General features: G+C 38.2%; 1 long non-coding RNA gene across 1 annotated transcript; it reads right to left on the reverse strand.

Annotated features, from left to right (window-relative positions):
- Positions 1–1,333: 1,333 nt before the first annotated feature.
- LOC129641675 (uncharacterized) lies at positions 1,334–83,639 on the reverse strand. Its single transcript, XR_008709396.1, has 3 exons — positions 83,509–83,639; positions 2,363–2,532; positions 1,334–1,804 (listed from the first exon to the last, which is right to left on the reverse strand). It is a non-coding gene; the product is annotated as an uncharacterized LOC129641675 (long non-coding RNA).
- Between the last annotated feature and the right edge of the window lie 59,768 nt (positions 83,640–143,407).

Consider the following 143,407-nt stretch of genomic DNA (forward strand, 5'->3'; position numbering starts at 1 on the left):
CTGTAGAGGGCTTCCCTGGTGACTCAGATGGTAAAGAATCCACCCACAATGCAGACCTGTGTTTCATCCATGAGTTAGGGAGATCCCCTGGAGGATGGGATGGCAACCCACTGCAGTATTCTTACCCGGAAAATTTCATGGAGAGAGGAGCCTGGCAGGTTTATAGTCCATGGGGTCACAAAGACTTGGACTTGACTGAATGACTAACACTTTTAAAGACTTCCCTGGTGGTCCAGTGGTTAAGACTCCACGCTTCCACTGCAGGCGAGACAGGTTATATCCCTGGTTGGGGAACAAAGATCCCATATGCCTCATGGTGCAACAACAAAAAAATTAAATTTGATATTTTGGGTTTCCCTGGTGGCTCAGACAGTGAAGAATCTGCCTGCAATGTAGGAGACCTGGGTTCAATCAGGAAGATCCCCTGGAGAAGGGAAGATCCCCTGGAGAAGGGAATGGCTATCCACTCCAGTATTTTTTCCTGGAGAGTCCCATGGACAGAGGAGCCTGGTGGGCTACAGTCCATGGGGTCTCAAAAAATCAGATATGACTGAGAAACTAACACTTTCACTCTCACTTTCAGCCACCTGTATCTTTACCTGCTGAACATGCCCCTTTCCCCTTCCTCATGTAAATGCAGCTCTTCTTTGATGGACCTGATCCTCCTTGGCTCTAACTTTTGATATTAGTGAGGCTGCCAGTCTTGGGCATATGAATCAGGCTTGCCATTCAAATGGTTCAATTGTTTTAGCAACAGGGACTGGTAAGAAGGATTGACACAAACCTCAAACTTTGGTTAATCAGCGTTTTCCCATAGAAATGTCATATGCAGACACAGGGACACTATATTTCCTCACAGTAACAAACCTACCATGTTAACAACATTGGAGCTGCTACTCCCAGCCATGTTCATGATCATGTGGAGAAAAAGCCGGCATGGAGGAGAAGAGAATGAAGGCCAGCAAAGATAAGCTTAGAGATGTGTGTGTGTGTGTGTGTGTGTGTGTGCGTGTGTGTTTGTGTATGTGTGTGTGTGTGTGTGTGTCTAAGACAGAGAGAGGCAGAGAGAAAATTTTTACTAGGAAAATAGTAATTCTATTTTTCAGTGTACATTGTCTTCATTAAACATTTTCCTGCTGTTTAAACAAAAATTATTTTTTTAAGTCAGAAGAAAACACAAACGTATATAATAAAACACATATCGGGAGGACACATGTGAATGTTTATCATCCTTTAGCTGATGTAGCTTCTCCAGACTTGCCTGTTTTAGACTGTTTATTTCCACTCTGTCACCATGTGTGACAGTAATGAAGATTCTGGCTTCATAGTCCATATGCTAGGAGCTGCATTGTTTTCAGTAACACTCTGGGACCCCACTGTAAATATTTAAAGCATGTCAAGCTTGTTATCTACAAAGGAGATTCTGGGTAAGAACTGAGCTCTAAAGCTCTCCTAGAACATTAGCGTGGGGTGAGAGAGTCATTATAAATCCATAAAGCTTTGTAAAATTCAGGCTGACTTCTTATTTTAGAAGTTGTCTTTGATTTTTCTCATATATCTTTCTTTGTATATCCTGTTTCTGACTCAATAGCCTTGCTTAATATTTCTAAAGAAGATCATCACACTGATTCTTAAAATCAAAGAACTTAAGGAAGAGGAATTTAAAAAAACCAACAACTAGGGGTGAAAACTAAGCAAAGAATAAAATGTTAAGGAAAAGTAAAATCAAAATTGTCATGAGCCACCAACAGACTTGAAAGTTGAATTATTCAAAGCGGCACATTTTCTGGATTCCAGCTCTATGCTGCAAGAATTGGAAACAGAAAACAGGGGCATTGTTATATACTTTTCACTGCCAGCCTTCTGCTGCCACCACAAAGCACCCCAGTTCCTGTCCTGACTGCCAATCGGCAGAACCTTGCATGGAAATTAACAAGCAGAGTCCCTGGTTTTGTTTTTAAGTGATACAGATTCACCTTTAGCTTTCTTCAGAAAGCCTACTCCATCCAAAATTTTACCCACCAAATTTGTCTAATAATCTATCAGGGAAGACTTGCTTTAATCATTTGCTTTAACATTGGGCACAAATGCAAATATAAAGACTGAATATAATAAGGCAGTTAATTTTCAAAAAGTGGATACAGTTCCTATCATTGTTCTCCAACTTGTGATCTTTAAATCGACATTGCCAGCATTTATCCTAAGATCAAATAAGTAATAGACCATCTCCAACTGTATTACAAATTTTTTGCCTCCCAACTCCATATATTTTTTTATAATTAAGACTTCAACAAAACACTGCAGTCCTTCTTTTTCTTCTTCCCTTCTTTTCAAATAAACTTTTAAAAAAAATTTTTTTTACCTTCACTTCCATAGGACTATTCACGGGATTTATTTCTTCATGAAAGCAGAGTAGTCTCTGTGTGGTTTGAAGAGCCTTGCCCACAATACTTTTTTTTAATTCTCTTCTCAGACTACTTTATGTTAAGTCCTGCATCTCTGGAAAGCCATGATAAGGCTGTTGAACAATGCCTGAAAGGAAAAAAGCAAGAGAGAAAGCTGGAGTATATTAGTCACTGTCTTGGAAGGGCACACTCAAAAAGGTAGTGTCATGGCAATGCCCAGCAAAGGAACACCTGAAAAGATGTAGCAAAGGAGAGGTGAATTTTGTTGCAGACTTAGGTGATGTTTTAAGTCAACTTTTTCATTCTCCTCTTTCACTTTCATCAAGAGGCTCTCTAGTTCTTCTTTGCTTTCTGCCATAAGGGTGGTGTCATCTGCATATCTGAGGTTATTGGTATTTCTCCTGGCAATCTTGATTCCAGCTTGTGCTTCATCCACCCTGGCATTTTGCAAGATGTACTCTGCATAGAAGTTAAATAAGCAGGGTGACAATATACAGTCTTGACATACTCCTTTCCCAATTTGGAACCAGTTTGTTGTTCCATGTCCAGTTCTAACTTTTGCTTCTTGACCTGCATACAGATTTCTCAAGAGGCCGGTCAGGTGGTCTGGTATTTCCATCTCTTGAAGAATTTTTCATCACTTGTGGTGATCCACACCAAGACTTTGGCATAGTCAATAAAGCAGAAGTAGATGTTTTTTGGAACTCTCTTGCTTTTTCAGTGATCCAGTGGATGTTGGCAATTTGATCTCAGGTTCCTCTGCCTTTTCTAATCCACCTTGAACATCGGGAAGTTCGTGGTTCATGTACTGTTGAAGCCTAGTTTGAAGAATTTTGAACACTATTTTGCTAGCATGTGAGGTGAGTGCAGTTGTGCAGTAGTTTGAGCATTCTTTGGTATTGCCTTTCTTTGGGATTGAAATGAACACTGACCTTTTCTAGTCCTGTGGCCACTGCTGAGTTTTCCAAATTTGATGCTTTTGAACTGTGGTTTTAGAGAAGACTCTTGAGAGATACTTGGACTGCAAGGAAATCTAACCAGTCCATCCTAAAGGAAATCAGTCCTGAATATTCATTGGAAGGACTGATGCTGAAGCTGAAACTCCAATACTTTGACCACCTGATGTGAAGAACTGGCTCATTGGAAAAGACCCTGATGCTGGGAAAGATTGAAGGCAGTAGGAGAAGGGGACGACAGAGGATGAGATCGTTGGATGGCATCTCTGACTCAATGGACATAAGTTTGAGTAAACTCTGGGAGTTGGTGATGCACAGGGAGGCGTGGTGTGCTGCAGCCCATTGGGTCACAAAGAGTCGGACACAACTGAGCGACTGAACTGAACTGAGCTGAAATAGGTGATATAGGGATTCCCTGGTAGTTCAACTGGTAAAGAAAGTGAAAGTCGCTCAGTGGTGTCTGACTCTGCAACCCCATGGACTATATACAGTCCATTGAATTCTCCAGGCCAGAATACTGGAGTGGGTAGCCTATCCCTTCTCCAGGTGATCTTCCCCACCCAGGAATGGAACAGGGGTATCCTGCATTGCAGGCAGATTCTTTACCAACTGAGCTATAAGGGAAGCCGAAAACTGGTAAAGAATCTGTCTGCAGTGCAGGAGACCCCAGTTTGATTCCTAGGCTGGGAAGATCCCCCGGAGAAGAGCTACCCTCTCCAGTATTCTAGCCTGGAGAATTCCACAGACTGTATAGTCCATGCGGTCGCAAAGAGTCAGACACGACTGAGCAACTTTCCCTTCACTAGGTGATTTAGCCTACAAGAAAGCACTACGACACAGCTTGGCAGAAAGAGCTTTTGTATAATGTCTCCTTTTCTGCCCTTCTTCCTGGTTGTCCATATAGTAGAGAACTAGCCCAATGGGGGACACCGCCAAGACCCACCCCCTCAAAAGACTAAATGTCCATGTTTCCAGTTTCCAACAGATCAGACATAAGCTAACTCAGTACTATGCTTGTCCTAAATAATGCATGTCTAATGAAATAAGTTTGGAAGGACTAAAAGTTCCCACTCTATCTCTCAGCTAAAATTGCATACAGATGCTGCTCCGTGCCTGTATTAACTTGTAACTGTGAACAAATTATAAGGTTTTAAGATCACAGAAAAGTTTTTGAAGTTGAAAATAACCACCATTACAGACAAAATAACCTGTCACTTCTTTTAGAGTTCAGGGAAATAAAATGTTGGTAAGAAAATAAAACATTCTGGCTCCATGCCAGAACATAACATTATACTCTCATGCACTTCTAAAGTGCTTATCTTAAGTGTCAGCAAGTGGTTGTTTGTTGAAAGCCATATTCCTTAAGCGTATTTAAGATCTTTTTGATTGACAATACTGAGTGTCTGTTATACATAAGATTATATGTTAACTTTGCTCTAAAGAAATAGCATTCAAACCTTTATTTCATCTGATTCAAACTTATATTTATTTCAAAACCATCCACAAATCAAGGAAAGACAAATATTTTATATATTTCATGAAAGAAGTGATAACTGTATTTTAACTCTGTAATGTCATTATAATTTCCTAGTTTTGATTATTTGAAACAAATAATACATACAGTTTAGAATCTGGCTAGGAAAACTTTATACTTCTGTCTGCAGATACTAAATCTAATAATAAGGTTTTTAAGACATGTGTAAGTTCATAAAAATGAGGCTTAATTATGATTTTATGCTGTGGTTTTGATGGTTTAATCATAATGGTTAATCATAATGGTCTAATCATAAAGAATAAATAACCAATATGAAATTTAAAGGGAAGTGGTTTTTACCAACACTCTGGTTAATCAGAAAATGTACAATGTTAGGTCTCAAAAAGGAGAAAACCTCGTTCTCTCGAGACTTCTCTTCTGCAGCTGTAATATACAGAGGTCTAAAAATGACTGAGATGAATTGCCCCAAGGTTCAACCCAAGCTTTTTGTTTGAAAGGCACACTGAGGGTAAATTTTTGAGCCTAATTATTATGCCACTTCAAATACACTCCTCCAGTGGAATCAGTGGAACAGAGCCATCCACACACAGGTTGAGCATCTCAAACATCTACCCTTCTGACCCTTTTTAGCTCCTCTTCCTGCAAGCCAAGTTATTCTGGCTTTTATTTTCTTTATTCATCTTTCCTACACTCTAAGAGAAAAAATGAATATGAAAGAAACAGAGCCACAGTACCAAGTTCTTGGGCATATATACATAAGCAGGTAGATAGACTCTCTCATACTTAGACTTTTAAACTCTGTGTGTAGCTTGTTTCAAATCAGGAAAATAATTTTTAATTTTCAGTAGCAATATAAGGCCTAGCATGACATGTCATACATGCCAGGGAATTCAGCATCTGAGAGCACCTTCTGAAGAGTAGAATTGATACATCAGACCATTTATCAAACATGTTATAATTTAATTCTGCCTTTATGTTCATAGGTCTAATGTTTTCGGCTAATTTGGTATTAACTGGTCTAAAGGTCAGGAATTCTAGATTCTACCCCGCCTTTAGAACTCTTTGTTACCTTGAGCAATTCATGTAAATGATGTGTTCTAAATCACTTGTTCCCTCATCTGTGAGGTAAGGAAGTTGGATCAAGTTAGTTTCTAACCTGTGGGTCAAAACTTGTTAAGGGCAATGAAGTTACTAAAAAGGTTCAGATAAATCAAATGTACAACTGAATAAACCCTACTATCACACTAACACAGGTATTACTAATGTTTCAAATGTATGCATATACTGTTGCTTTTAGTAAACTATAAATTCATTTAAAAGGCTAACTGAATTCAGAAAAGCATTTTGTTATTTTGCATTTTTATTAACCATCTAACAATAAAATTACAACTGAAATTATGTGAGAGGTCCTACTAAAGTATCTGGCATGATACTGGATGCTTGGGGCTGGTGCACTGGGACGACCCAGAGGGATGGAATGGGGAGGGAGGAGGGAGGAGGGTTCAGGATGGGGAACACATGTATACCTGTGGCGGATTCATTTTGATATTTGGCAAAACTAATACAATTATGTAAAGTTTAAAAATAAAATAAAATTAAAAATAAATAAATAAAAATAAAATAAAAAAAATAAAAAATAAAATTTTGCCAAATCTGAAATGTTAAAAATCCTTGAAAAAAATTCCGTGCACAATTCTTCGGCTGCTCTTTGAAAGGGCTATAGTAATGTAAAAATAGAGCTATTGGGCACCTCTTTATCCTGTTTTCTGCCTCACTATTAAGGTGACTTTTTCTGTGTGTATGGCTGTGGATTCTAAGCACGGTGCCTTCAGACTCCAGCTTAAACAAGGAATACCAAAGACCGGAAGCATGTCTATTTCTTTTTTTCCAGGAAGATAATCTAGCCTCTAACAACTGCAACATTCTTCTTTGAACACAAAGCTTAGGCTGTGAAATTCCATATTAGAAAATAGTTTTGAGACTTGACATGATAAAAATGAAATAATTCCTTCAGAATAGAAAAACAGTGTTGGAGAGATAATATACTTCCATGAAATTAGTACCACAGAATCAGGAAAAACTGTATACTGTATTCATTGTAATGCTTTGGGCATAATATACATATTATATAACATAAGTTCTTTTCCTTTTCTTTTGTTTTCTTTCATTAGTCTTAGAGTATATGTATCCAAAACTGAAAGTGAGCTAAAGTTCTTACTGGGGATACCAGTTGATCAATTATCAAGATAATCAGAGTAAATCTTTCCTTCTTTAGTTGATTCTTCCATAGTCTTTATCTCTGTTGCCTATATACCCTCACAATCCTTTCAGTGGAATTTTCTGTTGTTCACGTCTTGCAAATATCAGAGCACCCGATTCCTCTCAGCATCGCTCAGAATGCTGGTGCTTACCTACTATCTACACTCTGATTTTCCACAAGCAGAGTTCACTTTGTCCCAGTGAAACCACAAATTCCTACTCCTGATTGATTCCAGGTCACTTCCTACTCAAATCCATTCTACTCTGCCATCAAAATTGTTTTCCTGAAATAGATTTAGTTACATTAACAGCTGCACCCAAGTTTTAAAAACCCATTATCATAAAGAGACATTCTGCCCTTCTTAATCTAGCCTACAAAGTTTCACAACCCAGATGTGAACCTCCTTTTTAGCCACATCTCGAACCAGCTAAGTCTTACTATTACACTATGATCTTTTGTAACTCATTGTATTTGCTACTGCTACTTAGTGGGTCTAAATTATTCTCTTTCTAAAGTCTCCCCAATCCTGTGTCCCTACATGTCAAGCTTGTATTCTTCAATATCCAGACTAAATATCCACTATTTTGCAGCTTTGTCTTACTCCTTTCTCCTTGGGAGAATGAACTGAACCCTTTGTGCAATAGTAACTGAACATCTATGTGTGATATCATACTAGATACTTTGGGTACAAATGTTTATAATGAGACAAATTCTTGCCTTCAGTGAGCTTTCAGACTATCAAGGGATACAGTTCTGAAAGAAAGAAATGCCACTTATGCACCAGTTCTATAACAAAAATCTGTACTCAGAGTGGTTGACCACAAATAAGAAGGTGATCAATTCTAGGAGGGGGCAAAGGGGGCAAGGAGGAATAGGTCCAAAAAAACATCATAGAGAAGATAGTTCCTGAGCTGAATCTTGAAAACATCAATAGGCATACAACAGGGGATAAATAATAATCAAGAGGAAAGGGAGAGTCTATATATGCAGTCATTCAATTGTTCATTCAGCAATTTATTGAGTGACCATGATATGTCAAGCACTGCAGTAAGGGTTGAGAACATAAAAATAAATTAAAATACATTCTTATCTTATAAAAGGCAAACAAGTAAAATAAGCAACTATATGATAATGGATACAGTAGACAGCCTCTAAAATAGCCTCATGGAATAAGGAGTCTGACTTCAGTTGCATTTTGCTCTTTGATTCCTGACACCTCTCATGCCCTATTCTCCCCCTTTCCCTTCCACCCATATCAGAGCAAGACAGTGAGAAAGCCTTGGGGCTCCATCCACTGGTTCCGGTGGAAAAGTTTAAACTATCCAAACCCCTTTCCCCTGGGAACCCTGACCAAGGCCCCACCTCCTCACTATAATAAAAACTAAAGCCACTGTCTTCTCTCTTCTCTCAAGACAGTCCAGACTGGCTTTTATGCCTGCCCTACTTTCTTCAGAAAGACCCCATTATGTGAGTATAAACATTTTTGTACCATCTTGGTGCATATGTGGTGTCATCAGTCTGGACGTGCAAACCAATTATGGGTAGGATTTATTGCTGCCACGGGACAATCACAGAACATCTTCAATGATCCCAGCCTGGGTGTTCCAGGCCTTGTATAATCCCCTCTATTTGAATGTGGGCTGAGCCTAGTGACTTGTTTCTAACAGGTGTATCCCATCACTTTAAAGAAGTCGTATGTCTCTGTGCTAAGCCATGTCCGACTCTGACTCTTTGCGATCCCAAGGACAATATCCCACCAGACTCCTCTGTCCATGGGATTTTCCAGGCAAGAACACTGGAGTAGGTTGCTATTTCCTCCTCCAGGGGAATTGAACCCTCATCTCCTGCATTGGCAAATGGATTCTTTACCACTGAGCCACTTGAGAAGTCCCTTTAAAGAAGTTAAAGTAATCCTCTGTGATTAGAATGCAAAAGACTTGTTTTCCCCTGCTCATTCTCTCCTGCTGTCTTCCTCAGTCTGATGGAAACCAGTTACCATGCTGTGAGTTACCTATGAGGGCCACATAGCAGAGAACTGAAGGAGGCTGGTGTCAAAAGCCAATGAAGAACTGAGGCCCTCAGTCCCTCAGCCTATGTAGAACTGAACTGGCCAAGAGCAAGGTGGGTGAGCTTCAAAGTAGATCTTCCCCTAATTGAAACTTCATATGAGACCACTGCTCTGATCAACACCTTGATCACAACCTTGTAAGAGACCCTGGATAAACAACCCAGCCAAGCCATGACCAGATTCCTGACCCACAGAAATTATGGAACAGTAAGTCCTGGCATGCTGCAATTCATGGGATCACAAAGAGTCGGACATGACTGAGCGACAGAACTGAACTGAAGTCCCCTACATACTAGCCTTCAAGTTGTGAACTTTCAAAGATGCAAGCATGCTTTCCATCAAAGTCAGGTGTGAGTGAAATTGCAGTTTGCCCTCTGTCTTCAATCGCTGACAGTTCTACCATCTCCCACCTCCTCTCCCTTCTCCAGTCAGTAACTTTTCTTGCCTTTTCATTTGATGCCAGCTCCTGTGTGCCAGCTGTTGTACCATACTACTGTCCTTTTCAAGGTACTGTGCTGGGAGATTAAAAATATTTTATTTTTTGTGTATGTTTGTTTTTTATATATTGATGTTATTTGTGTGAAAAGTATTATAAACCTATTACAGTACAGTACTATACAATCGATTGTGTTTGTTGGGTACTTAGCTAACTTACGGAGAAGGCAATGGCACTCCACTCCAGTACTCTTGCCTGGGAAATCCCATGGATGGAGGAGCCTGGTAGGCTGCAGTCCATGGGGTCTCGAAGAGTTAGACACGACTGAGCGACTTCACTTTCACTTTTCACTTTCATGCATTGGAGAAGGAAATGGCAACCCACTCCAGTATTCTTGCCTGGAGAATCCCAGGGACAGGGGAGCCTGGTGGGCTGCCATCTATGGGGTCGCACAGAGTCAGACATAACTGAAGTGGCTTAGCAGTAGCAGTAGCTAACTTAGTTGAACTTACAAATAAACTGGACTTAAGGATGCATTCTTGGATCAGAACTCATTCATATGTAAGGGACTTACTGTATAATAAATATTCATTGTAAACCTCAATAGGTAACCAATACAAAAGACTAATACAGTGGTGAAAATACATAAAGAAAATATGCTACTTCTGGACATAACGGGTAAAGCATGCAGACATGAGAAGCTTGGCAAATGTATGAAATGCATTGCTTAAAGTAATTCAGCATCACTAGACTAGAGAGTCAGGGTAGGGGTTTGTCTCCAGCTGAGCCCAGATAGATCTACTAAACCCTGATAGGAGAGTGCATTGTGAGGTCATGGAAAGTGGAGAGAAAAGAGGCATTGAAGAATTCTAAACAGCAGGACAACACGATCATATTTATGTAACTTGAGCCTGTGCTGTTTTCTCCCTCAGATTCAGACATGTCTGGACAGGTTTTGGGGGACTAAGTGGTGCAGACCCTCAGCAGTCTGTCTGCACTAGTGATCAAGAAACATCCTGGAAAATAAGTCAATCTGTAAGAAGCAAGAGTTCCTAGGACTCTTAAAGTCAGTGACAGAAGACCAGTGCTTTAAGCTTAGCAACGCAATGTCTGCAGCTCTGATTATCCTTAACTCCTGTCCCTGTAGGTTGATGCCTGAGGTCCAAGAAGAAAGAACTGTAATGACAAGTGAGGAATCTACAAGACTATTTCAGAAACTTCCCTGGTGGTCCAGTGGTGAGGACTCCAGGCTTCTACTGCAGAGGGAATGGGTTCCAACCCGGCTTAGGGGGAAGATCCCACATGCTGTGTGGTGTTGGAGGTGGGGGGTGGGAGGAAACTACAATTAAAAATAAAATCAGTTCAGTTCAGTCGCTCAGTCATGTCCAACTCTTTGCCACCACATGAATCGCAGCACGCCAGGCCTCACTGCCCATCACCAACTCCTGGAACTCACCCAACCTCATGTCCATCGAGTCGGTGATGCCATCCAGCCATCTCATCCTTTGTCGTCCCCTTCTCCTCCTGCCCCCAATCCCTCCCAGCATCAGGGTCTTTTCCAATAAGTTGACTCTTGGCGTGAGGTGGCCAAAGTGTTGGAGTTTCAGCTTTAGCATCAGTCCTTCCAATGAACACCCAGGACTGATCTCCTTTAGGATGGACTGCTTGGATCCCCTTGCAGTCCAAGGGACTCTCAAGAGTCTTCTCCAACACCACAGTTCAAAAGCATCAATTCTTCGGTGCTCAGCTTTCTTCACAGTCCATCTCTCACATCCATACATGACCACTGGAAAAACCATAGCCTTGACTAGGCAGACCTTTGTTGGCAAGGTATTATCTCTGCTTTTCAGTATGCTATCTAGGTTAGTCATAACTTTCCTTCCAAGGAGTAAGTGCCTTTTAATTTCATGGCTGCAATCACTATCTGCAGTGATTTTGGAGCCCAAGAGAATAAAGTCGCCACTGTTTCCACTGTTTCCCCATCTATTTGCCATGAAGCGATGGGACCAGATGCCATGATCTTAGTTTTCTGAATGTTGAGCTTTAAGCCAACTTTCACTCTCCTCTTTCACTTTCATCAAGAGGCTTTTAAGTTTTTTCAAAAAAATAAACAAAAGGACTGTTTCACAAGATTCCCATGAGAATCTCAGATCCCAAGACAATATCATCAAATCAACAGCAGTGGAGTCAGTAGATTTGGCAGGATGAAAGGTACTGGCTGCTTTGCAAAGACATTGGAGCCTTAAACTTTGGACACCATCATTGGCATCAGTGCCCTGGCGAGGACTCCAGATCTTTCAGCAGAAAACATTATTCTCTTTTTTCTTTAGGAGGTAGAATAAGGGAGAAGGAACATAATGTATGACCAAAAGACTACATACTTAAGAGTATACACAGAATGCCACCAGCCCCCCAAGCTCCCACTTTTGGAGAAGAATTTGAGAGATCTAGAGATTTCTCAATGGGGAGGGGTCAGTGAAATATAAAGAGGAATACTATTTTTTATTAATAAACTTTATTCTTCATAACAGTTTAGATTTATAGAAAAATTGACCTGATAGTAGAGAGTTTTCACTGCTTTTCCCTATTGTTAACATCTTATATCAATACAGTACCTATATTACAATTAATTAACCAATATTGATATATGATTATTAACAAAAGCCAACAGTTTATTCAGATTTCCTTAGTAGTTACCATATGTCCTTTTTCTGCTCTGAGATCTTATCCAGGACACCATCTAGAATTACATTTATATGTCACATCTCCTTAGGCTCCTCTGAGCTGTGACATTTTGTCAGGCTTTCCTTTTTTCAATGACCTTAACAGTTTTGAGGAGGACTAGCCAGGTAGATGGTAGGACTCTCCTCTATTGGAATTTTCCTGATTTTTTTGCATGATTAGACTGAATTTTGGGGGAGGAGAAAAACTATTTTGATACTGATGTTGTGCATATATTTATCTCTATACTGCTTTGGCCTGGGAAATGTAAAATGTATTATATTTGTATTTCGAAAAATCACTACTATAGAAGAAACATGAAGTAGGGTCAAGAAACTAAACAGTATGACCAATTTGAAGACTATTGCAATGATTCAGATAAAATACAATAAGGATCTGGGCCAAGGAAACTTTGTATGAAAAGGGAAGAAGGGAAAGATATGAGATGGGTACAGAATGTTGAAATGGCAGAATTCTCTAGCCAACTGCATATGAATAGGAGGATTCTGCAAAAGTGACTGAGAAGAAATGGTTCAAAATGGGACAAAGAACCAGAAAGAGCAGAGTGCAAAAGTCAAAGAAAGAAAATTTCAGGAAAGATGTGGTAAGTCAAATTAAAGAGGACCGATTTGATCTTTGGACTTGAAAATTAATTTTTGAAGTCAAGGCAGCAGCTTGGTTGAAAGGGCTCAAAGTGAAATGAAACTGAAAGTGAAAGTCATTCAGTTGTGTCCGGCTCTTTGTGACCCCATGGAATATACAGTCCATGCAATTCTCCAGGCCAGAATACCCGAGTGGTTAGCCTGGCCCTTCTCCAGGGGATCTTCCCGACCCAGAAATCGAACTGGGGTCTCCTGAATTGCAGGAGGATTCTTTACCAACAGAGCTATCAGGGAAGCCCTGAACTGAATATAAGGAAATAAAAAAATAGTGTCAATATTCTAAGTATTCTGATCCTAAAGGAAAGAGGAATGACTAGAATAGAAGCTAGAGAGATACATAGAATGGAGGACATTTATTGATAAATGAGACAGGAGTATTTATTTGTAGACTGTATGGGGTAGAAGGAACAAATAAAAACGATTGAAAGTATAGCAAAATGAAAAAGTGCTTGTATAGCAGATGAAAAGATGGGGTCGTTCATGATAATAACAATTATACGTACTGAGTATTTACCTAACCATTCCAGGCACTAGGGTAGGGCTTCAAAGCATTGTTTGTATTAACCTTAACAATACTCCTAAGAGGTAAATGTGATTACCCTCATTTTCTGGATGAAAAAACTTAAGCAGATAGCAGTGTGAGTCAAGACTTGAACTCAGGCAGATTAACTCTACCTGCTGCTGTCCATGGGGTCGCACAGAGTTGGACAAGACTGAAGCCACTTAGCAGCAGCAGCAGCAGCAGCAGCCTAATCACTGTTATATACTGCATCCCCAAAGCCAAGGTGGTAATCTGAAACAGCATAAGAGGTATCTGTACCATGGAGGAAAGCAGCATATGTGGGTGGCATATGGTGGTTGCATAATAAATATTTGTAGAATGAATGGAAGAATAACAGAGTGCAAATATAAATACATAGCTATTGGGGCAGGAAGTTGATGGATTTTACAATGCTGATTACATCAGCATTGATGAATTTGTAACACTTCATACATAAACAGTATAGCACTGTTTCATTATATTACAAATCTGTATTTCACCTCTGTGTCCTCACTTACCTGAATCACACCTCCTCAGCAAGAGAGGGGGTGAGGCTGATCTATCCCTTGGATTCCCTAGGGCAGAACTGGAAAAGGCTTCAGATGTCAGAGGCAAGGAAAAAGCAGAGCACAATGAGAAACTGAAATCCAAATGAGTTGAAAATCAGCAGTCTCCAAACAGATGGGAGAAGCAGAAGCAAGTTTGGAATCTAAGAGTGTGTCGCTAGGGATTTGAAATCCTGGGAGTCAAGAGCCAGAGCAGAGGCCTGGAAAAATGATTTCAAAAGAAGTGGCTTTCTGAGTCTTACTTTCAGCTGTCAGTCACAGTAATGAATGCCCAAACTGGCTAGTTTAAAGGGCTATCTTTGTTTTGCATAATTATGTCCCCTGCATACAGTGCCTGGCATAATGAATGTGGTTTGAAGCTGATAGGATATGTGGAGGGACTGATCAAGAACTAGGAGAACTTAATTGATAATTATTGTTGATGCATGTCAGTATTTCTCAATCTCTTCCTATTTCTGGACATACAGAATGATTATCTCTTGAAAGTAATCAAAGTTATCTGACCTGCTTTGATCAGTAAAATAGGAGTGGTAGCACTTAAAAAAAAAAAACTGAATGGGATGGAACACTAATTATCTGTAAGTTTAAACTAAAAATTTTAGCGGAGTTCTTAGTGACTATTTAAATGAGCATATTTGAACTTGATAATTATGCTGTAATGTCACTTGGATTTTCAGTATGTCCCTGGCTTATCCTTAGACATGATTGACATATAATATATAGTACTATTTAAGATGATAAATGATTACCCTTCAAAGGGAACGATAATAGAACTGTGATTCATAAGTGTATTAATCATTCTCTCTAATTGCAGGTATTCACAGTATTTCCAAACATTTTTATTGAGAACATATGCAACCCAGATGCCTCTCTCTAGTCTTTGGGTTTCCTCAAGTGTATCAGTTAACATTTTATCAGGGAAGTGAAAATGCTATAACTGACATAGAATAAGGGATTTTTAAAAATATGGAAATACAAAAAACCTCGAATAGCCAAAGCGATCTTGAGAAAGAAGAATGGAACTGGAGGAATCAACCTGCCTGACTTCAGGCTCTACTACAAAGCCACAGTTATCAAGACAGTATGGTACTGGCACAAAGACAGAAATACAGATCAATGAAACAAAATAGAAAGCCCAGAGATAAATCCATGCACATATGGACACCTAAAATTTGACAAAAGAGGCAAGAATATACAATGGATTAAAGACAATCTCTTTAACAAGTGGTGCTGGGAAAACTGGTCAACCACTTGTAAAAGAATGAAAATAGAACACTTTCTAACACCATACACAAAAATAAACTCAAAATGGATTAAAGATCTCAACCTAAGACCAGAAACTATAAAACTCCTAGAGGAGAACATAGGCAAAACACTCTCCGACATACATCACAGCAGGATCCTTTATGACCCACCTCCCACAATATTGGAAATAAAAGCAAAAATAAACAAATGGGACCTAATTAACCTTAAAAGCTTCTGCACATCAAAGGAAACTATTAGCAAGGTGAAAAGGCGGCCTTCAGAATGGGAGAAAATAATAGCAAATGAAGCAACTGACAAACAACTAATCTCAAAAATATACAAGCAACTCCTACAGCTCAACTCCAGAAAAATAAATGACCCAATCAAAAAATGGGCCAAAGAACTAAATAGACATTTCTCCAAAGAAGACATCCAGATGGCTAACAAACACATGAAAAGATGCTCAACATCACTCATTATCAGAGAAATGCAAATCAAAACCACTATGAGGTACCATTTCACGCCAGTCAGAATGGCTGTGATCCAAAAGTCTACAAGCAATAAATGCTGGAGAGGGTGTGGAGAAAAGGGAACCCTCTTAAACTGTTGGTGGGAATGCAAACTAGTACAGCCACTATGGAGAACAGTGTGGAGATTCCCACTGCTGGGCATACACACTGAGGAAACCAGAAGGGAAAGAGACACATGTACCCCAATGTTCATCGCAGCACTGTTTATAATAGCCAGACATGGAAGCAACCTAGATGCCTATCAGCAGATGAATGGATAAGAAAGCTGTAGTACATACACACAATAGAGTATTACTCAGCCATTAAAAAGAATACATTTGAATCAGTTCTAATGAGGTGGATGAAACTGGAGCCTATTATACAGAGTGAAGTAAGCCAGAAAGAAAAACACCAATACAGTATACTAATGCATATATATGGAATTTAGAAAGATGGTAACAATAACCCTGTATACAAGACAGCAAAAGAGACACTGATGTATAGATCAGTCTTCTGGACTCTGTGGGAGAGGGAGAGGGTGGGGAGATTTGGGAGAATGGCATTGAAACATGTATAATGTCATGTATGAAACGAGTCGCCAGTCCAGGTCTGATGCACGATACTGGATGCTTGGGGCTGGTGCACTGGGACGACCCAGAGGGATGGTATGGGGAGGGAGGAGGGAGGAGGGTTCAGGATGGGGAACACAGGTATACCTGTGGCGGATTCATTTTGATAATTGGGAAAACTAATACAATATTGTAAAGTTTAAAAATAAAATAAAATTTAAAATAAAATCATAAAAAAAAATAGGTATTGGTCTTTACGAAATTGTGGGAGCTGACGAAGAATTTAATGGAAGATACTTGCACATCTGATGATGGGTCTGAAGTCCCAGCAGGTCAACAGTGCCCAGAGTCTGGTGTGAAATGGGAATGTGTGAGGGCAAAATGGTACTTCAAAGGACAAACTGGAAGCCACAAGTAAAAAGTAGACCCCACATCTGTCTTCCAATGTCTCTAAACTTGAGATGTGGATGACCTGAAGAAAGGGCTCATCCCCTTCTCCGTGGCGCTGCACACCCACCTGGCCCAGGAAGCTAAGAAGCTAAAGGAAGACTTGGGGGGAGCTGCAGGGCTGCAGGCCAGTGGTGGCCCAACACCCACACACGAGGCCAGCAGATCAGCAACAATGCACAGCACTGGCGCTCTCCACTGATCTTCAGAGCATGGTCGCTGCTGCTTCGTGTGTGCCTTCCAATCTCTCCCTGGCCAATCCTAACCTCAAAACATGCTAAAAAGGAATTCTTGGGAAGGTTATTTTATAGAAGCTGAGTTGATACAACAGAATATCACCACATTAAGCAATGCTAGTGTGTTCTGCTGGAGAAGACAATGGCACCCCACTCCAGCACTCTTGCCTGGAAAATCCCATGGACAGAGGAGCCTGGTAGGCTGCAGACCATGGGGTCCCTGAGAGTCAGACACGACTGAGTGACTTCACTTTCACTTTTCACTTTCATGCATTGGAGAAGGAAATGGCAACCCACTCCAGTGGTCTTGCCTGGAGAATCCCAGGGACGGCAGAGCCTGGTGGGCTGCCATCTATGGGGCCGCACAGAGTCCGACACAACTGAAGCGACTTAGCAGCAGCAGCGGTGTGTTCTGCAAATCTGTGTTTCCCCTTATACAGGACTCCCCTGCTCCAGAGTTTTGCAGGTCACCTCCTTTTGCCTCCCAAGTATTCTGCCAGGTTGTTCTCTTAATATCCTGTTCCCACTCTCGGGTAGGCACGGCTGAGTCACTACTGAAATTATCGATACCCCAGAGTAATGGAAGTATGTGGGACCCAACACTAGAAGTGGCCGAGGCCACCATACTTGCTTTTATTTCCACTCAGCAATGGGAAACTAGATATCAACATCACCTCTGGTTCCTAGACCAACCACCCAGAGTATTAGACAAAGGAAGAAGAGTTCAAATTCCAAAATCCATATGGCTCACACGCAGCTTCTGTTTCTGCCTCAGCCTCCTCCTCCCTCAAAGCTCCCATGGGAACATGACAGTGAGAACACACACTTCTTTAGGGAGAAAAGCCCCTTCGGCACTCACCAAGTACACTTGGGCTCCATGGCCCGGAGAAGGAAACAACAGTGGGCACCCCAGAGTGGTTCTCAAAGACAGCTAAATCAGCCTTAAAGAACACTGTGTGGGATACCAAAGTGAAGTCAAGTTAGTGTCATGTTTTCCCTGCACAAGGAGGAAGAAATCAGGTCTGTGCTTTTCTGCTACAGTCTAGTCTTATGGACCTTGTAACAGCAATGTTTAGGCAAAAAGAAAATTCTCTCTCTCTCTGTCTGTCTGTCTCTCTTCCCCCAAGAATTATCAGTATTTTTAGGCATTAGGAAACTTAAAAGCAGATTTGGTGGGAGATTGTCTTCAGTGTGGAATGGTCCTGCTGAAAGTGTCAAGTGTTTAGTACTGAATAGAAGCCCTAACATCTCAGGGGAAGCATTATCTTTCAAGTTCATGGTTCGGTCACCATTTCTTCCAGGAACATTAGGGGATTTTTGTCTTACACTCGTGTAAGTTAAGCTTGGCTTCTGGTGGTTCCCATAACCTCCACCATCAAATCAAAATCTCTTCCATTGGTGAATTGACAGCTCCACCTCCAGATGGAGAAAATTGTGAACAACTTGTAAAGGATTCTTTGCTGGTTAAAAAAATTAAAAGTTCAGACATTCCATTGCCTTTTTAATGCACCTCCCAATGGAGGCTATCTCTGAGCCTTGATTCATGAAATACTTTTCTTGAAAGAGAATTATAAGAAATAAATGAGACATTGCCTCTTGGCAAAAGTTTCCATATAATAAGTACTCAAAGATATTAGTATTACATATTACTCATAATATTTAATTAATATATGTGTGTATATGAATACACATCCTTATATATCATTGCTTACAATATCAGGAAGAAATAATTAGTTTCCATATTGAGCACATATATGAAAAGGAAAGAACTTGATCTCTCCAGGGAGTGGGAAGGAGAATGGAAAAGACAAAGAAGTATTGAGTGAGGAAAATTTCAGTGAAATAAAACAGACATTCTATAAATTAACTGTAGCAAAATCTCATTTATATTCCAATTTTGGATCCACCAATAGACATCCTTGAGTAGTCTATATTATCTCAAATAAACTGAAATAAACATCCCTTGACCTTTATTCTTACTGTAAATATTACTAAAACTTTTGAGGACAATGAGATCTACCAATTTTTCAAGGTTTTTCATAAGAACAGATGGTTGTGTGCTAATTTTTCACCTTATTTTGAGCTGTTAAATCATAGCATGTGTTTATTATGCTTAAATGTGCAAAGTTGAAACAATGTTAATTTTTTCTTGGCATTTTATATGCTTTAAATGTTTTCATTGCTTTCCTAAATAAGACTATTTAAGTCATATGGAGGAATCTCTGTATTTACCAGGTTTTTCACATTTAGCAAATTAATACAGATAATAAATCATTTGTTTCATGTCGCTAATGAATTCCTTCATGTACCCATGACTCACTGATTAATTTTTGAGATCTTACTGAGTGCCAGGTACTGTTTTAGACCCTGAAGAAACAGAAACAATCTTAGTTTCTGATTCAAACAGATTTATTGAGTCTGTTACCAGCATAGACATTTTTTTCAATCACTATACAATGTAATCAGAGGTAAATGTAAAATACTGTGTGGTAAGGAAGGAAGTAACAAATGTTCTGTGGAGAACAGAGAGAAGGGAGAAAACAATGGTACGATAGAGGTATTAACTGGGTATTAAAAGAGGGGTTTACACAGAAATAGTAGAAGATGGTTTTAAGTAGAGAATAAAACATGATAAGTGTCAAGGAGAGTGGAAAAATCACATGACCTGCTGGGTTATGGCAAACAAGGCCCAGGGGTAAGAATGAGTTGCACAGGGAAAGCAACCCGGAGGTACCTTTGGAAAGGCATTCTGAGGAATTTTCACTTGATCCTGTCAGCACAAGGCCCTTTAAGGACTGACATAGTTCAAAGATTAAAAAAGTGAAAATCAAAGAAAATGATATAGAAATGTTATTTTCCTTGGTATTTCTTACTGAATTTTAAGCTGGACATCACATTATACTAAGTTTCCAATCAATTTGAAGAAGGTCTGTTAATGAACCATATGATAAAGTTTCAAAGTCAAGAAAGTTTAACTGATGCGAGTCTGGGAGAAAGCTCAGAATAACATGCTACTTCCAGGTGAAAGTTCTCTGTTTCTGTAGTTACAGTGTGGAAAGTCTTAGTTGTTACACTGTGGAAAGATTTTGACCTGAAATATTCCCTTACCTCTTGGAATTTTCAGGAGACTTCCTTCCAGTTTATCTATCATCAGTGATCATAAGCTATCGTAAAAATATATTTGTAATGACTCATCTCTGTAAAAAATGCAAATTAATATTTTTAAAAGTATAAGAGAAATATATTTCTTTGGGGAATGGTATCTGCATAGGAAAGACAGAAGAATAGCAGACAGGATTTCAAGGAGACTAACATCAGAAGACACGAAAAGTTTTGTGTGTGGACATTTATATTGTGACACAAACTCTTTGAATGAATAACAGATAATTCCAAACAATGTTAAAATTAATACCAGAAGCTAACATTATCTAAAAAGAAGCAAGAAGCAGAATTTCTAAGAGCTAAAATAAGAATGATCCTTCATTAATTTTAATTTTATAGAAAAAGTCAAATCTATTTCAACTTATAACCATTTATGTCCATTGGCTCTTATTAATTGGCATAGATATGGTACACATAGTTGTTATTAGACAACAACTAATTGTTATTATTAGACAGTATACTCAAATTTGTATCTTCATTCACCAGTTCTTTGTATATGTATATTCATACACAGTAGTCTAGTTTACTATAATGTACTATAATTAGGATAGCTACTTGAACCAATTGGAGAAGTAATTTCTACCATTTCCATCTGAAAAATCACCACCATTCATGATCAAGTTCAACTGCATTTGAAAGTTCACTAGACCAGGAATTAAGAGACCATATTTTAGTACCTCCTGTACTACTGATAATCCCAAAGAGATTGCTACAAGCTATTTCATCCCCTTTAAACTCCATTTTTCCAACTATTAAATAAAACAGTTAGAAGGAAGATGTAGGTATCTTCTAGACCCCAGATGCAGATCCTGATATATAGCATTCATTCATTCATTTATTCATTTATTTATCCATTCAACTGATATTTCCTGGGTATCTTGTCTGTGTCAATGCTGGAGATACAGCACCTGGGATACAGCAATGGGAAATACCATCAGAAGTCCCTACTCTCCTGGAATTTACATATTCATAATAGGAGATAAATAATAAATCAACAACTAAATGCAGTAATTTCTGATAGTTATAAATGCTGGTAATATGTTTAAGAATATCTGATGAGGAGTAAGGATTTGGTTTAGTACTGTGTACAAATTGATGTACAATGCATAATGTACCTTACCTCATACTGCTTCATATTTGATTAACAATGTTTCTTGCAATTACATATTTGTACCCCATGGTATAAATAACAAAAATAGCTTCAGTTAACTTCGGTTCAGTCGCTCAGTCGTGTCCGACCTTTGCAACCCCATGAATCACAGCACGCCAGGCCTCCCTGTCCATCACCAGCTCCGGGAGTTCACTCAAACTCATGTGCATCAAGTTGGTGATGCCATCCAGCCATCTCATCCTCTGTTGTCCCCTTCTCTTCCTGCCCCCAATCCCTCCCAGCATCAGAGTATTTTCCAATGAGTCAACTCTTCGCATGAGATGGCCAAAATATTGGAGTTTCAGCCTCAGCATCAGTCCTTCCAATGAACACCCAGGACTGGTCTCCTTTAGGATGGACTGGTTGGCTCTCCTTGCAGTCCAAGGGACTCGCAAGAGTCTTCTCCAGCACTACAGTTCAAAAGCATCAATTCTTCAGTGCTCAGCTTTCTTCACAGTCCAACACTCATATACATATATGACCACTGGAAAAACCATAGCCTTGACTAGACGGACCTTTGTTGGCAAAGTAATATCTCTGCTTTTTAACATGTTATCTAGGTTGGTCATAACTTTCCTTCCAAGGAGTAAGCATCTTTTAATTTCATGGCTGCAATCACCATCTGCAGTGATTTTGGAGCCCCCAAAGATAAAGTCAGCCATTGTTTCCACTGTTTCCCCATCTATTTTCCATGAAATGGTGGGACCAGATGCCATGAACTTCGTTTTCTGAATGTTGAGCTTTAAGCCAACTTTTTCACTCTCCTCTTTCACTTTCATCAAAAGGCTTTTTAGTTCCTCTTCACTTTCTGTCATAAGGGTGGTGTCATCTGCATATCTGAGGTTACTGATATTTCTCCCGACAATCTTGATTTCACCTTGTGCTTCTTCCAGCCCAGCGTTTCTCATGATGTACTCTGCATAGAAGTTAAATAAGCAGGGTGACAATATACAGCCTTGATGCACTCCTTTTCCTATTTGGAACCAGTCTGTTGTTCCATGTCCAGTTCTAACTGTTGCTTCCTGACCTGCATATAGGTTTCTCAAGAGGCAGGTCAGATGGTCTGGTAGTCCCATCTCTTTCAGAATTTTCCACAGTTTATTGTGATCCACTGGAAAAGGCAATGGCACCCCACTCCAGTACTCTTGCCTGGAAAATCCCATGGATGGAGGAACCTGGTAGGCTGCAGTCCATGGGGTCGCTAAGAGTCGGACACGACTGAGCGACTTCACTTTCACTTTTCACTTTCATGCATTGGAGAAGGAAATGGCAACCCACTCCAATGTTCTGCCTGTAGAATCCCAGGGGTGGGAGAGCCTGGTGGGCTGATGTCTATGGGGTCACACAGAGTTGGACATGACTGAAGTGACTTAGCAGCAGCATTGTGATCCACACAGTCAAAGGCTTTGGCATAGCCAATAAAGCAGAAATAGATGTTTTTCTGGCCCATTTTTTGATTGGGTCATTTGTTTTTCTGGAATTGAGCTGTAGGAGTTGCTTGTATATTTTTGAGATTAGTTGTTTGTCAGTTGCTTCATTTGCTATTATTTTCTCCTATTCTGAAGGCTGTCTTTTCACCTTGCTTATAGTTTCCTTTGTTGTGCAGAAGCTTTTAAGTTTAATTAGGTCCCATTTGTTTATTTTTGCTTTTATTTCCAATATTCTAGGAGGTGGGTCATAGAGGATCCTGCTGTGATGTATGTCAGAGAGTGTTTTGCCTATGTTCTCCTCTAGGAGTTTTATAGTTTCTGGTCTTAGGTTGAGATCTTTAATCCATTTTGAGTTTATTTTTGTGTATGGTGTTAGAAAGTGTTCTAGTTTCATTCTTTTACAAGTGGTTGACCAGTTTTCCCAGCACCACTTGTTAAAGAGATTGTCTTTAATCCATTGTATATTCTTGCCTCCTTTGTCAAAGATAAGGTGCCCATACGTGCGTGGATTTATCTCTGGGCTTTCTATTTTGTTCCATTGATCTGTATTTCTGTCTTTGTGCCTGTACCATACTGTCTTGATGACTGTGGCTTTGTAGTAGAGCCTGAAGTCAGGTAGGTTGATTCCTCCAGTTCCATTCTTCTTTCTCAAGATAGCTTTGGCTATTCGAGGTTTTTTGTATTTCCATATAAATTGTGAAATTATTTGTTCTAGCTCTGTGAAGAATACTGTTGGTAGCTTGATAGGGATTGCATTGAATCTATAAATTGATTTGCTCAGCCATTAAAAAGAATACATTTGAATCAGTTCTAATGTGGTGGATGAAACTGGAGCCTATTATACAGAGTTAAGTAAGCCAGGAAGAAAAACACCAATACAGTATACTAACGCATATATATATGGAATTTAGAAAGATGGTAACAATAACCGTGTATACGAGACAGCAAAAGAGACACTGATGTATAGAACAGTCTTTTGGACTCTGTGGGAGAGGGAGAGGGTGGGATGATTTGGGAGAATGGCATTGAAATACGTATAATATCATATATGGAACGAGTCGCCAGTCCAGGTGCGATGCACGATACTGGATGCTTGGGGCTGGTGCACTGGGATGACCCAAAGGGAGGGTATGGGGAGGGAGGAGGCAGGAGGGTTCAGGATGGGGAACACATGTATACCTGTGGCGGATTCATTTCAATATTTGGCAAAACCAATACTATATTGTAAAGTTTAAAAATAAAATAAAATTAAAAAAAAAAGAAATAGATGTTTTTCTGGAACTCTCTTGCTTTTTCCATGATCCAGCGGATGTTGGGAATTTGATCTCTGATTCCTCTGCCTTTTCTAAAACCAGCTTGAACATCTGGAAGTTCACAGTTCATGTATTGCTGAAGCCTGCCTTGGAGAATTTTAAGCATTACTTTACTAGCATGTGAGATGAGTGTAATTGTGCGGTAGTTTGAGCATTCTTTGGTATTGCCTTTCTTTGGGATTTTCCAGTCCTGTGGCCACTGCTGAGTTTTCCAAATTTGCTGGCATATTATATATTGTTCTTTATAGATTAGCTGCTGAATTTAGTTTTATCCTCAGCCGTGTTAAACTCTTTGTGATCCCATGGATAGTAGCCCACCAGGCTCCTCTGTCCATGGAATTCTCTAGGCAAGAATAGTGGAATGGGTTGCTATTCCCTTTGATCACTTTTGACACAGGGAGCAAAACCAAGTTTCCTGCATCGCAGGCAGATTCTTTACCTGCTGAGCCACCAAAAGTCTCTTTTAAAATATGATTATTATCTGGAGCATTTAGACAGATATTAACATGAAAGTAAAAAGATATTAAAGTGAAAATGATATGAGAAGAAGGTCATTTAGTTGTTCATCCTTGGGGCACCACGATAGATCAGAAGGTGGTTAATATTTGCCATGTCCAAAAGGGAAGCACAAAGTTAGAATCAAGACAACTGTGACTATCAGGCTTATTGATATGATTTTGCATGGATTATGCACACTTATTTTCAATTTTTCTTTTATTAAATGACAAAAATATTTCCCTTTCTATTTTATATAGGAAACATAAGGACAAATTTATCATTTTCCTTCATTTGAAATGCTGCTTGCTACCATGTGCATATTGAGTTTACAAAAAATATGTTCATCACTAAAGGAATCAGTACGTGCAGTAACAGTCAAGTAGAGCCTTGTTAGGATGGGTTTTGAAAGCATTCGTAATGTCACTATAAAGTGATTGTTGTGTTTTTTTTTTTTTAATTCAAGTCTATGTTTTAGGTCATAAATAATCCTTAAAGTTGTTTTTCCCTTAGCTGATTCAGTGAACACATGCTGTATTTTCCAAACATGTCATCTATAAACTACTTCAAATACTACTCTGCAAAATGGAACAGAATTGAAAAATAACAGACTGGTAGGTCAAACTATGGATAATGAAAGATACTGATGTATTTGTTCACATAAGAAATTTGGAAAATAATGTTAAATATACCCCAGAATTCCATAGAAGAGTGGATGAGGATCTTCCCTTTACACAGACATCACATCCAATGTAGAAAAAATTAATAGGTCAAATTGTACCTCCTTTAAAACAAAGATGGATAGGACTCAGAATGCTAATTACATCAAGTTCTCAGCAGAACATGTGCTGCCTCAACATGCTCTGGGCGGTGCAGTAAGACAGGTGGAATAAGCTGGAATTGGCCAGAGGACTATAGCAATGTAACTGCAGGAAAAACAAAACAAAACAAAACAAAAAAACCCCACTCAGTTTCCAAACGTGACAGAATACTTTGAGAAAGTACCTCAAAGTCAGAGTTGAAGATACTACCCCTACTTATTTAGACCTACAATTTCTCTTTCACAGTATGAAATAACATAGACACATTTAAACTATTATAGATTAGATTGATTTACTTGTGCAAAGAGTTTCTATCTCAAGATATGTATTTTTCAATCTGTTTAAAACCATAAATAATGACCCACTGTAGTCCATAGGGTCTCAAAGATTCAGACACTACTGAGCAACTGAACTGAGCTGCACAGAGAAGAAGACTATCAGTCTTTGAAACAAATATTTGGTAATTATAAATGCTATGAAAATAAAAGAAAATGCACTGTAAGGTAAAAGCTTCCAGTCATACTAGGTATCCTAAGATATAACAGGAAAACTTATTTCAACTTAAAAATATATATGTGACACTTAGAAGTGTCACACTGGCTAAGTCATTAGAAACACATTGTTTCTAAGAGCATTGTTCTGGGTGCCATTGTCCACATAGCCCTATGACAGGTTTGGTGTAAGTGTGTTGTGACCACCCAGCTTTAAAGCAAGACATTTGTGAGCAAGTGCTTCTTTTCTTTCAGTCCTTTGCTCTTTCTCGAGGTACACAAGCACAGGTGTCACAGCACAGACAAAGCTATAGACAGGAAAATGCCTGGCTAACGTCAAGTCGGCCATGCTATGACCAAAGATGGGGAAGAGCTGTCCAGGCACAGATGCCTTGTGACTTGACTATGATCCTTTTCAGACTGATGCTGAAGCTGAAACTCCAGTACTTTGGCCACCTCATGCGAAGAGCTGACTCATTAGAAAAGATTCCGATGCTGGGAAAGATTGAAGGCAGGAGGAGGAGGAGACAACAGAGGATGAGATGTTTGGATGGCATCACCAACTTAATGAACATAAGTTTAGCAAGCTCCACGAAGTTGGTGATGGACAGGGGGGTCTGGCATGCTGCAGTTCATGGGGTCACAAAGAGTCGGACATGACTGCGTGACCAACTGAACTGATGATCCTTTTCCCCCTCAGATCAAGAGTCAATTTGTATCTTGTTTTTTAGATTAAGTATGGAGTCTGAATTTATTCAGTGGACACACCACTTCTGCTTCCAATCTGAGAGAATGCGTTTTGCTCTAGTGGTCCTATGAGCCTTCACATTGATGTGAATGGCTATAATTCTGTGCATGGCAGTAATCCTCAGTATATGGCAAAAGAGGCTAAAGTGTATTCTTCCCCAAATGTGGATGTAAAATAAACAAATTGTCTTTCTAATCTTAAAATAATATCCTGTTTCACTGGCATGCAATAGCAGGAGATTAGCAGAGACAATAGCAGAGACCTGACTTCTAACTACATTAAATCTACAGAGCAAACAGAACACTTATAGAAAGCCCAGAGATAAATCCACGCACATATGGACACCTTATCTTTGACAAAGGAGGCAAGAATATACAATGGATTAAAGATAATCTCTTTAACAAGTGGTGCTGGGAAATCTGGTCGACCACTTGTAAAAGAATGAAACTAGAACATTTTTTAACACCATACACAAAAATAAACTCAAAATGGATTAAAGATCTAAATGTAAGACCAGAAACGATAAAACTCCTAGAGGAGAACATAGGCAAAACACTCTCCGACATACATCACAGCAGGATCCTCTATGACCCACCTCCCAAATTATTGGAAATAAAAGCAAAAATAAAAAAATGGGACCTAATTAAACTTAAAAGCTTCTGCACAACAAAGGAAACTATAAGCAAGGTGAAAAGACAGCCTTCAGAATGGGAGAAAATAATAGCAAATGAAGCAACTGACAAACAACTAATCTCAAAAATATACAAGCAACTCCTGCAGCTCAACTCCAGAAAAATAAATGACCCAATCAAAAAATGGGCCAAAGAACTAAATAGACATTTCTCCAAAGAAGACATCCAGATGGCTAACAAACACATGAAAAGATGCTCAATATCACTCATTATCAGAGAAATGCAAATCAAAACCACTATGAGGTACCATTTCACACCAGTCAGAATGGCTGCGATCCAAAAGTCTACAAGCAATAAATGCTGGAGAGGGTGTGGAGAAAAGGGAACCCTCTTACACTGTTGGTGGGAATGCAAACTAGTACAGCCACTATGGAGAACAGTGTGGAGATTCCTTCAAAAACTGGAAATAGAACTGCCTTATGATCCAGCAATCCCACTGCTGGGCATACACACTGAGGAAACCAGAAGGGAAAGAGACACATGTACCCCAATGTTCATCGTAGCACTGTTTATAATAGCCAGAACATGGAAGCAACCTAGACGTTCATCAGCAGATGAATGGATAAGAAAGCAGTGGTACATATACACAATGGAGTATTACTCAGCCATTAAAAAGAATACATTTGAATCAGTTCTAATGAGGTGGATGAAACTGGGGCCTATTATACAGAGTGAAGTAAGCCAGAAAGAAAAACACCAATACAGTATACTAATGCATATATATGGAATTTAGAAAGATGGTAGCAATAACCCTGTGTACGAGACAGCAAAAGAAACACTGATGTATAGAACAGTCTTATGGACTCTGTGGGAGAGGGAGAGGGTGGGAAGATTTGGGAGAATGGCATTGAAACATGTATAATATCATGTATGAAACGAGTTGCCAGTCCAGGTTCGATGCACGATACTGGATGCTTAGGGCTGATGCACTGGGACGACCCAGAGGGATGGTATGGGGAGGGAGGAGGGAAGAGGGTTCAGGATGGGGAACACATGTATACCTGTGGTGGATTCATTTCAATATTTGGCAAAACTAATACAATTATGTAAAGTTTAAAAAAAAATAAAATTTAAAAAAGATAATAAAAAAATAAAATATGAGAGAAATAAAATATGTCTTAACTCTCAGGGTATAGCCAAATAATACTTGATGGTTGACATAGTGCAACTTTGAAAAAGTGAAAGTGAAGTAGCTCAGTAGTGTCCAACTCTTTGCAACCCCATGGACGTAGCCTATCAGGCTCCTCCGTCCATGGGATTTTCCAGGCAAGAGTGCTGGAGTGGATTGCCATTTCCTTCTCCAGGGGATCTTCCCGACCCAGGAATCGAACCCGGGGTCCTGCATTGTAGGCAGATGCTTTACCATCTGAGCCACCAGGGAAGCCAAGCACCCCAGGCCCCCCTGTCCATCACCAACTTCCTGGAGCTTGCTAAACTTATGTCCATTGAGTGGGTGATGCCATCCAACCATCTCATCCTTTGTTGTCCCCTCCTCCTCCTGCCTTCAATCTTTCCCAGCATCAGAATCTTTCCTAATGAGTCAGTTCTTTGCATCAGGTGTCCAAAGTACTGACCTTAAAAAAAAAAAAAAAAAAAAAAAAAAGTGCAACTTTACTTACTCTTTTTTCTTTTAATTTACTTCCACTGTCTTTCCCCTCTTATCCATTATCTTTTTTAAAGTATTCTAAACAAACTGTTCACAGGGGTCTAACAGTGACTCCATTTATATGCTTCCTTAAAAAACAGCATAATTGCTTTTAACTCATAGCAACCCTTATTACTTTTAACTCTGTTGCTGCAGGTCAATGAATATCTTATAATTGCAACATGTCCTTGAAATATTTTTGTTAAGTGTTCAAAGACAGAGCACTAATAAAGAATGAAAGAAACAAGAATGAAGCCACGTGCTTGGGTGAAGAATGCCAGCTGTGTGGATGTGCAGAATCAGCTTGTCTGATTGCTGCTTTGACACCTGCTGTAGAGACATCAGGAGCCTAATGAGATAAGAGCCCACATACATATGTCACCAATTTAGGGTAGGAGGCATATGGGATCCACTCCATCTAGCCATTAGAGCTTTGACTTTGTTGTTTATGATGATGCTGCTGAATATACTTATAGGATTGGAGTCATTTGATACTTACTGAAATATATATTAGTTTTAAAAGAATCGAAGTATGGGGGACCAAACCGTGTATTGAGCTAATTATACAGTGTAGCTACTATTTTGTTATTCAGCAATTAAAAATTTGTCACCATAGGTCTTGCTGATAGCTGAACCCAGGGTAGGCAGAGCTCGAGTGGGGATGCTGGAAAAAATCTGAGGAGCCATAGGAACTGCAAACATGCTTTGTTCTCTAATGGCTGCTACTGCCACCGCAGCAAGAGATTTTCAGGTGGTGCTTATAAAGATACAAAACAAAGGGGGCATGTGGTCAAGCGAGTGCATCATGGCGTGGATGCGTGTTGCTCTAAGTGATCTCAGCTGTTACCTAACCATGCAAAGTCATTGTTTACAGGCTGTGGGGTGACCGTGAGAGGACATGGGGAGAGAACCTGACCACCACCATCTTAACTAATTGCTATCCCTCTACATCGTAGAAGTCAAATGTGCATTTTTTTTTTCTGAGGATCTCATTAATGTAGGTGTTCTCCCAATGTCAGCCTTCAGTCCTCATTTATTCTCAACTTCATGCTCTCCATAGGGAGTAGCTTCTGTTCTCATTGCTTCAGGTGTATCACTAAACTCACAATCCCCAAATCTTCTATTCAACCCAGTCCTCTCGCTTGGACTTCTGACCCATATATGAAACTACCTGCCAGATCTCCGGCATTTGTCCTACATTTTGTCTCCGAATCCGAATGAGTTCTTCACCCTGTGCTCCTTTATTCAGTGTATTTTGTCCATTGAATATCATCATCATTCATCCAGTTATCAAGGTCTACACTGGAGACTCTGACTTCATCCCTGCTCTTTCCCTGATACAATTACTCCCTAATATAATCAATCCTGGTAGTTTTTTTTGTTTGTTTCTTTAATATTGTATCTATATGAGATGATGGATGTCACTAAACCTATTGTGATAATTCTTTCAAAATGTATGTAACCCAAATCACTATATTGTATACCTTAAACAGTGCTGTATGTCAATTATATCTCAATAAAATATATATGTATATCAAAAATTTAAAAACACAAAACCAGCATAACCTACTTTTCCATTATTATACAGTGACTCCAGAAGCTATCACTCTGTTCATCATGGATGACAACATTTTATCTACACAACACTGAAGTTTCAAGGACACTAAATTAGGAAATGTATACCTATGGTTGATTTGTGTTGATGTTTGGCAGAAACCAACACACTTCTGTAAAGCAATTATCCTTCAATTAAAAATAAATAAATTAAAAAAAATTTTTTTAAGAAAAAAATTACAAATAAATAGGACTTCCCTGGCAGTCCAATGTTTAAAAATCTACCTGCCAGTGCAGGGGACATAGGTTCGATCCCTGGTCTGGGACAATTATGTGCAGCAGGGAAACTAAGCCTGTGCAATACAGTTACTGAGCTCTCATGTTCTAGAGCTTGTGAGGTACAGTTTCTGAAGCCTGAGTCCCCAGAGCCCGTGCTCTGCAACAAGATTAACCACTGCAGTGAGAAGTCCACGCACTGCAGCTGTATAAAGTAGCTCCCACTCCCCTCAACTAGAGAAAGCTCGTGCCCAGCAATGAAGACCCAACATAACCAAAAATAATAAATAAATAAATTTTTTAAAAACTACAAAGATATAGACAAATAAATAAATAAAAGGAATCCACATGTTCCATTCCACCTATGCCAAACAGTAGAGTAACAAGGAAATCCTAAACCCACTTGTGACCAGAAGACAATGATGCACCAAATAGGGAAATTTCTAGCTGTGGTTAAAGCTCATGAGTTCTCTATTCACTTTATTTGGTTATTATTATCTTAGAAAAACCCTAATTTCAATTTCTTTATTCTTATGGACTCAAGCTCATTTAATAATCTAATGAAAATTTGTTTTAATGCTGAGTTCCTTTGTTAGTCTGGACAAATTTTGTATGGCCCTATCAACTCATAGAACTTGTCATTTTGGCCATATCCAAGTTAGGAAAAACTCAAGCCTGTAGCAATTAATGGTATTCAGACTTTCTTTTTTCCCATCGGTTTTGTCTTTCTTATCTTTTTCCCTTTCTTCTTTCATTCCTTCCTATTTTCCTCCCAATTACTTCTAAACCATTAATACAGTATCTGTTTAGAACCATTGTGCAATCTACACACTTAGGAAGTATAATATCAGACGTCCCCTTGAACATTCTTCAAGACTGATGACCAATATCCTAAGAAAAGATGACTCTAATTTTCCTTGTATCTGATGAAATGTGTTGGGACTAATGAATGTCAAAGGGTAAGGGACAAGGGACAGAATATCCATTTGCCAGAATCATTGTAGGAGTTTTCAAAGGGCAAATCTTTGTGTTGGACCCAACATTCATTCATAAGAAACAGTAGACATCTTTTTTTGTTGCTGTTGATGATGATCTAATGGTGGAAATTCCCTGCATACTTGCCAGCAGTGAAGAAACGTTGCTTCAAGCAGGATTACTGATGCCTTTCCATTATAACACATAAGGCTGCCAATGTAAAAACTTAGCTCGAGTTTCCTCACCCCCCAAAAAGGAGAGATCATGTGTCTTGAGAGCAAGTAAGGAAAGACAGAAAGAACATTAACTACAAACTGGGGACTTAGAAAGCTAGTTCTGGGCTCTGCAACTAGCTTCATGTCCCGAACCCTCATTTCTTCATCTGTGAAGTGAGAATATTGGATTAGATGATCCTTAAAGCCCCTTCTGAGGACAGCACGATAAACCACTCCAGTATTCTTGCCTGGGGAATCCCATGAACAGAGAAGCCTAGTGGGCTACAATCCATGGGGTCGCAAATAGCTGGACACGACTGAAGTGACTTAACAAACCCCTTACACCTCTAACAGCCTTTGTTCCATAGGTCATCATGAAAATGATTTCAAAGCAAAATAACAGTGGGGTTTAAATAAACTAAATGAATAAAACAATGAGAAATATGAAGGACAGAGTGAAGAGTATGATGAAACAGTTCCAAACTCCTTGATTGAAAAATGCAATCTTTTAAAAAATGAATAAATGAGATCAATTTAACTGACAAATTCCTGCCATGCTTGTGATCTACGAATGCTCTAAGTAAGGATGTATTTTCCCACTGCAGATCAGAACCTCCTCTGGTAATGAGGCTGAATTTCAGCAGTGAACTTGAGATTCCACAGAACATAAAGGATGTGTTTTAGGGAGATAATGTGGACTCCTAGGAGGACTTGCTAGAGAAGCAAATGTTCTCTGTTCTGCCTCACAGACGCTGCTTGGCACCAAATCCACAGGCACTAAGCTTACTACTTGCTTTTCCTCATACTCTCTCCATGAATGAAGGGAGCCAAAGAAATAAAAAGTTCCAGTGAGAGAGTTCTGTTACTCATCTCAAACTAGATGCTTACCGTTTGATAGAAAAATTTAGTTTTTAATTTTGTAATCTCATTCCTTGAGTCTCAGAAAAAATGAAAATTGAATGGGATGGGTGTTTCTTCTCATTTTTTTCTTTCAGTGTAATCATTTTAGGAAAGTTATTTTGTAATGCCAATTTTAAAACTTTCCCAGTTAACTGTTCTTTCATTTCTGCAGTGCCTAAGCAACTCCCAAAGTTCAAAGATCACAGTTCTTTACAAGGCAGCTCAGTATAACGATTATGTTCACACAGAGCAATGAACTGCAGTATTTCACGCTTTTTCACAGTGCTAACTGTTGGCAGGGCAAAACTATTGGTAATCCTTTCCACAGCTGCAAAATCGCCTCTGTGTATCATATCACTAGATCTAATGGCAATCAAAATGCACACTACCTTAACAAATCAATGTTAAATTGTATTGAGACTCAAAAATTTAAGATGACCGAAATTTCACATCCTGACATCAAAAGATCTTTATTTATTTATAGTGGGTATTAAATTTGTTTGCAGCCTTGCATGAAATATGCATTAAATTTTACTAATTTCATCTGACAGTAGTTTATTTGGCTAGGATGCACAGTACGATGTATGTGCCAGGAAGATTCCTGTTTAATAAGCAGGAAAAAATGGAGCTCATAAATGTTTGTGGAGGACTGGAATGTTCTACACTAAGACTAAATTTCAGTGATGTATTATTTAAAAATTATAACAGCACTTTGGAATTTGAAGTGTCTGATGTACTGTGTAACATAAAACTGTGTACTAATACCCTCTGTTTTGAGACAAATCCATTCGCTTCAGCCTCTCCACTGCCACCCAGAGGAGTTAAAAATCAACAAACAACAGGGAACATTTCTTCTGAGTCAGCGTTAGGAGGAAAAACCGAGTTTCTTTAGAAGTTTGTTTTTGGAGAACATCAGCCAAAGGATAATAACAACAACAACAAAAATTTAGGGGAAGATTTCAAGTGACCGAGAGATCATCAACTGGAATTCAAACTTAACAAATGTGCAGGGGCATAGGGTTTCAAGTCACAGCCCAACACAGGTTTGCCTGGTGTAGGGCAGAAAACAGAGCATCTCTAAGCATGGCCCATTACTTAAACGCATAAAAGCACTGACTGGAACAGCTGAGTTTTTTCAAAGCTTTTACCCTTCAGTTAGTCTGGATAAAGTAACTTGTTTTAAAGTTAATTGTAGGTTACTTTTAAATACAGTGTGAGGGGTCTCCAATTTATGATTCTCCTTTTCATTTATTGCAAAGATAAAAGTGGAGTGTGTGTCTGTGTGTGTGTTTCAGTTGAAAGACTCTTATAAATTTATGTCCTGAGAGTACCCTGATAGTCTTCTTAGCAGAGATATATTTTTGTTTTATTGATATGTTTCTGGGTAATTTTCCATTCTTTTTTCATCTTAATATGGTTTATGCATTTTTGGTCTTTTTGACACTCTTCAATAGATCTTAAATAGGAAAGGTGGGATAACCTGCCCCAACTTTTTTAGTCTAATAAAAGATGCTTTCATAAAAAGGCATTAAAATTCCATTACTGTCTCTGTTCCAGGTCAATGGAAAACAGAGATACAAATGTTATGGTTAATTCTTACCTTCCATGAAGCTTATGATTTAATGTACACAATAAATATTAAATATGTATACATTTATATACATACTATATGCATTTAGTATACTTCCCTAAAATTAATATTTTAGCATCAAATTCTAGTTTTTGTTGTTTTTTTTTAAGGGAGAAACAAGGTTTGCTTTTGCTTGGTATAGAGCTACAAAGAATGTCCACTGATATTGTTTCATTTTATAATTAAGGTATATAAGTGACGTAAATCTTCATATATTTAAAGTCTATAGTTTGATCAGTTTTGACATAGTATTGGTTCCATGGTAAAGAATCTGCCTGCTACTGCAGGAGCTGCAGGAGACATGTGTGTGATTCCTGGGTTGGGAAGATGCCCTGGAGAAGGAAATGGCAACCTGCTCCAATATTCTTGCCTGGCAAATCCCATGGAGAAAGGAGCCTGGTGGTTACAGTCCATAGGATCACAAACAGTCAGACACAACTGAGTGACTGAGCACACACGCACATACACCCGTGAACACCAAGATCAAAAAAAAAAAAACACATTTCCATCACCTCCAAAAGTTATCATGTCACCCTTGGTAATCCATCCCTCCCTTCATGCAGTTTCCAAGCAATCACTGATCTTTCTGTCCCTATAAATGGGTTTGCATTTTCTAGGGTATTATGCAAGAGGAATTATAGACCATGTGCTTTATCAGATTTCTTTCACTCAGCATAACCATTTTGTGATTCACTAAAGTATTTATGTGTAATTATGGTATCTTCCCACTTTATAATTTTACTTCTTTACTTTTGGTTGTGCTGGGTCTTTGCTGTGTGCAGGCTTTCTCTAGGTGCCATGAGGGGGGCTACTCTTCCTTGGGGTGCATGCACTTCTTGTTGCAGCGGCTTCTCTTGTTGCAGAGCATAGGCTCTAGGTGCAAATAGTTGTGACACGTGGGCTCAGCAGTTGTGGTTCCCAGGCTCTAGAGCACAAGCATAGGCTCAGTAGTTGTGGCAGTGTGACAACTTAAGTTGCTTTGCGGCATGAGGGATCTTCTTGGACCAGGGATTGAACTCATGCCCCCTGCATTGTCAGGCAGATTCTTTACCACTGAGCCACCAGGGAAGCCTGAAAATATCTTCCTTTTTACTGATGAATAGTATTCATTGTCTGACTATACAAAAACTTCTGGATTTATTCTTTTGATGGGTGTTTGGGTTGTTTCCAGTTTGGGTGAGTTTTTCAAATCTTAGACATTATTTTGTGTGAGTTCTCATTGTGGTTTTAATTTGTTTTTATTTCCCTGATGATTAACAACTTTGAGCATATTATCTTCCATTATGTTTGTCTATTGTTTACTTGAAACAGTTCTTTATATATTCTGGATAGAGGGTAATGTTTTCATCTATATTTTCTTATAGAAATTTTATCATTTTAGATTAGATCATTTAGATTGTTTTTAAACTAATGTTTATGTATGGTGTATAGTAAGGGTTGATTATTTTTTCCCAAATTCTTGTTTTGTTCTGCTTATGAATGTGTCTATTTTATCATCAATAGCAAACTAACTTTACAGTAGGTCTTGAAATTTACTAGGGTAAATCCTCCAACTTTCTTCTTTTTTATGGCTTTGTTTATTCTAGCTCCTTTGCATTTCCATGAAAGTTCTATGAAAATGTTTTTCTACAAAAAAAAAACTGGAATTTTGATTGGGATTGCATTGATTTTATAAATCAGTTTGGGTATCTTAAGAATATTTGCCATCTGAAGATATTTTCTTGAAGATTTTTTAAAGTATTCATCAAAGATATTGGCCTGTCATTTGGGGTTTTTTGGTAGTGTCTTTGTCTGGGTTTGGTATCAGGATAATAGTGGCCTAATAGAATGAATTTGGGAGTGTTCCAATCTCTGCAATATTTTGGAATTGTTTGAGAAAGATAGGTATTGGTTCTTCTTTATATGTTTGGTAGAATTCCCCTGTGAAGATCCTCTTAACTTTCTCTGCCTCTCTGAATTTAGGTGAAATAGTTGCCCATTTCAGTTCTTGAAGGGATGTCTTCCTGTGGGAGTGTTCTTCTACAGACTGTGTGTGTTCAATGTCTTTGGTGGGAGGGCTGGGTTTGATGTGGACACCAGTTATGTCTTTTCTCAATTTGTACATGCAGCTACCACCTTGGTAGAGGGTGTGGCTGGGGTAGCAGGGCTAGTCCTGTGCTGGGTGTGAGGCCGGACTTCCTCTCTGCTTAGTGGCCATCACCACCCTGTCAAGGGTGGAGTCTGAGCCCAAGTTGTTGGAGCAGAAGCCCTGAGCATCAGGCTTGAGCTAGCTTTGTTTCCTTTAAGTTTGTGTTTTCCCTCTCCCCATACCAGGACATTTGCCCCAGAGGAGGGGCGTGCTGAAGAGAGTGCCCTCCACCCGCCACAGACAGAGGTCCAGTGTACTTCTTGTGTAGGCATCTGGAGCTCCATTCATATGCAGTCTTGGGTGTAAGCCTCTTTTGTCTCCCATAGTCACTGGTCACTGCCCCTGCCCCTGCCACCCCCACCCTTTTGTGAAAGTGCTTCGCAGGGCTGGCAGGGACCCGCGTGAAATCTCAGCATGTGTCAGGAGGTTAGCTGTGGTAGAATGACTGCCATCAGAGATTTTGGCAGCTTCTGTGGTGTTGCATAAGCACCAAAAATGGCTGCTGCTCTACCCCAACTCCACCCCAGGGCTAGGTCACCTCTGCATCCCACAGTCAAGTCTTTTCCCTGGTTCCAGCCCCAGATCTAGTGCCACGCTGTGGCTTAGAGAGAGTGAGATTTGCTCAGCTCGAGCTAAGGTGTGCAGAGTGGTAGTCACAGGAAACCCAGCAACTGCTGTGGAAGACCTCTCTCCTTAAGAGCAGAGCCCAGCTTTCTCCAGCCTTTCTACTGACCCAGTAGTCATTCAACCAGACAAGGGGACTTGTCCCTCTACACTGGACCCCAGGATTAGGATGCCCAGACTGTGGCTCAACTCAGCCACTTCCCATAATGGATGTCTGCTCACGCAGTCTCCATTTTCCTACCAGGGGCACAGGTCCCTATCTGATTACTTTTCTTCCCTTCAGGCACAATTTTGTGAGTATCTTTCTTTCCTTCTTTCTTTTTAGTTTTCACTTATTTATTTATGGCTGGCTGTGCTGGGTCTTTGTTGCTGATCATGGACTTTGTCTAATTCAGGCGAGTGGGGGATACTCTTCATTGTGGTTCAGTGGCTTCTCTTGTTGAGAGCACAGAGAAGGGCTTCAGTAGTTGTAGCTCATGGGCTCTAGAGTGTTAGCTCAATAGTTGTGTTGCACAGGTTTAGTAGCTCTGCAACATGTAGGATCCTCCTGGACCAGGGCTGGAACCCGTGTCCTCTACATTGCCCAGTGGATTCTTTACCCCTGAGCCACCAGGGAAGCCCAGGTATATCACTCTTACAGCCTTGGCTGTGTAAGAGTTCTTCTGCCAGTTTTGGGTTGGTTTGCAGTGAGGATTGTTCCACATGGAGATACATTTGTGATATGTTTGTGTGGGAAGGTGAACTCTACATCTTCTGCCATCTTGATGTCCACTTTTACATATTTTAATAACAGTATTTTCTTTATCAGATGTTTCTTTTGCAAATAGTTTCTCCCAGTCCCTGGCCTGTCTTCTAATTATCTTTATATCATTTTATGCAGAGCAGAAGATTTTATTTTCAGTGAGTCCAATTGATCAATTATTTCTTTCATGAATTATGTCTTTGATATTGTGTCATAAAAGATCATCTAGATATTCTCCTATGTTATCTTCTGGAAGTTTTATAGTTTCGCATAGGTCTATGATCCATTTTGAGCTAATTTTTATGAAGTGTGTAACGTTTGTATCTAGATTGACTTTTTGTATGTGGATGTTCAGAAGTTTCAGTACCATTTGTTAAAAGACTATTTTTGTTCCTTTTTTTTTTTTTTGCCTTTGCTCCTTTGTCAGATCTCAGTTGATTATATTTAAAGGAGTCTGTTTCTGTGTTCTCTGTTCTCTTCCATAGATCTATTTGCTTATCCCTTTGCCAACACAACACTGTCCTGATTACTGAAACTTTATTGTAAGTTTTGAAGTTTCATAGTGGCGGATCTCTAACTTTCATCTGCTTCAAAATTGAGTTGACTATCCTGGGATTTGCCTCTCCATGCAGACTTTTAGAATCAGTATGTAAATATCCACAAAATAACTCACTGGCATTTTGACTGAGATAACATTGAATTTATAGTTCAACTTAGTAAGAACTGACATCTTGACAATAGTATGTTTTACTATCTATGACCATAGAATATCTCTCCATTTATTTAAGTTTTTCTTTGATATATTTCATCAACTTTATAGTCTTCCTCATAGATCTTGTACATATTTTGTTAGGTTTATACCTAAATTATCATTTTGGGGAAAGCTAATGTAAACAGTTGGAGAAGGCAATGGCGCCCCACTCCAGTACTCTTGCCTGGAAAATCCCATGGATGGAGGAGCCCAGTAGGCTGCAGTCCATGGGGTCGCTGAGGGTTGAACATGACTGAGCGACTTCACTTTCACTTTTCACTTTCATGCATTGGAGAAGGAAATGGCAACCCACTCCAGTGTTCTTGCCTGGAGAATCCCAGGGATGGGGAAGCCTGGTGGGCTGCCGTCTATGGGGTCATACAGAGTCGGACACAACTGAAGTGACTCAGCAATAGCAATAGCAATGTAAACAGTAATATGTTTTTAATCTGAAATTCCACTTGTTCATCACTGATATATAGAAAACTGATTGACTGTTGTACATTAACCTTTTATCCACACCTTTGCTATAATCTCTTATTTGTTCCAGCATTTGTTTTGCTTTGTTGTTTTGAATCATTTCTTTCAGATTTTCTACATAAACAATCATGTCATCTACAAAGACAGTTTTATTTCTTCCTTCCCATTCTGTATAGCCTTTGTGTTTGTTTGTTTGTTTGTTTTTTCGTAACTTATTGCATTAGCTAGGACTTCCAGTGTGATATTGAACTGCAGTGATGATAGGGAACACCTTTGCTTTCCTCTTAATCTTAGCAGGAAAGACTCACATTTCTCCCTATTAAATGTGATGTTAGCTACAGGGGAATTTGTATGTATTCTTTTTAAGGTAGAAGTTTTCCTCTATTCCTATTTTGTTGAAAGTTTTTTAATCATAAATGGTTGTCAGATTTTACTAATGGCTTTTCTGCATCTATTCTATATAATCAGGTGATTTTTCTTTTTTAGTCAGTTATATGATAAATTTCTTTTCAAATGTCAAACTAAACTTGCATACCTGGGATAAATATCCCTTGTTTGTGATGTATAATCCTTTTAATATGTTAGATTAATCTGTTAATGTTCTTGAGGGCTTTGAACTACTATTGGGTTACTGTCAATTTCTTCCTTCATGTTTGTTAATATTTACTTTACGTATTTAGGTGTCTTTATGTTGGTTGCATATATGTTGTAGTCTTTGTTTTCAAGTCTGTTTTATCTGAAACATTACCTTTGCTTTGTTCTTATTTTCACCTGCATGGAATACCCTTTTCTATCCCTTCATTTTCAGTCTGTATCCATTCAGCTATCTTTTGATTGGACCACTTAGTCCATTAACATTTAATATAGCTATTGATACATGTTCACATATTTCCACTTTGTTAATTGTTTGTGGGTTGTTTTTATAGTTCTTTTTTTGTTCATTTCTTCTGTTGTTTTCTTCTTGTGATTTGATGACTCTCTTTATGTTTGTATTGCTTTCTATTCCTTGTGTGTATACCTGTTACAGACTTTTGGTTTGTGGTTACCATGAAGGGTATGAGTGTGTGTGTGCATATGTCTTAAGTTTGAAAGTATTCTAACAACCCTGAATTTTCCTCCCCTTCCATTTACTGTTTTTCACATCATATTTTGCATATTTTCATTTTGTACATCCCTTTACTACTTATTGTGGATAGATATGATTTTATTCTTTTTGTCTTTTAACCTTCCTAGTAACTTTACTACTGGTTCATCTATGACTTTTACAATCACCTTTACCAATGAGATTTTTCCTTTGTAATTTTAATATTCCTATGTCTGTGATCTTTTCTGTTTATACAAGTCCTTTCAACATTGTTATAAAGCAGGTTTTGTGTTATTGAAGTCAGTTTTTGCTTGTCTGTAAAATTTTGATCTCTTCTTCAAATCTGAATAGCATTCCCAGGTAGAGTATTCTTGGTTGTGATTTTTTCCCTTTCCTTAATTTAAATGTACCATGCCACTACATTCTGACCTGCCGAGTTTCTGCTGAAATGTCAGCTGATAGCATTATGTATATAATTTGTTGTTTTCCCTTTCTATATTTAATCTTGTCATTTTAGTTACAATATATCTTGATGTGATCTTTGGGTTGTTTCTGTTTGGGACTCTCTGTACTTCTTGAACCAGGATATCTATTTTCTTCTCCCAGTTAAGGAATTTTTCAGCTATTATGTTCTTAAAATATGTTCTCTGCTCCCTTTTATCTATCTTCCCCTTCTGGGACCCATATAATATAAATTTTAGTACTCTTGATGCTGTTCCTAAGGTCTCTTAAAGTATCTTCAATTTTTCAAATTCTTTTTTCTATTCAGATGCAGTGATTTCCACAACTCTGTCTTCCAGTTTGCTGATCTGTTCCTCTGTACCATCTGAATCTACTGCTGATTCCTTCTAGTGTATTTTTATTCCAATTATTATATCTTCAGCTCTATTTGGCTCCTTATATTTTCTCTTTGTTAAACTTCTCACTTTTTGTGAGTGGTGGTTCAAATCTTGGTTCAGTGCTAAAAAATACATTCTATGTTTGTTTGAGCCTGTCTACAGTTAAAAAAAAAAATGAACCCAAGATATCTACAAGTTTATACACAGAGTTAAAGTATCTCTTCTCCGGATCTCTCTGCTTTGAGACTATCTCCTCATTCTCTAGTCCCCAGGGCCTCTTTTGCTATTTTTCTGATTATAAGGATGGAATTTCTATTGAAGATTTAGCCCCTTATGTACCCACTCCATTATATGCTGCTCCGTGACTGGGATCTCCCCTTGCAGCAAAGCATAAGAGAGAGAAAAAAAAAGTGGGAAATATACCTTGTGCCTTTAGTTTTGAATCCATTCCTCAAAAAATAAACTTTCAGAGTCCTTGGATAGTTTTTTTTTTTTTTTTGTCTGATATTTTAGTTGTAATTAGTAGAAAATATGGCTATAGTTGGCTTACATAATCATGCTGGACACAGAAATCCCATCCTTATTGTTTAAGTCAATGTTTCTCAAATTGTGGATCATGACCACTTGTTGGTCATATACTAAGTTTAGTGGTTGTTGATTCACATTTTAAAAATTAAGTGTGTTAGCAACTTGTCTAGATTATATCAGATTGCATCACATGTAGTAAAACTAACTTATCTCATAAAATTTTTACTTGCTTTTTATTCAATAAGAATTTATTGGACACTGGCTAAGTGTCAAAAACTGTTTTTGATCACAGGGAGTATAGTAGTGAACATAATGCACAATATGCATTTTTTAAAAATTTTATTTATTAGGTTGGTCTGGGTCTTCATTGCTGTGCATTGGCTTTCTCCAGTTGTGGTGATAGGGGACTGCTCTCTAATTGTGATACATGGGTTTCTCTTTGTGGTGGCTTCTCTTGGTGTGGAGCATGGGCTCTAGAGCACATGGACTTTCGTAGCTGTGACTCCTGGGCTCAGTAGTTGGGGTGCACAGGCTTAGCTGCTCTGTGGCATGTGGAATCATCCTGAACCAGGGATCAAACCTGTGTCCCCCACATTTGCAGGTGGATTCTTAACCACTGAACCACCAGGGAAGTCCCAACGCATACTTATTTTTAAACTGATTTGAGGAAAAAGTATTTCTTAAAAGTTAGTTCACTCTATCGTAGTTAGAAAAATAAAAGAAAAAGTCCACCTTACCTGTCTAGTCTTGTGTGAAGGAATTCTTTGGGGAAAGTGGAAATTGTACCCTATCACAAGAAACAGAAATCTAGGAGGTGATCTGCAATAATGTGGACCAAATAAGGTCTAAGAGCAATTTTACAATAGCTACAGTATAGGGTTTTGTGGGTGTTTTTTTAACAGAGCTTACATAAACAAGCATCTTTTCCTCCAAAATGTTTATGCTGATTGTTTTACACTGTTTGTTTATGAAGATAAAGAGAGCTTACATGATATCATAGAATGGAAAGCTAGAACCATTGTTGTTAAAAATTCTACTGCCCCAGAATCAGGAATCCTCTATTGACTACATTTAAGTTGCAGGCCCCCAACATGGTGCCTGATCTCTCTCTTTCCACTCTCCCATATTATCTTCTCTGCTACTCACCATAATCACATTTCTGCTTATTTCTTATACAGGATGGTGTCAATTTTCCTTTCTTTAACTTCTTGTCTTCAACTTCTTGCCTCAGATCTGATAGTATGTCAACCTCAGGACCCATTCTACAGCCTCTTATCACTCTACCCTCCTTAAGCTAGAAAGGCTATTTTTCCTTTGCATTTGGAGTCTTGTTATAGTATTAGGAGTTTTATTTTGGATCTGTACTTGGGAATGGAGCAAAACAAGGCCCTATTGTCCTCACATCCAAATAGTCCCCTCAGTGGAAGTAAGAGAATGAGAGTATGCCTTTCCCATTTCAAAAGCCTCTGATAACTTATTGGATAGTCTATATGTAAGTGGATCAGAGAATCATATGCAGTCATACATGAGAGTATATATCAATACACAGAGTCATACATGCTTTATCTTATTCAAATTTTGTTTGTTACAGACATGTTTGTTTTTAGTAGACATGTTCTTCACCTATTTCTGCTATGGCATTAATATTGGGATGGGAGGCATAGCACCCATTCCATACGTACGCAGAGATCACTAAGGAACAGTTCCCTATATCCCACTTGCTTCACTCTATTTTTTTCTCAGAACAGCCCTAAGTCAGCCACTGCCAATCAAACCATATTGAAACAGGAGATAAATTATATAGTCCCTCTCTTCTTTTGTTGTTGTTCAGTTGTATCCAACTCTTTGCAACCTCATGGACCGCAGCATGCCAGGCTTCCCTGTCCTTTCCTATCTCCCAGAGTTTGCCTAAAGTCATAGTCATAACAACAACAAAAAAAATACTTTCCCAGAAAGTTGTGTGCTTGCCAGTTTTCACAAAAAAATTTGCATTCCTGTAAGGTAATTGCAGAAAGCATTGTCCATTCTAACTCATTCAAGTTTCTCTAGGCACCATTTTCAACCAAAAGAAAATTAACTGAGCATACATTGCTAAAGAAAATGTACACTTAGACAAACGCAGTGATTCTTTTTAAAGAACAAATATTTCTTTCTAGTCTACTTCTTAAAATAAAAAAGTGCAGATCTGGAAGCAATTTGGTAAATTTACTGCCTGTAAATTACAATTAGCTTTAGACAGAAATCATTTGTTTTCTTGAAAAGAGGTAGATAAACTCAAGGACAAGGAGATCAGATTCAAATCTTAATCCCAGAGTTAAGTGAGGCAGAAAGAGACCCAATGTGCAATGTCAACTATAAATATATGCTAGGCTCTCTGAATTACTATGTTACTGTCTACAGTGTAGCATTACTTTTTTGCTATAATGAAATCTTACATATTTATGGCTTTGACTACACAGAGACTTTGTGAATATGATTACTTTAGTTCAATATGCTTGCATATAAAATTGAGATGAATTAGAAGTTATATACCACAAGCACCAAGCCTAAAAATGCAATATCAAAGTTGGTTAATATGAGTATTGGTGAATTTCAAAGGAACATTGTTCAAGGAGTAAAATATATGAGTTGAAGCAGATATTTAAATTCTACTTTACAAAAACAATCTGTGGAATGCCTATTCTATCAGACTCTCCCCAGGAGTATCTTCTGTCTCTCACAGTTTTACCGGGTAAACAATGGACCATATGCTTTTACCTCTTCACACCACAGATAGCTAGATAGGTGTCAGCAAGTAACACTAAGGTAACCCAACACTAAGTCCACCAGAAGTCTATAACATGCTTTGGTATGAAAGACTACACAGGAAAAGTAGAGCTAAGTCAATCAGATTTACCATGTAAAGCTGAAAATAACAAATATGGAAGAGAATGCCAGTTGGTGGTGAGCTGTGAAGCTGGAAGGTTAAGTAGACTCAAGGTTAGAATGTGCATTTGGACAATGAAAATTAACCAAAGTTAAATTTTGTGAGGAGGAAAGAGAAGGAAAAGAAAAAGAAAAGCATAGAGAAAAGCAGATAATTGAGCAACACCTAGAACAGAAAAACTAGTTGTGTCCCTCTGCCCATCAAGGAGTCTGAGATATTAACTTTTCCTGGAGACATCCCTCAAGGACGAGGTTTTGAAAATTGTATCTGCATAAAAACATACCTAAGCTGGACAGTAGATAAGATTCAAAGAACTTGTCACCACTGGGGACTACAGTTGGCTGTATCAGCCTGGAAGTTAAGTGCTCTGAGAGGTGATCACAACCATTCATGGAACCATCATCCTGCCCAAGATTTCCATTGTTTCCTTTTCTACCATATTTTCATATATTCATTTCATAAATATAGCACTTTGCTTGGAGAAGGCCAAAAGTACCTCTTTCCTCCTATTCTGGAACCTACCCCCTCAAGTCCCCTTAGACATTGCCTTATCAGATATGTATCTCTTCACTCTTTTCACTCAGCCTAAACATCAATATATCACCAAATCTCTCTCATCTTAGTTTTGCATCAGCACTGCATCTTCATAAAGCTAAGACTTGTCTTTTCCCTTCCTTTCTCACTTTAGCATTTTGAAAGCCTAGAGATGTATCTATGCTTCACACTTTTCATTAACCCCTCAGCCTACTGTAAGCTAGCTTCTCAAATTGCCAAATATAATAATCTCTTTTAAAACCTGAGAGGAATATTCTTTACCCCAGCAACTTTACTCTCTACTCTTTCCCATTTTGCTTGTTGCTCAAGGAAGCTGACCTAGATGAACCTCCTCAGCTGCTCTTCTTTTTCCTTCTGGCAACCCACTGAGTTTTGTCAGTGAGAGTCACTGTAGGAGACCAGAATATGTGCGGGAGGTATACGTCAGGAGGGTCTCTTCTACAGCACAGTCTCTCAATCTCTCTCTCTCAGACACACACAGGCATACTTCTTAATTACCCCATTTGAAGGAGCCAGTTGTTTCCTGGTGAAACTCTGACTGGTTCAAGTCCTTAAAGTCTTTATCAAAATTGTCTTACCATGGAATTTGGTACTCTTAAACATCTCTTCCTTCTAGATAATCTCCAATTTTTGAATTCTTAATTTTTGACTGCTCATTCTCAACCCACTTTATCCATTCCTCTCTCTGTGCTACTCTTTATATTGGTGTTTCCCAGAGCCCAAGTTATATTTATTTCACATTTTCACTAGGATAACCCAATCCAGTCTCCTAGCTTTAATACTTATCAAAACAGTGTTTGGTTTCTAGTAGGCACCCAATACATATTTGCTATGTGAGTGAGTGAACATGTACACTGATGACTACCAGATCTTATCTCTACTCCTGATCTCTCCCTTATTCTTCTTAATATGTTTTATTAGTCTCTACTAAAATCCAATGAATGGAGGAGCCTGGTAGGCTGGGGTCCATGGGGTCTCAAAGAGTCAGACACGACTGAGCGACTTCACTTTCACTTTCCACTTTCATGCATTGGAGAAGGAAATGGCAACCCACTCCAGTGTTCTTGCCTGGAGAATCCCAGGAATGGGGGAGCCTGGTGGGCTGCCGTCTATGGGGTCACATAGAGTCAAACATGACTGAAGTGACTTAGCAGCAGCAGCAGTTTCTACTAAACATCTCCATTTGGATGCCTTCACAAACATCAAAAACTTAACATATTCAAAACAGAATTAATTATCTTTACCTTCAAATCTTAGTTCTTGTGTCCCCTACCTCATTTAATGCAAACCTATCCACCCAATTGCTCAATTTATAGATCTAGGTGTCATCTAAATAACCACCTAATTCCACACTTTGCTCCTTAAATCTAGTCAATTCCACCATATTAAGTCCTCTCTTCTTCATACTTTGTTCTCCATCTGCTACAATCTTCAAGGACTTCATGGTCTCTCATCTGACTAGTGCAATGTTTTCTTATCTGGGTCTCCTTTATTTCTGCTTTATTCCTTTCCAAGTTATCCTGGAAACAGCCTTCCAGGTGATACTTCTATGTTACTTCTCTACTTAAAATGATTCAGTGGTTCTCATTTACATGACCTTCTTGGTCATGGTAGGCTTCCTATCTAATTTTCAAGCTTTTTGTCTTTTATTTCAAACATGTACTTTACATTAAACAAGTTGACAATACTAAAAATAACTCTTATGGTTCTTTTGGTTAGAACTTTCTCCTCAATTTTATCTTCTAAGCATCTTCATATCATCTAAAACCTAAAGTGATCTCCTCACTGATGCCTTTCTTCATTCTTCATTCTTTTTACCTCTCTCTTCTTGTTGTCTTAGCTAATTCTTTGAAAATTATTATTATAGCTCTGAATAAATTGTATTGTCATTACCTATCTATCTGTCTCACCCAAGAGACTGTAAGACCCTTGAAGATATATCTTTACTTAGTTTGATGTATTGAATATAAGGCCTTCTTAAATAAAAAAAAATGCAAAGAGATAAAGGAAAACAATAGAATTGGAAAGACTAGAGATCTTTTCAGGAAAATTGGAGATATCAAAGGAACATTTCATGCAAGGATGACATGATAAAGGACAGAAAAGTCAAGGACCAGACAGAAGCAGGAGAGATTAAGAAGAGGTGACAATCGCTTATTGGCTTTTTGGCTAAGATCATGTGAAGAAGAGGTGGCAAGAATACACAGAAGAACTACACAAGTAAGGTCTTAATGACCAGGATAACCATGATGGTGTGGTCACTCACCTCAAGCCAGACATCCTGGAGTGTGAAGTCAAGGGAGCCTTAAGAAACATTACTATGAACAAAACTAGTAGAAGTGTTAGAATTCCATCTGAGCTATTTAAAATCCTAAACAATGATACACTCAATCAGTCAGCAAATTTGGAAAATTCAGCAGTGGCCACAGGACTGGAAAAGTCTTTTTTTTCTTTCTAATTGCAAAGAAGAGTAATGTCAAAGACTGTTTAAACTAGTACAATTGCATGCTCATCTCACATGCTAGCAAGGTTATGCTCAAAATCCTTCAAGCTAGCCTTCAGCAGTACATGAACTGAGAACTTCAACTGTACAAGCTGGGTTTCAAAGAGGCAGAGGAACCAGAGATCAAACTGCCAACATCCGTTGGATCATGGAGAAAGTTAAAGGAGCTCCAGAAAAACATCTCTTTCTGCTTCATTGACTCTGCTAAAGCCTTTGACAGTGTGGATCACAGAAAACTGTGGGAAATATTTAAAGAGATAGGGGTACCAGTCCACCTTACCTGCCTCCTGAGAAACCTGTATACAGGTCAAGAAGCAACACTTAGAATCATACATGGAACAATTGACAGGTTCAAAATTGGTAAAGGAGTATGTCAAGGCTGTATATTGTCACCCTGATTATTTAACATATGCAGAGTATATCATGGGAAATGCTAGGCTGGATGAATCACAAGCCAGAATCAAGATTTCTGGGAGAAATATTAACAACCTCAGACATGTAGATGATACCACTCTAATGGCAGAAAGTAAAGGGGAACTAAAGAGCCTCTTGATGAGGGTAAAAAAGGAAAATGGAAAAAGCTAGCTTAAACTCAATATTCAAAACACCAGGATCATGATATCTTGTCCCATCATTCCATGGCAAATAGAAGGGGAAAAAGTGGAAGCAAAGACAGATTTTATTTTCCTGGGCTAAAAAATCACTGCAGATGGTGACTGAAGCTGTGAAATTAAAAGATGCTTTCTCCTTAGAAGGAAAGCAATGACAAAAATAGACAGCATATTAAAAAGCAAAGACATCACTTTGTTGACAAAGTTTCATATTGTCAAAGCTATGTTTTTCCAATACTCATGTACAGATGTGAGAGTTGAACCATAAAGAAGGCTGAGTGCTGAAGAATTAATGCTTTTTTTGTGGTGCTAAAGAAAACTCTTGAGAGTTCCTTGGACAGCAAGGAGATTAAACAAGTCAATCTTAAAGGAAATCAACCCTGAACATTCATTGGAAGGACTGATGCTGAAGCTGAAGCTACAATAATGTGGCCACCTGATTTTAAGAGCCAGCTCATTGGAAAACACCTTGTTGCTGGGAAAGATTGAAGATAAGGAGAAGAGGGTGGCAGATGATGAGATGGTGAGATAGCATCACCAACTCAATGGACATAGGTTAGAGCAAATTCCAGGAGATAGTGAAGGACAGAGGAGCCTGGTGTGCTACAGTCCATGAGGTTGTAGAGAGTGGGACATGGCTTATCAACTGAACAGCAGCAACTGAATTCATTAAGTAAGTGTTAAATTAATTCCTCTTTCAATTCCTGCTATTCTTATCCAAGATTTTCATGGAAATTGTGTTATGGGTTAAATTGTTTCCCCATCAAAATATTGATGTCCTATTCCCCAGAACTTTACAATGTGACCTTACTGGGAGACTGAGCCTTTACAAAGGTAATCAAGTTAAAACAAGATCATTAGTATGGGCCCTAGTCCATAAGACTCAGTTCAGTCACACAGTCGTGTCTGACTCTTGCGACCCCATGGACTGCAGCACACCAGGCCTCCCTGTCCATCACCAACACCCAGAGTCTACTCAAACTCATGCCCATTCAGTTGGTGATGCCACCCAGCCATCTCACCCTCTGTCATCCCCTTCCCCTCCCACCTTCAATATTTCCCAGCATCAGGGTCTTTTCCAGTGAGTCAGCTCTTTGCATCAGTTGGCCAAAGTATTGGAGTCTCAGCTTCAGCATCAGTCCTTCCAGTGAATATTCAGAACTGATTTCCTTTAGGATGGACTGGTTGGATCTCCTTGCAGTCCAAGGAACTCTCAAGAGTCTTCTCCAACACTACATGTCAAAGGCATCAGTTCTTCAGTTCTCAGCTTTCTTTATAGTCCAACTCTCACATCTATACATGACTACTGGAAAAACCATAGCTTTGATTAGATGGGACCTTGGTAGGCAAAGTAATGTCTCTGCCTTTTAATATACTGTCTAGGTTGGTCATAACTTTTCTTCCAAGGAGTGAGTGTCTTTTAATTTCATGGCTGCAGTCACCATCTGCAGTGATTTTGGAGCCCCCCAAAATAAAGTCTGCCACTGGTTCCACTCTTTCTCCATTTATTTGTCAAGAACTGATAGAACCGGATGCCATGATCTTAGTTTTCTGAATGTTGAGCTTTCAGCCAACTTTTCCACTCTCCCTTTCACTTTCATCAAGAGGCTCTTTAGTTCTTCATCAGTTTCTGACAAAAGCTTTAGCATAGTTAATAAAGCAAAAGTAGACGTCTTTCTGGAACTCTCTTGCTTTTTCGATGATCCAATGGATGTTGGCAATTTAATCTCTGGTTCCTCTGTCTTTTCTAAGTCCAACTTGAACTTCACAATTCACATACTATTGAAGACCAGCTTGGAGAATTTTGAGCTTTGCTAGTGTGTGAGATGAGTGCAATTGTGCAATAGTTTGAACGTTCTTTGGCATTGCCTTTCTTTGGGATTGGAATGAAAACTGACCTTTCCCAGTCCTGTGGCTACTGCTGAGTTTTCCAGATTTGCTGGCATATTGAGTGCAGCACTTTCGCAGCATCATCTTTCAGGATTTGAAATAGCTCAACTGAAATTCCATCACCTCCACTAGCTTTGTTTGTAGTGATGCTTCTTAAGGCCCACTTGACTTCACATTCCAGGGTGTCTGGCTCTAGGTGAGTGATCACACCATTGTGATTATCTGGGTCAGGAAGATCTTTTTTGTACAATTCTGTGTATTCTTGCTACCTCTTCTTAATATCTTCTGTTTCTTTCAGGCCCAGGAGAAGGCAATGGCACCCCACTCCAGTACTCTTGCCTGGAAAATCCCATGGATGGAGGAGCCTGGTAGGCTGCAGTCCATGGGGTCGCTAAGAGTCGGACACGACTGAGCGACTTCACTTTCATTTATACTATTTCTGTCTTTTATTGTGCTCATCTTTGTATGAAATGTTCCCTTGGTATTTCTAATTTTCTTGAAGAGATCTCTAGTCTTTCCCATTTTATTTCTTTTTTTTTTTTTTTTCTTTTAAAAAGGAGAGGCCCATTCCAGGACCTGCTCCCTTACCTTATCCACTAGGATTAAAAGAAGCCCCATTTTATTTCTTTCCTCTATTTCTTTGCAATGATCATTTAGGAAGGTTTTCTTATCTCTCCTTGCTATTCTTTGAAACTCTGCATTCAAATGGGTATAGCTTTTCTCCTTTGCCTTTAGCTTTTCTTCTTTTCTCAGCTATTTGTAAGACCTCATCAGGCAACCATTTTGCCTTTTTGCATTTCTTTTTCTTGGTGATGTTCTTGATCCCTGCCTCCTGTACAATGTCATGAACCTCCGTCCATAGTTTTTCAGGCTCTCTGTCTATCAGATCTAATGCCTTGAATCTATTCATCACTTCCACTGTATAATCATAAGGGATATGATATAGGTCATACCTGAATGGTTTAGTGGTTTTCCGTACTTTCTTCAATTTAGGTCTTAATTTGGCAATAAGGAGTTCATGATCTGAGCCACAGTCAGCTCCCGGTCTTGTTTTTGCTGACTGTATAGAGCTTCTCCATCTTTGGCTGCAAAGAATATAATCAATCTGATTTTGGTATTGACGATCTGATGATGTCCATGTGTAGAGTCTTCTCTTGTGTTGTTGGAAGAGGGTGTTTGCTGTGACCAGTGCGTTCTCTTGTCAAAACTCTGTAGCATTTGACCTGCTTCATTTTGTACCCCAAAGCCAAATTTGCCTGTTACTCCAGGTAGCTATGACTTCCTACTTTTGCATTCCAGTCCCCTATAATGAAGAGGACATCTTTTTTGGGTGTTAGTTGTAGCTAGAAGGTGTTGTAGGTCTTCACAGAACCATTCAACTTCAGCTTCTTTTGCATTAGTGGTTGGGGCATAGACTTGAATTACTGTGATATTGAATGGTTTGCCTTGGTAACAAACAGAGATCATTCCGTCATTTTTGAGATTTCATCCAAGTACTGCATTTTGGACTCTTTTGTTGACTATGATGGCTGCTCCATTTCTTCTAAGGGATTCTTCCCCACAGTAGTAAATACAATGGTCATCTGAGTTACATTTACCCATTCCAGGCCATTTTAGTTCACTAATTCCTAAAATATCAATGTTCACTCTTGCCATCTCCTGTTTGACCACTTCCAACTTGCCTTGATTCATGGACCTACCATTCCAGGTTCCTATGAAATATTGCTCTTTACAACATTGGACTTTACTTCCATCACCAGTCACATCCACAGCTGTGTGTTGTTTTTTATTTGGCTCCATCTCTTTATTCTTTCTGGAATTATTTCTCCACTCTTCTCCAGTAGAATATTGGGCACGAACTGACTTGGGGAGTTCATCTTTCAGTGTCCTATCTTTTTGCCTTTCATATGGTTCATGGGGTTCTCAAGGCAAGAATACCAATAAGACTAACATAAAAAGAGAAATTTTGGATACAGATACACAGATGGCCAAAAGATGAAGTGAAGAGAAGATGGCTAACTACAAGCCAAGAAGAGAGGCCTGGGCACATCCTTCCTTCACAGCCTTCAGAAGGAACCCACCCTGCCAACACCTAGATTTTCGACACAGTTGGGTCCAATCTCTGTTGTCTAAGCCACTAGTCTGTGGTTCTTTGTTATGACAGCCATAGCAAACTAATACACATTGCAATTCAGCAGTTATTTCTATGCAAGTTTGTCTATATGTTTTTAATTTGCCATTTCTATTCAATCTTTAATACCATTCCTGGATGCTGAGCAATTTTCACTGGGCTTGGAGTTGGCAGTGTTTTTTCATTATTAAATGTTAATGGTATTCAGTTAACGGAATATCTTTTTAACTTAGTGAGTTAAAATGCAACTACTAATTTACTCTTGTTATGTGGTGGTGGTTTAGTCACTAAGTCATGTCCAACTCTTATGACCTAATGGACTGTAGTTTGCCAGGCTCTTCTGTCCATGGAGGTATATCTCTTGTTATACTTCTCCTATAAAACTTCCAGTGGATCTTGAAAATATTTCATTTCTTTTAAATTCATAACTATGTTACCTGAAGTTTATTTTGCATTGCTCTGGCTCTACTAGTTTTTTTCACCATATAGTACTTTCCTCTTAGATGTTTCCCTCAAATTAACCAGTCGATGTATACCATATAACCTCCTCTCTCTGAAACCATATTATTGACTCATTTCTCAGACACTGAGTGAGAACTTAAAGGTTTCAACAAATTGTCCAAAGTACTGAAGGTGGTAGAAGAATAGGGCCATCACAAGCGGGGAGACGGGGTGGGAGAGGGATGCACTGGGAGTATGGGGTTAGCAGATACAAACTATTATATGCAGGATGTATAGACAATAAGGTCTTACTGTATAGGACGGAGAACTATGTTCAATATCCTGTGATAAACCATAATTGAAAAGAATGTATATATATATATATATATATATATATATATAATCATACTACTATAAGCTAAATTTTAAAAAATAAATAAAATTTAGATAGTAAAACAAAAAAAGAAGAATAGAGCCATCAAATGAAGCCTTGACTACAAAAAGCATGCAAACTAGTATAAAGGACAAAATAAATATAGTAGATTTTGAAATTATTACACATGTGCCCAAAGACATTTGCAATCTCCAAATACCAGCATATAATTTCATTAGTGACTCCTAGCTAAAAGTGATATAATAATACAAGCATTGTAGGGTTGTTTTGACAATTAAATGAAATAAGATATCACAGAGAGCAGTACTGTTGTCCTGAAGTCTGCAGATTCTGCGTGTCTGTCTAGACTTTCTTACCTGCTCTATGACTCATGCTCACACATCAGTCTTGAAGCACTCACAATTCAAAATGATACCTCAGCAAATATATGCCGCAGACGTCTGTTTTCCTAAAAATGCTCAGAGGCCAAGAGTTTGCCCTATTCAAGTGGCCACCATTTAAGCAACAAGGAAGGATTCGGAGGAAGGAGAAATCACACCTGATTGCATTAGAAGATCCTGGGTTAAACAAAACAGCTATTCATACAGGAATTTCATAAGTTTTAATGCATGAATGTGAATGATTAATACTTCAGAAGGATTAAGTATTATAGAATTTTCCCAATGTATATTATCACTAAAGAGTTGGACATGACTTAGCAACTAAGCAACAAAAAACAAATATGATCACAAAGACATTTCTCATGGAAGAAAACATGGGAAACTATTGCTCATAGAACTCCAGCCTGGCGATTCTGGCTTATAAAATAAATCTGAAATTCTTGAGCATAAACATATTTTCAGCGTTCCTCAATTCTGTCTTTTTATTATTGTCTCAGTATCTTATTTTGATTATCCTCACTCTAGGTTTGTAACCCTCTCTGCATTTCCACAATTTATTTTTTTTCTACACTGTACAGCTCCTGGGATCTTTGTTCTCTGACCAGGGATCAAACCCGGGCCCATGGCAGTGAAAGCATTGAGTCCTAACTACTGGACCACCAAGGGATTCCCTCTCTGCTTTATGTTCTTATTCATGAAGTGCAGCCTGCCTTTCCTCCTCTCTGCACACCCTCAATCTTTGGACCACATGAGAAAATATTTTATCAGTCAAGATAGGTCAAGATATTGAAAAAAAAGTCATACTTCTTTTTTTCTCTGAAAACTTCCTACTTTCTGTACACTCAGGCAGAATTATTCTTGTTATGTTTTTGTTGTTCAGTTGCTAAGTCACTCTGCAACCCCACTGACTGCAGCATGCCAGGCTCCCCTGTCCTTCACTATCTCCTGGAGTTTTCTCAGTTCATGTCCACTGAGTCCAGTGATGCTATTTAACCATCTCATCCTCTGCCCCCCTTCTCCTTTTGCCTTCAATCTTTCCCAGCATCACGATCTTTTCGAGTCGGCTCTTCACATCAGGTGGCCAAAGGATTGGGGCTTCAGCTTCAGCATGAGTCCTTCCAATGAATATTCAGGGTTGATTTCCTTTAGGATTGACTGGTTTGATCTTGCAGTCAATCTTGAGAGTTTTGGAGCAGTCTTGACTCTCAAGTCTTGCAGTCTTGAGAGTCAAGGAGCTCTCAAGAGTCTTCTCTTGAGAAGACTACTCAACATGTTATGTACTACTACATAACTACTGGAAAAACCATAGATTTGACTATTGAAATTTCCTACATTCCAGCATATTTCATGGGTATAAAATTATTTGTTTGTGACTATTTTCCTTATTAGGTTGCTACCTCCTTAGAGACAAGAACTGAATTGAATTCCTCTTTCCATAGCTAGGACTCAGCACAGTTGCTGGCCCATGTAGTATCTCTTCAATCCTTACAAATGAAACAATTAGATAATTAAGCTAAATAATACAAGTGCAGAGAATTCGTCAGTCAAGTTTTGACTATCAATAATTACCACCTAGAAAGTGGAAACTAAAAAAAAGGGAAAGTTAAGATCTGAATGGGAATTGTAGAGAAGTTTTAAAAGTCTGACTGAAATAGCCGGCCATAGGAAGTAGTCTATAAAAAGAAAGATGGAATTAAAGAGATGATGAAATGAGAGAATTAAGCGAAGTCAAAGGATTCAAGAATCAATGAATACCCAATGCAGGTTCAGTAGGTCCCAAAATTAGAAAGATAAAGCACTTCAAGTCAGAAACATTATTTTTAGATCTTAAGATTTAGAAATGAAGATAGAAATGCAACTGAATGCTTGCCTCTTTACAGAATGTGTAAAAGTTTGAAGAAGCTGCAAAAGTTAGGATTGATCAGTGAAAATTACAGGAGAGGCAATTTCCAACTTCACTGGAAGTTGCCAGTGAAGAATTATTCAAGCTCTGTGTAGCTAGATGGGAAAAATGGGATGGACATATAAAACACTGGAGATGGTGAGATTCCAATGTAATATATATAAAATGGAGATAAGTGCACTGTGATCTAACTACTTATGGAAGAAGAGAGGTTGTCCTAGAAGTTAATAGATGGTGTTACTGACAATTTGAAAGTGAAAGTGGCTCAGTCCAACTCTTTTTTTTTTTTTAGAGGCTAAATAGATATTTATTGAATGAATGAACAAAAGACTAAAACAACCATGAAGCAAAGAATTGAAGGCATGAAATCTCATGGACTGTATAATCCATGGAATTCTCCAAGCCAGAATACTGGAATGGATAACCTTTCCCTTCTCCAGGGGATCTTCCCACCCCAGGGATTGAAACGAGGTCTCCTGCATTGCATGTGAATTCTTTACCAGCTGAGCCACCAGAGAAGCCCAAGAATACTGGAGTGGGTAGTCTATCCCTTCTCCAGTGGGTCTTTCCAACTCAGGAATCAAACTAGGTCTCTTGCATCTCAGGCAGATTCTTTACCAGCTGAGCTACCAGGGAAGCCCATCTATATGCAGACAATAAGAAAAGAAAATGGTATAAACCTCAAAAAATGAAAAAAAAAAAAAAAAAAAAAATGAGAAAGGTTGTTTATTGATAGTGGCAAAGAGAATGTTGTTTTCTTCTTCAGGCCCGATGAAATACATGGAAGAGGAAAAAAATTCAGCTCAAGGGTCAAGGGCAAAAGAAGCTTACTTATGAGGCTTCTCTGAGGAAGTGAGAATTGTCAGTGGAAAGAACACACGCCAATATACATAGCAAAATATTACCAGGTTTGTATGCATTGAAAATGGCATTTACTTAGGTAAAGCTGGAAATACTTAGTTATTCTATATTAGACTGAAGAACTTGGAGGTGAATTTTTTGCCTGTAAATGTATAGTGCAGAATATCAGAAAAAGTATTCAAATACTTAATAGTAAACTTTAATAATTTTTATCTACAAGTTATCTTTTGGTGTCTTGTTTTAAAGTCAAAGTACTTAGATTTCTAAAAATATCTAAGGTTATCAAAAATCTATTATAAAAGCATTATCATAAATTTAGAAGGGACACTGACAAACTAGGAAGGGTTCCTGGTAAATGTGACGAGGTTGAAAGAATCCAGGGATCAATGTTACATGAAAAATTATTTTGAAGTATGAATGCATAATCTAGAAAAGTCTGAAGCAGAGGCATAATATGTCCCTTCACATACTTAAAGAACCTTTCTTGGAGAGAGATTAGACATCTATAAACTCACAGAATATAGAAAAAATATTGATCTATGGTAATATCATTCCTATAGGCAGATTGGAACTTGAAAAAGAAAACAAATTAATTAAAATTGTTTAATTAAAAAAAAAAAAGAAAAACTAGAAAGTAGCCAACAACAAATTGTCTATCTTGTAGGGTAACTGGCTTACCAAAGGGAGAATGGTCCAACAAAAAAGCCAAAATATGAGGATTACATTATTATATGTTATTATATGGTTCTTGCATTGGAAGACAGTTAGATTAGATGATGGCTGGAGGTTCAGGACATTGTATAGGAGACACGAATCAAGACCATCTCCAAGATAAAGAAATGCAAAAAAGTAACATGGCTGTCTGAGAAGGCCAGACAAATAGCTGTGAAAAGAAGAGAAGTAAAAAGCAAAGGAGAAAAGGAAAGATATACCCATTTGAATGCAGAGTTCCAAAGAACAGCAAGGAGAGATAAGAAAGCCTTCCTCAGTGATCAATGCAAAGAAAGAGAGGAAAACAATAGAATGGGAAAGACTAGAGATCTCTTCAAGAATTTTAGAGATGCCAAGGGAACATTTCATGCAAAGATGGGCTCAATAGACAGAAATGGTATGGACCTAACAGAAGCAGAAGATATTAAGAAGAGGTGGCAAGAATACACAGAAGATCTGTACAAAAAAGATCTTCATGACCAAGATAATCACAATGGTGTGATCTCTCACACTCACCTAGAGCCAGACATCCTGGAATGTGAAGTCAAGTGGGCCTTAGGAAGCATCACTATGAACAAAGCTAGTGGAGGTGACGGAATTCCAGTTGAGCTATTTCAAATCCTGAAAGATGATGCTGTGAAAGTGCTGCACTCAATATGCCAGCAATTGGAAAACTCAGCAGTGGCCACAGGACTGGAAAAGGTCAGTTTTCATTCCAATCCCAAAGAAAGGCAATGCCCAACAATGCTCAAACTACTGCACAATTGCACTCATCTCACACACTAGTAAAGTAATGCTCAAAATTCTCCAAGCCAGGCTTCAGCAATGCATGAACTCTGAACTTCCAGATGTTCAAGCTGGTTTTAGAAAAGACAGAGGAACCAGAGATCAAATCGTCAACATCCACTGGATCATGGAAAAAGCAAGAGAGTTCCAGAAAAACATCTATTTCTGCTTTATTGTCTATGCCAAAGCCTTTGACTATGTGGATCACAATAAACTGTGGAAAATTATGAAGGAGATGGGTGTACCAGACTACCTGACATGCCTCTTGAGAAACCTGTATGCAGGTCAGGAAGCAACAGTTAGAAGTGGACATGGAACAACACACTGGTTCCAAATAGGAAAAGGAGTCTGTCAAGGCTATATATTGTCACCGTGCTTATTTAACTTATATGCAGAGTACATCATGAGAAATGCTGGGCTGGAGGAAGCACAAGCTGGAATCAAGATGGCCAGGAGAAATATCAATAACCTCAGATACGCAGATGACACCACCCTTATGGCAGAAAGTGAAGAAGAGCCTCTTGATGAAAGTGGAAGAGGAGAGTGGAAAAGTTGGCTTAAAGCTCAACATTCAGAAAACTAAGATCATGGCATCTGGTCCCATCACTTCATGGCAAATAGATGGGGAAACAGTGGAAACAGTGTCAGACTTTCTTTTTGGGGCTCCAAAATCACTGCAGATGGTGACTGCAGCCATGAAATTAAAAGATGCTTACTCCTTGGAAGGAAAGTTATGACCAATCTAGACAGCATATTAAAAAGCAGAGACATTACTTTGCCGACAAAGGTCCATCTAGTCAAGGCTAAGGTTTTTCCAGTAGTCATGTATGGATGTGAGAGTTGGACTATAAAGAAAGCTGAGAGCCGAAAAATTGATGCTTTTGAACTGTGGTGTTGGAGAAGACTCTTGAGAGTCCCTTGGACTCCAAGGAGATCCAACCAGTCCATCCTAACGGAGATCAGTGCTGGGTGTTCATTGGAAGGACTGATGTTGAAGCTGAAACTCCAATACTTGGCCACCTGATGGGAAGAGCTGACTCATTTGAAAAGACCCTGATTCTGGGAAAGATTGAGGACAGGAGGAGAAGGGGATGACAGAGGATGAGATGGTTGGATGGCATCACCGACTCAATGGACATGGGTTTGGGTGGTCTCCAGGAATTGGTGACGGACAGGGAGGTCTGGCGTGCTGAGCTTCATGGGGGTTGCAAAGAGTCGGACGCAACTGAGCAACTGAACTGAACCTACTCGAGTATTCTGGCCTGGAGAATTCCATGGACTGTATAGTCCATGGGGTTGCGAAGAGTCATACTGACTGAGCGAGTTTCATTCTCACTTTTTTATATTAGACTCTCTTCACGAGTGATTTATATGTGTACCATGATACACATACACATATATCCATGACATGTATTTTTATATTGGAGAAGGAAATGGCAACCCACTCCAGTGTTCTTGCCTTGAGAATCCCAGGGACAGGGGAGCCTGGTGGGCTGCCGTCTATGGGGTGGCACAGAGTTGGACACGACTGAAGCGACTTAGCAGCAGCAGCAGCAGTAGGCTAAATATGTAAATATACTATAAGAATATTCACTTAGGGATAAAATGCCCCTGGATAAAAATGTCAGACTGGCCTAAAGATTAAGTAGTTTTTAAAAATCATTGTTGTCAAAAATGTATGTCATTTTAATGTATAAAATAAATATCTATGACTGTGAAAGAAAGAGAATACAAGGGAGGAAAGGAGAGAAGAAAGATGAGAGACGGATTAAATGCTGACTACATTTGTATTTGTAGCATCCAACAGCATTACAACCTGAAAGAATGTTCATGACCTTCTATGCCTACCCCTTCATTTTACTTGAGAGGCAAAAAAAGCTCCAGTGAATTGCGATCTGGTTATATCTTTTGTTCCCTCTGAACTTATCAATTTGAGAAAATTTTAGGGACTAGGAGAGTAGAAATGGTAAAAGAAGAATGAGCAAATCAAATTGAGGACGCTTGCTACCTCTGAATGACTCTTGCAATCATGGTAAGTGCTCAGATATCTATATTAACATTGACGGTATTTAATACCCTTGTCTCATGGTCCCGTTTGGATGACAAGCGTATTTACATCAGAAAAGGCTTTTCTAGATCCTGCAGACCTATTCTTTCCAATGCTGCATCCATCCTAGCCGAGCCATTCCTGAGGGAGGGAGAAACAAAAAACTTGTAGGAAACCAAGAACACAGAGTCTACATTCTGGGACTTGTTCTTAAAACATGCTTCTATTTCTAAGCTTCTGTGAATTTTCTTTCAACTTTTTCTTCACTTACCTTTTTGCCCCCTTTTTCCTTTCAGATTTTCTGTCAAAACCCTGTTTTGATTTTAATGTACAATGCAAATGCTAATTCTTTGTGATATTTGTTCAAATGCTCCCAATATATTTTATTGTATTGTCTTCTATTGTATTAGTTATTTGCATGTCTGCCTCATTTATTAAGTCACAGAGCTGCCTCTGGAACTAATGGGTGATTTAAAGGTAAGTGGTATAAATGGACTTCAGACCCCTTTTATGTTGTAATTGGGAAGAACCAGTACAATTTCTTGGATATAACTGTTCAGCCTCTGAGGACCAAAGTTGAAAAACCACTACCAATATTTTTAATGACTGATTAAAAGTCATTATTTTATTATTTTTGTTATTATTTATTTAATATTATTTATTGAAGGATTATTTTATTCATTTCTATAATTTGGCAATCTTGGAATGAATAGTTTCCAATGAATTAATAAATAAGTAGTTATCCAATCAGATAAGACAAAAGAAATCTTCTGCATTTCAGCTTAAAACACAATGAATACACTCAGCATTACTGCTTGAACACCAGTCTTTCTCAAATGTTAAACTGGGAGAAAGATAGGCCCTTAAATGTTGGGAGTGTCAGGGAAGAGAAAGACTCAAGGCCCATGGAATTGATTTATGAAGAAGGGCGGTGAGAATTTATGGAGTGGAAACTAACAGATGGTTCACACTTTTTTTTTCCTTCCCACAATCAGCCCTCCCTGTGCTCCTGCTGGAATATTCATTCTGCATATTTGCACAAAGGCCAAAAGATTTTGGGAAGCTCTGCTGAAGTCACATACAATGATGACTCTTGGCTTCCCATCTATAGATTCATACTTGTGGGTATTGTGGGTGATGAGTTTTTCTTCTTCTTACAAAACTGTCTTACCAGACATAATTTAGCAGAGGCTTGGGGAGTCACAGGTGTGCTTTTTAAGCGTCTAGTCTAGACAGAAAGTATAAAAACATTAGTCAACCTCTTTGAATTCATTTAAGTGAATCATGAGTTAATGTCCTTGAAATCCATTTAATAAACATAACTCACTAATATTTTTCCTTCTTTTAAGAAACAGTCATGGTTGAAAAAATATTCTTTTAAAAACCAAGTGTGTTTTAAAAAAGCTTATTTATACTTCAACCTGCTTAAACATTTCAGTAAAGTAAAATGGAGCTTGTAAAATATGTACTTGGTTCCATAAGGTTCTTGACTTAATTTAATTTTGCTTAAAATGTAAAATAGATTTCTAAACATATAGTACTATTGAACCGGGATGTTGACTTTAAAAGGAACTTTCAGTTCAGTTCAGTTTAGTCACTCAGTCATGTCTGACTCTTTGAGACCCCATGAACCGCAACACACCAGGCCTTCCTGTCCATCACCAACTGCCAGAGTCTACACAAACCCATGTCCACTGAGTCGGTGATGCCATCCAACCATCTCATCCTCTGTCATCCTCTTCTCCTGCCCTCAATCTTTCCCAGCATCAGGGTCTTTTCAAATGAGTCAGCTCTTCCCATCAGGTGGCAAAAGTACTGGAGTTTCAGTTTCAACATCAGTCCTTCCAATGAACACCCAGCACTGATCTCCGTTAGGATGGACTGGTTGGATCTCCTTGGAGTCCAAGGGACTCTCAAGAGTCTTCTCCAACACCACAGTTCAAAAGCGTTAATTCTTCAGTGCTCAGCTTTCTTTATAGTCCAACTCTCACATCCATACATGACCACTGGAAAAACCATAGCCTTGACTAGATGGACCTTTGTTGGCAAAGTAATGTCTCCACTTTTTAATATGCTGTCTAGATTGGTCATAACTTTCCTTCCAAGGAGTAAGCATCTTTTAATTTCATGGCTGCAGTCACCATCTGCAGTGATTTTGGAGCCCCAAAAAGAAAGTCTGACACTGTTTCCACTGTTTCCCCATCTATTTGCCATGAAGTGATGGGACCAGATGCCATGATCTTAGTTTTCTGAATGTTGAGCTTTAAGCCAACTTTTCCACTCTCCTCTTCCACTTTCATCAAGAGGCTCTTCTTCACTTTCTGCCATAAGGGTGGTGTCATCTGCGTATCTGAGGTTATTGATATTTCTCCTGGCCATCTTGATTCCAGCTTGTGCTTCCTCCAGCCCAGCATTTCTCATGATGTACTCTGCATATAAGTTAAATTAGCAGGGTGACAATATATAGCCTTGACAGACTCCTTTTCCTATTTGGAACCAGTGTGTTGTTCCATGTCCACTTCTAACTGTTGCTTCCTGACCTGCATACAGGTTTCTCAAGAGGCATGTCAGGTAGTCTGGTACACCCATCTCCTTCATAATTTTCCACAGTTTATTGTGATCCACATAGTCAAAGGCTTTGGCATAGACAATAAAGCAGAAATAGATGTTTTTCTGGAACTCTCTTGCTTTTTCCATGATCCAGTGGATGTTGACGATTTGATCTCTGGTTCCTCTGTCTTTTCTAAAACCAGCTTGAACATCTGGAAGCTCACGGTTCACGTATTGCTGAAGCCTGGCTTGGAGAATTTTGAGCATTACTTTACTAGCGTGTGAGATGAGTGCAATTGTGCAGTAGTTTGAGCATTGTTTGGCATTGCCTTTCTTTGGGATTGGAATGAAAACTGACCTTTTCCAGTCCTGTGGCCACTGCTGAGTTTTCCAATTGCTGGCATATTGAGTGCAGCACTTTCACAGCATCATCTTTCAGGATTTGAAATAGCTCAGCTGGAATTCCATCACCTCTACTAGCTTTGTTTGTAGTGAGCAAAAACAAGACCAGGAGCTGACTGTGGCTCAGATCATGAACTCCTTTTTGCCGAATTCAGAGTGAAATAGAAGAAAGTGGAGAAAACCGCTAGACCATTCAAGTGAAAGTGAAGTCTCTCAGTCGTGTCCCACTCCTTGCAACCCCGTGGAGTGTAGCCCACCAGGCTCCTCCGTTCATGGGATTCTCCAGGCAAGAATACTGGAGTGGGTTGCCATTTCCTTCTCCAGGGAGATCAATCAGGTATGACCTAAATCAAATCCCTTATGACTATTGTTGAGTGGGTAGCCTTTCCTTTCTCCATGGGATCTTCCCAAACCAGGGGTCAAACCCAGGTCTCCCACATTGCATGTTGATTCTTTACCAGTTGAGCCACCAGTGAAGTCCCTAATACAAAATGGCTAATGTCAAATGTGATCAACATCCCTATTCAACCCAGAAAGAATATGAGAGTTTGCTCTGAGAAAGGAGAGTGTAATAGTTAATCATTTCAGTAGCATTCCTAAGCCTCATCAGAACTCCCTTTGCCTCCAGGATTGTGATTCAGAGCAGTGGTTAGATCAAGTGTAGGGATTTTATTCTAATGGACACTGATCATTAGACTGACACTGACCATTAGACTAACACTGACCATTAGACTAACACTGACCATTAGACTAACACTTTAACATTAACATAACATTTCTTCAGTCCTCATGGAAAAATTAAATAAATTTTTAGCACCCTTGAAGAAGTGGCAATCCTGAATCCAAAGTCCAAAGGCCCCATGAAACTTTCAGAACTGGTTTCAGCGGGGTTGAGAACATGTAAGTATAGTAGGCTGCAGTCCATGGGGTCGCTAAGAGTCAGACACGACTGAGCGACTTCACTTTCAATTTTCCCTTTCATGCATTGGAGAAGGAAATGGCAACCCACTCCAGCGTTCTTGCCTGGAGAATCCCAGGGACGGGGGAGCCTGGTGGGCTGCCGTCTATGGGGTCGCACAGAGTGGGACACGACTGAAGCGATTTAGCAGCAGCAAGTATAGTATAAACCCAGGCCCAGGCACTCTACTTCCACTTAGGAGTCCAAATACTCACTTCTGGAAGGTTGGACTCCACACTCTCAAAAAAAATCTGATTTGTGCTGCTTCTTAAATGCTGAATGTTTGGAAGGAAGATAAGAATTGAACTATGCAAAAGTGAATATGCTGATCTAGCCTGTTAAGGAGAAACACTCTAGAAGGTTGGGAAAGCACAGGCAATAATCAGTTAAATGAGTCATACAAAATGAATCTCAAATAATTTTGTAGGTCATACAAGTAAGGACATTTCTCTCAAACATGTTAAATGTAACTAACTCATTAAAACTATTTGGATAATATGGTGAGAATATTTGGATAATACAATGAAGATTAATAGCAGTAGACTAGAGTGTAACAAAATGAACCCTTAACAAAATGTACAGGATAATCTGTTAGGAAATTTCATAAACTGCAAGAAAGATTTATTTAGTAATGTCTGTACCACTGTAGAAAAAAAATCATATGGAAATCCTCATTCAGCAAATCTCACTAGTCCCAATACTTGTAGATATATTAAATTTTCTGACTCTGAGAGTTTTAACAAACTTTGCCATCTTGTATGTAGGTTAATAATATATATTCCTGGAAGAGATATTTAATTTCCACTAGAGCAAAGCAAAAAATGATTTTCTAATCAAGCAAACCACACTATAAACATACCCTTGAAATTAAACTAAGCAAATTTTATAAATTTGTTTGATTAGACTAGCCTTTAATTATAACAGAACTATTACTTCTCTGATGATTAAATTATGAGTTGTCAGCATTTCCTTACATTTAGTAATTAATAACTTGATCAGGAAATTTTACTTTCAGCTAAGGCTTGATAAGGAAAGACCATAATTTAATTATAATAGCAGTAACAATAACCTCATCAAAGATACAACCAAAATTCCTAAAGTTGTCCAGGAATTCAGTTTTTATACCTTTTTCAATGTTATCCATTTCAGGTGCATATTGGTTAATTTTAGGTTGTTAGTACTTGATACGGAGAAAGCAATGGCACCCCACTCCAGTACTCTTGCCTGGAAAATCCATGGACGGAGGAGCCTGGTAGGCTGCAGTCCATGGGGTTCCGAAGAGTCGGACACGACTGAGCGACTTCCCTTTCACTTTTCACTTTCATGCATTGGAGAAGGAAATGGCAACCCACTCCAGTGTTCTTGCCTGGAGAGTCCCAGGGATGGGAGAGCCTGGTGGGCTGCCATCTCTGGGGTCGCACAGAGTCGGACACGACTGAAGCGACTTAGCAGCAGCAGCAGTACTTGATACAGGCTTCTCCAGTGCCTCTGTGGCACTAAAGAACCCGAATTCAACACATTAAATGCAGGAGACTTCAGTCTGATCCCTAGGTCGAGAAGATCCCCTGGAGGGAAGGCATGGCAACCCATTCCAGTTATTTTTGCCTGGAGAATCCCATGGACAGAGGAGCCTGATGGGCTATAGTCCATAGGGTCTCCAAGAGTCAAACACAACTGAAACAACACAGTGTGAGCACACAGAACATAATGTAAGCTGTGCTCGTATGTCATTCATACTAAAAATCAAGTTTAAAATAACTTCAAAAATAAGATTTTTATGTTTCCATTAACATTTTGTACACAGAAATGGCTAATAGTGACAAAGTAAAACTAGTAAAACTATATTATACATACAGTGACTACAGAAAATAATAGATTATCAATTCGGTGTTTCAAAGTCACAGCCAACGTACTGTTTCCATCTGTTGCATTGTTTATTTGACAAACCTATTGGCTTTGAAGCTTTTGTTTAAAAAAAAGCATAATCATATGAAGAAGTCAACATGATATTTGGAACACATTACTGTAATTTTTAAGGCAAGACTAATTTTAAACTTTAAATTACAAAATTCTTTTGAACTATTTGAATTTATAGGAAATATAGTTTTTTAATTGCTTGTGAGTATGTGATAAATTACATATTCTCCCATGGAGCAATTAAAGTATTAACTATGTGTTTTAAACTAGTTTTCCTAAGGATCAGATTAAACATTGAATAATAGAAGAAGGACTTCCCTGGTAACTCAGATGGTAAAGCATCTACTACAATATGGGAGACCTGGGTTCAATCCCTGGGTTGGAAAGGTCTCCTGGAGAAGGAAATGGCAACCCACTTCACGATTCTTGCCTTGAAAATCCCGTGGACAGGGGAGCCTGGTAGGGTACAGTCCATGGGGTTGCAAAGAGTTGGACACAACTGAGCGACTTCACTTTCACTTTCAATAGAAGAATGATACTATGTCCAAAGGTAAGGAAAATTATTTTTCAACTTCTCTCCTTTAATACTGTAGTGAAAGTGAGTGTCTTAAATATTATTAAGTACTGTCTTACAGAAATATCAACTGTCTTATAGTCATATTTATTCTGTCCCACAGTAACTTTAAGAGGGTTTTCCAGGCTGCTCAGTGGTAAAAGAATCCACCGCCCAGTGCAGGAGCTGTAGGAGAGCCAGTTCGATCCCTGAGTTGGGCAGATCCTCTGGAGGAGGAAGTGGCAACCCACTCCAGCATTCTTGCCTGGAGAATCCTGTGAACAGAGGAGCCTGGAGGGTACAGTCCATAGCGTTACAAAGTGTCAGACACAACTGAGCGACTGAGCACGAACAGATGATAACTCTAAAATAGTGACTTAAATATCTAAATCTTAAAAGTTTGTGTTTAAATTTTAAATATGGTTGCCCTAAATTCTGAAACTATAGTTATTTCAGACAATTGAGTGAATTGCCCAAAATCAGTCATTGAATGGTCCCATGTATATGGAAATGAGATATAGAGTTCATGCTCTCTTCCCAAAGTTTGCAAATGTTTCTTGATTACGTAATTCAATTACTTAGCAATTTGGAGGATTAAGATGGTAAAGAGAAAGCCCCAGGAAGATACTTAAAAATATCCCATGCTAAAAAGATTATGTGCTTTAGGCTTGACAAATGTGAAGTGACATCTGCCGACCCTTTTGTAGAAAAAGATAAAGGAACTGGTTCATCAAGGAAAAAAAAGAATTCTTACCAGGAACCAGTGAGAGGAACGACACATTATCAAAAAGAAGCAGGGCTAAGCAAGTGAATCACACGTACTGCTTTAGGAGATGAAAGGCAATGGTTTTTAATGGTTTTTAATTCATTTTATTAACATGTAGACCACAGATAAAGAATCTTCTAGATCAAAGCCTAGAAACATAATGGAAACTAGTTGAATACAACTAGATCTAAAAACATCTGTCAAGGGCTTAATGTGCAAAAATGAAATACTTTGGTTCTACTAGATGTTCTTTTTTTTGGATTCATTTTGATATTTGGCAAAACTAATACAATTATGTAAAGTTTAAAAATAAAATAAAAAAAACTCTTTTAGCTCTATTGTCATATAATATTATATTATGAAACAAAAACCAAGAAGACATGTATCCTTTCACGCTAGTACTTTTTAATGTTGAAAAAAGAAAGTGTGCCTTGCCTAGCCATGAAAAACTGGGCTCTGGCAAATGGCTGTAGTATAAGAACTTTAAATTACACAAGATTTTTGAGTGCCGTTTCATTTTCAGGCAAGACTGCCTAAGTTTTAACATTTAAATGTGACAATTATCAGAGAAAATGTTCACTACTTTAATATTAATTGAATCATTGAGTCTATTAAAATTTGTCCACTAAATTAAAACTAACAGGCTCATATCTCTGTAATGCTTTTTTCTCTGTGTTAAAATTGTTTTACATATATAGCAAAGAATCCTATTTAGTGGTTGTTACCTGCCACAGAATGAATAGGTAACTTTCTTTAGTGAAGACTCACTTAAGTGTGGGAGCCATGAGCCCATAGATTATTCTATCCAAAGGCTAAGTTACTTGAAAGAGATAGATCTTCCTTATTCTGTGGAGAATCACTTACACCATCTCCCTCAGTTATGTAAACGTTTGCCTAGCAGTGCCATGGCCCTGTCAGAAATATATAATAAAAGCATGTTTGGTTCTCAGGAGTTTACTTAAAAGCATGAATGTGTGCTAAGTTGCTTCAGTTATGTCCAACTCTTTGTGACTCTGTTGACCATAGTCCGCCAGGCTACTCTGTCCACGGGATTCTCCAGGCAAGAATACTGGACTGGGTTGCCATGCCCTCCTCCAGGGAATCTTCCCCACCCAGGGATTGAACCTTTGTCTTTTAAATCTCCTGCATTGACAGGCAGGTTCTTTACCACTATTGCCACCTGGGGAAAAACTGCCCCACTCACGTGGGAACAAGTTAGTTATTTGGGGAGATCTGGCCTTCAAGGAGGCCCCAGGATACTTTTAGAACCAGAAGACTCCAGAGCTATGCTAAGAAGGAACTGGAGCCTTGGAGAGGGAAAGATTGATCCTTTGCACTTTCTTCTTAAAGGATGTGAAATACTGCAGCCTGGGGACAGGCTGGAGAATGTTCTTTATAGCTCAGAAGGAGCAGAGTATGTATGATAAGCTCGGAGCCCTAGGGATGCTAGATGTGTATATGACCTGAGTGATGAGCACTGGGCAGCCTACCTATACAAAGGGGCAGCTGCTTATTTTTGCCAGAGGAAGTGTTTTCACTAAGAATTGTCAGCCTTTCTGATTTTTTTCAGAAAACCCAAGAACATTCATGTGAAAACTCTGTTTTCAAATGAAGCCAATGAATTTATGATTTTATTGAAACATTGTGAAGGGCCATACAAAGGAAATCTACAAGTGGATTCAACTCTGAGTAGGGGCAGGGTAGAGGGGGTTGATCTCTAATGAAATCAAGTCAAAACAAGAAAGAATAGAGCCACTGAGAGTGTGGCCTGAAAACAGCCACCTTTATGTGGAAAGCTTTAACTTAAAAAATTGCCTCCCTTGAGATCATTTCCACTTCCAAGATCAGTCCACATGATCTTAGTCACTGCTGCTGCTGCTAAATTGCTTCATTCGTGTCCGACTCTGTGCAGCCCCATAGACGGCAGCCTGCTAGGCTCCTCTGTCCCTGGGATTTTCCAGGCAAGAGTACTGGAGTGGGCTGCCATTTCTTACTCCAGGGGGTCTTCCCAATCCAGGGATTGAACCTGTGTCTCTTGCATCTCTTCCATTAGCAGGCAGATTCTTTACCATTAGCGCCACCTGGGAAGCCCCAAGGTCAGTTCACATCCAATGACTAATCTACAAAGAATTAAAGATCTAGCCTCCTTGTGCCAACTCCAGATAATCTGAAGGACCACTTCAGTTCCAGAGCCACTCCTGAGACTATCACTGGGGCTATAACGTAGCTCCACTTGTTTCTCTGCACACTTCTGTCACCTCATTTTTTCCTAGAAGAATGCTCCCTAATACTTATCCCATATACTAATCTCTTTTGAGTTCCTGGGGAACCCATTCTGAGATATAGACAGAAATAAAAATGATAAATTTTTGTGGATGTCATAGGTTCTTTTTTTTACATTCCTGAGAAAATACTACTTAGGGAAAATTTTATAATACAAGTTAAGATGACAGTTTTAGAATTTGGTTTTAGAGTCTGAAGACTATTTGGTTTAGATTTAAATGATTCTAAAAGGAAGTTTGGAAGATGAAAACAATTAGATTATTGTTTTCAATCATTCTAGATATAGAATAATGTGTTCGATTCCTTGGACAGGAAGATCTCCTGGAGAAGGGAGAATACTGCAGTATTCTTGCCTGGGTAATCCCAGGGACAGAGGAGCCTGGTGGAATACACTCCATTGGGTCCCAAAGAATTGGACACAATTTGAGCGGCTAAGCATGCACAAAGACATTGGTATAACAGTATAAGGTTGACTTTTCAAAGGACACATTACAAATTTGAGGTTATGTCATAAAGCAATTTTGTCTAATGTACCAAGGAAAGGAAGAAATTTGCCTAGCCTTTTTATTTCCAATAATCTGTAATTTTACAAATAGACTTAATTGTATAAACTTATAATTGGACACAGTTCTTGGATTTATGTTTAATTGGAGTTTTATAGGAAAAACTGATAATTAAGCAACTTAAATATAATTTCCTGAAATACTTTAAGTTTGTTTTTGCATCCTGGCAGTTTGAATGACCTTTGGTCAGATGATATTTTCCTCAGGAACTTCCCAGAAATACTTTCTTTGAAAGAAATTGAATCTATCTACTAAATGTGTCATTTAAATTTATTTCTTGATTTGTGGAAACAGTTTTTGAAATTTTATGAAATGATACTCCCTTCCATAGCTCCTAGAAATGCATACTTTTTTCTAAAATGTTAAGCTCTGTCTGCAATATACATTTAAATGTGCAAAAAGAATCATGCCCCTAAAATCATGTCTGTATTATCAGTTTAATGTTGATTTTAATTGTAATGCCTAATTATGCATCCATTCTTCTAATTAAAATAATGATTAAAATATGTTCTGAAAAATATATTTTTATATATTGGTTTAGAGAGGTAAAGGTATGACTTTATTAAAATATGGTGATTGAACTCTTGTACCATTTATATGTTTGTAATATTTATGAATAATTAATTCAGATCAGATTGAATAATAAAATGAAATCCACAGTGGAGTTAAATTTTTATTACAACTTTGGATATACCATCCCTTAAAAGAGAGTGAGAATGCTAGTGTGTCATGAAGAACACATGGATTTCACTACAAAACAGCTTTCTGAATGTGGACTGCTGCTGCTGCTGCTAAGTCACTTCAGTCATGTCCGACTCTGTGCGACCCCATAGATGGCAGCCCACCAGGCTCCCCCGTCCCTGATTCTCCAGGCAAGAACACTGGAGTGAGTTGCCATTTCCTTCTCCAATGCATGAAAGAGAAAAGTGAAAGTGAAGTCGCTCAGTCATGTCTGACTCTTTGCGACCCCAAGGACTGCAGCCCACCAGGCTCCTCTGTCCATGGGATTTTCCAGGCAAGAGTACTGGAGTGGGTGGCCATTGCCTTCTCCACTGAATGTGGACAGTTTACTTCAATTCTAAACCTCAACTTCTTTATATAGAGATTGTAGCTCACAATGTGATGGTGAGATTAATTGGGATAATATTGATATAAGGAAAATGCTTAGCACATACAAAATACCTGGCCCATAGTCAGGATTTTTAAAAGTATAACAGTCATTAACATTTGCATCAGAACACCTGGATTCCTGTCTCTATCACTAGCTGCTGCTGCTGCTACTGCTGCTGCTAAGTCGCTTCAGTCGTGTCCAACTCTGTGCGACCCCATAGACGGCAGCCCACGAGGCTTCCCCGTCCCTGGGATTCTCCAGGCAATAACACTGGAGTGAGTTGCCATTTCCTTCTCCAATGCAGGAAAGTGAAAAGTCAAAGTGAAGTCGCTCAGTTGTTTCTGACTCTTAGCGACCCCATGGACTGCAGTCTACCAGGCTCCTCTGTCCATGGGATTTTCCAAGCAAGAGTACTGGAGTGGGTTGCCATTGCCTTCTCCATATCATTATCTATGAGTCCTAAATCCTCTAACTTGGATTTTTGTCATGAGGAATATGAGGAATTAATAGTACCTGGCTTTCTGTGCAAGGTTGTCTTGAGGATTAAATGAGATAGTAGATATGAAAGTGAAATGTTAATCACAATGATCCTAATTTTTCAGATGAGGAAACTAAAGGCTAATTATCAGAAGCAAACTGTCAAAGGCTGCATTGCTAGCAAGTAGTACAGCCCAGCGGAGAAGGCAATGGCACCCCACTCCAGTACTCTTGCCTGGAAAATCCCATGGACGGAGGAGCCTGGAAGGCTGCAGTCCATGGGGTCGCTGAAGGTCGGACACAACTGAATGACTTCACTTTCACTTTTCACTTTCATGCATTGGAGAAGGAAATGGCAACTCACTCCAGTGTTCTTGCCTGGAGAAACCCAGGAACGGGGGAGCCTGGTGGGCTGCCGTCTATGGGGTTGCACAGGGTCAGACACGACTGAAGTGACTTAGCAACAGCAGTAGAGCCCAGATTTGAAACCAAACCTTCAGTCCCTGAACACAGGCCTTGGTTCAGTTTATTTTATCACACAGCTGCTTCTCATAAAGTTTTTAAGCACTTTCTTTGCATAGGCCAAGATTATTCCCAGTGCCTGGGGTAGGATTAAGCCAAAAAAAGAAGTGAAAGAGCCTCAGCTGCTGGGGTGAAAGGGCACATGCGTAGAGAGCAGGGACAGCTAATATACTAACCATTCTGTTCCTAATAATAGTTCTTCCAGCATCCTAAATTCAATGCTCTGAAGTCAATCTTTGACTTTCCCTTCATCACCCACAGTTGTGTTTCCAATTCCAGCGATTTCTTCTTTTAAAATGATTCTATTATCCATCTTTTTCTCCCCATTTCCACTGCTACCATTTCTACATACTGCTTTATGCCTAGATACAGCAAACAGTCAGATAACTTCCTCTGCCAAGTTACCTTCAGCAATATTGCTAGACAACTCTTACAAAGACTTCACTTTTAAGAATTGTGAGAACTGGGATTATACAGGAGTGGGCTGGAGCTGGCATGCACCAGCTGGCAAGACCAGACTGTGCATATTTCAATTCTGAATTCAGTGTGAGTAGTTTGAAGCTGGCTGTGGTTGGGGGTATTTATGCCACAGAAGTCAGTGAATATTACCAATCAGGGCCCGTTTCCTCCCAGACAGCCAATTGTTAATCATTTAACAGCCCTGACTACATCTGACATATTCACTCCTTATAGACCCTCTGCATAGTACTAATAAATACACATACTAAAGAAATTAAGAGCTTCAGCAATACGTGAACCATGAATTTCCAGTTGTTCAAGCTGGTTTTAGAAAAGGCAGAGGAACCAGAGATCAAATTGCCAACCAGAGACCAAATTGCTGGATCATGGAAAACGCAAGAGAGTTCCAGAAAAACATCTATTTCTGCTTTATTGACTATGCCAAAGCCTTTGACTGTGTGGATCACAATAAACTGTGGAAAATTCTGAAAGAGATGGGAATACCAGACCGCCTGATCTGCCTCTTGAGAAATCTGTATGCAGGTCAGGAAGCAACAGTTAGAACTAGACATGGAACAACAGACTGGTTCCAAATAGGAAAAGGAGTCTGTCAAGGCTGTATATTGTCACCCTGCTTATTTACCTTATATGCAGAGTACATCATGAGAAACGCTGGACTGGAAGAAACACAAGCTGGAATCAAGATTGCCGGGAGAAATATCAATAACCTCAGATATGCAGATGACAACCCCCTTATGGCAGAAAGTGAAGAGGAACTCAAAAGCCTCTTGATGAAAGTGAAAGAGGAGAGTGAAAAAGTTGGCTTAAAACTCAACATTTAGAAAACGAAGATCATGGCATCTGGTCCCATCACTTCATGGGAAATAGATGGAGAAACAGTGGAAACAGTGTCAGACTTTATTTTTGGGGGCTCCAAAATCACTTCAGATGGTGACTACAGCCATGAAATTAAAAGACGCTTACTCCTTGGAAGGAAAGTTATGACCAACCTAGATAGCATATTGAAAAGCAGAGACATTACTTTGCCAACAAAGGTCTGTCTAGTCAAGGCTATGGTTTTTCCTGTGGTCATGTATGGATGTGAGAGTTGGACTGTGAAGAAAGCTGAATGCTGAAGAATTGATGCTTTTGAACTGTGGTATTGGAGAAGACTCTTGAGCGTCCCTATGACTGCAAGGAGATCCAACCAGTCCATTCTGAAGGACATCAGCCCTGGGATTTCTTTGGAAAGAATGATGCTAAAGCTGAAACTCCAGTACTTTGGCCACCTCATGCAAAGAGTTGACTCATTGGAAAAGACTCTGATGCTGGGAGGGATTGGGGGCAGGAGGAGAAGGGGATGACAGAGGATGAGATGGCTGGATGGCATCACTGACTCGATGGACGTGAGTCTGAGTGAACTCCGGGAGCTGGTGATGGACAGGGAAGCCTGGCGTGCTGCAATTCATGGGGTCGCAAAGAGTCGGACACGACTGAGCGACTGAACTGAACTGAATTTGGTGGCTCAGACAATAAAGAATCTGTCTGCAATGTGGGAGACCCAGGTTTGATCCCTGGTCAGGAAGATCCCTTGAAGAAGGAAAAGGCTACCCACTCCAATATTTTTGCCTGGAGAATCCCACGGACAGAGAAGCCTGGTGGGCTACAGTCCATGGAGTCACAAAGAGTCAGACATGACTGAGCAACTAACACACACAAAGAAATTAAGTAAAATCATTCAGCTCCTCAAAAATATATACATGTTCATTCATCACAGTCCATAGTCTAACTCTGCTGCCTAACTTTCTCAACCTGTTTAATTTGGTTCTTTCTTACATAGCTAACATTTTTTATTCTTCTGTAAGACCCATTCCACTTATACTGGTAAGCCCCTGGGCTGGCATTGGCGTGATCTATGATGAGCCCAACCCTTGGTGCCTGTACTCATGCTCTGACTCCCACAATGAGAGATTTCTCTCTCCCCTACTTATTCAACTTTCTATTAGTCTCAAACCTTTTGATCTCTATAGAGTTTGTCCAATTATTTGGCATATATTTCTTTTGTATTCTTTCATTCCTGTTAGTTTTATTTCTGAAGCTATAGCACAAATGGTTTGCAAGCAGCAGCTATGTGGTTGTTTGTATTTCCAGAATCAGGTAATTTGTAGTCAGACTCAAGAAGCTCAGCGAGCCCAGTGGTTTCCAAACACTTTTCTGTGATCTGATATTATTGTTCTGGTTCAAAACATTCTTCCAAGATTAATGCGGGGCTTCTCATTTTTGAAGCAGTTGGTGGCCCCATCGCACTCACAGTCCTCGCGTGAGGAGAACCAGTGAGCCCGCTTCCTGCAGCCCTCACTGGCCAGCCACCCCAGCTGTAACTAGAGGCATGGCTTGGACTGCCTCAGTGTTTCTAGAATATTCCTAATAAAATTGATTTTTTTTTCTATTTTTGGTCAGCATTCTCATGTGAAATAGTACTTTCTAAGTTTAACTGTGAAAAAAATGATATAATATAGGAAAAAGATTGGAAGAATAAGTTCTACTTCGTAATACATAATAAAAAATAGATTTCCAAACTGACAGCTGTTCAAAAAACAATTACACATAGGAATGCCTTAAATATGTTATTATATTATATATTTATCCATTTTAATAATATTTGCCCTTTGTGTGCCACATATACAATGTGAGTGACACCTCCTGGCTCAATTCAGGGCAATATGAGGTTTATAAGGAAGGACTAGTAATTCATCTGCAAGTAAGAGTCTATTTAGACTGTAAATGGTTGAATGTTCACAGTGTGGTTTGCTAAAAACTCAAAGGATACAAAGATATTGGTTTGACCGAAAAGCTTTTTTGGGTTTTTCCACAACATCTTACAGAAAAACCCAAATGAACTTTTTGGCTAACCTAATAGATCAGATAATGTTCCTTTCCTCACATGTTTGACCATCTAATGAGGGAGACAGGCCAGGAGGCTACACACTAACTGTAAAGCGAAGAACTCACTGTAAGTTCAGATTCACCAAGCCATCATTTTTTTCACTTAAAATAATCAATAAATGCATCATCATTTACTGAGCTGCAGCACAATTAAGCGGTTAGGAACACAGAGGAAGAGCTGGAATTTCAGCTCCATTGCTAGAGGGTTTGTGAACTTTGCCAGTTTTCTCAGCCTTTCAAATACCTACATTTCCTCCTGTGGAAGCTGTGGGGAATAATGACAGTATGTGCCTCGTAGGGGTGTTTGTTGTTGCTATTTAGTCGTAGGAGTGTTAGGGGGTTCTAAATAAGTTAACACTTGGAAATGTTTAGCACAAGGCCTGGCACATGGTAAGTGCTAGATAAATGTTAAGTACCTATTGTGGTGCTTAGAGATGGTTTGTGTGTGTGTGTGTCCTGTTTGATTTATCATTCTTAACATATTTCATCTATTTAGAAGAGTTTAGTCAGTTTGTGTTGTTTGGGCCCATTTGGGGATAGGATAAAGGAACAGAGGAGGGAAAACCATCTATATTTGTGTCATTGCTTTTCTTCACCATCAGTAGAATGAAAATGGCCTCAGGATACAGAGTTTCTGGGTCTGGAAAAAGTGTAACAGACACTGGAGGCCCTTCACTTCCTGGAAACAACCACTTGCAAACATTTTTTTAATTGAAATGAAAATGAAATCATTTCAGTCATGAAATTAAAAACTCTTAACCAACAGGTGAGGAAATCAGAGCCAAATTTAAAGTTGGGTGGGAAAAGGCTTGAATTACGATCCAAATTCCATTTGCTTCTACTGGATTAGATGATTTACAACAAAAACTGGAAATTTCAGTGGCTCATAAGCAACATAAAATCAAGGTTTCAGTGTATCTCATAATTATCTTCTGCAGTCCAAACACATTGACAGAATAGATAGGTACAGATACCTTTAGGAATTTCCCAGAGCCTAATGGGAAGAAGTATTGGAACAATAACAAAAAAGACTTTGCTGTTTGCTTCATTGTACTTATACTAAGAGAGAAAACAAGAACCAAGATATACAATAATTATGTATCCACCTCTGAAGTATTTAAAGGAGCAATTGACCCTTTATATGTTGAGTTAGCTATAATTATTTATTCAGGCAAAACATAATAGTTATTTTGACTTCTTTTTTGTTTACTTTTTTTATCCTATTGATTTGAGGCAGACTTTTCCTGTAAAAGAAAGGCTAATCTTGAGTCATTGGCAACAATCAAGCAGTTATGATCTCCTCTCACTTTCAAGATTAAATCCACATATTTAACTTCTGCCACAACTCCCTACCTGTTGGAAATGATTCTTTTGAAATGTGATCCAAAAAATAACTTTCATTGATTTTATGTGAAGGTACTAGAAAATGCTGTAATAAACTATATAAAATAACTTCTCAAAAACTCTGAGCAAAATAGACAGCTTTATTTTTACAAAAGCCATTTTAAAATATAGGAAAAAGAAAAAGTGATTCCATGAAAGTACATGAGGTATAAAGTGAGTATATCTCTCATTCTTTTGCTTCTTACCTGCTGAGATTTTTTTTTAAAAATGAAACAATAGCAATTACATGATTAACCCTAAAGAAAGAAGACGGGGCTAATAAAACACATGAAAATAAATAAAAATATATTTAAGCTAAATATACCAATAATTAACGATGTAAAAGAACTAAATACTGCAATTATAACTCAAGGATCACTAGAATGAATTAAATAACAACTAATGCTTCCAGAATCACTGTGGATGGTGACTGCAGCCATGAATTCAAAGATGCTTGCTCCTTGGAAGGAAAGCTATGACAAACCTGACAGTTTATTAGAAAGCAGAGACATCACTTTGCCGTGAACAACATATGTTTACAAGAGAAACATCAAAAAACACATAAACATCCAAAAAAATTTTTTTAAGTAGATAATGTTATACCATACAGACATAAACTGTAAGAAGCAATATATTTGCATTGCTATACTTATCTAGCTGAATCAGACAGAATAAACTTTTAGGCAGGACCATTACTAGAAATAGAGACATTTCATTATGGTGGAAGTATAAGTCCACCAAAAAAAAAAAATGTAAAATTCAAATTTGTTATGTACATGGTAACATAGCCTCAAAGTATATAAAGCAAAATTTGACAAAAATTAAAAGGACAAACAGACAAATATGTAATCATAAGGGTAGATTTTAATACACTTAGCAACTGATGCAACAAGGACATACACAGTGAAGTCACAGACAATTTGAATAAGACATTTATCAAATTGACCTAATTAGCATAACACCTCACCTCAAACTTCAGAATATACATTATTTTTAAGCATATATAAAACATTTACCAGAACTGACAATATGCTAAGTAACAAAGCAAATCACAACAAATTTAAAATAATTGAGTTCTATAGGACTAAGCTAGAAATCAATACCCAAAATACCATTTTTAAAACCCCAGACACTTTGCACTTGGAAATAAACTTCTAAATAACCCATGAGTTGAACATGAAATATACAAATTTAAAAAATATTTTGAGCTGAATCATAATGAACGTATGATATTTCAAATCTTGTGTTATGCAAGTAGTGCGTGAGTGCTCAGTCACTCGACTCTGGCACCCTATGGGCCGTAGCCTGCCAGGCTCCTCTGTCCATGGGATTCTCCAGGCAAGAATCCTGGAGTGGGCCGCCATGCCCTCCTCCAGGGCATCTTCCCAACTCAGGGATCAAACCCAGATCTCTTAGGTCTCACGCATTGACAGGCAGGTTCTTTACCACTACCACCACCTGGGAAGCCCTGTTCTGCAAGTAGAGCTGTGCTTCAAGGAAAGTTTGTCATTAAGTTATATTTGCATTTTGGAATACACTTCTAAATAGCCCATGAGTTGAACATGAAATATACAAATTTAAAAAATACTTTGATCTGAATCATAATGAACATATGATATTTCAAATATCGTGTTATGCAAGTAGTGCGTGAGTGCTCAGGAGCTTGACTCTGGCACCCTATGGGCTGCTTATATTAGAAAAAAGACTAAAATAGATTATCTAAGTATCTATCTTAGAAAGTTAGGAAAAAGAATAACAAATTGAACCCAAAGAAAGTAGAAGAAAAGAAATGATAAAAATAAGAGCAGAAATCAGTGAAATATAATAAACAAAGCCAAAAGTTTATTCTTTGAAAAGACTAATAAATTTGTAAACTTCTGAGAAGATTGACCAAGGAAAAGGAGACAAGGTACAAATTGCCAATAAAAGGAATGATTTATATTTCCTACCAATATTTGTTCAGTTCAGTTCAGTTCAGTTCAGTCCCTCAGTCGTGTCTGACTCTTTGCAACCCCATGAATCGCAACACGCCAGGCCTCCCTGTCCATCACCAACTCCCGGACTTCACTCAGACTCAAGTCCATTGAGTCAGTGATGCCATCCAGCCATCTCATCCTCTATCGTCCCCTTCTCCTCCTGCCCCCAATCCCTCCCAGCATCAGAGTCTTTTCCAATGCGTCAACTCTTCACATGAGGTGGCCAAAGTACTGGAGTTTCAGCTTTAGCATCATTCCTTCCCAAGAAATCCCAGGGCTGATCTCCTTCAGAATGGACTGGTTGGATCTCCTTGCAGTCCAAGGGACTCTCAAGAGTCTTCTCCAACACCACAGTTCAAAAGCATCAATTCTTCGGCGCTCATCCTTCTTCACAATCTAACTCTCACATCCATACATGATCACAGGAAAAAGCATAGCCTTGACTAGACGGACCTTTGTTGAGAAAGTAATGTCTCTGCTTTTGAATATGCTATCTAGGTTGGTCATAACTTTCCTTCCAAGGAGTAAGCGTCTTTTAATTTCATGGCTGCAGTCACCATCTGCAGTGATTTTGGAGCCCAGAAAAATCAAGTCTGACACTGTTTGCACTGCTTCCCCATCTATTTCCCATGAAGTGATGGGACCGGATGCCATGATCTAAACTATTTATGCCAATTAACTTAAAATTTTAAATGAAATAGACAAATTTCTAGAAAAACACAACTTATCAACACCGACAAAGAAGTAGAAACTTAGAGTCCTATATTTCTAAATATATGTATTTCTACATCATTACATGATTTGGATAATAATAAAAGTCTTCTCACAAAGAAAAAGGAGGGAGAAGTTAACTGGTAAACTGGTGAGTTTTACTAAACATTTAAGAAATATTAAACTTATCCAAGGGCTTCCCTGGTGGTGGTAAAGAATCTGCCTGCAATGCAGGAGACCCAGTTTCAATCTCTGGGTCGGGAAGATCCCCTGGAGAAGGAAATGGCAACCCACTCCAGGATTCCTGCCTGGAGAATTCCATGGACAGAGGAGCCTGGTGGGCTATAGTACATGGCATCACAAGAGTCAGATACAACTTAGCGAATAAACCACCACCAAAAAAGACTTTATCTAAACACTTCTCCAAAATAGGAAATAGGAAACACTTTCCAACTTAGTGAAATTTGATAAGAAAAAAGAATGATGAAAAGATTTTTTAAAATAGCCTGGGAAAGTATGCATCTTCAATAAACTTTAGATATAAATATACTTTTATGATTTTTAGAAATTATTTTTCCTTGTCCTAATTTTGAATTTTAAACAATTCAAAAAGAAACTGCTTCTTGGTGTAACTCCATTTGTATTAATGGAATAAGGAATTTGGGTCTTCTAAGTATTTATTTTTCATTTCAATACTTCAATAATATTTTTTTATTTATCTCCTTTCTTTTTACCTTCCCTCCTGAAGGTGGGTTTTTCTCTCCTGTGTACAAAACACTTAGTTACCTTCATCCTTAAAATTCCCCCTCAGCCCTATAAATTCCTGGTTCCCTACCCTGCCTTTAACCAACTAGACTTGGAAAATGAACCTAATCTTCCATCTCTAATTGTTCACATTCCATTTTGTCTTTCAGCCTCAGAAACCTGATTTCCAACTGCACCATTCCACTCAAATTGCTTTCAGAAAAGTCACCAATAAACTCCAAACTGGCAAATGAAATGTCATCTTTCTGTCTTTATTTTTTTCTGGATCTTCCTGCTTCATTAACTCTGCTTACTTCCACAGCTTCTCCAGACTTTTCTACCTTGACAATAACCACTTCTGGCTTTCTAATCACTATGTTTCTTTGGCGCCTTCCTCCTCTGATAATATATTTCTAAATAGATGCTCTGTTCCACTTTTTAACATATGCAATATTCTTATTTATCAAAATAATTTGCATATCCACAATTGCTGTGCTAAAGCTTTAAAGAAACATTGTATTTTTTTAATTGGTTGAATATTGCCTACTATTTTTACTGCAAACATTCTTATTACCAAAAATTTAAATAGTCTATAAAGTTAATGTATGTTAGTATGTTATCACAAATTCTAATTCAGTGAATTTACCTGAAAATAAATTAATTAAAATTTCTGCCAACTCCACCTTCCATTAAGTTGAAACATTCTAAGTGATTTTGATGCATCTTAATGAGTTGTGTTTTGAAAGCAGAAATAGCTACAAATTTGACACCTATCTTGCTCATCTTTTAAAAAGATATGATCACCTTTTTGCCTTCAAGATAAATCAGAATTTTCAGATTTTAGAAAATGAGTGACAAGGGTAGTAAGCTATCTGTTACTCTCTCGCAAACCCATGAAGAGAAACTTACTAATCACTACAGCTTCAACCTCATATACAACAAAGAGACGGAGATAGATTCTTTCTAGAAAAAATTCACAATTGACCCTTTCTACACCAATAAGAACATGATTGTAATCTTCGCCTAATAGCCCAAAGTCTTTCCTTTGTAGTCACTTTGGTCTGAATTAAACAACATATGAATATACAAGTCAATAATTGGAGCTTGAGTACCATAAGAGTCCTGAAAGATGGTAGAAAATTAGGGCTTTTCTACAGGAAATTATTTAAATTAGCCTGCCCCTTTGGGGCAAAAAGTTGAGGAGCAGTTTTTGAATTTGTCAAACAGTTGTCTTGGATTACAGTGAGCTATTCACCTCACTGTAAACTGTCAGTACATTTTAAAGTTCAAATGTGTCCTCAGATTAAGAAGAAAATATAATATGCTAATTACAATGGCCGGAGGAGCCTGGTGGGCTGCATGCAGTCCATGGGGTCGCAAAGAGTAGGACACGACTGTGCGACTTCACTTTCACTTTTCCCTTTCATGGAGAAGGAAATGGCAACCCACTTCAGTGTTCTTGCCTGGAGAATCCCAGGGACGGGGGAGCCTGGTGGGCTGCCATCTATGGGGTTGCACAGAGTCGGACACGACTGAGGCAACTTAGCGGCAGCGGCAGCGGTAGAAATTTACAAAATAGTAATACATATGTTGAATTCACCCAAATAAATCATTTCAATTACTATTTGTCTTTGTCTATGAATTATAATCCCACATGGGCATTCATTGACTCGTCCCATAATTTGCAACCTACTGGTTAAGATCTAGTCCACAAAATCAGAGAATAACAACCATTAAAATGTAGAATACTTGTTTTAAATTATCAAATCTTTCTAAAAATAGTTTAAAGATGTTGTCTAATGAAAAATTGTATTCTTTAATCTTTTGCTGAATTTATCTCTAATTCTTATATAATCCTATCATTGAGTGAATATAAATCATTAAGGAATGGAAATTTTCTAAGTAGGAAAGAACTCATGAATGAAAAGGAATTTGTGTGGAAAAGTTACTCTACTTGCAAAGGTATAGTTAAGCTTTTAAATAAAACTTCATGTTTGAAAGGACCTGTTATTAAATTGAAATAGAATCTGTAATTCCTTCACTGCATTTCAATTTAGGTAAAATTTCCTCACCAAATATGAGGTCTTTTTATAAAGAATTCTCTCTCCCTATGTAAAATACGCAGCTGCCCCTTAAGCCCTTTAAGTCATTGTAAAAGATTGGATCTGAGTCCAAGTTCGATGCATGAAACAGGGTACTCAAAGCCGGTGCACTGGGACAACCCAGAGGGATGGGATGGGGAGGAAGATGGGAGGGGGGTTCGGAATGGGGGAGACATGTGCACCTGTGGCTGATTCATGTCAATGTATGGCAAAAAACTACCACAATATTGTAAAGTAATTAGCCTTCAATTCAAATAAATTGATTTAAAGCAAAGAAAGGAAAAAACAAACAAAAAAGAATGGCAAATACATGCAGTGGCACATAACCAGATCCTAGGAAGGAACTCAGTAATTCCAATTCAGATAAGTCTTAGTAGAATAAAGCATGTTTTAAAAATGCTGTTGCCTTTTGAAAGGTCCCCATCTCATAAGATAAAGATAGAATAAAGGATGCCATAACAGTGCTTACAATGCCTGCCTAAGGTAGATCTGAGCCTTTACAAGAGGTTTGTGGACTATCTGCTTCCCATTAGTGATAGAGCAAAGCACAAGAGGCAGCTCCTACCTCCGCCTCCCTGCCCACTTCAGTTCACCCCTGTCAATCTTCACCACAACACATTGCTCTCTTAACTGACATGAACAGGAGGGCTCCACTGTGAAACCTTATCTTTTGACAATGGCTTTCTGGAAATCAAGCAGAACCAGGATAAGATGAATGAGGCAGGAAAGAAAATTGAATCAGAGTATCATTTTGCTAACCCTAGCCTTGCCTTCCTTCCATCCCAGGTTTCTTGTCTGGCCCTGAGCACAGAAGAGAAGGGGCTATATGTGTCTAGGGTTTCTTTTCATACCCTTTCAACTCCCACATTCTTCTGTCTCCCCATCTTACTAGTCAGCACACCACAACCCCCTTCAAGGCAAATCCCTGTTTCCTATTAAAAAAGACTTTCTCAGGTTTTGACCACCAACAAACTGAATTCTTCCAAAATGGCTAAATTGAAGTAATAACTGTAATAAATTAATCCATTCTAATGGAAATGGATAGAAAAGCCTGAAATCGCCTTCTATCCTCCTCAAATAAACACATTTTAGTAATAATTTGGAATAGTAAAAGATACTTTCTGGCCAAATAAAAAAGGAAAAGACCAGGGACTTACACAGAACATGAATATCTTCTCTTCCTCTTTTCTCCTCTTATAACTTACATCTTTTCTGTTAAGGTAGGCATGCTGTTGTAGAGAAGCTAAATACTAGAATTTGAAACCCTCTCTGTAACTCACACAATATATTTCCTAGAACAAGTCCTTATTCTTAAAACTTAAGCTCATCAACTATAAATGGAGTTTAAAAATTATCTAATCATAGAATTGTGTGGATCAGGTTGGTTTTATGTAAATCTAACAAATATTATAAAAATAAAAACTTTTCTTTTGTAATTTAAATAGTCTCATCAGAAACCCCACTGATGCCATTATCTGTGTCTGACTTATGCGACATGAGGATATTTTTTCTAGTTTTAACCAGTAAGCAATAAGATTCTTCACTGCCACATTTTAAAATTTATTACAGTTTTCACTCTTTACAACTGATAACATTTTCCTAATGACTACATGTGATACATGGTTTATAATAAATAACCAGGGAAGAATAACTAAAAGCAAAATCTTGGCATGTGGCCAAGCTGTCATCATTGAAACTGGGTTTAGCTTATGTGAAGAGAAATGGTTGAATTTCCAGACAGTCCAAGAGCAGAAATACATTGTCCATATGCCAGGCAGGCAGCAAAGAAATTAAAGCTTAGTAATAATATACCTACAACCTCTGGCGTAACTGTGGGAAGCATGGAAGAAATAGAGCAGATGCACTAATTCCAGGAAAGCTATTAGGAAAGAAGAGGCTAACACTAAATAAAACGTTGGAAAGTCATAATGTGGAAAGGTAAAATCATGAATAGTTAGTGATCAAATCTCTTAGTAGTCATAGTACTGGCCCATGGTTAACTTGACATGTAGCTATTATGAAAGGCATACAGGCATAAGTTGACCAATACAGCAACACTTACTAGCAAAGTATAATTACCTATTTTATTTTAAAGTCTCTAGCAATCGTTTCTTCTCACTGATTATTAATCTAAATAATTTCTTAGGCAATAAAAAAAATACAATGACTGGTTAGCTCAGGGGCACACAATCCTAAAAAAAAACAAACAAACAAACAAAAAAAAACTAAGAAACATATTTCTTGTAACCATTTTTTTATTGCTAAAAGAGATAAGGATAATTGTGTCCCCTTCAAACATCTTTCTTGTTTGGACCGCGTTCTTCACATTAATTTAAACATCTGTAATCATGTTAGATGCTGCCCTCTGGCTTAAAAAAAATCTATTATAGAAAAACATGATTCCATTCAAATGTTAAAGTAGATGAAAATTTACTTTTGAAATAGGATCTCCTTCACTACCCCTTATTTCCATGGTAAAATCGCTTATCTTGAAGGGTCATGAACTCTTTTTATAAGAAAAAAAGTTCATGAGGATTCATGTCATCATCTGTGACCCATTATCTTTCCAAAAACATACTGACAACTTTGCTTTGACTATGAGAGATCATTTCAACTATTGTAAAAGGATAAAAACTATAAGGCTAGATTAATGAAAAATGTGTGTGTAAAAAGTTTCTTATAGCCTTTTTATAAAAATCAGATTGTGTTTAGATAATATAAAACTTACTTTTATATCTTATATCCAACAACTCCAATGTTAAAAATTATTGTGGTTTTTATTTATCTTCTTATTTCTTCAGGTGGAACATGCTTTTACCTGAAGCCAAAGGATCTCTTCCATACTTATTTCTGCTCTTCAAGCAATGAATACTGTCATACTTATTGTGGGAAATGGTTGTGTTCTTCTACTGTGAAATTTTAGGTTAATTACTTGAGTGCATTAAAAAACTAATGATTTACCAAAAATAGTGATTTTCTCCCAATAGATAAGAAATATCTCTCTTCAAATCTTGAAAATATACAATAAATTTGCAGATGTCTCAAGGAGAGAGAAAAGCTGACCTGGTGGATTATAAAGCCGAACACCTATGAGATTTGGATATGATGACAGAGTTTAAAAAAATGAAATTAAGAACCAAGAAAATCAATAATGACACCACATCCAGTAAATATGCAATATTAGAACAGTGCAAATGTGGCCAAATAAAAAGCCAGTGGTCATAGTAAACAGTCTCTTCCAACAACACAAGAGAAGACTTTACACATGGACATCACCAGATGGTGAATACCAAAATCAGACTGATTATATTCTTTGCAGTCAAAGAAGGAGAGGCTCTATACAGTCAGCAAAAACAAGACCGGGAGCTGACTGTGGCTCAGATCATGAACTCCTTATTGCCAAATTCAGATTTTAATTGAAGACCATTAAACCATTCGGGTATGACCTAAATCAAATCCCTTACGATTATACAGTGGAAGTGACAAACAGATTCAAGGGATTAGATCTGATAGACAGAGTGCCTGAAGAACTATGAGCAGAGGTTCATGACATTGCACAGGAGGCAGTGATCAAGACCATCCCCAAGAAAAACGAAAGCAAAATGGTTGTCTGATGAGGCCTTACAAATAGCTGAGAAAAGAAGAGAATCTAAAGGCAAAGGAGAAAAGGAAAGATATACCCATTTGAATGCAGAGTTCCAAAGAATAGCAAGGAGAAATAAGAAAGCCTTCCTCAGTGCTCAATGCAAAGAAATAGAGGAAAACAATAGAATGGGAAAGACTAGAGATCTCTTCCGGAGAAGGCAATGGCAACCCACTTCAGTACTCTTGCCTAGAAAATCCCATGGACGGAGGGGCCTGGTAGGCTGCAGTCCATGGGGTCGCTAGGAGTCGGACACGACTGAGCGACTTCTCTTTCACTTTTCCCTTTCATGCATTGGAAAAGGAAATAGCAACCCACTCCAGTGTTCTTGCCTGGAGAATCCCAGGGACGGGGAGCCTGGTGGGCTGCCATCTATGGGGTTGCACAGAGTCGGATACGACTGAAGCGACTTAGCAGCAGCAGCAGCAGAGATCTCTTCAAGAAAATTAGAGGTGCCAAGGGAACATTTCATGCAAAGATGGGCTCTATAAAGGACAGAAATGGTATGGACCTAATAGAAGCAGAAGATATTAAGAAGTGGTGGCAAGAATACACAGAAGAACTATACAAAAAAGATCTTCATGACCCAGATAACCACGATGGTGTAATCACTCACCTAGAGCCAGACACCCTGGAATGCGAAGTCAAGTGGGCCTTAGGAAGCATCACCACAAAGCTAGTGGAGGTGATGGAATTCCAGTTGAGCTATTTCAATTCCTAAAAGATGATACTGTGAAAGTGCTGCACTCAATATGCCAGCAAATCTGGAAAACTCAGCAGTGGCCACAGGACTGGAAAAGATCAGTTTTCATTCCATTCCCAAAAAATGGCAATGCAAAAGAATGTTCAAACTACTGCACAACTGCATTCATCTCACATACTAGCAAAGTAATACTCAAAATTCTCCAAAGCAAGCTTCAACAGTATGTGAACAGTGAACTTTCAGATGTTCAAGCTAGATTTAGAAAAGGCAGAGGAACCAGAGATCACATTGCCAACATCTGTTGAATTATCGAAAAAGCAAGAGAGTTCCAGAAAAAACATCTACTTCTGCTTTATTGACTATGCCAAAGTCTTTGACTGGGTGAATCACAATAAACTGTGGAAATTTCTGAAAGATATAGGAATACCAGACCACCTGACCTGCCACCTGAGAAATCTGTATGCAGGTCAAGAAGCAACCGTTAGAACTGGACATGGAACAGACTGGTTCCAAATTATGAAAGGAGTATGTTATGGCTGTATATTGTCACCCTGCTTATTTAACTTATATGCAGAGTACATCATGCAAAATGCTAGGCTGGATGAAGTTCAAGCTGAAATCTAGATTGCTGGGAGAAGTACCAATAACCTCAGATATGCAGATGACACCACGCTTATGACAGAAAGTGAAGAAGAACTAAAGAGCCTCTTGATGAAAGTGAAAGAGGAGACGGAGAAAGTTGGCTTAAAACTCAACATTCAGAAAACTAAGATCATGGCATCTGGTCCCACATCTTCATGGCAAATAGATGGGTAAATAATGGAAACAGTGAGAGACTTAATTTGGGGCGGGGGTGGGCTCCAAAATCACTGCAGATGGTGACTGCAGCCATGAAATTAAAAGATGCTTGCTCCTTGGAAGAAAAACTATGACCAACCTAGGCAGCATATTAAATAGCAGAGACATTACCAACAAAGTCTGTCTAGTCAAAGCTATGGTTTTTCCAGGAGTCATGTATGGATGTGAGAGTTTGACTATAAAGAAAGCTGAGTTGATGTTTTTGAAGAATTGATGCTTTTGAACTGTGGTGTTGGAGAATACTCTTGAGAGTCCCTTGGAAATGCAAGGAGATCCAACCAGTCCATCCTAAAAGAAATCAGCCTTGAATATTCATTGAAAGGACTGATGCTGAAGCTGAAACTCCAATACTTAGAGCACCTGATGTGAAGAACCAACTCATTGGAAAAGACCCTGATGCTGGGAAAGACTGAAGGCGGGAGGAGAAGGAGATGACAGAGAATGAGATGGTTGGATGGCATTACCGACGCCATGGACATGAGTTTGAGTAGGCTCCGGGGGTTGGTGCTGGATGGGAAGCCCTGGCGTGCTGCAGTCCATAGGGTTGCAAAGAGTCGGACAGGATTGAGCAATTGAACTGAACTGAAGTGAGAATGTAGTAAACTTTTTGTCTTTTTAGGAAGGTCAGATTAAAAATATATCTAAGTCCAAAAAAAAAATCACAAATTACAATTACACTCCACATTGTTAAAGAAGATTTAGCCTGGTATGTCCTTACCTTTGTGACACTGATATAAAAAACTGTCAAGACTATGTGGCAGAGGAGATCCAACACAGAAATTTCTAAATGCATTTTAATGGAAGCTGTTAATATCACAATTATGATGTTAGAGGTAACTTGTAATAAGTTAATAAGAGCACTTTTTGGCAGTCAATAGATATATGAGTTTTAAATCTTAAAAATAAAACTCAGATAGATATTACAGTCAAGAAGTACGAAACGCCCAAGATTTTACCCTACTTGAAGCTAATAAATCAGTCTGTCACAGTTTCCTGTATGCTTGTGGAAGACAGGAGTCTCTGGAGTAAAAGACGAAGTTTGCTGGTCACAGCAATAACAGTGGGCTATATATCAGCATTTTTCCTGTGTCCCTGAGCCCCATCCACACAGGGTGATGTACAGAGAGCCAGTGATATCTGCACATGTGGTAGGTTACATTACAGGACTGAAATCCTGAGCTTAGGGAATTCAAATCTTTCATAATGGGCAGTAAGCCTGTCTGACCTTCTACCAAAGAATAACATATTTTTATATTGACAACAAAGAAACCTGCCTTTGTTTTGAGGGAGATACTATTTCTATCTCCAAGGCTATTTGTCAGCAAATTTTTTTTTGTAAAGAAAACAGGTAGTAAATATGTTAGGCTTTGCAGGCCATCTGGTCTCTGTTGCAATTACTCTACTGTTGTTATTGTAGTATGAAAGCAGAAATAGACAATGTGTAAGTAAATTGATGTGCTGAGTTATAATAAAACTTTATTTACAACAACAGATGGCGAGCCAAATTGATCCATGGGCCACCTCTGGTGTAAAAGCATCCTTCAAAATTAAACAAAGGCCAATTGTATTAAACAAAGGCCAATCAGTGTCTCTGCTCACAAGATATACAAAAATATGAAAGTCTCCCAACGTTATGAAGCAGTTCTCAGCTCTAGTTTAAGGCCAGATATTTTAACTATAGTAAGTCCCCTACATACACACCTTCAAGTTGTGAACTTTAAAAGATGTGAACATGTATGCCACCCTTGCATGCCATGCTGCTGTACTGTACTTCTATACTTTTCAAGTAACTGTACCACAAGATTAAAAATGTTTTCTTTATTTTTTTGTGATTTTATATACATATTATGTGTGTGTAACGTATTATAAGCCTATTATGGTACCATTAGCTGATTGTGTTAGTTGAGTACCTAGGCTAACTTGTTGGACTTATGAACAAATTGGATTCACAAATGCATTCTCAGAATAGAACTCATTCCTAAGTAGGAGACTTACTACATTTATATATCTAGAGATACACACACATACAAAGATAATAATATATCAGAGAAAATATCACTGAAAATGACTGTATTAGCTGACCAAACAAATGTATTCAATAACAGTATACTGAGCATCTACTATGTGCCAGATTTTATTCTGTGTGCTGAGATGCAAATGTGAACAAATCAATAGAATTTCTATTATAATGGCAGGAAAGAGGTTTTGAACAAGTGAGCAATTTAAGTGTAAACAAATGCTCTGGAGAAGGCACTTAATGTGTAGAATGACTTAATATAAAATTTATCTCACTATATAGAATAAAGACAAAATAAACAGACTTACACATATAAATAAACTGCTACATGATGGAAGAAACAAATGGAGAAAATGTGGCAGAGTTAATATGCAGCATTTGAAAATTGGCAAACAAAATGGAAAATAAAACTAATTTTACCTCAGTAATATATATGTCTAGATTAATAATCTGAAAAAATGTAAGGTATCTGAGAACATGAGGTATAAAGGTCAGGTTGGAGGGAAAGCCCTTCTTTTATACATTTTCAGTAGTAAATGTCCATACTGAAGGATGTCTGTATGAGGATATTGTATATAGCAGCAAAAATTAGAAATAAGTTAAACATCCATAAATAATAGGATAGATAAAATGTGGTACATATTAAAGATGAAATGCTGTAATTTAACAAAATAGTGTTTTTTTTAAATTATTTCAATGCAACTTCATCCCCCCAAATTTTGAGTAAAAATAAGCCAAGTTGCAAAAATGACCAGAAGAGCTTTTTAACATTTTGGGGCTTACACACAGAAGAGTCCTACATTTCCTATGGATGTATATGTATGGAAAGGTAAAAGGTTCTTAAAAGGATAACAAGCTAAACATGGTTGACTTCTAAGGGAATGTAGAAAGGGCTGAAATTGGGAGCAAACACCACATGGGATTTTAACTTTATCAGCAACATCCTAAATTTTAACTTAAATGGTCTATATATTCATATGGGTCATAGGCTGAACATGTCCCCCAGTCAAAGATATCAGATTTTAATCCCAGAACCTATAAATATTCTCTTATATGAAAAGATTTTGAAAGTGTGAATTAACTAAAAATTTTGGGATGAAGAGATTATTTTGGATTATCTGGAAGAGTTCTAAATGCAATTATAAGTGTGTTTATAGGAACTTTCCTGACAGTACAGTAGATAGGAATCCACCTGCCAATTCAGGGGACACAGGTTCAATCCCTGGTCTGGGAAGATTCCACAGCCACAGAACAACTAAGCCCGTGTGCCACAACTACCGAGCCCGCATGCTGCAACTACTGAAGCCTTGTGCCTAGAGCACATGCTCCTCAGCGGAAGAAGCCAGCGCAGTTAGACGCCCACACACCACAACCAGAGCGGAGCCCTCAGTCTCCGCAAGCAGAGAAAGCCGGCAGGCAGCAATGACACAGCACAACCATAAATAAAATTAATTAATTAAGTTTTAAGTGGCTAGACCATTTTATTTAAAAAAAAGAAAAGCATGTTCACGACAGAGAGGTAGAAGAGATTTGACACAGAGACGAAGGCAATAAGAGGATAGAACAGAGATTTGAAGATGCTGACTTTGAAGACTGGAGAGACATAGCCACAAGCCAAGCAATAGCAGCCGCCACCAGAAAATAGAAGAGACAAGGAATGGATTGTCTCCAAGAACATCCAAAGGGAGCACAGACCTGGAACTATCTTGTGTTTTTGGCCTGGTGGAACACATTTCAGACATAGTTTCTTGAGAACTAAGAATAAATTTCTGTCGTTTTAAGTCACGCAGTTTCTGCTGATTTGTTACAGCAGCCATGGGAAACTAAAACTAAAGAATACACAAAGGGAAAAGACCAAAAATACATCCCTAAAAGCAAAATGTTAACAGCTATTAGTTCTGGGTCATAGGTTAAGAGTAATTATTCATTTCTTCCTTCTCTGAATTTTTAAAACTAAAAAAGATAATGATAAAACTGTCAGAGGGTTAGAGCATTTAGAAAATTTTACTTTGGAGCCAAATTTCTCAATTAGGGTATTACCTGTAGAAAATCAGTTTAAAGATTACAAAAATGAATTAATGTCACTCAGTCTGTGGCATAGCCTCTAAATTAATTTAGTTCATTCACAATTTCAAAGCCTCTGGTATACCTTGAAGAAAATCTAGGTTCTCTGAAATTCTCTCCAGGTCTCTTGGTTGTTTCCAGATACCTTCAAGTTAGCATTCTGCAGCAACAAGCTCAGTCTAGCAGAAAGCCTGAGGCTTGAGCTCAGAGAGCTTGAGGCTTGAGCTAAGCTTGTAGCTCTGTATGCACTACCTACGCTGGTGGCTGCTGTCACTCCTTGGCTCACAGCAGCATCACTGCAATCTTCATAGATATTCTTTAAATAATAGGTTATAAAAGGACTCCACAATGTCCCAAGACTTTACTTGAGAAAGTGCCTTTCATAAAAAGGCAAGTTTTTTCTTGCCCACAGCCCCTTTCATGACAGCCATTTTCCTCCTTATAAGGGAAAACATAATTCTCATCCATCCTGAATCTATTTAGTATATTGTTTCAGGAAATACACTTAGCATGGATAATCATCTATGGATACACAAACTAATTAGTAGAGCTAGCAAAATTTCCATCTCATTAAGAGATACATTACCAATAAAAGTTTCTTTTGTATTTACCATTCATTATCAAAATGTATGTACTTTATCAGTTTTATATTCATAATAATCATAATGAAAACTTAAACTATTTTTACTTAAAAGTTATATGGTCACAAGACATAAAAATCTAAATTCATATATATATATATATACATATTTTTATGGCAATTAAGTATGAGAGGGGAGTCTTAGTTTGGGTCTACAAACCAGGAGCTTGAAGAAAGAGCTATGACTTTTATTGTTTAGTCACTCAGTCGTGTCCAACTCTTTATGACACCAAGGACTATAGTCCACCATGTCCATGGAATTTTCCAGGCAAGATTACTAGAGTGGGTTGCCATTTCCTTCCCCAGGGGATCTTTCTGACTGAGGGATCAAACCTGAGTTTCCATGTCTTCTGCATTTCAGGTGGATTGTTTAATACTGAGCTACTAGGGAAGCTCATAAAACTTGGCATTTATTTATAAAAATTAGTTGCATTCACAAAGATTAATTCAAACTTTATAAGCTTGATGTAAAATATTACTAGTTTTTCTTATTTGAGAAAAACAGATAAAATAAAAAAGGTCTCATTTTCATAATACCCCCATACATAACAAATTATCAGACACATCTGTACATATGGGTACACTATATTCTTAGAATATTTTTACAAATAGCTTAAAATCTGATTTGGCAAATCATTCAACTGAAAACTATAGAAGAGCTATAACTCCACTAAGTGTGGCCAAGAGGAGCTACCCCACGTCCGAGGTCAGGGGCAGGGGCCAAGAGAACAGGCTGCGATGGCCCAGGAACTGCCGAGAAGAGCTACCCAAGTCCAGGGTCAGGGGCGACAGCCGGGAGGAGCTACACCACATCTGAGGTCAGGGGCAGCGGCCGAGAGGAGATACCCTGCGAAGGAGGTCAGGGGTGGCAGCAGGGAGGAGCTACCCCACGCCCCCACACCCGAGGCCAGGGGCGGTGGCCGGGAGGACCAACCCCACATCCAAGGAGCAGTGGCTGTGCGGGCGCAGGAGGGCCTAGAGGAGCTATCCCACGTTGAAGGTCAGGAAGGGCGGCGGTGAGGAGATACCCCTCGTCCAAGGTAAGGAGCAATGGCTGTGCTTTGCTGGAGCAGCCGTGAAGAGATACCCCACACCCAAGGTAAGAGAAACCCAAGTAAGATGGTAGGTGTTGCAAGAGGGCATTAGAGGGCAGACACACTGAAACCATACTCACAGAAAACTAGTCAGTCTAATCACACTAGGACCACAGCTTTGTGTAACTCAATGAAACTAAGACATGCCCGTGGGGCAACCCAAGACAGGCGGGTCATGGTGGAGAGGTCTGACAGAAGGTAGTCTACTGGAGAAGGGAATGGCAAATCACTTCAGTATTCTTGCCTTGAGAACCCCATGAACAGTATGAAAAGGCAAAATGATAGGATACTGAAAGAGGAACTCCCCAGGTCGGTAGGGGCCCAATATGCTACTGAAGATCAGTGGAGAAATAACTCCAGAAAGAATGAAGGGATGGAGCCGAAGCAAAAACAATACCCAGCTGTGGATGTGACTGGTGATAGTAGCAAGGTCTGATGCTATAAAGAGCAATATTGCATAGGAACCTGGAATGTCAGGTCCATGAATCAAGGCAAATTGGAAGGGGTCAAACAAGAGATGGCAAGAGTGAATGTCGACATTCTAAGAATCAGCGAACTCAAATGGACTGGAATGGGTGAATTTAACTCAGATGACCATTATATCTACTACTGCGGGCAGGAATCCCTCAGAAGAAACGGAGTAGCCATCATGGTCAACAAAAGAGTCCGAAATGCGGTACTTGGATGCAATCTCAAAAACGACAGAATGATCTCTGTTTGTTTCCAAAGCAAACCATTCAGTATCACAATAATCCAAGTCTATGCCCCAACCAGTAACACTGAAGAAGCTGAAGTGGAACGGTTCTATGAAGACCTACAAGACCTTTTAGAACTAACACCCAAAAAAGATGTCCTTTTCATTATAGGGGACTGGAATGCAAAAGTAGGAAGTCAAGAAACACCTGGAGTAGCAGGCAAATTTGGCCTTTGAATACGGAATGAAGAAGCAGGGCAAAGACTAATATAGTTTTGCCAAGAAAAGGCACTGGTCATAGCAAACACCCTCTTCCAACAACACAAAAGAATACTCTACACATGGACATCACCAGATGGTCAACACCAAAATCAGATTGATTATATTCTTTGCAGCCAAAGATGGAGAAACTCTATACAGTCAACCAAAACAAGACCGGGAGCTGACTGTGGCTCAGATCATGAACTCCTTATTGCCAAATTAAGACCAAAATTGAAGAAAGTAGGGAAAACCACTAGACCATTCAGGTATGACCTAAATCAAATCCCTTATGATTATACAGTGGAATTGAGAAATAGATTTAAGGGACTAGATCTGATAGATAGAGTGCCTGATGAACTATGGAATGAGGTTCGTGACACTGTATAGGAGGCAGGGATCAAGACCATCCCCATGGAAAAGAAATGTGAAAAAGCAAAATGGCTGTCTGGGGAGGCCTTACAAATAGCTGTGAAAAGAAGAGAGGTGAAAAGCAAAGGAGAAAAGGAAAGATATAAGCATCTGAATGCAGAATTCCAAAGAATAGCAAGAAAAGATAAGAAAGCCTTCTTCAGCGATTAATGCAAAGAAATAGAGGAAAACAACAGAATGGGAAAGACTAGAGATCTCTTCAAGAAAATCAGAGATACCAAGGGGACATTTCATGCAAAGATGGGCTCAATAAAGGACAGAAATGGTATGGACCTAACAGAAGCAGAAGATATCAAGAAGAGGTGGCAAGAATACACAGAAGAACTGTACAAAAAAGATCTTCACAACCCAGATAATCACGATGGTGTGATCACTGACCTAGAACCAGACATCCTGAAATGTGAAATCAAGTGGGCCTTAGAAAGCATCACTATGAACAAAGCTAGTGGAGGTGATAGAATTGCTGAGCTATTTCAAATCCTGAAAGATGATTCTGTGAAAGTGCTGCACTCAATATGCCAGCAAATTTGGAAAACTCAGCAGTGGCCACAGGACTGGAAAAGGTCCATTTTCATTCCAATCCCAAAGAAAGGCAATGCCAAACAATGCTCAAACTACCACACAATTCCACTCATCTCACATGCTAGTGAAGTAATGCTCAAAATTCTCCAAGCCAGGCTTCAGCAATATGTGAACTGTGAACTTCCTGATGTTCAAGCTGGTTTTAGAAAAGGCAGAGGAACCAGAGATCAAATTGCCAACATCCGCTGGATCATGGAAAACGCAAGAGAGTTCCAGAAAAACATCTATTTCTGCTTTATTGTCTATGCCAAAGCCTTTGACTGTGTGGATCACAATAAACTGTGGAAAATTCTGAAAGAGATGGGAATACCAGACCACCTGACCTGCCTCTTGAGAAACCTGTATGCATGTCAGGAAGCAACAGTTAGAACTGGACATGGAACAACAGACTGGTTCCAAATAGGAAAAGGAGTACGTCAAGGCTGTATATTGTCACCCTGCTTATTTAACTTATATGCAGAGTACATCATGAGAAATGCTGGGCTGGAAGAAACACAAGCTGGAATCAAGATTGCCGGGAGAAATATCAATAACCTCAGATATGCAGATGACACCACCCTTAAGGCAAAGAGTGAAGAGCCTCTTGATGAAAGTGAAAGAGGAGAGTGGAAAAGTTGGCTTAAAGCTCAACATTCAGAAAACGAAGATCATGGCATCCGTTCCCACCACTTCATGGGAAATAGATGGGGAAACAGTGGAAACAGTGTCAGACTTTGTTTTTTGGGGGCTCCAAAATTACTGCAGATGGTGATTAAAGCCATGAAATTAAAAGACACTTACTCCTTGGAAGGAAAATTATGACCAACCTAGACAGCATATTCAAAAGCAGAGACATTACTTTGCCAACAAAAGTCCGTCTAGTCAAGGCTATGGTTTTTCCTGTGGTCATCTATGGATGTGAGAGTTGGACTGTGAAGAAGGCTGAGTGCCAAAGAATTGATGCTTTTGAGCTGTGATGTTGGAAAAGACTCTTGAGAGTCCCTTGGACTGCAAGGAGATCCAACCAGTCCATTCTGAAGGATATCAGCCCTGGGATTTCTTTGGAGGGAATGATGCTAAAGCTGAAACTCCAGTACTTTGGCTACCTCATGCGAAGGGGTGACTCATTGGAAAAAACTCTGATGCTGGGAGGGATTGGAGGCAGCAGGAGAAGAGGACGACAGAGGATGAGATGGCTGGATGGCATCACTGACTCGATGGACGTGAGTCTGGGTGAACTCCGAGAGTTGGTGATGGACAGGGAGGCCTGGCGTGCTGCGATTCATGGGGTCGCGAAGAGTCGGACACGACTGAGAGACTGAACTGAACTGATAACTCCATATGATTGTAATTATTCTTCATATATTCTAAATATTCACCCCTTCTCTTACATGCTGGTGATTTAGTCACTAAGTCATGTCTGACTCTTGTGACCCCATGGAATGTAACCTGTCAGGCTCCACTGTCCATGGGATTTCCCAGGCAAGAGCACTGGAGTGGGTTGCCATTTCCCTCTCCAGGGGATCTTCCCAACCCAAGAATCGAACCTTGATCTCCTGCATTGTAGCCAGACTCCTGTGCCACAGGCAGACTTTACCAACTGATCTATAAGGGAAGCCCTTGTCTTACATAGGACTTACAAGTATTTTCTATCATTCCATAGGTTGCCTTTCAATCTGTTGATTGTGTCATTTGATAAACACACATTTTAAAATATTGATATATTCCCATTTGTCTATTTTTATCAAATAAAATCAGTCATCAGTGTTGAAAATGATTTTTTTAAATTTGGCACCAAAAGCAAAAACAACAAAAGTGAAAAGAAACAAGAGGGACCATTCAAACTAAAAAGCAAAAGATTTTCACAGCAAGGGAAACCATCAAACAATGTAAAATCAACCTAGAGAAATGTTTACAAATCTGTTTCCTGATATGGGTTTACTATCCAAAATATATCAGCACCTCATGCAACTCAATAGCCAAAACACAAACAATCAGATTAAAAACTGGACAGTGGAACTGAACAGACACTTTCCCAAAGAACACAAATGGCCAACAGGAATATGAAAATGTGCTTTAACAAGGACTGAAAACCCAAATCATTGGTAGGAAAAGTAAAGGAGAAAGAGGGAGAGAAAGAGGATGGCAAAGGTGCCGGAGGGCTGGATTTGTTGTGCCCAATACCAAGAAGACACAGGATCGGTTCAGTTCAGTTCAATCACTCAGTCACGTCTGACTCTCTGTCACCCAATAAACTGCAGCACATCACGCCTCCATTTCCATCACCAACTCCTGGAGCTCGGTCAGACTCATATCCATTGAGTCGGTGATGCCATCTAACCATCTCATCCTGTCGTCCCCTTCTCCTCCTGTTTTCAATCTTTTCAAGCATCAGGGTCTTTTCCAAAGAGTCAGTTTTTCGCATCAGGTGGCCAAAGTATTGGAGCTTCAGCTTCAGCATCACTCCTTCCAATGAATATTCAGGACTGCTTTTTTGAATTTCAGAACTGATTTGATCTCCTTGCAGTCCAAGGGACTCTCAAGAGTCTTCTCCAACACCACAGTTCTAAAGTATCAGTTCTTCGGCACTCAGCCTCTTTATGGTACAACTCTTACATCCATATTTGACTACTGGTAAAACCATAGCTTTGACTAGATGGATCTTTGTCGGCAAAGCAATGTCTCTACATTTTTAATATTGTGTCTAGGTTTGCCAAGCTTTTCTTCCAAGGAATAAGCACCTTTTAATTACTTGGCTGCAGTCACCATCTGCAGTGATTTTGGATCCCCCTAAAGTAGAGTCTCTCACTGTTTCCATTGTTTCCCCCTCTACTTGCCATGAAGTGATGGGACTGGATGCCATGATCTTAGTTTTCTGAATGTTGAGTTTTAAGCCAACTTTTTCACTCTCTTCTTTCACTTTCCTGAAAAGGCTCTTTAGTTCTTCTTCACTTTCTGCCATAAGGGTGGTGTCATCTGCATAGCTGATATTATTGATATTTCTCCCGGCAATCTTGATTCCAGCTTGTGCTTCTTCCAGCCCAGCGTTTCTCATGATGTACTCTGCATGTAAATTAAATAAGCAGGGTGACAATATACAGCCTTGACGTACTCCTTTCCCAATTTAGAACCAGTCCTTTGTTCCATGTCCAGTTCTAACTGTTGCTTCTTGATCTGCGCACAGGTTTCTCAGGAGGCAGATCAGGTGATCTGGTATTCCCATCTCTTGAAGAAATTTTCACAGTTTCTTGTGATCCACACAAAGGCTTTAGCATAGTCAGTGAAGCAAAAGTAGATGTTTTTCTGGAGCTCTCTTGCTTTTTCTATGATCCAACGAATGTTGGCTATTTGGTCTCTCTCTGGTTCCTCTGCCTTCTCTAAATCTAGTTTGAACATCTCGAAGTTCTTGGCTCACATACTGCTGAAGCCTGTCTTGAAGAATTTTGAGCAGTACCTTGCTAGTGTGTGAGATGAGTGTAATGTGCGGTAGTTTGAACATTCTTTGGCATTGCCTTTCTTTGGGATTGGAATGAAAACTGACCTTCTCCAATCCTGTGGCTACTGTTGGTTTTCTAAATTTGCTGGCATATTAATCCAACAACCTTCACTATATGAAAGCAAAACTGTACATGTACTGGCGAAAGGGCTGAGTTCTCCCAGCATCAAGAGACCTGACCTTAGATTTTTTAGCTATTCACTTCAATTTTCTGTTGCTTAAGCACACAGATCTCTCTGTTTGTCTTTCTTATTTGATGTATTTGCTATTCTTAAAAAAAAAAAATCTCAGCAAAGAAATGTAGATCTAGTTTTAATTTTGCTCTTGCAAAACAGTTCATCCTCCAGACTTTATACTTTGATGCTATAGTCAAACTTCTCTGTCTTTAGGAGAACAAACAAACCAAATTTATAGCCTTATAGATGTTTAAGGCTTTAGGAATACTGAGTGTTTCATTAATCCTAAACACTGCATTCAAGTATCCAAACATCTTGAATTATAAAAGGCATTTTTAACAGGAAGACAAATAATTACATTACCTTTAGTCTGGGCATTTGATCAAGAAATTTCCTGTCACATTTAGGCAGGAATTTCTATTTAGATGACTAGTCAGATAGATGCCCTATCATCTTTTAATCAAGCTAACAACTCTTCAATCAAGGTTACAATGAAATCAAAACACATATAGGAACGCACATTTTATAAATAGGAAAAATGCAGGTCATGACACAGTACAATTAACTGTTTGCTCTTAGGGGAAAGGCTCTCACTGTTTCTTTAATAAAATTTAAAAAGTAAATTAAAAACCACTATAATTCATTTCAGGTGTATCTTTCAGGCATACAGAAACATGGTACTAGTCTATAAAGTAATTCACAATCTATACACATTTGATAATAAAGCTTCCTAAGTTCTCTTGTGTGTTTTTTTAAATGATATCCTCTCACCTTTCTTTAGCTGCATGGATTCTCTTTTTTTCCCCAAAGTGCTCCATCTATGAAATTTTATACTCAAGGTCAAATTACATACATCATGTATTTCTAGCAGTAACTAGTCAGAATATAGCTAATCTTTTAGCTCTCCTGCTGCTAGACCATGGCAATAACTGATTAAAAAAATAATATAAAATAAAGGCCTTTCCTTCTTGAAGACTGTCCTTTGCTTCACAGATGCTGAACTGAGAGTTTGAGGCAGAAGTGCTTGCAGGTAAATAGAAGAGTGAAATAATGCTAATTTTGGTGTTTCTCTAAATGTATCAACACTCTCGCATCAAGAGATAGCCCAGAGTGTGCTTCCCTACTTCTTAACCCTTAACTAATTCTTAGCGCCAAGGATCCTGTGGCCTGGTTTCTATTGAAAAGTTGTTTAAAAATCCAGAGAGATGAAGTGTTTTCTTTTCTGCATAAAATGTTTAAATTTTTATTTAAAAAAATATTATTATTCTCCAACTTAAATAAACATTCAGGTAATTCTTAACTTTGAAAAGAAATTTAATTATCAAAGACAAAAGCTCCTTCTTTTTGTTGAAAAGCTGAACAAGTTTTCTACTGTTTCTTTTTAAGTGGAGGCCTCTCATAATGTTCTACCCTCAATAAAAAAAACTCTGGGGTGGACCCATCAGCTCTGGGGACATCATTATTTTTCAGGATGATTGGTGATTAACAAATGCATTATATCATCAACTTGCATTTATTAAGTGCCCAAATGAACATAATGTTATGCTGCATGCTGTATGAGGCAAGTTAAATACAGAGTCTCTACCCTCTAGAAAGAAATTATTTATATTTATCAGATAGCAGCATGATGTAATCCATGGAGCATTGAATGAGAGCAGATTTTTTTCATGAGAGTATCACTAACTGAAATATATCCTTTAGCTACTCTTTAGGCAAAAAAATGAAGAACTGGAAGAATTACTCCTGTTTTCTGTCTAGGTGTTCTAATAATGACTCTAAATCTCTGCCTCATGTCACAAAGGGATAACCTAGCTACCTTAAAATAAAGTTCAGGAAAATTTCTATTTTATCCAGTAAATTAAGGTGAAGAGATTATAGAAGAGATTCCCAAAAAGTAGCAAACTCTTCATTGTCTAAAAATAATTTTAGGGGGTACAAAAAAGAACATTTTAATAATAATAAATTTATAGTAATACATATTAGAAGTGATTTATGTATTTTCTCCCTAAATATTTGATATAAAATTTCCTTTAGATAAATTTATTTAAGTTTAAAAAGTGATTATATTTTAAAAAATATATTAAATGCCATGCAGATATGACAAGAGTCATGAAGGCAGAAAGGAAGATGATGAAGTTTGGGATACATTGGGTTAAAGTATGAACTTAGCATGTAAGTAGCAACAGAACAATGCCAAAATAGTCTGGCTGGCCTTTCACATAAAATTGTCTTGTTCAAAGTTGTGATGTCATTTTTTTTCATAGAAGCATAACAGTTAAAATATCATGCAATACAAACCCATCAAAACTGTTCATCAAATAATTCACAACTAACACACTGAGAAAAGATACCATTCCAACTACAATATTACAAAAATTATAAAATACTTAGGATAAAAAATAACAAAGGAAAAGCAAGAGGTGTTCTGAAAACCAGAAAACACCACTGAGACATATTAAAGACCTAAAAAGATAGAAAGGTACCCATTGTTCATAGATTGGAAGACTTGATATTGTCAAGATGCAATATGCCCCAAATTGATCTACAGATTCAATGTAATTTTGGGAAATTCCCCAGTTGGCTCTATGGAATAAGTAGACAAGCTAATTCTACATAGAAATTAGAAATTAGAAAATGTACATGGAAATTCTAGAGACCCAGGATAGTCAAAACAATCTTGTAAAAGAAGAAACAAGTTGAAGAACTCACATTTCCTGACTTTGAACTTACTACAAATTTACAATGATCAAGACAAGGTGGTGCTGGCATAGCTAGATGTATACCATTGGGATAGAATTCAGAGTCCAGAAATAAACCTTTACATGGAAGGATTTCTGGCAAAGGTGCCATGAAAACTCAAAGGTGAAAGAGTAGTCTTTTCAAAAAATTTTGCTGGGACAAATGCATATCCATATTTAAAAGAATGAAGTTAGACCCACCTCATGGTGGTGGTGGTTTAGTCGGTAAGTCGTGTCCGACTCTTGCGACCCCATGGACTATAGCCTGCCAGGCTGCTCTGTCCATGGGATTCTCCAGGCAAGAATACTGGAGTAGGTTGCCATTTCTGACCCACATCACATCATATTCAAAAATTAACTCAAAATTCACCAAAGAACAAAATGTAAGCACTAAAACTATAAAACTCTTAGAAGAAAACATAAGCACAAATCATTGTGACCTTGATTTAGGCATTGGCTTTTTAGATATGATGGGCTTCTCTGGTAGCTCAGCTGGTAAAGAACCCACCTGCAATGCAGGAGACCCCAGTTCAATTCCTGGGTTGGGAAAATCCGCTAGAGAAGTGATAGGCTATCCACTCCAGTATTCTTGGGCGTCCCTAGTGGCTCAGCTGGTAAAGAATCTGCCTGCAATGCGGGAGACCTCGTTTTGATCCCTGGGTTGGGAAAATCTCCTGGAGAAGAGAATGGCTACCCACTCCAGTATCCTGGCCTGGAGCATTCCATGGACTCTATAGTCCATGGGGTCACAAAGAGTCAGACAAAACTGCAACTTTTACTTTCACTTTTAAATATGACACCAAAAGCACAAGCAACAAAAGAAAAACAAAGATATATTAGACTTCACCAAAGTTAAAATCTTTTCTACTAAAAAAAAAAAAAAGAAAGAAAGTTAAAAGACGACCCATATAATGAAAGAAAATATTTGTAAATCTTATATCTGATAAGAGCTTTTTATCTAGAATATAAAGAATACTTACATTTCAAAAATAAAAAGACAAACCACCCAATTAAAAAAAATGGCTCAGTGATTTGAATAGACATTTCACTAAAGAAAATATATAAATGGCCAACAAGTAGATGGAATACTGGTCAACTTCATTAATCATGAGAGAAATACAAACTGGAACCACAATGAAATGCCACATCATACTATAGAATAGCTATCAAATATAGAGATAATAAATATTGGCAAAGATGCAGAGAAATCAAACCCTCAAACATTGCTAGTGGAAATATGAAATGATGCAGCTACTTTGGAAAAGTTTGACATTTCTTCAAAAACCTAAATATCGAGTTACCATATGCTCCGGCAACTCCAATCTTAAGTATACAACCAAGAGAAATGAAATATGTCCACATAAAAACTTACAGATGAATGTTATAGAACCTAATAACCAAATAGTATAACTAACCCAAGTGTTCATCAGCTGATGAAGGAATAAACAAAATGTGGTATATCTATACAATGAAATATTATTCAACCACAAAAAGAAGTGAATTATGAAACTGAAATACACTACAACATGTTTACATATGTTGAAACCTTGAAAACATTATGCTAAGTGAAAGAAGCCAAAAACAAAAATACACATATTGCTTGACTCAATATATCAAATGTTTGAAAAGGCAAATTCATAAAGACAAAAGGTAGACTAGTGATTGCCAGGGGTTGGAATAAGGGACTGATTGGGAGTGATGGCTAATGGGAATATGGTTTGTTTGGGCAAAGATGATGATGATAACATTCTGGAATTTGATAGTGGTAATGGTTCTATAACTTTATTAATATACCTAACAAAGTATATTTTGTATTTTATATTTTAAAAGGATGAATTTTATGGTATATGAATTATCAGTTCAGTTCAGTTCAGTTGCTCAGTCATGTCCAACTCTGTGACCCCATGGACTGCAGCATGCCTCTTTAAACAATATATGTTACTAAACTAGTAGCATTAGTTTCCATTTTAAAAAATATGCATTAGCTTTGTTCCTTGTTTCCCTATAATGTTGTTCAAAGAATAAAAATAAGCCAGATTCAAGTATCATGAATATATAACTAGGACTTATTAGTTTCTTACAGCTGCTATAACAAATTACCAGAAACTTTATGGCTTAAGATAGCCAAAATTTATTCTCTCATAGGTCTGAAGCCTAGGATTTCCAAATGAACATTTCAAGGAGACCATATTCCCTCAGGAGGCTCTAGGGGAGAATGCTTTCTCTTTTCCAGTATCTGGTGACTGACTATGCTCCTCGACTTGTGGCCACATAATTCTAATCTTTGCCTCCAGGGTCACACTATTTTCTCCTCTTCTATGTCTAAGTTTCTTCTGCCTCTCTCATAAGGTCACTTGTGATGACATTTAGAGCCTATCAAGATAAAGCAAGATAACCTCCCTATCTCCCTTTTTCCATAGAAGGCAACACTCACAGGTTCTAGGCATTAGCACATGATATGTTTGGGAGAAATTATTCCACTCATCCTACCCCCAGTACATTGCAGCATTGATAAGTTTTAGTGACTCAATGTACATGAATTTGACCAAACTCCAGATGGTCAAGCACAGGGAAGCCTGGTGTGCTTACATATGGTGTGTTACATAGAAAACCCTAAAGATGCCACTAGAAAATTACTAGAGCTAATCAATTAATTTAGTAAATTTGCAGGATATAAAATTAGTACATAGAATTCCTGGCATTCCTATATACTAACAATGAAAAATCAGAAAGAGAAATTAGGGAAACAATCCCATTCACCATTGCAACAAAAAGAATAAAACACCTAGGAATAAACCTACATAAGGAGACAAAAGACGTGTACACAGAAAACTATAAGACACTGATGACAGAGATTAAAAATGACACAAACAGATGGAGAGATATATCATGTTCTTGGATTGGAAGAATCAATATTGTGAAAATGACTATACTACCCAAAGAAACCTACAGATCCAATGCAATCCCTACCAAATCGTCAATGGCATTTTTTCATAGAACTAGAACAAAAAATTTCGCAATTTGTATAGAAATGCAAACGATCCCAAATAGCCAAAGCAATTTTGAGAAAAAAAATGGAGCTGGAGGAATCGACATTCCTGACTTCAGACTATACTACAAAGCTAGAGTTATCAAGACAGTATGGCACTGGTACAAAAACAGAAATACAGATCAATGGAACAAGATAAAAACCCCAGAGATAAACCCACACATCTATGGGCACCTTATCTTTGACAAAGGAGGCAAGAAAACACAATAAAGAAAAGACAGCCTCTTCAATAGGTGATGCTGAGGAAACTGGACAGCTGTCTATAAAAGATTGAAATTAGAACACTTCCTATCACCATACACAAAAATAACTCAAAGTGGATTAAAGACCTACATGTAAGGCCAGACACTATAAGAGAGAGGAAAACATAGGCAAAACACACTTAAAATAAAAAATCACAGCAATATCCTCTTTGACCCACCTCCTAGAGTAATGCAAATAAAAACAAAAATAAACAAGTAGGACATATTTAAACTCAAAAGCTTTTTCATAGCAAAGGGAACTATAAACAAGATGAAAAGATAACCCTCAGAATGGGAGAAAATAATTGCAGATGATACAACTAACAAATGATTAATTTTCATAATATGCAAGCAGTTCCTGCAGCTCAATACCAGAAAAACAAACAACTCAATCAAAAAGAGGGCAGAAGACCTAAACAGACAATTCTCCAAAGAAGACATAGAGATAGATAGAAAACAAACCCATGAAAAAGTGTTCAGCATCACTTGTTATTAGAGAAATGCAATTCAAAACTATCATTATCAAAAAAACTACCAATAATAAATGCTGGAGAGCATGTGGAGAAAAGGGCACTCTTTTGCACTGTTGGTGGAAATGTAAACTGATATAGTCACTATGGAGAACAGTATGGAGATTCCTTAAAAAATTAGAAATAAAACTATTATATGACACAGTAATCCCACTACTTGGCATTTACCCTGAGAAAACCATAGTTGAAATAAAGACACATATACCCCAATATTCATTGCAGAACTATTTACAATAGCTAGGACATGGAAGCAACCTAGATGTCCATCAACAGATGAATGGATAAAGCTGTAGTACATATATACAATGGAATATTACTCAGCCATAAAAAGGAATGCCTTTGGGTAAGTTCTAGTGAGATGGATGAACCTAGAGCCTGTTATGCAGGGTGAAATAAGTCAGAAAGAAAAAACGAATTTCATATATTGATGCATATATATGGAATCTAGAAAAATAGTACTGACGAACCTATTTGCAGGGCAGAAATAGAGACAGACACAGAGAACAGAGTTTGGACACAGAAGGGGAAGGAGAGGGTGGGACAAATTGAGAGAGTAGCACTGAAACATATACATTCAGTTCAGTCTAGTCGCTCAGTTGTGTCTGACTCTGCAACCCCATGGACTGCAGCATGCCAGGCTTCCCTGTCCATCACCAACTCCTGAGCTTGCTCAAACTCAAGTCCATCAAGTCGGTGATGCCATCCAACCACCTCATCCTTTGTCATCCCCTTCTCCTCCCGCCTTCAATCTTTCCCAGCATCAGGGTCTTTTCAAACGAGTCAGTTCTTCACATCAGGTGGCCAGAGTATTGGAGTTTCAGCTTCAACATCAGTCCTTCCAGTGAATATTCAGGACTGATTTCTTTTAGGATGTGTTGGTTGTATCTCTTTGCAGTCCAAGAGTCTCTCAAGAGTCTTCTCCAACACCACAGTTCAAAAGCATCAATTCTTCAGCGCTCAGCTTTCTTTATAGTCCAACTCTCACAACCATACATGACTACTGGAAAAACCATAGCATTGACTAGATGGACATTTGTCAGTAAAGTAATGTCTCTGCTTTTTAATATGCTGTCTAGGTTAGTCATAGTTTTTCTTCCAAGGAGCAAGCGTCTTTTAATTTCATGGCTGCAGTCATCATCTACAGTAATTTTGGATCCCAAGAAAATAAAGTCTCTCACTGTTTCCATTGTTTCCCCATCTATTTGCCATGAAGTGATGGGACCAGATGCTATGATCTTAGTTTTCTGAATGTTGAGTTTTAAGCCAACTTTCTCACTCTCCTCTTTGCCTTTCATGAAAAGGCTCTTTAGTTCTTCTTCACTTTCTGCCATAAGGCTGGTGTCATCTGTGCGTCTGAGGTTATTGATATTTTACCTGGCAATCTTGATTCCAGCTTGCACTTCATCCAGCCTGGCATTTCACATGATGTACTCTGCATATAGGTTAAATAAGCAGGGTGACAATATACATTCAGTTCAGTTCAGTCGCTCAGTTGTGTCCAACTCTTTGTGACCCCATGCATTGCAGCACGCCAGGCCTCCCTGTCCATCACCATCTCCTGGAGTTCACTCAAACTTACGTCCATCGAGTCAGTGATGCCATCCAGCCATCTCATCCTCTGTCGTCCCCTTCTCCTCCTGCCACCAATCCCTCCCAGGAGCAGAGTCTTTTCCAATGAGTCAACTCTTCTCATGAGGTGGCCAAAGTACTGGAGTTTCAGCTTTAGCATCCGTCCTTCCAAAGAATGCCCAGGGCTGATCTCCTTAGCTAATGGGAAGTTGCTTTATAACACTGGGAGCTCAACCTAAATGCCCTTTAAAATCTTTTTTTATTTTTCAAATTCCAAAGTAAAATGCTCCAAAAACAATGCATGGAATGCACTTAATTACAGATGAATGTGGAGAGAGAGTCCCCCTATCTATGTATGTGCTATTTTTCTTTATTTTTACCCCTCCATCTTCCCACACAAATACAACCACGATAGTATGATTTTGTACGTTTTTTTCACATATGTCAAAGAAACAAAACTCTATGTGCATGCATGTGTGTTTTTGTATATGTATATACATATATATATTTATACACAAACATAATGTATTTATAAAACAAATTCTACAGGAAATTCTAAAACAAGTATTTCAATACTGTAGGAATAAGCATATCACTTCCAAAAATAACTCCATTAAAGGAGAAAAGTATTTATTTTAAAGTCTATTTATCTAAAAATTAACCCCATTTCTTTATAATTAAACTGTATTTCAATAACCTATATATATAAAGTGCTAAGAAATTCTGTTTTTGAGTGAAAACCTTTGCCAGTTAATCTGACAAAATTATCATATACATCCACACACATCAACATACCCAACTTTCTATTTCTTAATCCAGCTGTGAGTGCTCACATGTTGTACATGGTTATAGTCATTACATTTCATGGCATTTGGATTTTTATATACTTGAAATATTCTGTTTAATCAGTACATACAGAATGAGGGGACACAATTTATCATGGTTCTTTACAATGGGAAAATTATCCATTAATCATTCTCCTTCCAAAAAATCAAAGTCAAAAACACCTTACAATCTCTTATATAGAGGAAACAGAAGGGCAGTTTCTAGTTTCCAGTACATAGACCAAAACAGGCTCTTCAGCAAGAGTCCTTAGCCTGGGCCAGACTGCCAAACTTCTATTCTGTGAAATAACAAATTCAACACTTAGCCCAAAAAGTTCATTAAGTCAAATAGAGGACTAGGTAAGGTATAACACAAATCAGTGGCAAAAACAGCACAAAGTATAATACATACTATAAACAGCCCTGGGGACAAGCAGAGGCAAACTTACCACGAAGCTAAAGATACTTCAGGGCCTTGCCCTTGCATTGGCCACCTCCAAGACCTCCAGAAGCTGCTGAATCAATGTGGTTATATGTTCACTTGTTCTCTTTATATTTTTTGCACTTTTTATTTATATTTTTTAAACTTCTAATTATTTAATTTCATTTTTGGCTGTTCTGGGTCTTTGTTGCTGCACATATGGGCTTTTCTATAGTTGTGGTGTGCAGGCTTCTCATTGCAGTGGCTTCTCTTGTTGCAGAGCATGGGCTCTAGAGTGTGTGGGCATCAGTAGTTGTGGCACACGGGCCCTAGAGCATGTGGCATGGGCTTAGTTGTCCCATGGTATCGTGGAATCTTCCCAAGGCAGAAATCAAACCTATGTGCCCTGCATTGGCAGGCAGATTCTTAACTACTGGACCACCAAGAAAATCCTATTCACTTGTTTTAAACTTATAAAGGTATTTTGCCTTCTGATTCTTAAAGAACCCCCTTCTTCTCATATTAAATATCCATTTTAGGGAATCCCTTGGTGGTCCAGTGATTAAGACTCTCTATAACATGAAAACTCCAGTATTCTTGTCTGGAGAATTCAATGGCCAGAAGAGACTGGTGGGCTACAGTCCATGGGGTTGCAAATAGTCGGACATGACTGAGCAACTAACAGCCTTAACTTAGGGAATTCCTTGGCAGTCCAGTGATTAGGACTCGGTACTTTTTCACTGAAGAGGGCCTGGGTTTAATTCCTGTTGGGGAACTAAGATCCCACAAGTCTATGTAAATATTCTTATATATATTCTTTTTATTTATTTATTTATTTTGGAGACTTTTCTCCCCTAAGTGTAGAGGGACTGCACTCCCTTGGCTTTTTTTTTTTCTTTTTAATTTTATTTTATTTTTAGACTTTACATAACTGTATTAGTTTTGCCAAATATCAAAATGAATCCGCTTTGTTAGCACCTCATCACTCTAGGATACATCCATCCTGTCCCCTCCAACACTGGTACCCAAACAAAAGGAAAAGGGAAGGATAAATTACTTTTAACTCATTTAAACTTCTGCTTAATAAGACAAGGGTGCCCACTTTCACCATTACTATTCAACATAGTTTTGGAAGTTTTGGCCACAGCAATCAGAGCAGAAAAAGAAATAAAAGGAATCCAAATTGGAAAAGAAGAAGTAAAACTCTCACTATTTGCAGATGACATGATCCTCTACATCGAAAACCCTAAAGACTCCACCAGAAAATTACTAGAACTAATCAATGATTATAGTAAAGTTGCAGGATATAAAATCAACACCCAGAAATCCCTTGCATTCCTATACACTAATAATGAGAAAACAGAAAGAGAAATTAAGGAAACAATTCCATTCGCCATTGCAACGGAAAGAATAAAATACTTAGGAATATATCTACCTAAAGAAACTAAAGACCTATATATAGAAAACTATAAAACTCTGGTGAAAGAAATCAAAGAGGACACTAATAGATGGAGAAATATACCGTGTTCATGGATTGGAAGAATCAATATAGTGAAAATGAGTATACTACCCAAAGCAATTTATAGATTCAATGCAATCCCTATCAAGCTACCAACAAGAGCTAGAACAAATAATTTCACAATTTGTATGGAAATACAAAAAACCTCGAATAGCCAAAATGATCTTGAGAAAGAAGAATGGAACTGGAGGAATCAACCTACCTGACTTCAGGCTCTACTACAAGCCACAGTTATCAAGACAGTATGGTACTGGCACAAAGACAGAAATACAGATCAATGGAACAAAATAGAAAGCCCAGAGATAAATCCACGCACATATGGACACCTTATCTTCGACAAAGGAGGCAAGAATATACAATGGATTAAAGACAATCTCTTTAACAAGTGGTGCTGGGAACTCTGGTCAACCACTTGTAAAAGAATGAAACTAGAACACTTTCTAACACCATACACAAAAATAAACTCAAAATGGATTAAAGATCTCAAGGTAAGACCAGAAACTATAAAACTCCTAGAGGAGAACATAGGCAAAACACTCTCTGACATACATCACAGCAGGATCCTCTATGACCCACCTCCCAGAATATTGGAAATAAAAGCAAAAATAAACAAATGGGACCTAATTAAACTTAAAAGCTTCTGTACATCAAAGGAAACTATTAGCAAGGTGAAAAGACAGCCTTCAGAATGGGAGAAAATAATAGCAAATGAAGCAACTGACAAACAACTAATCTCAAAAATATACAAGCAACTCCTACAGCTCAACTCCAGAAAAATAAATGACCCAATCAAAAAATGGGCCAAAGAACTAAATAGACATTTCTCCAAAGAAGACATACAGATGGCTAACAAACACGTGAAAAGATGCTCAACATCACTCATTATCAGAGAAATGCAAATCAAAACCACTATGAGGTACCATTTCACACCAGTCAGAATGGCTGCGATCCAAAAGTCTACAAGCAATAAATGCTGGAGAGGGTGTGGAGAAAAAGGAACCCTCTTACACTGTTGGTGGGAATGCAAACTAGTACAGCCACTATGGAGAACAGTGTGGAGATTCCTTCAAAAACTGGAAATAGAACTGCCTTATGATCCAGCAATCCCACTGCTGGGCATACACACTGAGGAAACCAGAAGGGAAAGAGACACGTGTACCCCAATGTTCATCGCAGCACTGTTTATAATAGCCAGGACATGGAAGCAACCTAGATGCCCATCAGCAAATGAATAGATAAGAAAGCTGTGGTACATATACACAGTGGAGTACTACTCAGCCATGAAAAAGAACACATTTGAATCAGTTCTAATGAGGTGGATGAAACTGGAGCCTATTATACAGAGTGAAGTAAGCCAGAAAGAAAAACACCAATACAGTATACTAACGCATATATATGGAATTTAGAAAGATGGTAACAATAACCCTGTGTACGAGACAGCAAAAGAGACACTGATGTATAGAACAGTCTTATGGACTCTGTTGGAGAGGGAGAGGGTGGGAAGATTTGGGAGAATGGCATTGAAATATGTGTAATATCATGTATGAAACGAGTTGCCAGTCCAGGTTCAATGCACGATACTGGATGCTTGGGGCTGGTGCGCTGGGAAGACCTAGAGGGATGGTGTGGGGAGGGAGGAGGGAGGAGGGTTCAGGATGGGGAGCACATGTATACCTGTGGCAGATTCATTTTGATGTTTGGCAAAACTAATACAGTGTTTGAGGTTTAAAAATAAAATAAAATTTAAAAAAAAGAGAGAGAGAGAAAAGGAATAGTTTGGAGAGAAGTGAGTTTTATTACACAAAATGTTACTGACCAACAAATAACACTTGTGTACTACAAAACACATATCAACTTTTTAAATTCCTAGCAATGGTAGAGGAAGAGACCAAGAAAGCCCTCTTTGTATTATCGTTCCCTTCTTGTTCTAAGACACGGATGCTTCCAGAGGCAAAGAAAGGAAAGGAATGTGCAGTAGATGCTTCAAATTGTCTGTAAAGTTTTATTTTGGTTACATTTTCATTGCAGGACAGATGAGAAAAATGTTAAGATTAATAAGGGAACATAACCATTTAATAAATGACTTCTGTTGGAAAATAGCCTTTGAAAATTCAGTCTTTTCAAGTGAAAAAACATTAAAAATCCTCTAAGCTTCCTTCCCCAAAATAAAATATAAATTAAGCAGAGCAATTCTGGGGGGAAAGGTGTAGCACATTTTTCATATTTTGCAAATGCAAGTGCAAAAGAAAAAGAAGATTGCAGAAAACAGAAGATACTAATAATGAAGTAAGAGATCATCAAAGTTGAAACACATGGACATCACCAGATGGTCAACACCGAAATCAGACTGATAATATTCTTTGCAGCCAAAGATGGAGAAGCTCTATACAGTCAGCAAAAACAAGACCGGGAGCTGACTGTGGCTCAAATCATGAACTCCTTATTGCCAAATTCAGACTGAAATTGAAGAAAGTAGGTAAAACCATGAGACCATTCAGCAATGACCTAAATCGAATCCCTTATGATTATACAGTGGAAGTGAGAAATAGATTTAAGAGACTAGATCTGATAGATAGAGTGCCTGATGAACTATGGATGGAGGTTCGTGACATTGTACAGGAGAAAGGGATCAAGAGCATCCCCATGGAAAAGAAATGCGAAAAAGCAAAATGGCTGTCTGGGGAGGCCTTACAAATAGCTGTGAGAAGAAGAGAAGTGAAAAGTAAAGGAGAAAAGGAAAGATATAAGCATCTGAATGCAGAGTTCCAAATAATAGCAAGGAGAGATAAGAAAGCCTTCCTCAGTGATCTATGCAAAGAAATAGAGGAAAACAATAGAATGGGAAAGATTAGAGATCTCTTCAAGAAAATTAAAGATACCAAGGGAATATTTCATGCAAAGATGGGCTCAATAAAGGACAGAAATGGCATAGACCCAACAGAAGCAGAAGATACTAGGAAGAGTTGGCAAGAATACACAGAAGAACTGTACAAAAAAGATCTTCATGACCCAGATACTCACGATGGTGTGATCACTGACCTAGAGCCAGACATCCTGAAATGTGAAGTCAAGTGGGCCTTAGAAAGCATCACTATGAACAAAGCTAGTGGAGGTGATGGCATTCCAGTTGAGCTATTTCAAATCCTGAAAGATGATGCTGTGAAAGTGCTACACTCAATATGCCAGCAAATTTGGAAAACTCAGCAGTGGCCACAGGACTGGAAAAGGTCAGTTTTCATTCCAATCCCAAAGAAAGGCAATGCCAAGGAATGCTCCAACTACCACACAACTGCACTCATCTCACACGCTAGTAAAGTAATGCTCAAAATTCTCCAAGCCAGGCTTCAGCAATACGTGAACCATGAACTTCCTGATGTTCAAGCTGGTTTTAGAAAAGGCAGAGGAACCAGAGATCAAATTGCCAACATCCGCTGGATCATGGAAAAAGCAAGAGAGTTCCAGAAAAACATCTATTTCTGCTTTATTGACTATGCCAAAGCCTTTGACTGTGTGGATCACAATAAACTGTGGAAAATTCTGAAAGTGATGGGACTACCAGACCACCTGACCTGCCTCTTGAGAAACCTGTATGCATGTCAGGAAGCAACAGTTAGAACTGGACATGGAACAACAGACTGGTTCCAAATAAGAAAAGGAGTATGTCAAGGCTGTATATTGTCATCCCGCTTATTTAACTTATATGCAGAGTACATCATGAGAAACGCTGGGCTGGAAGAAGCACAAGCTGGAATCTAGATTGCTGGGAGAAATATCAATATGCAGGTGACACCACCCTTATGGCACAAAATGAAGAGGAACTCAAAAGCCTCTTGATGAAAGTGAAAGAAGAGTGTGAAAAAGTTGGTTTAAAGCTCAACATTCAGAAAATTGAGATCATGGCATCTGGTCCCATCACATCATGGCAAATAGATGGGGAAAGAGTGGAAACAGTGTCAGACTTTATTTTGGGGGGCTCCAAAATCACTGCAGATGGTGATTGCAGCCATGAAATTAAAAGACGCTTACTCCTTGGAAGAAAAGTTATGACCAACCTAGATAGCATATTCAAAAGCGGAGACATTACTTTGCCAACAAAGGTCTGTCTAGTCAAGGCTATGGTTTTTCCAGTGGTCATGTATGGATGTGAGAGTTGGACTGTGAAGAAAGCTGAGAGCCGAAGAATTGATGCTTTAGAACTGTGGTACTGCAGAAGACTCTTGCAAGTCCCTTGGACTGCAAGGAGATCCAACCAGTCCATCCTAAAGGAGATCAGTCCTGGGTGTTCATTGGAAGGACTAATGCTAAAGCTGAAACTCCAATACTCTGGCCACCTCATGTGAAGAGTTGACTCATTGGAAAAGACTCTGATGCTGGGAGGGATTAGGGGCAGGAAGAGAAGGGGACGACAGAGGATGAGATGGCTGGATGGCATCACTGACTCGATGGACATGAGTTTGAGTGAACTCTGGGAGTTGGTGATGGACAGGGAGGCCTGGCGTGCTGCAATTCATGGGGTCACAAAGTGTCAGACAGTACTGAGGAACTGAACTGAACTGAACTGAAAGTTGAAACTTTCTTGAATTAATATTCTCTTTACAAGTAGAACATAAGTTACTGGACATTTCTTCCTCATTTCATAATTTATTCATCACAATATGCAAATATCAAAGAAATGCAAAATCTAATATTGTTACAGTCAGTATTTGTTGTAAGTATTTGTCTGCAACATGTTTACATCATCCTAATTCTTTGAGTTTTTTCAATTGAGGTATACTTGTTTCACAATTTTTGGTTTCAGGTGTACAACACAGTGACTCAAAATTTTTATAGATTAAACTCAATTTAAAGTCTTTATAAAGTATTGGCTATATTCCCTCTGCTGTACAATATATACTTGTAGCTTATTTATTTTGTACATAGTAGTCTTCACTCTTAATTCCTTCCCCCTATCTTGCCCCTCCTTGCCTTCTTCTCACCACTGATAATCATTCATTTTTTCTTTACATCTCTGAGTCAGTTTCTTTTTTGTTATATTCACTAGATGGTTTTAGTTTTTAGATTCCACATATAAGTAATGATGTACAATAATTTTCTTTCTCTGTCTGATTTATTTCACTACGCATAACACCCTCCAGGGTCACCCATATGGATACAAAGGGCAAATTTTCATTTTTAAAGACTGAATAATGACTGAATTCCTCTGTAAATATATATACCATACTTCTGATTCTCTTTGATACTAGCCACTAGCCCCTAGCTTCTGTTAAATGGTGTTCATCCAAATTTCTAGTTCATCTGATCTGCTTCAAGCACCTGTTTTGTTCTCTTCATTTCCCCCCCCCCATACTCAAAGCAATAATGTAGAAATATAAAATTAGTAAAATGTTACTGTACTGTGAAGTTTTATTTTAACTTCAGATAACTTTGAGCAGTTCTTTATACTTGACCTTGTTTGGTATATTAACAATTAGAAGTTCTGGCTAATGTTACTCTTTTCACTTATTTTTTGTATGCTTAATTCCAAGTATATTTCAATAGCAAAATTGACATAATGCATAGTAGGTTGTGATATATAGTCATATTGTGATTTTTATATTAAAATTTTATGACTTCTTTGTAAAATCCCTAAATGACTATTCAAAGTAATTAAATATTTCAATCTTTATTGTTTCCAGAGAACCCTTAATCTAAAGTTAAGGGTTTATGGTGGCAGAGATTCCTCCTTGCCTATTTACTCTCCTCTCCTTGTTGTTCAGTTGATAAGTTGTGTCTGACTCTTTGCAAACCCATGGACTGCAGCATGCCAGGCTTCCCTGTCCTTCACTATCTCTAAGAGTTTATTCAAACTCATGTACATTGAGCCAATGATGCCATACAACTATCTCATCCTCTGTCACCGCCTTCTCCTCCTGTCCTCAATCTTTCACAGAATCAGTCTTTTCCAATGAGTTGGCTCTCTGCCGCAGGTGGCCAAAGTATTGGAGCTTCAGTTTCAACATCAGTCCTTCTAATGAATATTCAGTGTTGATTTCCTTTATTGGCTAGTTTGATCTCCTTTCTGTGCAAGGGACTCTCTCAAAAATCTTCTCCAGCACCACAATTCGAAAGCACAAATGCTTCAGCACTCAGCCTTCTTTATGGTCCAACTCTCACATCTGTTTATGACTATTGGAAAAACCATTGCTTTGACTATATGAACCTTTGTCAGCAAAGTGATGTCTCTGCTTTTTAATACACAGTCTAGGCTTGTCATAGCTTTCCTTCCAAGGAGCAAGTGTCTTTTAATGTCATGGCTGCAGTCACTGACTGCAGTGATTTTGGAGCCCAAGAAAAGAAAATCTGTCACTACTTCCACTTTTCCTGCTTCTATTTGCCATGAAGTGATAGGACTAGATTCCATGATCTTAGTTTTTTGAATGTTGAGTTTTATGCCAGCTTTTTCACGGTCCTCTTTCACCTTCATCAAGATCCTCGTTAGCTCCTCTTCGCTACCATTAGAGTGGTATCAACTGCATATCTGAGGTTGTTGATATGGTTCATGTACTGTTGACGCCTACCTTGAAGAATTTTGAGCATTACCTTGCTTCTTGTGAAATGAGAGCAATTGTGTGGTAGTTTGAACATTCTTTGGCATTGCCTTTCTTTGGGATTGGAATGAAAACTGACCTTTTCCTGTGGCCACTGCTTAGTTTTCCAAATTTGCTTGGATATTGAATGCAGCACTTTAACATCATCATCTTTTAGGATTTGAAATAGCTCAGTTGGGATTCCATCATCTCCACTAGCTTTGTTCATAGTAATGCTTTCTAAGGCCTACTTGACTTCACACACCAGAATGTCTGGCTCTATGTGGGTGATCACACCATTGTGGTTATCTGGGTCATTAAGGTCTTTTTTTTTTTTTTTTTAATGATTCTCCTGTGTATTCTTGCCACTTCTTCTTAATCTCTTCTGCTTCTTTTAGGTTCTTGCTGTACCTGTCTTTTAATGTGCCCATCTTTGCATGAAATTTCCCTTTTCGTGAAAAATCTCCAATTTTCTTGAAGAGATCTCTGGTCTTCCCCATTCTATTGTTTTCCTCTATTTACTCACATTGCTCACTTGAATGCTTTCTTATCTCTCCTTGCTATTGTCTGGAAATCTTCATTCAGTTGAGTATATCTTTCCCTTTCTCCTTTGCCTTTTGCGTCTCTTCTTTCCTCACCTTTTTGTAACGCCTCCTCAGACAACCACTTTGCCTTCTTGCATTTCTTTTTCTTTGGGATGGTTTTGGTCATTGCCTCCTGTTCAGTGTTTTGAACCTCGGTCCACTCTACCTACCATATCTAATCCCTTGAATCTATTCATCACCTCCACTATATAATCATAAAGGATTTGATTTAGGTCATACCTGATTGGCTTAATGGTTCTCTCTACTTTCTTCAATTTAAACCTGAGTTTTGCAGTTCAGAGCTCATGATCCAAGCCACAGTCAGCTCCAGGTCTTGTCTTTGTGGAATATATAGAGCTTCTCCATCTTTGTCTGCAATGAATATAATCAATCTGATTTCAATATTGACCATCTGGTGATATCCATGTGGAGAGTCATCTCTTGTGTTTTTGGAAGAGGATGTTTGGTATGACCGATGTGTTCTCTTGGCAAAATTCTGTTACCTTTTTCCCTGCTTCATTTTGTACTCCAAGGCCAAATTTGCCTGTTACTCCAGGTATCCTTTGACTTTCTATTTTTGCATCCCAGTCCCCTATGATGAAAAGACATCTTTTTTTGGTGTTAGTTCTAAAATGTCTTACAGGTCTTCATAGAACTCTTTACAGCACCAGACTTTACTTTCACCACCAGACACAAGCACAACTGAGCATCATTTCTCCTTTGGCTCAGCCTCTTCATTCTTTCTGGAGCTATTTCTCCACTATTCCCCAGTAGCATATTGGACATACTGACCTGGGGGCTCATCTTTGGTGTCATATCTTTCTGCCTTTTCTTACTGTTCATGGAGTCTTCTCCTTCTCCATAACTAAAGAGCTTTTGACATTTTGGTAGGACTTATGGATGTCCAGAAGATGAACCATATTTCCTGGTCTCCTTAGTTGCTCAATGGGCAAGTGACTGAATTCTATCTAATGACATGTAAGTTTGTTTAAAAATATTAGGCCCATACCTTTTGATCCTCTCAGTCCTTTTTTTCCCTTTCTGCCTTGAAAACCTTGGTATAGCAGCCAATTTGGATATAAGCAAACCTTGGAATGGAAATCTGTGTATTGCAAAGCAAGATAGAAGACATATGGTTCCCAAACACCTTGCAGGATAAATCTCTTCTACAGCATTGCATTGCCCATTTTAGAATTTTACTTGAGAAGTAAATTAATTACTCTCTTATTTAAACCATTGTTATTTGGGTTTTCTGTTACTGGCAACTGAACATTACCATATCTGACATTGGATATTGCACCAACTAATTTTCTTGGATATTAGTGTCAAGTACTGAGATCTCTCTCTACCATGTATGGGCTATTAAAATTATCAGTGCGAGGTGCTAAGTCATCTTGAAAGGGACAGCATTTTCTCCTCACACATAATGTGCAAGTTGTAGAATGACTAACTGGCGTGCTTAGCCACAGTTTAGATAGAAAAGAAAAAGGTGGAGTTCACAGAGACAGAAGTAGAAATGTGGTCATAAGAGTCATCAAGGCTGCAACTAAAGAAGATCTAAGCAGGCAAAGATCCAGGTCAACAAAATTAGCAAAGGTAGACTGGAGATGGCAAGTACTTGGACCCTGATTAGAAATCAGTAGATTAGGAATCTGGGAGAATTTGAAGACACACTAGAAGAATGAGACCTAAGATTAGAGATTCTGGGCCATAGAAGATCATAAACTCACGTCAAAGAGCTTAGCACAGAGGGCTTTATTGTTGTTGTTTAGTTGCTAAATCATGTCCAACTTTTTTGCAACCGTATGGTCTGTAGCCTACCAGGCTCCTCTGTCCATGGGATTTCCCAGGCAAGAATGCTGGAGGGGGTTGCCATTTCCTTCTCCCTAAAGGGCTTAGGTTCCCATTAGAAGGCTTTAAGCAAACAGTCATGGATAATGAACAGTAAATATGAGGTCTATTATTGAGCTGAGGAGTCTGTAATTTTAGAGCTCCCCATATGCTTAACACAGGGCTAGAATTTATCTCATTATAAGCAAGTGATCTGAAACTTCAGATACCCTTGGCTGGGAAGAAGGAGTAAAACAATTAAACAATAAAGAAATTCTTGATACAGGGATCCAAACTCCAGGTATGTTAGACTTTCTTAAGCTAATTTATGAGCATGATAGGATTTTATGAAATATAAGATCACAATAGTTGTCATGAAAATGTAATCTCTCAGTCATATCTGACTACTTGTGACACCAGGGATTGTAGCCTGCCAGGCTCCTTTGTCCATGGAACTCTCCAGGCAATACTGAAGTGGGTAGCCATTCTCTTCTCTAGGGGATCTTCCCAACTCATGTATCGAAGTCAGCTCTCCTACACTGCAGGCAGATTCTTTATCATCTGAGCCATCAGGGAATAGGATCCCTTAAAGTCAAGAGATAAGCCAATTTAGTGAAGACCATGGTATGACACTCTCACTCTGGTAGAATTAAGTATTACCGACTAGTTTTGCATTTTCTCAAGCATAATGCATAAACTATATATATTCTACATGGGAGCCTGAAATAAGACAATTTGGTTTCATATGTAAGAATATGGAGTTTGTTTGTCTGTTTGTTTTCCTTTTTGCCTCTAGGCCTGATAAACCCTGAAACTGGAATAATCTAAGAAAGAGGTTGAGGCAACTTGGATCATCACATCCACTGTGTTTTCACACTGCTATGAGAAAAAAAAGCAATCAACATACAGAGATAGGCAATATCCCGATTTTCCTATGTAACAGAGATAAAGAGAGAGACAGAGATAGAGAGAGACCAACAAAGAGACAGAGGCTCAAATCTTTAACAGATACTGAGCACCACATTTACACCAAAAGCAGCTTATTTATTTTGATGCAATCTATCCAAGTCTTCACAGAAATTTCTACCTTACCCAAATTTTACCTACTCCTGAAATTCTATCATATTTAAAACAGAATAAAATCCTAGTTTTTAAACTTTAGATTGATAAAAAATAAAGAGGCAGAGATAGGGTTGTTGTTTTTTTTTTCAGTCCATATAGTTACAGAGTGAACTGTAATTAACAATATGTGTGTGATTAACAGATAAATTTCAACTCATTCTGCTATAGTGAGAAGAGAAAAATAGTAAAGCTTGAACAAACAGTATATATAGAGATAATACTATAAGAAAATCAATAGAACAAGATTCCTAAAGAGAAAAAAGAGAGAGAAGAAATCTAAAGTAAAGGGGTAAAATTACAAGTGGGCTTTCAGACAAGCTGTAAGTACTCCAGGCAATGAAGGATGATTGAAGACTGGAATTAAAAACAGATTCAAACAACAAGAAACATATTTTGTACAGAGGGACATATGTAATGGCTCAAGGGGAAGAAAGGAAGTAAGCGATGGCGCAGGGAACATGAAAGAGTGATTTGCTCTGCCGTCACAGCAAGGTGATCAAGAGATGAGGTCAGAAAACACAAAATGACTTTTCAAGTCAAGCAGGAAATTTCAAATTAATTTCAGGGTCCGATTAAACATACTGAAATGGTAGCTGATACAAAATTAATCCTCTCCTGTCTTGAAAGTCTTGAAGTAGGAAGAGGGAAGTTTGTAGGGAAATGAATAGGGAGAAGTTCAAAGACATTCACAGTTGTTTACATGTAAGAAATGCCCAAGTAGGAAAAAATTTTCAGCAAGAGACAACTCATCAATCATCTAATTTAATACTTCAGTATGCCAAGTACTGTGGTCTAGATGAATGCCCTAAGGTTCAAGCCTTAGTTCCACCTCTTACATTATCATCTTATGCAACATCCTTGTTTCTTTGAACAAAGGATCTTTGTCTATAAAATGAGGATAATAATGTATATTTAAAAGAATATTATCAAGATCAAATCCAATAAATTGTGCTCAAATGCTATGTAAATAGTACATATTATTGAAAAATAGAAGTGGACATTTACTTTACAGTGGTTTTAAGCAGCAGAAGAAACAAGTTAGAGAAGCTGTCAGGGAAATAGAGTGCAGGGATTCACTCAAAACGCTGTAACTAAAAAGTCTGTGATCCTAAAATACTTAGCTCTACTGCCTCGGTCCCTGATCTCAGGGACTCTGCAGTTTAGTTGAAGGGGAAATATGTGGAATGTTAAATAATGAGACAACAGAAAAAAAAAAAAAGCTATCACAAAAAAAAAGAAACACAGAATTCATATTAGACGAGTGTTAGAGATACAGAGGTTTATGCTGGAACATTCTTAGAAGAACTTCCTGGAAGAGAAAAGACTTGAGGCATGCTTTTAGAATGATTGGAATTGACTAATCAAATGAGGAATAAGAAAAGAAGAAAATGGCAAAATAATAAGACTAGAAATATAAAGCATAGATATTCAGATTACTTAGTCCATCTATGTTAGAGGAAGAGATAAAAAATTTAAGTATAATAGAAATATTAAATGTTGCTTACATGTCATTGAATCAGAGGAAAATAGCTGCAAATAATTAATATATAGAAAAATGTTAGATATAGATATATATATTTCTATATATATTAGATATAGAGGGGCTTCCCTGGTGGCTCAGAGGTTAAAGCGTCTGCCTCCAATGCGGGAGACCAGGTTCGATCCCTGGGTCGGGAAGATCCCCTGGAGAAGGAAATGGTAACCCACTCCAGTATTCTTGCCTGGAGAATCCCATGGATGGAGAAGCCTGGTAGGCTACAGTCCACGGGGTCGCAAAGAATCGGACACGACTGAGCGACTTCACTTTCACTTAGATATAGAACATATAGAATACTATAAAATAATTTTCTATTTTGCTAATTGAGGGATGGTTAAAATAAATGTCTATGGGAGGAAAAGGGGATGACAGAAGATGAGATGGTTGGATGGCATCACTGACTCAATGGACATGAGTTTGAGTAAGCCCGGGAGATGGTGAAAGACAGGGAAGCCTGGCATGCTGCAGTCCATGGGGTCGCAGAGTGGGACATGACTGAGCGACTGAAAAACAACAATGGGATATACTAACCAGAAACCAAAAAACAATAAAAGAAAATGTAAGCCAAAATGAACACAACCATAATCTTTATAAAGACTGTATTTATTTAGACAAAATTTATTTATTTAGGCAAAATAATACTATAACACTAACAAAATAACCTTATTTTAAAATATTACTTCTGGATTTTAATGCTTATTTCAGATTTAAGGTTAAATAAAATTATATCTGGTTTCATAAATGCTTGTTATCATTGGCCTTAAGAAAAGAGAAGTTACCCTGTATACGAGACAGCAAAAGAGACACTGAAGTATAGAACAGTCTTTTGGACTCTGTGGGAGAGGGAGAGAGTGGGATGATTTGGGAGAATGGCATTGAAATACGTATAATATCATATATGGAATGAGTCGCCAGTCCAGGTTCGATGCACGATACTGGATGCTTGGGGCTGGTGCACTGGGACGACCCAGAGGGATGGTATGGGGAGGGAGGAGGGAGGAGGGTTCAGGATGGGAACACATGTATACCTGTGGCGGATTCATTTCGATATTTGGCAAAACCAATACAATATTGTAAAGTTTAAAAATAAAATAAAATTTAAAAAAATAAAATAAAATAAAAAGAAAGAAAAGAGAGGTTAGAAAGAGAAAAATTGAATCTTAGGACTTTTTTTTATATACTATTGAAAAAATTGATAAATCTTACCACAATATGGTCTTACAAACTATAAAAACTGCATTGTGTCATCTATTCATTTTTTTTATCCCACTTGTATATTTTTTCTTTTTTTTTTAAATTTTATTTTATTTTTAAACTTTACAATATTGTATTCGTTTTGCCAAATATCAAAATGAATCCACCACAGGTATACATGTGTTCCCCATCCTGAACCCTCCTCCCTCCTCCCTCCCCATACCATCCCTCTGGGTCGTCCCAGTGCACCAGCCCCAAGCATCCAGTATCGTGCATCGAACCTGGACTGGTGACTCGTTTCATATATGATATTATACATGTTTCAATGCCATTCTCCCAAATCATCCCACCCTCTCCCTCTCCCACAGAGTCCAAAAGACTGTTCTATACATCAGTGTCTCTTTTGCTGTCTCGTTTTTTGAAAGCACTAAGTCGAAACTCAAAAAGTAGAAACACAAATATAACATACATAAGAGAAAAGGAATATGTGCTTAAGTTACAAGGTGGTTCTAGGGAACATGGAACTTAGAACAGTTCCTGCTGTCTTCATCTGTCTTCATCCCTCTTCTTCGCCCTTTGGCTCCCGCTGAAACTGTCACAGGGAATGCTGTTGCGTTAAAAATGTGAGAAACACCGTTTAAGTGGTCCCTGGGCAACTATGGGGTAAGACCTTACCACATTGTTACCAAAACATTTTTTCCACTAAAGCATTTCTTATGAAAATGCAAACAGTCTCTGGCAGGAGTAATACATTCCACTGTTAAAATTGTGATGAGCATTTCATTATCAGCTTGCTATCTATTTTCCTAATAGGACTTGTAGTCCTAGAGGATTTATTTGCAGGAATGGGAAGTGAAGAAGACCTTGGCATGGCTTGTGTATTATTTAGGATTCTTTCATCACAAGCAACAGAAACCAAACCTGGCTAAATTAAGTCAAAAGAAAATAATGATATGACTAGCATACATGCCCTTAGGGAAAGCTAAAGAACGAGGTTGGAAAAGTGGAACCAGACAATGCAACAAGGTCTTCCCAATCCCATGTGACCATAAATGCTCAAATATAAACAAGTTTCTTCTATCTTTCATTACGTCACTCAAGTACTCTGTCCCTGGACAACAACTGATAAGTCCTATTAAGGATCTTACCTTACTCTTGACACTACAGGGGAGGGTTAGAGGAAGTATTTGGCAGGAATAGCCAATGAACTTCTTTGTTTTCTTTAGGAACTAATCAAGCACTTGGGTTTCCATCATGGCAACACTTCACACAAAAAAAGGTGGCTAATTTGAAAATAGCAAACCAGAGTGCCATTAGGAAACAGTAATGGAGTCTGGCAGCCAAAAAAAAAAAAAAAAAAAGAATCAAATATTGAGTGGCTACAACAGAAAATTTCTGTGGAGGTTTTTCAAGTGATCAGATCAGATCAGATCAGTCGCTCAGTCGTGTCCGACTCTTTGCGATCCCATGAATCACAGCATGCCAGGCCTCCCTGTCCATTATCAACTCCCGGAGTTCACTGAGACTCACGTCCATCGAGTCAGTGATGCCATCCAGCCATCTCATCCTCTGTCGTCCCCTTCTCCTCCTGCCCCCAATCCCTCCCAGCAACAGAGTCTTTTCCAATGAGTCAACTCTTCGCATGAGGTGGCCAAAGTACTGGAGTTTCAGCTTTAGCATCGTTCCTTCCAAAGACATCCCAGGGTTGATCTCCTTCAGAATGGACTGGTTGGATCTCCTTGCAGTCCAAAGGGACCCTCAAGAGTCTTCTCCAGCACCACAGTTCAAAAGCATCAATTCTTCGGTGCTCAGCCTTCTTCACAGTCCAACTCTCACATCCATACACGAGCACAGGAAAAACCATAGCCTTGACTAGACGGACCTTTGTTGGCAAAGTAATGTCTCTGCTTTTTAATATGCTATCTAGGTTGGTCATATCTTTCCTTCCAAGGAGTAAATGTCTTTTAATTTCATGGCTGCAGTCACCATCTGCAGTGATTTTGAAGCCCAGAAAAATAAAGTCTGACACTGTTTCCACTGTTTCCCCATCTATTTCCCATGAAGTGATGGGACCGGATGCCATGTTCTTTGTTTTCTGAATGTTGAGCTTTAAGCCAACTTTTTCACTCGCCACTTTCACTTTCATCAAGAGGCTTTTGAGTTCCTCTTCACTTTCTGCCATAAGGGTGGTGTCATCTGCATATCGGAGGTTATTGATATTTCTCCCAGCAATCTTGATTCCAGCTTGTGTTTCTTCCAGTCCAGAGTTTCTCATGATGTACTCTGCATAGAAGTTAAATAAACAGGGTGACAATATACAACCTTGATGTACTCCTTTTCCTATTTGGAACCAGTCTGTTGTTTCATGTCCAGTTCTAACTGTTGCTTCCTGACCTGCATACAGATTTCTCAAGAGGCAGGTCAGGTGGTCTGGTATTCCCATCTCTTTCAGAATTTTCCACAGTTTATTGTGATCCACACAGTCAAATGCTTTGGCATAGTCAATAAAGCAGAAATAGATATTTTTCTGGAACTCTTTTGCTTTTTCCATGATCCAGAGGATGTTGGCAATTTGATCTCTGATTCCCCTGCCTTTTCTAAAACCAGCTTGAACATCTGGAAGTTCACAGTTCACGTATTGCTGAAGCCTGGCTTGGAGAATTTTGAGCATTACTTTACTAGCATGTGAGATGAGTGCAATTGTGTGGTAGTTTGAGCATTCTTTGGTATTACCTTTCTTTGGGATTGGAATGAAAACTGACCTTGTCAAGTCTTGGGGCCACTGCTGAGTTCTCCAAATTTGCTGACATATTGAGTTCAGCACTTTCACAGCATCATCTTTTAGGATTTGAAATAGCTCAACTGGAATTCCATCACCTCCACTAGCTTTTTTCATAGTGATGCTTTCCCACTTGACTTCGCATTCCAGGGTGTCTGGCTCTAGGTGAGTGATCACACCATCATGATTATCTTGGCGGTGAAGATCTTTTTTGTACAGTTCTTCTGTGTGTTATTGCCACCTCTTCTTAATATCTTCTGCTTCTGTTAGGTCCATATCATTTCTGTCCTTTACTGTGCCCATCTTTGCATGAAATGTTCCCTTGGTATCTCTAATTTTCTTGTTGCTGCTGCTGCTAAGTCGCTTCAGTCATGTCTGACTCTGTGCAACCCCATAGACAGCAGCCCACCAGGCTCCCCATCCTTGAGATTCTCCAGGTAAGAACACTGGAGTGGGTTGCCATTTCCGTCTCCAATGCATGAAAGTGAAAATGAAGTCGCTCAGTCATGTCTGACTCTTCGCGACCCCATGGACTGCAGCCTACCAGGCTCCTCTGCCCATGGGATTTTCCAGGCAAGAGTACTGGAATGGGTTGCCATTGCCTTCTCCAAATTTTCTTGAAGAGATCTCTAGTCTTTCCCATTCTACTGTTTTCCTCCATTTCTTTGCATTGATCTCTGAGGAAGCCTTTCTTATCTCTCCTTGCTATTCTTTGGAATTCTGCAAATAGTTATATCTTTCCTTTTATCCTTTGCTTTTCACTTCTCTTCTTTTCACAGCTATTTGTAAGACCTCCTCAGACAGCCATTTTGCTTTTCTGCATTTCTTTTTCTTGGGGGTGGTCTTGATCCCTGTCTCCTGTAAATGTCACAAACCTCCGTCCAGAGTTCATCAGGCACTCTGTCCACCAGATCTAGTCCCTTAAATCTATTTTTCACTTCCACTGTATAATCATAAGGGATTTGATTTAGGTCATAGCTGATTGGTCTAGTGGTTTTCCCCACTTTCTTCAATTTAACTCTGAATTTGGCAATAAGGAATTTATGATCTGAGCCACAGTCTGCTCCCTGTCTTGTTTTTGCTGACTGTATAGAGCTTCTCCATCTTTGGCTGCAAAGGATATAATCAATCTGATTTCAATGTTGACTGTCTGATGATGTTCATGTGTAGAGTTTAATAGAGATTCTATACTTTAAAAAAATACTACCTTTAAACACAAACTCTGGAACTAGCCTGATTTTATGACTCTGAAGGAGCTACTGTATCTCAAATTTTGTATGCCACAAATTGTTTTGATCCCACAGACAAGACAAAATTCTAGTGGCATATGTAACATTTACAAATTGCCATGTAGACTTGGGGTATATCCATGTGGTCACCTCTCTTATATTTTTCTAATTAATTCCTTACGCCCATATCTGCCTCTTCAGTAGGAAGTGCAGCATCTCTCTTTGGGAACCTCCTTTCCCCTGAATTCTCCAAAAAACCCTGGCTTTACCCAGTAGAAAAGTCTTCCACACTGAAGCAGACAGCCATTTTTGCTCTTGTTTTTTTATGCTACCTGGTGCTACTGTTGAAATCTAGTGCAATAGACAGACTTTGTTCGTATGATGTACACACTTGTTCAGGTAGCCTTAGGTCAGGAAAAAAGTATGAGCTCATTCACCCAGGGAAAACCCCACAAAGTTTGCCCACACTTGATTCCTGAGTCATACAGGGCTGTTTCCATTCTTTATCACATAAAGGACCAGAATCACTCTCCTTTTTCTTTTCCTTAAGATGTGGGATATTTTGCTTTGAAATTCTACAAACTCAAAAGCTCTTATTACATCCTATTCCTGCTGACAAGAAGTCTTCGTCTTCTCAAAAACTGTCCTAAGGAATGACATGCTCAGGTCTCCTGGGCATTTCCACCCCTTCCCCTAGCGCCGCCCTGCCCCCACCGCCCCCGCCACACATTTCTGAAAGAGACCACCTTTAATGTCTACAAGGCAATTCATCAACCTAAGGTAAACTACCCAGCTGATTATAATCACTTTCAGCTTCTCTATTGAATCTACGTTTTCTTTGAAATCAGGTTTAACCACAGTTTCCTTACTTTATATTTGCTAAGAAATCTTCAATTGTGAATACCCATGCTGAGTTAGTTATATAAATTCCCATTAGCTGAGTTATCAATGCATGCAGAATAGATCCATGGTCTGTAGGGACTTATATGATCTGACTCATATCATCCGGAATCTTCACTCATACCATGTAACCCATAGCCCCAATAACATTAGCGTTTTTCCCCCTTGAATATGTTAAGCTCATTCATATCCTGCCCAATGCCTTCCACTCTGCCTTTCGTATGAAGGCTTTCTTTTTCATGACTCTTCAAATGTCCTATCTAACTCCTACCTTCTTAATTTCAGTGTCACTGCCTCAGAGAGTCCTCTCTTGAAGTCCCTCTGTTTACTAATTCCATCACTTGATCATTTCTTCTGTCATACTAAAGCTATTAAAATTTGCTTTTTTACTTCTTTATTGTTGCAACCTCCCACTAGAAGTGTCCTTCTCTGTCTTGTTTATTGCATTTCCATACCCTGGAAAAGTTCCTGAAATACAGTAAGCATTCAATAAATATGTTTTAAAATAACATGAACTAATTTATGTGAAACATAACTTTTTTACAACTGTTCCTTTATTTGTAAAATGGAGATGACATTTGTGGTTTGAGGATTGAATAAGAAAAGAGCTTATGAATGCTGATATAGTACTACTACAAATACATAATTATAGCTGTACATAAAATATTAGAAAGGGAATTGAGAATTTCTTAAGCAGTTACTTACCAGGTTGTGAGCTCCTCAAGGGCAGGAATTTCTATCTATTCCTGCTATCACTGTATATTTCATGCTTAGCATAGTGTTTGCCAACTAAATAAATATTTGTTGAATGAAGAGATGACTCAATTAAGTGAGAACAGCTTCTCTCTGTTTCCAGAAAGACTTGCATCTAGAAGGAATAAATTTATCTGTAATCCTTCAGAAGGAATTATGCCAATATTATTGTGCTCTGTTCTTCATTTACTCATCCATAAGAATCATTGAGGACCTACTATGTGCCATACAATGTGTGTAAGATATGAAGGGTACAATGATACAAGTAAGACAACCAATCAACCAAAAAATAATGCTCCTGCCCTCATGGATGCCATTATATGATGAGACCAATGAATTTCATCTCATTCATTACCACACTTTATTTTGCATTCTTTGAACTTTATATACATGGAATCACAACACATGTTTTCTTTTGTTCCTGGCTTCCCTCATGCAATACAATACTTTTGATATTCATAAATGCCTTTGCATGTATGTTAAAGTTTTCCTTTTATTGTCTGAATACACCACCATTTCTTTATCCATTTTCCTTGTATACATGTTTGGGTTGTTTCCAATTGCTGACTATTACAAACAAAGTCACTGTGAACATTTTTGTACAACATTTTGTAAAATTTTGTGGATGTATATTTTCATTAATCTTTAATAAATATTTAGGAATTGGTCTGCTGACTCATATGATAGGATATGTTTCAATGATGGTAACAATAACCCTGTGTATGAGACAGCAAAAGAGACACTGATGTATAGAACAGTCTTATGGACTCTGTGGGAGAGGGAGATGGTGGGAAGATTGGGGAGAATGGCATTGAAACATGTATAATATCATGTATGAAACAAGTCGCCAGTCCAGGTTCGATGCACGATACTGGATGCTTGGGGCTGGTGCACTGGGACAACCCAGAGGGATGGGATGGGAAGGGAGGAGGAGGAGGGTTCAGGATGGGGAACACATGTATACCTGTGGCAGATTCATTTTGATATTTGGCAAAACTAATAAAATATTGTAGTGTTTAAAAATAAAATAAAATTTAAAAAAAAAAGAAAAATTGCCATATAGGACTCCAAATTATTTGTACCATTTTTTACACAGTTAGCTGTGTTATGATTATTATTTCATTAAATGTACATACCAATGTGAGATGATCTGACATCTTAACGAAATTGAGTCTTCCACTTAATGAATATCATATCTATCTTCATTTTCTTAGCTTTTTTTTTCTCTCAGAAATATTCTCTTGTTAGTGATAATAGGACATGGAAGCCATTGTTAAACATATTCTTAAATAGTTCATGTGTTCACACTATTGTAAATAGTGTTGTTTCTAAAATACCTCTGCTCAATTATTCATCACTATTAAATGGAAAAAATCTTGACTTTTGTACATTGAGTTTGTGGTTTGTGAACTGGCTAAAATCATTTATTAGTTCCAGCTATTTTTTTTGTTCTTGTAGATTTCTTTGTATTTTCTTGTATAAAATCATATTTGCTTCCAAAGATAAAAATTTAATTTTTCCTTTCCAAACTTCATGCACTTCTTTTCCTTGCTTTATCCATTGGCTAGGATGTCTAGTATAACAAAAGTGATGAGGGCAGATATACTACCTTTTTTTTCTGATCTTAACAGAAACTACAATATTTGACCACTAAGTTTATTCTTAATTATGGATCATATTTTCTGGCTTCATTGACTGTTTTATTTTTTAAAGTTTCATCCCCAGTGTTAAATATAAAGTTCATCAGTATTTTTTAGATTATTTCTCAAACAGTACAAGTTCCTTCCTAATTTGGCTGTTGGAAAGAAAGGCTGTTTATTCTGAATCTTCCTGGGGCTTGAGTTGTTCTGAGGATAGCCCACAGTTTAATTAGAGTGGGTTTACCTACCCTCAAATATGGAAATAACTAATAATAGTTAGTTAATAACTAACTATTAAGAACTCATCTCACCCCAGTACTCAGTCCATCACACTTCCTGGCATACAGCACTCTTTTATAATTCCCTAGAAAAGCTTGAAAAACCTATATGCAGGTCAGGAAGCAACAGTTAGAACTGGACATGAAACAAAAGACTGGTTCCAAATAGGAAAAGGAGTACGTCAAGGCTGTATATTGTCACCCTGCTTATTTAACTTACATGCAGAGTACATCATGAGAAATGCTGGACTGGATGAAGCACAATCTGGACTCAAGATCATCAGGAGAAATATCAATAACTTCAGATATGCAGATGACAACACCCTTATGGCAGAAAGTGAAGAGGAACTAAAAAGCTTCCTGATGAAAGTGAAAGAGGAGAGTGAAAAAGTTGGCTTAAAGCTCAACATTCAGAAAACTAAGATCATGGCATCTGGTCCCATCACTTCATGGGAAATAGATGGGGAAAGAGTGGAAACAGTGTCAGACTTTATTTTTGGGGGGCTCCAAAATCACTGCAGATGGTGACTGCAGCCATGAAATTAAAAGATGCTTACTCCTTGGAAGGAAAGTTATGACCAACCTAGATAGCATATTAAAAAGCAGAGACATTACTTTGCCAACAAAGTTCTGTCTAGTTAAGGCTATGGTTTTTCCAGTGGTCACGTATGGATGTGAGAGTTGGACTGTGAAGAAAGCTGAGAGCTGAAGAATTGATCTTTTAAACTGTGGTGTTGGAGAAGACTCTTGAGAGTCCCTTGGACTGCAAGGGGATCCAACCAGTCCATCCTAAAGGAGATCAGTCCTGGGTGTTCTTTGGAAGGATTGATGCTGAAGCTGAAACTCCAATACTTTGTCCACCTAATACGAAGAGTTGACTCATTGGAAAAGACTCTGATGCTGGGAGGGATTGGGGGCAGGAGGAGAAGGGGACGAGAGAGAATGAGATGGCTGGATGGCATCACGGACTCAATGGACATGAGTTTGGGTAAGCTCCGGGAGTTGGTGATGGACAGGGAGGCCTGGTGTGCTGTGATTCATGTGGTCGCAAAGAGTCGGACACGACTGAGCGACTGAACTGAACTGAGGAAAGCATAATTTTTATTTTGTCCCAGATTTTCTTGTCATCACAAACACAAAGGTTTTGGGCATCTTAACCACTAATATCTTGTCATTTCTGTGTGTATGTAAGTCTTCAAATATTTAGGAGAGTTCAATTTCATTCTCCTTACCTTTTTTGTCCCTTATATTCTTCTACTTGTCTGTTTTTAGTACTTGCTTCAATTTCATCTTCATTTCTTTGATGGTTTTGTTTTTGTCTTCTGCACCTTTTTTGAAATCTACTGTCTCAGGTTTCTTCTCATCCTCCATTTATCATGTCTTATATTTCCTATGTTCTTTTCTTTCCTCTTCCATTTCTTTTAATTTTTTGGCCACACCACATGGCATCCGGAATCTTAAGTTTCCCACCTAGGGATTGAACCAGCACCCCCTGCATTGTAAGCATGAAGTTTTAACCACTGACAGGGAAGTTCCTTACATCTCTTTTTTGTCTTCTTTCATAGAAGTGATTGCTTTACCAAAAAATAAAAGTATGTGTCACAATTTTTATCTTCTTCATGGTCACTCTTTTGCAGGCTGTTAGTGAATTTTGCTTCTCTTTTCCACACGTTTATTTTTTTCCCCCCACATATTCATCTTTGTATTGAGACCGTGACAGTTTTCTTTGTTACTCAGTATTGAATGACTTGAATTTTCCTGGGCCAGTTATTTGCAGGAGGTTCTTGGTTAGGAGGGTAAGGCCAGGATAATCTTCCATGATTTATGACTCAAAGATTCTCTCTTCTGCTTCTTACAAGTATTGATACAACATCGTTATTTGAGATGATTTTTTTAGCCTCAAACCAGGTTTGACAGTATTTTTGCCACCAGCCTACCCACTGAATTTTTCTCTTTAGGGTACACCCCTCATATTTAGAAAAAGCATTTCTTGCTGTTTTTGAGATCTGCTGTTACTGAACTCTCTTGTCACTTTTTCCCCCCACTCCCTACCGTGCAACTTTTTTCAGTAAAAACTGCTCTTGGCAGTATTTACATGCACTTTAAATTTGCTTATCATATTGTTTGCTGATTTTAAAAAATGCTATTTTCCTTATTGCATATTGCTATGATTTCCATTCAGGAGAAGGGTGAAAAAGCCCGGTTACACAACCACATTCATATCACAAGTCATCTGAAGGTGTTTTGGCAGAGACCTAATGACTTATAAGACTTAATGTCTCTTGGATGACATTAAACCCAATTATAAAAACAGTACCTGAGGATTTAACTGTTCAGTTCTCTAATTTGTCTTATTAAACACATGTGAAATATTTCCTAATAGCTCCAACTAGGAGAATTCTATTCCACTGAAATTACTAGAGCAATTAGGCTGATTGTCAAATTACTTTACTTGATTTGTCACCTAGAAAGTGACTGCATGATAAAAATAAACATTCTAACACTTCAGAAACAGGCAGAGAAAATTCTGAAATAGTCCCCAGCTTTCTTTAGAGCACTAAAACATAGAGAATACTTAGTAGAGTTAGATGAGTGACAAAGGGGTTATAAGTACTAGGATATATTTCACTGTGAAATTAGAGCAGGCATTGAAGTTGAAGGCATTCTCCTACTGAGTTTTCTTCTGGGAATACTAAGAAACCATCAGTACAAAGGTCACAGAAGTATCTTATGAAGCCAACGACATGACTTTTTGTGGCTAAGAAACTGATCAAGGCAGTTGTCAAATGTAGACTCAGAGCATGGGGGCATGAACCAAAGAGAAAGAAAAGTAAAGGAGAAACACAAGGAAATAACTATGAGTAGTCATATTTATATACATATATTTTCTAATATTTTTTGTTTTTAACACAGCCTTTAAAATGCAGAATGATCATATACTCTCTCTGGCTCTGTATAATATAATGTTCCCAGTCTCTTCTTTCATAGGTAGAAAATATTTGTATCACACTAAAGGAGGCTAGAAAGAATTCAAGAGTATGAATTAAGGAAAAAATTATTCTCTTTATATAAATACAAGAAAAATAAAGGTTAAAAATATTTTCAAAATTTTAACAAAGAATTTGAGCTTATTTCTCTAATCATGTCTTAATCATGGGTTTTGTGTGTGAAATAGCAACATCCACACACTTTCTGGTTAAATTTATGATTAAGAGAATAATAAGTGACAGTGTATAGAAAATAATAAATACTACATATATATATATATACATACATTTTGTGGGAAAATTTTAAATATTTTTAAATCTTTTACAATCATTCAAAGTTTCAGTTCAGTTCAGTCGCTCAGTCATGTCCAACTCTTTGTGACCCCATGGACTGCAGCATGCCAGGCTTCCCGGTCTATTACCAACTCCCAGAGCTTGCTCAAACTCATGTCCATTGAGTTGGTGATGCCATCCAACCATCTCATCCTTTGTCATCCCCTTCTTCTCCAGCCTTCAATCTTTCCCAGTATCAGGGTCTTTTCCAATGAGTCAGTTCTTCACATCAGGTGGCCAAAGTATTGGAGTTTCAGCTTTAGCATCAGTCCTTCCTATGAATATTCAGGACTCATTTCCTTTAGGATTGACTGGTTTGATATCCTTGCTGTCAAAGGCACTCTCAAGAATCTTCTCCAACACCGCAGTTCAAAAGAATCAATTCTTCAGTGCTCAGCTTTCTTTATGGTCCAACTCTCACATCTATACATGACCACTGGATAATCCATAGCTTTGACTAGACAGACCTTTACTGGCAAAGTAATGTTTCTGCTTTTTAATATGCCGTCTAGGTTGGTCATAGCTTTTCTTCCAAGGAGCAAGTGTCTTTTAATTTCATGGCTGCAGTCACCATCTGCAGTGATTTTGGAGCCCAAGAAAATAAAGTCTGACACTGTTTCCACTGTTTCCCCATCTATTTCCCATGAAGTGATGGGACCAGATGCCATGATCTTAGTTTTCTGAATGTTGAGTTTTAAGCCAACTTTTTCACTCTCCTCTTTCACTTTCATCAAGAGACTCTTTAGTTCCTCTTCACTTTCTGCCATAAGGGTGGTGTCATCTGCATATCTGAGGTTATTGATATTTCTCCTGATGATCTTGATTCTGGCTTGTGCTTCCTCCAGCTCAGCATTTTACATGATGTACTCTAAGTTAAATAAGCAAGGTGACAATATACAGCCTTGATGTACTCCTTTCCCAATTTGGAACCAATCCATTTTTCCATCATATATTCAAAGTTTAAAATGCTTGAAATCATGTTTGAAGGAATTAACTCTTCCTATTTTTCTTGAAAAATTCAATGTTAAAATTTTTCATGACAATGGAAATGATTCTTGTATCTAATCAAATGTCTCTTATCAACTAATCAAACAGCTCTAATTTGAGGAGCACACATTGTTAGAGCAATCCTCTAGCACCTAGTTTGGATGTTATGACTGTTTTTATTCTTTTAGTGATCATTATAGACATTATAACACATCTTTCCAATTTAACAAAAATTAATCAGTATATTTATCCATTTTTACAGATAAACATATTGTTAATACATTTTAGTTCCCTCCCAGGTGCTATGTTTTATCATCTTTTTTAACCTCAAAGATATAGCTATCAGCATTTTATCAAGTCAACTCTTTTTATATTTAACTACATATTTACCACATTTTTTGTTCATCACTTGCTCCTCTACCTTAGGCTTTTGATTTGGGATCCTCTATCGTCTCTTGAGGATTATTTTTGTTTTAATTTCTTCTGGTGGTAAGCTTTTGGAGTTATTTCAATATATTTCATCGCTACTCGGAATTAGCTATCATACCCTGAGAATAATCTTTACCTGGATGTTTTTAAGATTTTTTTTTTATTACTGATATACTACATATTAACTATTATGTGTCTCAAAGTGGCTTTATTTTTATTTATACTATTTGGGATTTATTGGACTTCTTAAATCTGTATTTTACTGTCTCATTAGCTCCAGACAATTCTCAGCCACTATCTGTTGAAGTGTTGTCTTTATCTTATTATTTTTTTTTCAGATTCAATTCCTTCAGATTCCAATTAAATGCATTTTGAATTTTCTCACTGTAACCTTCATGTCTCGTCTCTGCACTTTTTTGTTCTTGTTTTAACCTCATTGTTTCATTCTGGATTTCTTTAGGCCTATATTTTAGTTTATTATTTTGCTATTTCACATCCTAAAGATGATGCTGTGAAAGTTGCACTCAATATGCCAGCAAATTTGGAAAACTCAGCAGTGGCCACAGGACTGGAAAAGGTCAGTTTTCATTCCAATCCCAAAGAAAAGCAATGCCAAAAAATGTTCAAACTACCGCACATTACACTTATCTCACATGCTAGCAAAGTAATGTTCAAAGTTCTCCAAGCCAGCCTTCAACAATACATGATCTGGGAACTTCCAGATGTCCAAGCTGGATTTAGAACATGCAGAGGAACCAGAGATCAAATTGCCAACATCTGTTGGATCATAGAAAAAGAAAGGGAATTTCAGAAAAAAAAAAAAATACTTCTGCTTCATTGACTATGCTAAAGCCTTTGACTGTGTGGATCATAACAAGCTGTGGAAAATTCTTAGAGATGTGAATACCAGACCACCTTACCTGCCTCCTGAGAAATCTGTATGCGGATCAAGAAGCAACAGTTTGAACCAGACACAAAACAACAGACTGGTTCCAAATTGGGAAAGGAACACGTCAAGGCTGTATATTATCATCCTGTTTATTTAACTTATGTGCAGAGTACATCTTGCAAAATGCCGGGCTGGATGAAGCACAAGCTGGAATCAAGATTGCCAGGAAAAATATCAATAACCTCAGATACACAGATGACACCACCCTTATGGCAGAAAGTGAAGAGGAACTAAAGAGCCTCTTGATGAAAGTGAAAGAGGAGAGTGAAAAAGTTGGCTTAAAACTCAACATTCAGAAAACTAAGATCATGGCATCTGGTCCCATCACTTCATGGGAAATAGATGGGGAAACAATGGAAACAGTGAGAGACTTTGTTTTCCTGGGCTCCAAAATCACTGCAGATGGTGACTGCAGCCATAAAATTAAAAGACGCTTGCTCCTTGGAAGAAAAACTATGACCAACCTAGACAGCATATTAAAAAGCAGAGACGTTACTTTGCCAGTAAAGGTCTGTCTAGTCAAAGCTATGGTTTTTCCAGTAGTCATGTATGGATGTAAGAGTTGGACTATAAAGAAAGCTAAGTGCTGAAGAATTAATGCTTTTAAACTGTGGTGTTGGAGAAGACTCTTGAGAGTCCCTTGGACTGCAAGGAGATCAAACCAGTCAATCCTAAAGGAAATCAGCCCTGAGGATTCATAGGAAGGACTGATGCTAAAGCTGAAACTCCAATACTTTGGCCACCTGACGTGAAGAACTGACTTTTGAAAAGACTCTGATGCTGGGAAACATTGAAGGTGGGAGAAGCGGATAACAGGATGAGATGGTTGGATGGCATCACCAACTTGATGGACATGAGTTTGAGTTTGAACAGGCTGCAGGAGTTGGTGTTGGAGAGGGAATCCTGGCATGCTACAGTCCATGGGGTCGCAAAGAGTAGGACATGACTGAGTGACTGAACTAACTGAATTGATTTTGCTTTCAATTTTGTGTACTGTTATTAAACTCATGAGTTATTAAACTCAGTTTGATTATTACATTTTTCACTTCTGGAAAGTATATTAGTTCTTTTTCAAATACGCTAGATAGTATTTTAATTTCCTTGTTTCCTGCATATTTTCAATCTTGTTTCTTACTTCTTTAAAAGTAGTCAACATGAAGTCCATGTCCAGAATTTTGAAGGTCTATTTATACCATCTTTTGTTTCTGCTGACACTCATGCATGATATATTGCTTCTTCTTCTTCTTTTTCTTTTCTGTGCTGCTTAGTGTGTGAACATAAATGGGAAACCTAGGATAAGTTTCCTCAAGAGAACATTTGTGCTAGCTTCTATGACATGGAATCACTACCACTTAAGTTCAAACCAAGTTCATGGCTTAAGAGTCTCTGGATTCTATAAGAAAAAGTATCTGGGCTTCAGCTTTGGCTCTATGTTTTACCCTTCTCAAGTTTCTTAATTGCACTCTATCTCTGTGCCCTCATCTATAAAATAAAAATAACAGTACTTAACCCACAGATAAGTACTTACTGGTCAGATGTAAAATGTTAAACACATAGTGCTCAATGATTAAAATCCCATTATCATTATGTTCCCCCAACCTGCCTTAATGTCATAAAGTATTAGAAATATGCATGCAAATTCAGAAATGGGAAGAAATTAATCACTAGTTAATAAGCAAACTGCACTGAGAGACTTTGCATTAGGAACCAGCAGAGCAAAGTATTTATCACCACGGGCTTGAAAACAAGGCGAGCTACGGTAAATATTCTTTGAAAACTAGGGTAAGTTACTTAACCTCTTCAAGCCCTAGAATCTTCACTTGTAAAATGAGATTGGTTACATTCCCTGAGAGCTGGTTCTGAGTTGTAATTGAAATTCTGCAATGCATTTAATATTTAGATCAAAAGTAGTCATTTTATAGGTAGTGATGACAAAGATGAAGAGATTAAAATTATTTTCGCAATTCACATAGAAGTGGAAAGGCATTATAAGGAGTATCAATTGTAATACTCTAAATTTTCTGTGAGGATAAAAGACTATTTTAGAATTTTCCTGAGATACATATACTTACCAAATAAATTCACCTAGGTGTAAATTAATAAGCCTACTACATATGAGGTATGGATGGGTACCTGAGGTATAAAAATGAACGCCCTTGAATACTTAGTATAGGTGACCAGATATTCACTCAAATAAGTATAACGTGACGTAGGACTGTTGTAAGGACACAGATTTTATAGATGAGACATTTATTAAGCCTAAACAGAGAGGACTGGGGAGGTTGAGAGGCAAAACAGAAAACTTGCTATATTTGGAAAGGAACAAACAGAACTGAACAAAAGGTATGTTTCACAGAACAGGAGGCAGATGACACTTGAAAGATAATCTGAAGCCATACTGTGCAGGTCTACATGTGCTGTGTTTAGGAATTTGGATTTTCATTCCATTAATACTGGGAAGCCACAGAAATGTTATATGGTCTCAACACAATGACAGGATCAGATTTCTACTTTTCAGGCGGGGGAGGAGGGTAACTGACATTAGTATACAAAGATAGACCAGTTAGAGTGAAGAATGGGGGCAGTCAGTTAGAAAATTATAACAACAATCAAAACAAGAGACAATATGTACATTAAAAACACAAATCATCAAATGCTTCATATGAAATCAGTTTTCTCTTTCAATGCCTTGAAAGAATGCTCTCAGAATTCAGAATAACTGCTTCTCAGTTTGTCCACTGGTTTCTAAATGTAAAACGTGCATTGTTATTATTTACATATCATAAAATCTATTAATTTCTCTTAAGATATTTCATGGAAAAACTAGTTTCCTTTTGAAAATCATATGCAAGAAAACCCAGCACATTTTATCATAGCCTAAGGAAATTATAAAGGCTATGTTAATAGAAAGAGTCTTAACCTTCCCTTTTCAGAAACAAACACTAGTCCTTTATGACCAGGGGTGGGGGTGGAAACAATAATCAGCTAAGATTAAAACTCTATTGTAGTGAAAAATTCAGAATTCTGACTTAACGAGTCTAAGAAAATGCCAGTAAGGCTTACCAGAAAAGGGTGACTTGGAATCAAAGCAGAAAGAATCAAGTCCCTAACCCTCTCCACTCCCCACTCATCTTGTTGCTCAAACACCCTCAAATGAGGAGTGACCAGCTCTTTGATCTCTTCCCCCTAAAAACAACCAAATAGCTCTTGTTTTGACTCCATGATTAAATTTCCTCTTTGTAACAGAAAATATTAGTAATTGAGTTGAGTATGTAGTATCGAAACTGAAAAAGGAAAGTCAATCTAATGTTTCTTATATTTTTCCCTATTTTCCAATGTCTAAATATAATTTCATGGGTATCGTGACTTCTCTCCATAAGTAAAATTTTCCTTTAGTAAGACAGGGTCTGTGTACACAGGCAGAGTAAATTAGCTCCTGCCTCTCAGTCGCTGAGAAAATGAATTGGTTAAGAAGATTAGAGTCATTTTCTTTACTTAAAGGTATTCCTGATAGCCCACACTGAAATTACACAAGATTAACTCCATTAACACCATTTTCCATTCTTTAAACTTTCTAGAAAGAAGCTTTCTAGAAAACAGCATCTAGACTGAATAGTTCAAAGCATATTTTAAGAGATCTCACAATGCTTAGAAATGCTAATATAAGTATCATTTAAGGATTCAGAATGAGGTGCTGAGAGGTCAAGAAGCCTATTATTGGTCCTAGAGTGAGCCGGAAGTGAAATGCAGACACCACTTGTTTTTCTCTTCGCCATCTAGTAGTCTGCATACTCTTTTTGCAGATGGCATTTCAAATCAAATGATATTGTCAAGGATATCCCTCAAAGGCAGGGATATTACTTATTTGTCTTTACCCATTGCATCTTACAGAGTGCTGTGAATTTAGGGGCATGTTTTGTGGCCTATCAAAAATAGGTAAAGGGAGAAGGGCTTAGGAAAATAAATTAAAACAGTACCATAAGACATCAAGCTATCCTTAAGAATCTTTCTGAATCTGAAAGCAAAATCTATAGCACAGGTACTACATTTTAAACTATTTATATTGGGAATTCCCTGGCAGTCCAGTAGTTAGGATTTCACGATCTCACTGCCGAGGGCCTGGGCTTGATCCCTGACCCAGAACTAAGATCCCACAAGCCATGTGGCATGGTCAAATAAATGATTAAGTAGATAAATTAATTAATAAACTATTTACATTAACCACTATTAGTATAGTGAAGATATACAATGCATAAATTTTTGTCTCTCTAGTGATATGTTGGCATGAGCAACCAGACCATTCTGAAAAAATGCAATCATAATTCCTCAACTTCCTCACCTTACACTTCCTCAACTTCCTCACCTTACACTTGCTAAAATTTCAGTATTCTTTAAGTATTCTTCAGTTTCAGAAGTAAATAAAGAAAAAATATGACAAGTCCTATTTTCCTTCCTCTCCATATCTCCCTCCAACCTCTTCTCCTATCCCAACATTAATGCAAGAAAGTTTTCCATTGTTATATGCAGCTTCATTTCTTCTTTGACTCTTAAGGGTGGTTCTCAGGTGGAAAATATTGAAGAACACTGACCCAGATAGTTATTAAAGATCTAAATTTGAATGAACTGCTGAATTCCCAGATTTAGAAATATGTAGTTCTACTTATAATAAATAAATAAATCAATCTAAAAGTGTGTTGAATTGTAATCATTTTATGCTAAGACAGAGTCAGATCAGATCTCAAGGGAAATTCATTAGCCATTCAATTATAAAACTTACCACAGAGAGCCCAGTAATGTAATATTATCTAAAATAACACTAGTTACATTTATTAAGAATTTGCTATGTGCTAGACACTAGCACTTTTGTAAGATTTTCTAAAATCCCTATCAGTACAATTTTAAGATATGACGTGATCATTAGTACTTGTGCTTATAATATATTGAATTTGTGTATTTTTCATTATTCTGTTTGGTGCTATACTGTCCTGGACTGGAAAATGATTACTAACATTACTTCACACCTGACATCATAACGGAGAAATTCAGTGGGTTACTAAAGGTACACATAACACAGCGACAGGCCGGCTCTGAGTTCAGGTACTCTCACTGTTTCCCAGACTTCAATCATGCATGTATTGCTGTTTTAATTACTGCTATATCTATCCTAGTAGGTGCTTATTACCTTTACATTGATTTTCTCTTTTTAAAATTAAACTTATTTTTCAAAGAAACATCAAAAAAGTGGAAAACCAATATTATTGGCCAAAAAAAAATGTACCTAGAAAAATAAAGTCAATAAAACACAGCAGTATTATGCGATTTTCGTTGGATATTATTGCCTGGTGGACTCCTGAGCCTAGGGCCTCCACCAGCTCTGTTAATAAGGTAAACCCAGCAAGTGATATGTAAATGTGAAATAGTCCGCTTTCTCCTTGTCTTAAACAGAATGGTTGATGAAAAGGTTGGAAGAGTACTGGGAAAACAAAACCATTTTCTCACTGTACTTTTTCAATGAAACTTAATATTGTACCAGGTATCATCTAAAGAAACTTTCAATAGCCTATAACGGCGTTGCCTATCATTGAGATACAAGTCCCAAAATATTCTAGAAAACACCCCAAAATGATTTGGAAATTCCCTAAATGATCTCCTATTACTTTTATTTTGTTCTCAGAATCTCAAAAGTAATTTTCTTTTTATTTTGTTCTCAGAATCTCAAAAGTAATTTTCTTTCTCTCAAGACATGCCCCAATATGCCTATTAATCAATATCAAGAAATACTAAGTTGCTAGAAATAGAAATTATTATTAACCAAAAACTTGTTTTCAGAAGGCAAATTTAAGTGGATGAAAGCAGTACTGATCTAGAAGCATAATAAAGTTCAATCAAATACCATCTTGCTTGAACTTGAACAGGTCAATAAACCACTCAGATATTTTCTCATTTGCAAAAACAGGGAAAACACTACCCACCTAGAGGGTGGAAACATGGATTACAACAAGAGGAGTGGAAGTGCCTGTCAAAACACTCAGCAAATGGTACTTGGATCAAAGTTGCATATGACTTGTTTATTATAACTTAACAAAAAATCCAAGTGCTTTTATCTTAATAAAAGACCTAAATTTGTTTTACCTTAGTACGCCTGAGTCACTATTGCTCAGTTTCAAATATTACATTGAAAATTAAAGCTAATCCAAAGATGCTTCTGAAAGCCTAAAATGCTCCAGAAAAACTGAAAAACCTTAACGTTACTACTCATGGTTTGGTCCAAAGTCTATTCAAGTCCTTACTGGGGAAAAAAATAGAAATTAACATGGCAAATATTATTAGTATATTAAATAATTTTCCACATGAACAGTATCTGAATACATTTTATGGTAACTGGAAATAAGTTTAGGGATCCTTTCTTTACACAGGGCCAAAGTGCTAAATAAAGATAGCTAAAATTATAGTGCCACCTAGAGGCAAAGAAAATACTGTCAGTGATGGCACACTTTTAATACTTTCATATTTTCTAATCGGTACCCCAGAGAAGGCAATGGCACCCCACTCCAGTACTCTTGCCTGGAAAATCCCATGGATGGAGGAGCCTGGTGGGCTACAGTCCATGGGGTCGCGAAGAGGCAGACACGACTGAGCGACTTCACTTTTACTTTTCACTTTCATGCACTGGAGAAGGAAATGGCAACCCACTCCAGTGTTCTTGCCTGGAGAACCCCAGGGACAGAAAGAAAACTGGGATTTCATTATTTAGTAATTCACTTTCAGATTATATTTATAAGATATAATTTATCATGTAAAAGTTAAAACATTATTTCTAATTTTTTGTACTACTTAATACAGCATCGTTTCATTTTCAATGACCATTAGGTAATAAAGGTAATTTTGAAAATCCACAGTACAACAATCTGCAATTTTTGTGTCCTGAATTTATTAATTATTAAAATATATAAAGACGAAACAGGAATCTTCTAGTATTAAAAAAATTCCAAACATTCTATGATCTTAACAGAATGGCCTTTTCATTTCTTTCTGTTCCCTTCCAAACTTGGATTTGTGGGTATTTATTTAACAGTAACTAAGTGCTAGGCACTTTTCTAAGCTGCTTTACATATATTAACTCAAAAAATCATCACAATAATCCTAAGAGGTATGTTTATTACCATACCTGTTTTTATGGAAGTTGAAACTGAAACACAAAAACTTATAAGGCCACACTACTGTAAACGGCAGAGCCAACCTTCAAACTAGAGGAGTTTGTCTCCAGTATCCATGCTTTTAATCACTATTCTGAAGTGCCCCTCCTGTGTAAAAGCTGCATTTAGTATATACACTCCATTTGTGTTTTACATATACTTTTGAGGGGCAATATTTTCTCACATACATAAAACCTTCATTTTTAATACCTACATGTTTTGCCATCAAATTGTT

The sequence above is a fragment of the Bubalus kerabau genome, chromosome 1 (genome assembly GCF_029407905.1).
Source record: "Bubalus kerabau isolate K-KA32 ecotype Philippines breed swamp buffalo chromosome 1, PCC_UOA_SB_1v2, whole genome shotgun sequence".
Lineage (NCBI taxonomy): Eukaryota > Metazoa > Chordata > Mammalia > Artiodactyla > Bovidae > Bubalus > Bubalus kerabau.